Below are 144179 nucleotides of genomic sequence, written 5' to 3'. Positions count from 1 at the left end.
TTGTTTAACATAATCCTAAACTTGCTGAAAGATTTGTTCATTTTTAAAAATTCTTTTTGTCTTTGGTTAATTGGGTTAATTTGAAAACCTTGTCTTTGAGCACTCATGTTCTTTCTTCTGCTTGTTCAGTTCTGTTGCTGAGACTTTCCAGTGCATTTCACATTTCTTTAAGTGTGTCCTTTATTTCCAGAAGTTGTGATTATTTTTTATTTATGCTCTCTATTTCACTGAAGATGTTTCCCTTCATATCTTGTGTCATTTTTAAAAATTTTATTTAGTTGGACTTCACCTTTCTCTGGTGCCTCCTTGTTTAGCTTAATAATTGACTTTCTGAATTCTTTTTCTGGCATTTCAGGGATATTTTCCTTGGTTCACATCCCTTGCTGGTGAGCTAGTGTAATCTTTTGCGGGTGATAAAAAAACCTGTTTTGTCATATTACCAGAATTGTTTTTCTGGTTTCTTCTCATTTGGGTATAATATGTCAGAGGGAAGATCTGGGGATCAAGGGTTGCTGTTCAGATTCTTTTGTCCCACAGGGTGCTTCCTTGATGTAGTGATCTCTCCCTTCCCCTAGGAATGTGGCTTCCTGAGAGATGAACCGCAGTGCTTGTTATTTGTCTTTTGGATCTAGCCACCCAGTGCATCTACTGGTCTCTGGGCTCGTACTGTGGGGTGTCTGCACAGAGTCCTCTGATGTGAACCATCTTCAGGTATCTAAGTCATAGATTCCATCACTTGCTCTGGTGGAAGTGGCAGGGGAATGAAATGGACTCCGTGAAGGTCCTTAATTATAGTTTTGTTTATTGCACTAGTTTTGTGTTGATGGGTCTCCTGCCAGGAGGTAGCACTTTCAAGAGAGCATCAATTATGGTAGTATAGGGATGATCAGGCCATGGGTGGGGCTCTAGAGCTCCCATGAAATTATGTCCTTTGTCTTTGGCTACCAGGGTGGGTAGGGAAAGACCATCAGTTGGGGCAGGGTTAGGCATGTCTTAGCTCAGATTCTCCCTGTAAGAGGCTTGCTGCAGCTGTTGTGGGAAATGGGGGAGTGGTTCTCAGGCCAATGCAGTTATGTCCCCAGGGGTTTATGGGTACCTCTGCGGTGCCACGCAGGTCATTAGGGAAGTGGGGGAAAGCTGGCAGATACAGGTCTCATTCAGCTCCCACATAGCCCAGAAGGCTGGTCTCACTCCCACCGTGCCCCCTTCCTCCAAAAACAGCATTGAGTTTTTCCCAGGCAGTGGGTAAGCAGGGCTGATAACGTGCCCCAGGTTATCAACCTCCCAACTGCCTGCCTGCCACAGCTTCTGTGCTGTGGGTAAGCAGGTTTTTCACCTGCCTGCCTGCCACAGCTTCTGTGCTGTGTCTGCACTCTCAATTCACCCCCTCCCGCAAGTTCTGTTCAGGAAACCTTGTGTTCCATTGAAATTCTTACAAAGTTCAGCTAGAAGTTTTCTTCTTCCTGTGTTTTTTTTCCCCATTTCCTCTAGCAGCCCTTCCCAAGGACCCCTGTGAGACAAAGTAATAAATGTCTTCCCTGGGGAATGAGAGAGCCCATAGGGCTCTTCCCACTACCTCTTCTACCCCTGTATTTCACTTGGCTCTCTAAATTTGTCTCAGCTCTGGGTAAGGTAAAATCCTTCTCCAGTGGTCTGGACCTTCAGGTTCCCCAGTGAGGGTGTGTGTTCAGAGATGGAAGGTGCCCCCTTCACACTTTCACACTTTGGCACTCATGGTTTCTTGGCTGTCTACTGGGACCTGCAGGAGTAATCTGCTTCCTTCAAAGGGTCTGGACTATCTCAGCTTTCCTGGTATGCTCCTGTGATAGTTCTTGGAGCAAAAGTTCACGATCTGAGTCCCCACACATTGCTCTGTTCATCTGAGAGGGAGTTGTAATGTAGTCTTGTCTCTTGTCTGCCATTTTCCCAAAAATGCCCCCACCCCTGTATTCTTCACTTTCTTAGAGAAAGAGTTGTCTTCCCCAAAGGTGGTCCCACAGACTTGGGCTTCGGAGTGATGTAGCTGTGGCCAGAGGCAGGTGGATCAAGCTATGACCAACTCTTGTTTTTTTAAGCAACCTTCCTGACTGTCCCATACCCCAGGGGATGAATATAAAAATGATAGACATAATCTTTACAAGTAAAGACTGATACATTTAGAGAAAAACTCAAAAGTATGTAGCCTCTAGGATGCATATAGGCTTTATTATTCAAATTTGTAACACTCCTCTAATTGCACATCATAGTGTAAACACATTCTTTCCCTTTTAAATTATATAATATCTATCTAGATGATCTGAATTCCCATTTTCTCAGCTTACCAGAATCTCCAGTTATAAGGTCCAGTGAAAAACATAAAATGTTATTTCCAATAAATATCCAAGTGTCTAGGAAAGCCTCTTTCTCATTCTATTTGGTACAATGTAATTTCAAAGAAGCATAATGCAATTAAGACTCTATTATTGGCTTTTAAAATCTCTCATTCATGTCTGGATGTTAAAATTAAATGTCTTAGCTTTCAGGTGTGTTGATCACTATAAAATATTATTAAATATACAAATACCTGATCCCAAAGGAGTATCTCTATTTGCTCCAGGCCTACTGTTTTCCTCAGCACAGACAGAAAAATTTAAATCAGCAAATAACAAGTCAGAAAAGGTTAATAATGGAATAAATTGCTTATCTATCTATCCATCTATCTATCTATCAGTATTATAAGTTAAATGTAGAATGACTTTCAGACTACCCTTACTTTTTTTAACTGCTAAGAAAATGTTGGTCCCGAATGTAAATTGTTAGAGCTGTTTCTTTTTTTGTTCCTTTTTGTTTTCCTCTGAACCCTTTAACTATAGAAATGATATTCTTCTTTGGCTCTTTTGCAAACTTTTATACCACTTCCTTTTCCTCCCCTTTTGTTTTCTCTTGCTTTAGAATCAGTGTGCCACAGTAAATTACTATGCTAATGAGAATGTGTTGTATCCCTAATGAAGGATGGGACAGAAAATTAGGCTGCTAACTGTGGGACTTTGGGATAGACGTTTTACTGAACTATTCCACGCAGATGATTAAATCATGTATTCTAAACCTGAATGGATTTTGTTTGTTCTATTAAATGGCCATACACTATATACCTAATCCCAAACGCATGCATTGGTTTCAAACATGACAAAATAAATGTGGAAGAATCATTACCAGCCTATGCCTACAACTTCTAGAATAGTTGTGGAACTATTGAATGCTCTTCTGTTACAAGATAAAATGGATCCCCATATTTTAAAAGCTTCCCAGGGGATTATCTTAGATCAGTCATTCGTAAATAATTCATAAATGCCAGATTCTGATAGTTATATCAGAAACTCCCAGCGTGCATTTTAAAAGAAAAAGTAATTATAAATAAAAACAACAAAAACAACACTAACAGCAACAACAAAAGCTAGGCGACCTATTGATTCTGAACCTGGGAATGATTAGAACTATGAGCCTGTAATTTAGTAAGTTCCCAATAAAATCCTGATAGTCTTCTTAGTATGGGGAGTACTGATTTAAAGACTGGAACTTGAGAAATGGGAAAGATAAACATGAATATATATATTTTACTGAAACTCACCACTGTCATGGTAACGAAATGAGCTTGCAAGCAGCAACATAGGAAGAATTTCAACTGAAACAGAAAAGAGTACAGAGACACCATGGCAGATAAGTGTTTTGACTATTTGAAGTATTGTAGTGGATACTATGTTGTGTTGTCCAGATCTCATCCTTCAGCACCAATGTATTCACCTACACTTTGCAGGAGTGTTGCTTGCTGATGACTCCCAGCTAAGGCTTTCCCCAGGAGTTTTTTCAGCTAAAGGGAACCAACTTGCCAAAAGTTGTTCTGCTTCCCCAGGGACAGTCCACACCCAATGTCAGGAACCCAGTGGCACCTAAAGAGGGATTCCATTGTCCTGGCCTCATTGATTCAATTTGCAACAATTCTGAAGACCCATTCCAGGTCCAGGGATCGCCATGTAGCTGAGGCCTGTTATGCAAATGTACCACAGTTACACTTATGGCTCTGCCTAATTTTACTTTTCTCACTTCCTCCCAGCTATTGCTGCAAATAGCACTCATTAACATATTCTCTGCATGCAAATATCTGTCTTAATGTCTGTCTTCCAGTCTCCCAGGGAACATAACATAAAATGTTTGGTCCCAGAAGTGGTCTGAGGAAGCAGAATGCAAAATGGGATTCTGATCAAAATCATTCACTAGCCAGGTGGCAATGCCAAGGAAGACCCAATACATAGCACCTAGACTTCTCTAGAGGTGTAATTGTTAAAAAAGTTTACCAATATTGAGCTGCAAACAGATACACTAGTGAGAAAGAATACATTGGTAAGTGCTGTATTTCAGAGGCTTGAAACAGTTGTAATTACAAGGACAATGGAATTTGATGACTCTTGCTGAGTGACATTATTGCATTGGAAAAAGACAATGAAACATGATTAATAAACAGTATAAGGTAGAGGGCAAAAGTCATGGCCTTTTTGGTAGCATAGAGGAAGACTTTTTTTTTTTTTTTTTTTTTTTTTTTGAGACGGAGTCTCAATCTGTCGCCCAGGCTGAGGTGCAGTGGCCGGATCTCAGCTCACTGCAAGCTCAGCCTCCCAGGTTTACGCCATTCTCCGGCCTCAGCCTCCCGAGTAGCTGGGACTACAGGCACCCGCCACCTCGCCCCACTAGTTTTTTGTATTTTTTAGTAGAGATGGGGTTTCACCGTGCTAGCCAGGATGGTTTCGATCTCCTGACCTCGTGATCCGCCCTCTCGGCCTCCCAAAGTGCTGGGATTACAGGCAGAAGAAGACTCTTTTCTCTTACAGCCAGAAGGCAGAAATAAGTGACGGGAAGGTTTAGAATTTAATTATAAGTAGTGGAGCTCCAGATATGTTTGAATTATTAGTCCTTGCAAGGTAGCCATGCCAAGGTCAAGGCCATGTTTACAAAGAAGTGAAATCCTGAGATATAGGATGGAGATATCCAAGGAAATACACTTAAAACTTTGGAATCCCCAGAGTGCACTGAAACCTCTGATTTTGCAGAGGTGGTCCATTGCTCCATGTTAAAGCCTAGCACTCCTCTTCCATTAAGACAATGCCAAGATCTCTGCATTGGAAGACTACAGAAGTCCTTTCAGGACTTATCTATATCACTGTTGCAGGTCACCAGACCAATAACCATAGTCCAGTCACAGTATCATTTGTCCAGGAAAGGGGTGAACCTGCTAATACAGGTTTTAGCAGCTTGACAATAACCCTGGGAGGTAGTGGTTAATGGACTTCTAGGATGGCTTTTGGAAACTTGGAGTTTCCAAGTTTCCATGGTCCATACTGTATAATGCAGAAATGAATGAATTTCCATGTCAGACAGTAGAAGAAGGAATCAACAGCTTTAGAAAAGTGGACCTGCGTGTGTATATATTACATAAGGATGGAAAATTTACCAACCAATTACGTTCTCTGGGAAGGCTCTATTTATCATAATAATTAATAGAATGGTGAGATTTACTAGCATTGTTGATAATGTCTCTGTTGTCCTCTGTAGGCCATGGGTGATAGTATGAGGTTCACTTTATAGTATGGAGCTCTCTGATGTCAATGACAATGATAGGTTCCTGAAATACTAAAGTCTAGGTGATGGTATTTACATGTAATAAGCAAAATAGGTGCAATTAGTATAATGAGTAGCAAGTTAATAGTCACAGCCAGAACAGCCTGACCCAAAAAGAGCCATGAAGTTAGTTAATAAAAAATAGAGTCCCCAGAGACAAGTTAGTAGGCAGCCAACAAGGTATTGCTAAATCTATACAGTCTAGATATATCAAGGAATAGTGATCAGGAGGCTGATTTTAGCTCCCCCCTCAAAGTTTCAATTCATTGCTCAATTTCCTGTTTTTAGACCCAGATTAATGAATTCAAAAACAAGAGGTCTTCTTATAAAGTCTCCCCCACAAGTGTATATAGTAATATTCCCCTAGTACTTTCACAAATGAACTTATAGTTATTTTCTTGAATAATTTAACCCTGGGGCGCAGGAAATACCAGACGTTTCTGAGACAGAGACGTAATAGCTGAATAAAAATTGATACCTAGGGACCTAAAGAGTCAGCATGGCTTCTCTTTTAGAGAGGATATACATAAAATATGGTGCCAGGTCTAGCTCATAAGAGCCCATTTATTCCACAGAACCATTAATTCATCAATAATCAGACCCCAAATGTATATTGGAATGGATATTCCTGGAAATTAAAAGAAGACTTACATGAGTTACTTGGTCAATGGGGTAAAAGTTAACTCTGTGAGGAAAGTCAAGACATAGCCTCTGAAATAGACCCCTCATTTCAGCAAATAAAATATATATACACACACACACACACACACACACACACACACACACACACACACACTGTATTTGCTGGATATATATATATATATATCTCATACATATATATGTCATACATATATATATGTCTTAGTGGAGTAGAATGGTGATGATTAATGCCATGGCTCAAGATAGAAAAATATGAAAATAGTGATACCCAACATATACCTATTTAATTTGACAGTCTAGACTATTCAAAAATAAATTGGTTTCAGAGGATGGCAGTGGACCACCACAGACCAAACCAAGTAGTAATCTCAAATGCAATGAATGTTTCTTGTATATATATTTTTAACAGATTAATACGTTCTCACATATGTGGTATGCAGACACTCATTTGGATAATGTAGTCTTTTCCATCTCTATTATTAATGATTATTAGAAGCAATTTTCATTTACATGGAACAGAAAACAGCATTTATTTATGGGTGTGTCACAGGACTATGTTACGTCTCTCACCTTTGTCATACTATTGTAATAAGGGGTCTACACTGTCTGCACATTTTTCAGTAAATTACATTTATTTACTATATTTATTATATTGATAAGTCATGCTAATCAAAACAAATATACAAGAAGTGGCGTCTGTGTTGTAGACCGTAAGACACATAAGCTCCTAGGAAATAAACATCAACAGATTGAGGGGCTAAAGCATCAGTGAAGTTTTTAGATAGTCACTGATCTGGGCATGCCAGCGGATCTTCTCCAAAGTACGAAACAAATTATTGCATCTGGCAACCATAAGAAAGACGATACATGGCAGTCCTCTTTAGGTTCTGGAGGCAGGATACTTCACACATCTGGATACTGAACTAACCCATTTACCAAGTAACATACAAAACCGAAAACTTTAAGTAAAACAAGATTGGAAAAAATTCTACATTAAGTCCATGGCTACAGTATAAGATGTTCTGCCACATGTTTCATATGACCCAATAGATGCCACTGAGATATCTGTGGTAGGAAAGCATGACATGTAGAGTTTGTGGAAAACTCTAATTGTAAAATAATAATGGAAAACATTTACAGTTCTGTAGCAAGACCCATGCCATCACTAGTGGAGATTATGCACCACTCAAAAAACTGCTTCTGGAATGGAGTCAGGCTTTATCGAATACCTGATCGTGAAGCATTAATTGACCATGCTGCCAGAACTGCTCAACAGGATCTCACTTCTTTTGAATTCTTCAAGTTCTAAGGTCAAGAGGATCCACTAGCAATCAATTGTAAGATTAAATTGGTACCTCCAGAATTATACATGAGAAAGGCCAGAGGGCACAAATAAACTGCATAATATTGTACCACAAATATTAGACCACTGGTATACCAGCACCTTTCTTTAACTCATAGCTATGGCCACATTGATAGTGACTCCCTTATAACAAACTGATGGGAGTAGTTCCATTTATTTGTGTCTTTATTATTTTCAAAAATGATTTCTGGTTTTGAGAGTGTGTCATTCACCTCCTACTATTTTATCATTTATTTCACATGCTATTTTAAATGCAATTGTTTTCTTAATTTCTTTTTCTGATGATTTATTGTTTATGTAGAAAAGACAAAACAAAGTTATTTAACACACCCAAAAAGATCACACTAGTTCACCAGCAATGGATCCAAACCAAGAAGAAATCCCTGACTTAACTGAAAAAGAATTCAAGAGGTTAGTTATTAAGCTAATCAGGGAGGCACCAGAGGAAAGTGAAGCCCAATGTAAGGAAATCCAAAAAATTATACAAGAAAAGAAGGGACAAATATTCAATGAAATAGATCGTATAAATAAAAAAAAAAAAATCAAAGCTTCAGGAAACAATGGACACACTTACAGAAATGCAAAATACTCTGGAAAGTCTCAGCAATGGAATCGAACAAGCAGAAGAAAGAACTTCAGAGCTCAAAGACCAGGTTTTTAAATTAACCCAATCCAACAAAGAAAAAAAGAATAAGAAAATATGAACAAAGCCTCCAAGAAGTCTGGGATTATGTTAAACTACCAAACGTAAGAATAATCGGTATACCTGAGGAAGAAGAGAAATCTAAAAGTTTGGAAAATATATTTTGGAGAATAATCGAGGAAAACTTCTCCAGCCTTGCTACAGACCTAGACATCCAAACACAAGAAGTTCAAGGAATGCCTGAGAAATTCATCACAAAAAGAGCATCGCCTAGGCACATTGTCATCAGGTTATCTAAAGTTAAGATGAAGCTAAGAATATTAAGAACTGTGAGGCAAAAACACCAGGTAACCTATAAATGAAAACCTATCAGATTAACAGCAAATTTCTCAGCAGAAACCCTACAAGCTAGAAGGGATCAGGGCCCTATCTTCGGCCTTCTCACACAAAACAACTATCAGCTAAGAATTCTGTATTCAGTAAACCAAGCTTCATAATTGAAGGAAAGATACAGTCTTTTTCAGACAAACAAATGCTGAGAGAATTTGCCACTACCAAGTCAGCACTACAATAACTGCTAAAAGGAACTCTAAATCTTGAAACAAATCCTGGAAACATATCAAAACAGAACCTCTTTAAAGCATAAATCTCACATGACCTATAAAACAAAAATACAAATAAAAAAAAGGTATACAGTCAACAAATAGCATGGATGAACGTAATGGTACCTCTCATCTCAATACTAACATTGAATGTAAATGGCCTAAATACTCCCCTCAAAAGATACAGAATTGGAGAATGGATAAGAATTCACCAGCCAACTCTCTGTGGTCTTCAAGAAACACACCAAACACATAAGGACTCACATAAACTTAAGGTAAAGGGGTGGAAAAAGGCATTCTATGCAAATGAACACCAAAAGAGAGCAAGAGTAGCTACTCTTATAGCACACAAAACAAACTTTAAAGCAACAGCAGTTAAAAAAGACAAAGAGGGGCATAATATAATGATAAAAGGTCTTGTCTAACAAGAAAATATCACCATCCTAAATATATATGCACTTAACACTCAATACTCTTAAGAAAGTTGAAATTATATCAAACAGTCTCTCAGATCACAGAGGAATAAAACTGGAAATTAATGCCTAAAAGAACCTTCAAAACCAGAATTTTTTCATGTTGACTTTAGATCTTGCAACTTTGTAGAATTTGTTTAGTAGTTCTAAAAGCTGTGTGTGTGTGTGTGTGAAATTTCTAGGGGTTTCTACATATAAGAACATGGGACCAGTGGACAGAGATAATTTTACTTCTTCTTCTTTTCAATTCTGATTTCTTTTATTTCTATGTATGCCTAATTTCTCTGGCTAAAACTATTAATACTATACTGAATAAAAGTGGCAAGAGCAGGCATTCTTGTCTTGTTTCTAATCCTGTAGAAAAGCTTTCAGTCATTAATCATTAAATATAATGTTACTTGTGGGATTTTCATTATACCCTTAATTTCATAGAGATTGTGTCTTTCTATTCCCGATTTGATGAGCGTTTTTATCATGAAGGGTGTTAACCCTTCTCGAATGCTGTTTCTGCATCAACTGAGATGACAATGTGGATTCTGTTCTACATTTGGTTAGATGGTGTATTACATTGATTTATTTTTGTATGGTGTACCATTATAAACTTTGAGAATAAATACCACTTAGTTATGATGTATAATCCTCTTAATGTGCTAAGGTTTGGTAGTATTTTGTTGAGGAATTTTGCATAAATATTCATTGGGGTATTGGCCTGTAGTTTTCTTTTCTTACAATGTTTTTGTCTGGATTTGGTATTAGGGTAATTCAGACCTCATGGAACAACCTTAGAAATGCTCTGTACTCTTCAAATTTTTGAATGCATTTTAGGAGAATAGGTATCAATTCTTCTTTAAATCTATGGTAGAATTTTTCAGTGAAGCCATCTGGTGTCCCAGAGCTTTGTTTTGTAAAGTAGCTTTTGATTACTGAGATAATCTCCTTACTAGTTACCCATCTGTTCATTTTGTATTCTTCATGATTGCCTCTTAGTGGGTTGTGGGTTTCAAATAATTTATCCATTTTTTCTAAGTTACCCAATTTGTTGGCATACAATTGTTTATAATCATTTATAATGTCATTGATTTCATTTCTGATTTTAGTTATTTGAATCTTCTCTCTTTTCTTAATCTAGCTAAGAGTTTATCATTTTTGTTGATATTTTCAAAAAACTGACTCTGTTTCATTGATTTTTTTTCAGTTTTTTCTTTTCTCTATTTTATTTATCTCTGTTCTAATCTTTATTACGTCTTTCCTTCTGCTAACTTTAGGTTTCATTTGTCCTCTGTTTAGTTCTTTGAGGTGTGAAGTTAGGTTTTTAATTTCAGATCTTTCTTGTTTTAAAATTATGCATCTTTATATGGATATAAACAATATAAACTTCACTTTTGTGATCGCTTTTACACTTTTCCATAAACTTTGGTATGTTGTGTTTAAGTTTTCATTAGTCTTATTACATTTTCTAATTTATTTTGTATCCTTTTCTTTGATGTATTAGTGGTTGAAAAGTACATTGTTTACTTTCCAAATATGTATGCGGATTTTCCAGTCTGCCTTTTGCTGTTGATTTCTAGTTTCATTCCATTGTTACTGGAAAATATAACTTGTATAACTTCAATATTTTAAAAATGTATTGAGACTTATTTTGTGGCCTAACATGTGATCTATTCTGGAGAATATTCCATGTGTTCTTCAAGATAATGTATATTCTGCTGTTGGATGGAGTCTGTATGTTTATTAGATTCTAATGGTCTATTGTTTTTGCTCATCTATTTCCTTATTTATCTTGTCTCTGGTTGTTCTATCCATTGTTAAAAGTGGGATATTGAATTTTTCCATTATTACTGTGTTGTTGTATATTTCTCCCTTCAGTTATATCAAAGTTTTATATATTATTGTGTTCTGATGTTGGTTAATATATATTTATAATTGTTCTATGAGGGGACTTTGACAAGTTTATGAAAGTGGAATTAAAAGATAAAAACAAAAAATATAACATTTATTTACAAACATAAGCTCCAAGTTCAAGACACTTTTGTAAGCAATGATATCAGCCATTTAGTCCATCTCTAAAGAACTAAAGGTCTTGAGAATTTAACCATATCGGTGCAGTCTTTTTTACAATATTAACAGATGAAAAATAGGTACCCTTTATAGGTTTTTTAAGGTTAGAAAACAAAAAGAAGTCAGAAGGAGCCAAATCAGAACTGTAAAGTGGATATCTAATGATTTCCCATTGAAACTTTTACAAAATTACTCGTTTGCTGAGAGAAATGAAAAAGAGCATTGTCATGGTGAAGAAGTACTCTCTTTGAAGCTCTCCTGGGTGTTTTTCTGCCAATGCTTTGGCTAACTTTCTTAAAACACTTTCATAATAAGCAGACATTATTGTTGTTTGGCCCTCCTGAAAGTTCACAAGCAAAATGCCTTGACCATCCCAAAAAACACTTATCATGATTATTGCTCTTGACTACTCCATTTTTGGCTTTGACTGGATCATTTCCAAAACTTGGTAGCCATTGCTTTCATTGTGCTTTGTCTTCAGGATCATACGGGTTATGCCATGTTTCATCTTCTGTAATAATTCTTCCAAGAAATGTTTCAGGATCTTGATTCCACTTGGTTAAAATGTTTGTTCAAAGCTCTGCTCTTGTCTGCAACTGATCTTGGTTCAACAGTTTTGGCATACGTCAAGTGAAAAGTTTGCTCAATTTGAACTAATCAAGTATGCTGTGGAACGACTCTAGTAAATTTTTCAGTCCAGTTTTTTTTCAAATTGTATTTGTGTATCTGTATCTTTTGTTAGCTCATTAAGCATCTTAACACTTATTTTAAATTTTTCCTCAGATAGCTCCTAGATCTATGCTTCTGTAGGGCCAGTTACTGATGTTTTATACTGATTCTTACAGTGGACCATGTTTTCCTGTTTCTTTGTATGCATTTTGACTTGTTTTTGTATGCTTGCTTGTTTGTTTTGTTTTTGAGACATGATTTGTGCAGGGAAAGATCTTTACTGATCACCCTAGTTAGAAATCCTAGGACATCTCAAGTTGCATAAGACAGATATTAGTCCTTCAGGTAGACCTTCTATTAACTACAATGTTAGATACACAGTCCATTCTTTTAATTTTTCCTGAGGAGAATCTCTAGTGTGAGAGGTTTACTCCTGATTATTAAATGTAAGAGAAATAAAGAAAGGGGCATGGGTAAGCACACAAAATGCCATGAGTATTCCTACCACTTTTGCTGGATATTTTTTAAAATTTCACTTTGGTCAAGGTGCTGTAACTTCCCCAATGATCTCGAGTTTTCACAAAAGTATGCTGGCCTGTATATTGTTGCAAACTCTGTCTGTAGGAGAATGTGCACTTAAATCTTCCTAGTGTAGTCTGCCTCTTGGTGATTTAACTCTCCTCTAGACTATTGATCAATCTCCTGTTATCATCTTGTTTCTTTTTACTATTTATTAATTTATCAACTATTTATATAAGTCATATCCCACTCAACAATAGCTCTTTTACTAAGTACTGTACTTTTTTTCTCATAGATTGCTGTATTAGTTTTCTAGGGCTACCATAATAAAACACAATAGATAAAGTGGCTTAGGTAAACAGAAATTTATTTTTTTACAGTTCTGGAGTATAGAAGTCCAAGATCCAGGTCTCAGCAGGTTTGTTTTTTCTGTGGCCTCTCTTTGGCTTTTCAGATGTCTGCCTTCTCACTCATTCATCACATCACATGGTCTTTCCTCCTTTCACATGCATCATTCACGTCTCTTTATGTGTAGAAATTCCTATACTTGTAAATACACCAATCAGATTAAATTAAAGTCCCCCTATCATTTAACCTTAATTACTTCTTAAAAGGTCCTACATTCAAATCTAGTCGCATTCTGAGGTTTTGGGAGTTGGAACTTTAACATATAAATTTGGGTGACACAAGTCAGTCAACAATATTTAATTGGTATTACTGACGGATCCAAAAATTTACAGATTACACAATAAAATATATTTGAGTCATTTATAGAGAAAAGTATTTATTTAACCGAATACATGTATTTATGCATATTGTTCTTGTTTCTGTAATAAAAGGACTTGCTATTACTTGAAATTTTCAATTTTCTATTTGTCTTAAATTCCAAATCTAAGACAATTTTAATTGAGAATATAAGACATGATTTTTTTCATTCAAAATATAGGAATGACTGAATGTTTAAAAATGCAAGCAATTCTATCATTTAAATATATGAAGAGAATATGCTGTGGGGTTATTGAGCTACTAATTGCTAATTACTTTTAAAAACCTTTAATGAATATAAGTGTTTAAGCTAATATGATTCATTAATAGAAGAGTACTACAGTAAAAACACTCCCTCATTAGCCATACAAGGCTCAGCCATAAAGTAAACTCTTGAAAATATCTAACGCATATTAGACTTAACAGCCTAAGTGATAGTACAGAATAGTTCTGTATTATATTTGATTTCTGCAAATTTTTTGTATAATTGCTCAGAAGAATTAGCTAGAATAATGTGGATATAAAACAAAAATTCAACGTCTCACTGAGAATTTTTTACTTGTGAGTATTTCTAAGCATGTAGGTCATTCTACAATGGTAATCCTTTCTTTCCACAAAATGAATATGTTAAAATTTTGACTACACTTTGAAGGCAATATTTCACTTTCACGGCATTAAAAAAAGAAATACAAAATTCTTTCTTTTATCATTTTTTGAAGAGAGTAGGCCAAACTATCACTCAGAATTTTTAGAATATGGAATAAAGTCATCTTTTGTCCATTTTAAAATATTTAATAGTCCACTAGAATGTCAGCCATTTATTCATTTTTATTAGGTGATTTGAGAAGATAGAATATTTTGTGACATCTATGAGCTTATTTCAGTAAGTCAAAGAATGTTAGAGTTGTATATTGCAGTAATTAGTTCAACCCTACAATTAATCCTTCACAGATATTTATGAAATTAATATCATATGTCCTTATGTGATTATGTGTGTCTGAGGGAAACATATAACTAGAAAAAGATTACAATACAATTGAAAGGGAACCATGTGAACAAATACGGAATGATTAATCTAGTAACGTACCTTTAGTATAAATGATGTGGTCAAGTGGTGAAAAGGAGACTAAGATAACAAATGAAGTAAGATGAGGGTTATCAACTTTCTTAGAAGTAGCAATACTGAAAGTTTCCAATAGTGATTTTGAAGACATGGAATTGTTACCATGTGCACTAGAGTGAGATAAGTCATAAATCTTGAAATTATAAATGTGCTTAGTTGTTCAATGGATTGTCTTGGCTATAATAGCAAAGCCTTATGTATTATAAGCATTAAGGTAAAGCTGAGTCCTCTGGCTGCTTAGCTGATAAAGTCAAACAGTAGAACATATATTAATAATCAGCCATAACTCAAAAATTTTAAAGAATTGGTCGTTTGGGGCACCTCAAACCTTCACCAAAGCAATTTCACCTCTCACATCTTTAGTGTAAATATTTCTAACCATGATTAATTATAGATCATAGGTTCATTCTCACTGTAACATCCTTATTTTTTTTTCTCCATAGAGATTGATTGTAAATAACTACTTAATCTGTGAAGTATAGTATATAGTGGATAGTGTAATCAAACCCATAAATGTGGCAGCTTCGAATAAATGTGCTTTACTGCATGGTGAGAAAAGCAGTAGTACTACAAAGTCTGAACTGTGAGACCAATTTCCACTGTTCTTTAATTATCGGGCCAAAAAAACCCTGTTTACTCAGTATGAAATAAAGAAAAAAGTGGCAATAATTATACTAACATGATCCATGTAGATCTATTAGCTGGATATTTCAGAGGCCAACACTAGGTATGATTTTTAAATCAAAATTGCCTTCTTTGGTTCTATGAAATATTAACTAGCACGAAAATTTATAATTCTATATTTTAATGTGCACTATGCAGCCGTGATCTTAGATCATTACTTTTAGATTTCACTGAAACAATAAAATACTTTGCTTTTGGGTAAAAGGGAAAATAATATGATATCACTGAATATTGAAATTCTATCATATCATTAATTCTGGTCATTACTACAGTTCTCACTTCTCTTATCAAGCATAATTATCTCTTCAAACCAAATAACCTATTTTTTTCAGTTAATTAATTTCAAAAGAATTTTTTTATTTCATAAAAATTAATTTTTAAGTATATTAGAATAGAGATTTTGCCTTTGCAACAAGGACCTAAATTCACACATTTTATCATAATGACTCAAGTGCTTAAGCTATAACATTTTTATTTTTTACAATAGTATTTCAAATTAGCCCATACAATCTTTGTAAAAAATTAATCCAGTTGATCTTTAACTATAATTTCAACATCCATCACATTTTAATATGACCTTAATAAAATGCTAGCCAGCTGTTGTACAATAGAAATTCATACATTAATATATTTTGCCTGAATTGTCAAACCTGTTCTAAATAACAATTCATTTAAATGATTTTTATTCCTCTGATTAGGTTCTGATAGAATATCATAAATCTAGTGAAATTCATCAAGAAAGTCCATATTTTAAATTGCAGATGTAGAACATTTATTAAGAGTCACATACTGTGATGAGAACTTTTAATGAGCTACCACAAAAAAATCCTCATAACAACTCCATGAGATGCCTACTATTAATATCCTTATCCTACAAATGATGAAGAATGTGTATTTGCTTCTTTTCTCTTTTTTCTCAATTTTGTTTTAGAATCAGGGTATACACATGCAGAGTTATTACAAAGGTATATTGAACGATGCTGAGGTTTAGACTACAAATAAATCCGTCATCCAGGTAGTGAGCACAGTATCCAACAGACAGATTTTTTTCAACCTTTCCCCATGTTCCCTCCCCTACTTGTATTCCCCAGTGTCTATTGTTCCCATTTTTATAACCATGTTTACCCAATATTTAGGTACCACTTATAAGCGAGAACATGCAGTGTTTGGTTTTCTATTTCTGCATTAATGTGTTCAGAATAATAATTTATAACTGCATACATGTTGCTGCAAAAGACATGATTTCATTGTTTGTGGCTGCATAGTATTCCATGGTATATATGTACCACAATTTCTTTATACAATCCACCACTGATGGGCACATGGGTTAATTTCATATCTTTGTAATTGTGAATAGTGCTGTGCTGTACGTATGGGTACCTGTAGGACAGAGATTACATACTAGAAGAGAAAAGTCAAGAAAACTAGAAGCTAAAACAACACCCAGGACCTGTGTAGTGGCTCAAAATTTTTCCCAGATGCAAAGAAAGTCCATAGAAAAGAGTGCTCAAAATCTCTCCCAAAAGGAATTAACTTTATTTAAAGAGTGCAAAGAAATTCAAGGCTAAGATCACTCAAAGATAGCTTCTCTAAATGAAGAGTCAGATAGTTTACCAGCTGAAAAAGTGGAAAAGCCAACTAAGAGGAGCTTTTCTTGGGTTGCAGCAAATCTCACAGACTGGCTTCAAAAAGTACCTCTGACATTTTATAAACATATATCAAAATATTATATTCTACCTCATAAATATGTACAATTACTTGTGCATTTAATATTCAAAAATTTTTTTAAAAACCTAGTTAAGCCAATACAAACATTAGACATTAAACTTATTTAAAGAAAAAAAAAAAGAACAAAAAAAAAACTATACCCTTACCTGAAGTTAATTGGTCTAGGCTATAAAGCAATTTATATTCTAGTGAATTGTTGAAAAATTCAGGAAACCAGTGAGCAATTCATGAAGACTCACAACTTGGTTTCATACAAAATGAGACAGATATATTAACAGACATATAGAGGAAATATGAAGTAAAAAAGAGTCCTAATCAATGACTGCAATTAAAGGGAGACTGTGCACATGTTTAAGGCTGAGTCTCCTAAGGAGTGACACCAAATATGTTCAAGAAACAACAGAAAATCACGATTTAAAAAGTAAAGGTAGATATAATGCCAATATCTCATCAAATGGAGAATATCAATACAGAAATAAAAATTAAAAAAAGAACCAAACTCAAATTCTGTAATTGAAATGTACAATGACCAAACTAAGACATTCACCAGAGGGGTTAAATAGTTTATTAGAACTAGCAGAAGAAAGAGGTAGAGAACATTGTGATAAAACAACATAGATTATTCAATATAAATACAAGAAAACAGAATGAAGACAAATGTACCAAGTCTCAGACAAACATGACACATCTTTATGTGCACTAACACAAATACAGTAAGAATACCAGTTGAGAGGAGAGAAGGAATGGATAGAGATCCACACTCAGACATATAGAAAAAAATGCTGGAGAAAATATTGAAAGCAGAAAAATAAAATGACTCACTACATACAGGGGAACAACAATAAGATTAAGAGCTGATTTCTCATCAGAAATAATTAAGACAAGAAGACAATGGGATGACATGTTCAAAAAGTGAAAAACGAAACAAAACAAATCAAAACACTGTTAACCAAGAATCTTACAAGGAAATCCCATCTTTTAAAAATCAAGGTGAGATTAGATGGCATTCTAAGTCAATCAAAAAGAATTATTTGGTAGTAAAAATGCCTTAATACAAATACTAAAGGAATTTTCTTGGTTTGAAATCAATGAGAAGGAATCCACAAAAAACTAGAAATTGTAAATATAATAAGCTCTCTACAATTTTGCTTTCATTTCTTCTTTTAGCTTCTTTAATGAACATAACATTTTATAAATTAATCATTGTAACACTACAATATAAGGTTTAAAAATTTATGGATGTCATATGCACAATACTAACAACACAAAATAGATGGGTAAGCATTATGAGATTAACATTTTTATATCTTTCTGAAATTAAGTTAACATATATCTAATGTACATTCTGATACATTAAGATGTTGTCTTACTCCATTTATGGTTGCTATAATGGAATAACAAAGATTAGGTAACTATTTTAAAAACTTGATTTGGCTCACAGATATGGGGGCTAGTAAGTCTAAAAGTTTGGTGCCAGCATCTGCTGAGAGTCATCATTCTATAGCAGAATGGGGAAAAAAGTCAAGTAAGTATGCAAGACAGAGAGATAAATGGGGCTAAACTTATCGTTTCATTAGGAGCCAACTTTCATTATAACTAACCCACTTCCCAATAACAGGATTAAACCATTTATGGGGGTGCAGCCCTCATGAACTAATTAACTGTTAAAGGTCCCAACTCTTAATACATTAATACTGTTAAATGACAGTTACATTCCCAAAACATGAACTTTGGGGGACATATTCAAACCTTTGGAGGACATATTCAAACCTTTGGAGATGTATATGTGGTAATCCAAAGAGTGAACAATAAGACATTACCTCAAAAAACATAGTAAAATAGCCATTAAAGAAATAAAAAGTTACAGAATAAAATATTGCCTTAATCCAGAAGAAAGCAGTAAAAAAGAGTAGAAGACAAAATTGAATTGAGACATATAGAAAACATAAATGAAAATGACAAGCACGTTTGCTTGGTAAACTTTCCTCCATCCCTTTATTTTGAGCCTATGTTTGTCTTTGCACGTGAGATATGTCTCCTGAATACAGCACACCAGTGGTTCTTGACTCTTTATCCAATTTGCCAGTCTGTTTCTTTTCACTGGAGTGTTTAGCCCATTTAAACTTAAAGTTAGTATTATTATGTGTGAATTTGATCCTGTCATCATGCTGCTGTTTAGTTATTTTGCTCACTAGTTGAATCAGTTTCTTCATAATGTCATTGGGCTTTATATTTTGCTGTGTTTTTGCAGTGACTGGTACCAGGTATTCCTTTCCATATTTAGTGCTTTTTTCAGGAGCTCTTGCAGGGCAGGCCTGGTGGTAACAAAATCCCTCAGCATTTGCTTGTCTGGAAAATATTTTATTTATCCTTTGCTTAAGAAGTTTAGTTTGGCTGGATATGAAATTCTGGGTTGAACATTCTATCCTTTAAGAATGTTAAATTTTGGCCCCCAATATCTCCTGGCTTGAAGAGTTTCTGCTGTGATGTTTGCTGTTAGTCTGATGAGCTTCTGTTTGTAAGTGACCTGGCCTTTCTCTCTGGCTTCCCTTAACAGTTTTTCCTTCATTTTGACCTTGGAGAATCTGATGATTTTATGTCTTGGGGTTGGTCTTCTCATGGAGTATCTTAATGGTGTTCTCTGTATTTCCTGAATTTTCATGTTGGACTGTCTTGCTATGTTGGGGAAGTTCTCCTGGATAATATCCTGAAGTGTGTTTTCCAGTTGTTTCTATTCTCCCAATCTCCTTCTGGTACTCCAGTCAACTGTAGGTTCAGTCTCTTTGTAACGTCTTATATTTATTGGAGGTTGTGTTTCTTTTTATTCTTATTTCTCTAATATTGTGTGCATGCCTTATCAAAAAGTGGGCAAAGGATATGAACAGACACCTCTCAAAATAAGACATTTATGCAGCCAGAAAACATGAAAAACAGCTCAACATCACTGATTATCAAAGAAATGCAAATCAAAACTACAATGAGATACCATTTCATGCCAGTCAGAATGACAACTATTAAAAAGTCAGGAAACAATAGATGCTAGTGAGGCCATGGAGAAATAGGAATGCTTTTATACTGCTGATGGGAATGTAAATTCATTCAACCATTATGGAAGACAGTATGGAAATTCCTCAAGAATGGAGAACCAAAAATACCATTTGACCCAGCAATCTCATTACTGGGTATATACCCAAAGGAATATAAATCATGCTCCTATAAAGACACATGCATACGTATGTTTATTGCAGCACTATTTACAATAGCAAAGACATGGATCCAGCAAAAATGCCCATCAATGAAAATGTCCCAACCCTTGCTAGAAAGACCAACATTTTAATGCAGGAAATGCAGAGAGCCCTTGCAAGATACTATACAAGACAAGCATCCCCAACATACATAGTCATCAGATTCTCCAAGGTCAAAATGAAATAAAAAGATAAGAGCAGAGAGAGAGAGAAGAGGCAAGTCACCAACAAAGGGAACCCAACAGGCTATCAATGAACCTTTCAGCAGAAACCTCACAAGCCAGAGAGATTGGTCGCCTATATTCAGCATTCTTAAAGAAATTCCAACCAAGAATTTAATATCCAGCCAAGCTAAGCTTCATAAGTGAAGTAAAAATAAGACTCTTTCCAGACAAGAAAATGCTGAGGGAATTTGTTACTGTCAGACTTGCCTTACACAGGTTCTGAAGGGACTGGTAAACATGAAAAGAAAAGACCATCACCAGCCAACAAAAAAAAAACACACTGAAGTGCATAGATCATTGAAACTATTAAGCAACTACACAGTCATGTCTGCATTATAACCAGCTAACAACACAATGATAGGATCAAATCCACATATATCAATACTAACCTTGAATGTAAATAGGCTAAATGCCCCAATTAAAAGGCATAGAGTGGCAAGTCAGAAAGAGAAGCATGACCTAACTGTATGCTGTCTTCAGGAGGCCCATTTCACATGGAATTATACCCATAGTATCAATCTACAGAGATGAAGAAAAATCTAACAAGCAATTGAAAAACAGATGAAAGCAGAGGTTGCTATTCTCATTTTAGACTAAACAGACTTTAACAACAATCAAAGACAAAGAGGGTTATTACATAATAATAAAAGGTCCAGTTCAACAAGAGCATCTAACTATTCTAGATATATATATATACCCAGCACTGGAGCACTCATTCATAAAACAGGTTCTTAGAGATCTCCAAAGAGACTTAGATAACCACAAAATAATAATGGGACTGCAACACCCCATTGGCAGTATTAGAAATATCATCAAGGCAAAAAACTAACAAAGATATTTGAGACCTGGCCTCAATGCTTGACCAAATGGATATGATATGGTTTGGCTCTGTGTTCCCACCGAAATCACATCTCATATTATAATCCCCAGGTGTTGAGAGAGGAATATGGTAGGAGGTGATTGGATCATGGTAACTGTTTCCCCCATGCTGTTCTCATGATAGTGAGTGAGTTCTCACGAGATCTGATGGTTTTATAAGTGTTTGGCAAGTTCCTCCTTGCTCGCTCACTCTTTCTCTCGACACTATGTAATATGTGCCTGCTTCCCCTTCTTCCATGATTGTAAGTTTCCTGAGGCCTCCTCAGCCATGCAGAACTGTGAGTTAATTGAACCTCCTTTGTTTATGAATTATCCAGTCTTTGATATTATCTCTATAGCAGTGTGAAAACGGACTAATACAAACCTAACAGACATCTACAGAACTCTCCACATAAAACAATAGAATATACATGCTCCTCCTCCTCATATTGCATATGACACATACTCTAAAATTGGCCATACAATCAGCCATTAAACAATTCCCAGTAAATTCACAAAACTAAAGTCATACAAGCTACACTCTAGGGACTCTGTGCAATATAAATAGAAATTGATACTAAAAATATCACCCCAAACCATACAATTACATGAAAATTAAAGAACTAGCTCCTGAATGACTTTTGTTCAAACAATAACATTAAAGTAGAAATCAAGAAATTATTTGAAACTTATGACAACAAAGACACAACATACTAGAATATCTAGGACACAGCTAAAGCAGTTTTAAAAGGAAAGTTTATACTGCTAAACACCCAGATCTCAAATTAACAACTAGATATCACATTAGAGGAAATAGAAAACAAGAGGAAACCAACCTCAAAGCCAGCAGAAGACAAGAAATAACCAAAATTAGATCTGAACTGAAGGAAATTGAAATTTATGAAAGCATACCAAAGATCAATAAATCCAAGAGTTGGTTCTCTGAAAGAATAAAAAATATTTATAGACTGCTAGCTAGACTAAGAAAGAAAACAAGAGAGAGGATCCATAAAACATGATCAGAAATGACAAAAGGGACATTACCACCAAACCCACAAAAATACAAAAATCACTCAGAGACTACTATGGCCAGCTCTATGCACACAAGCTACAAAACCAAGAAGAAACTGATAACTTCCTGGAAATATACAATCTCCCAATATTGAACAAGAAATAAATTGAATCCCTGAACAGACCTATAATAGGTTCCAAAATTGAATCAGTAATAAATAGCCTACTAACCTGAAAAGGCCAGGACCAGACAGATTCACAGCTGAATTCTACCAGATGTACAAAGAAGAGCTGATACCAATCCTACTGAAACTACTGCAAATAATTGAGGCAGAAGATCTCCTTCCTAATTTATTCTATGAGGCCAGCATCATCCTGATACCAAAACCTGGCAAGACACACAATAAAAAGATAAATATATTGTTCTTTAGGCCAATATATTTGATGATCACAGGTGTAAATATCTTCAACATAATACCAGCAAATTAAAACCAGCAGCATATCAAAAAGCTAATCCACCATGATCAAGTAGACTTTATTCCTGGGAAGTAAGATTGGTTCAACATAGGCAAACCAATATATGTGATTCATTACACAAACAGAGCTAACAACAAAATCACATGATTATCTCAATAGATGCAGAAAAGGCATTCTGTAAAATGTAACATCCCATCATGTTTAAAACTCTCAACAGACTAGGCATTGAAGAAACCTACCTCAAAATATTAAGAATAATCTATGACAAATCCAGAGCTAACACCATATTGAATGAGCAAAAACTGGAAACATTCACATTTAGAACGAAAACAAGACAAGGAGGTCCACCCTCACCACTCCTATTAAACATTGTACTGGAAGTCCTAGCCAGAGTAATCGGGCAAGAGAAAGAAATAAAAGGCATGCAAACAGGAACAGGGAAGTAAAATTGTCTCTTTGCTGATGATATCATTTTATGCCTAGAAAACCCTATAGTTTGTGCCCCAAAGCTCCTCAATTTGATAAATCACTTCAACAAAGTTTCAGGATACACAATCAATGTAAAAAATTGGTATCATTTCTATACACCCACAATGTCCAAGCTGAGATCCAAACCAAGAATGCAATTCCATTTACAATAGCCACAAAAAAGAAAAAAAGATGTAGAAATAGAGTTAACCAGGGAAGTGACAGATCTGTACAATGAGAAAGACATATCTTTTCTGAAAAAAATCAGATATGAAACAAACAAATGGAAAAGCCATCCATGATAATGCATAGGAAGAATTAATATTGTCAAAATGGTCACAATATCCCAAGCAATTTACTGACTCAATGCTATTCTTATGAGTCTACCAATGCTATTCTTTACAGATTTGGACAAAACTATTCTAAAATTCTTATGGAACCAAAAACAAGCCCAAATAGCCAAAGTAATCTTAAGCAGAAAGGAAAAAGAAGAGGCATCATGTTACCTAACTTCAAACTCTACCACAAGCCTACTGTAACCAAAAGAGCATGGTACTGGTACAAAAACAGATACATAGAAAAATAAAACAGAATAAATAACCCAGAAATAAAGTTGCACACTGAAAATAATCTGATCTCCAACAAAGTAAGCAAAAACAGTCAATGGGGAAAGGACTCCCTATTCAATAAATGGTGCTGGGATAACTGGCTAGCCATATGCAGAAGATTGAAACTGGACCCAATCTTTATATTATACACATAAATTAATTTAAGATGAATTAAAACCTCAAATGTAAAAACTAAAATTATAAAATCCCTGAAAGATTACCTAGGAAATACCATTCTGGACATAGGCCTGGCAAAGTTTCACGATGAAGACACCAAAAGTAATTGTAGCAAAAGCAAAATTGACAAATGAGACTACTTAAAGAGCTGCACAGCAAAAGAAACTGTCAACAGAGTGAATAGATAACCTACAGAATGAGAGAAAATATTTGCAAACTATGCATCTGACAAGGATCTAAATCTCAAATTTGTAAGGAACTTAAACTAACAAGGCCAAAAAAAAAAAAAAAAAAAAACCTTTAAAAAGTGGGCAGAGGAAGTGAACACTTTTCAAGAAAACCCACCGACATAGCCAACAAGCATATGAAAAAAAAATGTTCAATATCACTAATAATCAGAGAAATGCAAAAAAAAAAAAAAAAATTCCAATGAGATTCCATCTCACTCCAGTCAGAATGTCTACTACTGAAAAGTCATAAAATCACAGACGCTGGTGAGGGTGCAGGAAAATAGAATTCTTATGCACTGCTGATGGAAATGTAAACTAGTTTATCCTTTGTGGAAAGCAGTGTGGTGATTTCTCGCAGGACTTAAAAACAGAACTACCATTTGACTCAGCAACTCCTGTTAAGGAAAGTCAGGGACCCTGAATGGAGGGATCGGCTGAAGCCATGGCAGAAGAAGAACATAAATGGTGAAGATTTCACGGACATTTATTAGTTCCCCAAATTAATACTTTTATAATTTCTTACGCCTGTCTTTACTGCAGTCTCTGAACATAAATTGTGAAGATTTCATGGACATTTATCACTTCCCCAATCAATACTCTTATAATTTACTATGCCTGTCTTTAATCTCTTAATCCCATCATCTTCATAAGCTGAGGATGTATGTCACCTCAGGGTCCTGTGATGATTGCATTATCTGCACAAATTGTTTGTAGAGCACGTGTGTTTGAACAATATGAAATCTGGGCATCCAAAAGGAACAGGACGGCTGCATATTTTCAGGTAACAAGGGAGATAACCACTGGGCCTGACTGCCTGTGGGTCCCAACAGAACAGAGTCATATTCCTCTTCTTACAAAACCCAATAGGAGAAATATCGCTGAATTCTTTTTCTCAGCAAGGAACAGCCCTGAGAAAGAGAATGAATTCCTAGGGGAAGGTCTCTAAAATGGCCGCTCTGGGAATGTCTTATACGGTCTTACATGGTTGCAGATAAGGGATGAAATAAGCCCTGGTCTTCTGTAGCGCCCCCAGGCTTATTAGGATTAGGAAATTCCTGCCTAGTAAATTTTAGTCAGACCAGTTGTCTGCTCTCAAACCCTGTCTCCTGATAAGATGTTATCAATGATAATGCATGCCCAGTGGGATATGAAACTTCAGCAATTCTAATTTCGCCCTGGTCCTGTGATATCGCTCTGCCTCCATTTGCCTTGTGATATTTTATTGCCCTTGAAGCATGTGATCTTTGTGACCCACACCTTATTTGTACACCTTTCCCCTTTTGAAATCCATAACAAAAACTTGCTGGTTTTGTGGCTCAGGGGGCATCACAGAACTTGCCGACATGTGATGTCTCCCCCGGACACCCAGCTTTAAAATTTCTCTCTTTTGTACTCTTTCCCTTTATTTCTCAGACTGGTCGATACTTAGGGAAAATAGGAAAGAACCTATGTTGAAATACTGGGGGCTGGGTCCCCCAATAAACTCCATAATTGGGTATACATCCAAAGGAATATAAATTGTTCTACCATAAAGACACATGCCCTGGTATATTCATTGCAGCACTATTCGCAATAGAAAATACATGGAATCAATGTAAATGCCCATCAATGGTAGATTGGATAGAGAAAATGGACTACATGTGCACCATGGAATACCATGCAACCACAAAAAGAACGAGAGGTTCTTTGTAGCAACATGGATGGAGGTGGAGGCCATTATTCTAAGCAAACTAATGTAGGAACAGAAAAACAAATACTGAATGTTATCACTTACAAGTGGGAGGTAATCACGGAGTATACATGAAAACAAAGAAGGGAACAGCAGACACAGGGACCTACGTGAAGGTGGAGGGTGAAAGTGGGCTGAGGGTTGAAAAACTACCTATTGGGTACTATACTTATTACCTGGTGATAAAATAGTCTGTAAACCAAGCCCCTTTGACATGTAATTTACTTGTATAAAAAAACCTGTACAAATGCCCCTGAACCCAAAATAAAAGTTTTTTCAAAAAAAGTAAATAGAAAACAATAAAGTAAAATATATTAAACTTTTAAAATAAAAGGTACTTTCTCTAGTTAATAAAAATAAGAAATAAAATTAAACATTCCCTAGGATCGGCCATATGCTAGGCCATAAAATGGTTCTCAACAAATTTGAAATTATTAAAATCACATAAGGTATGTTTTTCCATGAAGACTGAGTGAAATTAGAAATTAATATCATAAAGAAATTTGGAAAATTAAAAATTGTTTGGTAATTAACACACTCCTAAATAATTAATGTGTGGAAGAAGATATCCTAAGGGAAATTACAAAAAAATTGGAGTTGAATGAAAATGAAGACAGAACATATCAAAACTGACAGGATGAAGCAAAATAGTCCTTAGAGAAAAAAAAATTGTAATTATCTACATTCAAAAGAAAAAATTCTCAATGTATTAGCCTAATCTCATGACATTGGAAAAACAAAAGCAAACTAAATGCAAAGGAAGTGGAAGGTAATAAAAGGGATTAGAGTAGAAACTAATAAACTAGAGAAAAGAAAAACGTTGAAGAAAAATCAACGCAACTAAAACTTGGTTCTTTAAGAAGATGAACAAAATTTATAGTCTTTTAGTTAGAGTAGCTGAGAAAGAGAGAGATGACTCAAAGTACTAAAATCCCCAATGAAAGAGGACACAGTTGACCTTAAAGAAATCACAATCATTATAAAAGAATATTATGATCAGCCATATTTCAACAAGTTAGGTAAATTAGTTGAAATGAAGAAATTTCTAGAAAGATAAAAACTACCGTCGTGACTAAGGATGAAATAGAAAATCTAAATCAACTTATAACAATTATAGGGATTAAATTACTAATGTAAAAATAAAAATACAGGAAAAGAAACGACCAGTCCTATGTCTTCACTGATAAATTTTAGCACATAATCAAGATAATGAATTCTACTTTTTCAAAAACACTTTGAAATAAATAGAGATTATGGAATATTTTCCAACTCATTTCATGAGTCTAGTACTAATCTGATATCAAAATCAGACAAAACATTACAAGGAAAAACATGACAAATCAGGGTCTGGGAAAAAAATGGCAGATAGAAGGCAGGAATAACTTGAAGCTCCCACTCAGATAGAGCACCATGTGGAGACTCATGTTGTAAACTTTTTCTCCAAGAACTACTGCAGTGTTCCTGCAGCATCAGGAAAGCTGAGACAATCCACAGACATTTGAACAGAGTGAATTGATGCTGCAGGTTCCGTGCAACAACAGAGAAACTCTGAAGATGAAGAATATAATTTATTGGGAGCTCTGTGGCCCCACCCACCACATGACCCTAGAGAAAACATGTATCCTCCTATAATACTGCAGCTGATGGACTCTTGAAAGCACCACCTCCTGGCTGGAGGCCAACAAACACAAAACCAGTACACTTACCAAAAACACAAGTAAGGTTCCTCACAGAGTCCACTTCATTTTCTTGCTAACTCCACTGGAGCAGGTGCTGGTATCCACGGCTGAGAGACCTGAAGACAGATCACATCACATTGAGAGGAGGTTCCAGCTGGGATTCCTGTGTCGAGTAGGGACTCAGAAAGCTATGAAACTCAGTCATTTCCTGCATTATGACTTACTTCAGTCCTGGATGAATAATACTGAAGATATATGCTTAAAATATTCCTAACACCAGGATTTGTGCATGTGTTTTCTTCCCCAAGAAAGCTATAAACAGGGAAAAGTTTGCTGTAAGTTTCCCTGTGTCTTCTCTCCCTCTCTCCCTTCCTCCTCCCCCAAAACTAAAGTAAAAGGAATGTTAACTGCCCGTTTTTCTGTGATCAGCAGACCTTATCTATACTCCCAATTTCAATTCCTTGTAAACATACTTCGTACAGTCCTGTAAGAACCTGTCTCCTTTGCCATGCCTCTGCAAGGTCATAAAGTAGATAAAACCTAGGTTGCAATTCCGGTTTTCCTCAAGATCTAAGACATATTGCAAATGATTAATTGCCTTTGTTTCTCGCTCTGGTAACATCTTCCTGCAACATGTCTTTCCTGCCTTAAAGAGTTTAAAAAGCAATTGTATAATCTAACTCTGGCTACCCGTTCGGGACCCCTTCTATGCTGTGGAAGCTTTGTACTTTCACTCTGCTCAATAAAGCCTACAGCTTTTTCTCACTGTTGGTCCATGTCTCTATCACTTGCTGTGGTCAGCCGCCACACCAATTCTTTGGCATGGCTAGGCAAGAACCTTAGGCGTTACAACATGACTCTTTGCAAACACACCACAGTACCAGCCTAGAGCCCAGTAGCTTCGCTAGGTGGCTAGATCCAGAAGAGAAATAATAAGCACTGCAATTTGGCTCTCAGAAAGCCACATTACTAGGGGAAGGGGGAGAGCACTAAATCATGGGAGCACCCCATGGGACAAAAGAATTTGAACAGAAGCCCTTCAGTCTCAGATCTACCCTTTGTCATAGTCTACCAAAATGAGAAAGAACCAGAAAATCAATTCTGGTAATATCACAAAACAAGGTTCTTTAACACCCCCAAAAGATCACACTAACTCACCAGCAATGGATCCAAACCAAGACAAAGGCTCTGAATTGCCAGAAAACGAATTCTGAAGGTAAATTATTAAGCTAATCAAGCAGTCACCAGAGAAGGTAAAGTCTAACTTAAAGAAATAAAAAAAGATACAGGATATGAATAAAGAAATCTCCAGTGAAATAGATAGCATAAATAGAAAACAAACACAACTTCTAGAAATGAAGGACACACTTAGAGAAATGCAAAATGCCACTGGAATGTCTCAGCAACAGAACCCAACAAGTAGAAGAAAGAACTTCAGAGCTCATAGACAAGACTTTCAAATTAATCCAATCCAACAAAGACAAAAAATTTTTTAAAATAAATAAAGCCTCCAAAAAGTTTGGGATTATGTTAAATGACCAAACCTAAAAATAATTGGTGTTCCCGAGGAAGAAGAGAAATCTAAGTTTGGAAAACATATTTGAGAGAACAATTAAGGAAAACTTCCCTGGCCTTGCTAAGGATCTAGACATCCAAATACAAGAAGCACAAGAAGCTTAAAGAACATCTGGAAAATGCATTACAAAAAGATAATTGCCTCACACATAATCATCAGGTTATCTAAAGTCAAGACAAAGCAAAGAATCTTGAGGGCGGTGAGGCAAAAGCATCAGGTAACCTATAAACGAAAACCTATCAGAATAACAGCAGATTTCTCAGCAGACACTCTGCAGGTTAGAAGGGATTGAGGTCCTATCTTTAGCCTCCTCAAACAAAACAAATATTAGCCAAGGATTTTGTATCCAATGAAGCTAAGCTTCATAAATGAAGGAAGGATACAGTCTTTTTCAGACAAACAAATGCTGAGAGCATTTACCACTACCAAGCCATCACTACAGAAACTGCTAGAAGGAGCTCTAAACCTTGAAATAAATCCTCTAAATCCACCAAAATATACTATCTTAAAGCAAATCTCACCAGACCTATAACAAAATAACACAATGAAGATAAAAGAAGGTACTCAGGCAACAAATAACACAATGAATAGAATAGTACCTCACATCTCAATACTAACATTGACTGTCAATGGCCTAAATGCTCCACTTAAAACATAAAGAATGATAGAATGGAAGAGAATTCACCAACAAAATATCTACTGTCCTCAAGAAACTCACAAGACACATAAAGATTCATATAAACATAAAGGAAAGAGGTGGAAATAGGTATTTCATGAAATTGGACACCAAAAGCTAGAAGAAGTAGCTATTCTTATATCAGACAAAACAAACATTAAAGCAAAAGCAGTTAAAAAAGACAAAGAGGGACATTATATAATGACACTGACAGCACTAGACAGGTCATCAAGACAGAAAAACAACAAAGGAACAATAGACTTAAACTACACCCTAGAACAAATGGATTTAACAGATACTGACAGAACACTCTACCAAACAACTGCAGAATATAAATTCTATTATTCAGCACATGGAACACTCTCCAATATAAACCATATGATAGGCCATAAAACAAGTCTCAACAAATTTAAGAAAAACAAAATCGTATTAAGTACTCTCTTCAGACCACAGTGGAATAAAATTGGAAATCAATTCCAAAAGGAACCCTCAAAACAATGCGAATACCTAGAAATTAAATGATCTGCTCCTGAATGATCATTGGGTAAACAATGAAATCAAGGTAGAAATTTAAAAATTCTTTGAATTGAATGATAATAGTGACACAACATATCAAAACCTCTGGGATACAGAAATCGCGGTGCTAAGAAGAAAGTTCATAGCATTAAATGCCTACATCAAAAAGTCTGAAAGAGCGCAAATAGATAATCTAAGTAAGAGGAGGCTCCAGCCAGGCTTCCTGGGTCAAGTAGGGGCTCAGAAAGCTGTGAAACTCACTCATTTCCTGCAACAGGATTTACTTTGGTCCTAGATGAATAATATTGAAGATATATGCTTAAAATATTCCTAACATCAGAATGTGGGCATGTGTTTTCTTCCCCAAGAAAGCTATAAACAGTGAAACTTTTGCTGTGTAAGCTTCCTTGTGTCCTCTCTCCCTTTCTCCCTTCCCCCTCCCCTGAAACTAAAAAGAAAGTTAAAAGCCAGTTTTTCTGTGATCAGCAGACCTTTTCTATGCTCCCAATTCCAATTCCTTGTAAACATAATTTGTAAAATCCTGTGAGATCCTGTCTCCTTTGCCATGCTGCTGCAAGGTTATAAAGTAGGTAAAATGTAAGTTACAATTCTGGTTTTCCTCAAGATCTAAGACATGTTAATTGTCTTTGTTTCTTGCTCTGGCAACATCTTCCCGCTGCACGTATTTCCCACCTTAAGGAGTTTAAAAGGTGATCAAAAAATCTAACACTGGCTACCCGCTTGGGACCCCTTGCACACTGTGGAAGCTTTGTACTGTCACTCTGCTCAATAAAGCCTACAGCTTTTGTTCTCTAGGTCCGATCCATGTCTCTCTCTCACCGCAGGTTGCCGTCACACCAAATCTTCGGTGTGGCTGAGGCAAGAATCTTTGGCGTTATACAAGGTCACACCTCAAGGAATGAGAGAAATCAGAACAAACCAAGCCCAAACCCAGGAGCAGAAAAGAAATAACCAAGATCAGAGGAGAACTCAATGAAATTCAGACAACAACAACAAAAATACAAAACGTAAATAAAGCAAAAAGCTGGTTCTATAAAAAGATACATAAAATTAGTAGACCATTAGCAGCATTCACCAAGAGAAGGAGAAGATCGAAATAAGCTCAATTAGAAACAGAATGGGAGATATTACAACTGATGTCATAGAAATACAAAGGATCATTTGAGGCTGTTATGAACATAAACTTTACGTGCATAAACTAGAAAACCTAGAGGAGATGGATAAATTCCTGGAAATATACAATCCTTCTAGATTAAACCAGGAAGAAATAGAAACTCTAAGTATACCAATAACAAGCAGCAAGATTGAAATGATAATTAAAAAATGCCAACAAAAGTCCAGGACCAGACAGATTCACAGCTGAATTCTATCAGATATTCAAAGAAGAATATCTACCAATCTTATTAACACTATTCCAGAAGATAGATAAAGAGGGAATCCTCCCTAAATCATTCTGTGAAGCCAGTATCACCCTAATACCATAACCAAGAAAAGACAAAACAAAAAAGAAAACTACAGATGAATATAGATGCAAGATTCTCAACAAAAATTAGCTAACCGAATCCAACAGCATAACAAAACGATAATGTGGGCTAGGAATGGTGGTTTATGCCTGTAATCCCAGCACTTTGGGAGGCTGAGGTGGGCAGATCATCTGAGGTCAGGAGTATAAGACCAGCCTGGCCAACATGGCAAAACCCCATCTCTACCAAAAATACAAAAATTAGCTGGATGTGGTGGCGGTTGCCTGTAATTGCAGCTACTCAGGCAGCTGAAGCAGGGGAATAGCTTTAAACTGGGAGGCAGAGGTTGCAGTTAGTTAAGATCATGCCACTGCATTCTAGCCTGGGAGACGAGAGTGAAATTCCATCTCAAAAAAATAAAAAAAAAAGAGACAGAGAGCAAAAAAAAAAAAAAAAAAAATGGTAATCCATCATGATCAAGCAGGTTTTATACCAGGGATGCAGGGATGGCAGGGATGGTTTAACATAGGCAAGTCAATAAATGTGATACACCACATAAACAGAATTAAAAACAAAAATCACAAGATCATCTAAATAGATGCAGAAAAAGCATTTGAAAAAATCCACTGTCTCTTTAAGATTAAACCCTCAATACAACTGGCATCGAACGAACATATCTTAATGATAATAAAAACCATCTATGACAAACCCACAGCCAACATTATACTGAATGGGGAAAAGTTTAAAGCATTCTCCTTGAGAACTGGAATAAGACAAGGATGCCCACTTTTACCACCTCCATTCAACATAGTACTGGAAGTCCCAGTCAAAGCAATCAGACAAGAGAAAGAAAGAAACGAAAGACATCCAAATCCATAAAGATAAAATCAAACTGTCACTGTTTGCTGAGGACATGATTATACCTCGAAACCACTAAGACTCATCCGAAAATCTCCTAGAACTGGTGAATTAATTCAGCAAAGTTTTAGGATACAAAATTAATGTACACAAATCAGTAGCTCTGCCATATGTCAACAGTGACCAAACTGAGAATCAAATCAAGAACTTTAACCACTTTTACAATAGCGCAAAAAAAAAAAAAAAAAAAAAAAAAAACTGGGAATATACCTAACCAAAGAGGTAAAAGACCTCTACAAGGAAAACTACAAAAGACTTCTGAAATAAATCATAGATGACACAAACAAATGGAAAAACATCCCATGCTCATGGATGGGTAGACTCGATATTGTGAAAATGATCATACTGCCAAAAACAATCTAACAATTCAATGCACTTCCCCTCAAAATATCACCATAATTCTTCACAGAACTACAGAAAACAACCCTAAACTTCATAAGGAACCAAAAAAGATCCCACATAGCCAAAACAAGACTAAGCAAAAAGAACAAGTCTGGAGGCATTACATCATCTGTCTTCAAACTATACTATAAGGCCATAGTCACCAAAATAGCATGGTACTGGTATAAAAATAAGCATATAGAACAATAGAACAGAATAGAGAACCCAGGAATAAAGCCAACTACTTACAGGTGACTGATCTTCAACAAAGCAAACAAAAATATAAAGTTGGGAAAGGACACCTTATTCAACAAATTGTGGTGGGATAATTGGCAAGCCAAGTGTTGAAGAATAAAAGTGGATCTTCATTTCTCACCTTATAAAAAAATCAACTCAAGATGGATCAAAGACTTAAAGACTTGAAACCATAAAAATTCTGGAAGATAACATTGGAAAAGACTTTCTAGACATTGGCTTAGGCAAACACTTCATCACCAAGAACCCAAAAGCAAATGCAACAAAAACAAAGATAAATGGATGACAATTTAACTAAAAAGTTTCTGCACAGCAAAAGAAACAGTCAGCAGAGTAAACAGACAACCCACATAATGGGAGAAAATCTTCAAAATATATACATCTGGCAAAGGACTAATATCCAGAATCTACAAGGAACTCAGACAAATCAACAAGAACACACACACACACACACACACACACACACACACAAAACAATCACATCAATTAGTGGCTAAGGACATGAATAGACAATTCTCAAAAGAAGATATACAAATGGCCAACAGAAAAAATGAAAAACTGCTGAACATCACTAATGTTCAGATAAATGCAAATCAAAAGCACAATGTGATACCATCTTATTTCCTTTTTTTAAATTTTTTTCAACAACAACAACAAAAAATAATAGATGTTGGCATGCGTGTGGTCAAAAGGGAACACTTTTCCACCATTGGTGGGATTGTAAACTAGTACAACCTCATCTAAAAGAGTGTGGAGAGTTCTTAAAGAACTAAAAGTAGAACTACCAAATCCCACTACTGGGTATCTACCCTGAGGAAAAGAAGTCATTACACAAAAAGGACACTTGCACGCGCATAGTTATTTATAGTAGCACAATTCATTACAAAAAAATTTGCAGCTCAAATGCCCATCAATTAATGAATGTATAAACAAAATGTGGTAGGTAGATAGATAGATAGATAGATAGATAGATAGATACACACACATATATCATGGAATACTACTCAGCCATAAAAAGGAATGAAATAATGGCATTTGTAGCAAATGGAATGAAATTAGGGAACATAATTCTAAGTGAAGTAAAACAGGAATGGAAAACAAAACATTGTATGTTCTCACTCATAAGTGGGAACTAAGCTGTGAAGACACAAAGCCTTAAGGATGATACTATTGGCTTTGGGGACTCAAGAAAAAGGGTGGGGGTGGAGTGAGGGATAAAAGACTACACATTGGATATAGCGTACATTGCTCAGGTGACGGGTGCACCAAAATCTCACAAATCACCACTAAAGAACTTATTCAGGTAAGTATATATATATACACACACACACACACACACTATATATATATATATATATATATACGTGTACATATATATACACGTGTATATATATATATAAAGAACTATTAATAACCTAGAGAAAATGAAAATGACAAATCAATATGTTATCAATAGAAAGACAAAAGTCATTAACAAAATACTAGTATACCCAAGCCAGAAATATATAAAAAGGATTATACACCATGAACAAGATTTATTTTAAATTTAAATGTCTTTTTAAAGTTCCAAAATTATTAATGTAATGCACCATTGCAATAAAGTATCAAAACAACATGTCATATCAATAGACTCAGAATACACATTTTACAAATCTCAACAATACTTAGTGATAAAAAAAAAATACTCAACAAACTAGTAATAGACGGTAATTTCTTTAACCTGATAAAACTCTTTATTAAAAATCTGTAACAAAAATCATACTTAATGTTAAGAGATTGAATGCCATCCCTCTAAAATCAGAAGTAAGGCAAGATTGTCCATTCTTTCCACCTCTATTCAACATTTCACTGGAGGTTCTGGTAGGGCAATTAAATGAGCAAATAAAATAAAAGGCATCCAGATTGGAAAGAAAGAATTTGAAGTGTTTCTATTTGCAGATGACATTATCTTACATAAAGGGAATTCTAAGTAATCTACTAAAAATTATTAGAACTAATAAACAACTTTATCAATGTTGGTTGATGTGAGATTTATAGCAAGGAATAATAGAAAATGAAATTAAGAAAACAATTCTTTGATACTGGAATGCAAAACAAAATACTTAGCAGTAAATGTAATAAAAGAAGTACAAAACTTATTCTGTGAAAACAAAAAAAAATAAATTAAGAAAGATCTAAATAAATGGAAATAATTCAAGTTAATGTGAGAAACTTAATGCTATTAAAATGGTAGCATTTCCCCAAATTATCTTCAGATTCAATGCAACCCACATCACAATTCTTACTGCATTATTTTCAGAAATTAACAATCTGATCATAAAATTCATATGGAAATGCAAGGCACAAAGGGTAGCAAAAGTGATATTGATAAAAAGCAGAACAAATTTTGAGGACTCACACGTTATGATTTCAAAACTTACAACAAAGCTACATTAATCAAAAGAGTGTGGTACCTTCATAAGTAAAGAGACATAGATCAATGTAATAGAATTAAATAACTAGAAATGAAGACTCATGTTTATGAGAAATTGATTTTGAATATGAATGAAAACTCAATGCAGAAAGAATTATCTTTTCAACCGAAGCTGCTGGTATAACTTGTTATCCATATGCAAAATAAAGAACTGGGACTCATACTTAAAACCATACCCAAAAATTTATTAAAAATGGATGAAACATGTAAATATAAAGTCTAAAGCTATACAACTCTAGGATATAAACATAGGTGTAAATCTTCCAGATCTTTGACTATGCGTTTCTTACATATCACACCAAAAGCACAACGAAAGAAAATTTAGATACACATGATTTCATCAAAATTAATTTTTTTATGCTTCAGAGTCCACTGTTAAGAAAATGAAAAGATAATCCAAAAGTGGGAGAAAAATTTTGCAGATCATATATCTGAAAAGGCAGTTAACAGATCTTTCTCCAAAGAAAATATACAAATGGCCAATAAGCACATAAATCACATTCAACAATGTGGCACATATACACCATGGGATACTATGAAACCATAAAAAAGGATGAGTTCATGTCCTTTGGAAACCATCATTCTCAGCAAACTAACACAAGAACAGAAAACCAAACACCACATGTTCTCACTCATAAGTGGAGTTGAACAATGACAACACATGGACATAGGGAGGGGAACATCACATACCGGGGCCTGCTGGGGGGTGGGGGCCTGGGGGAGCAATAGCATTAGGAGAAATATCTAATGTAGATGATGGGTTGATGGATGCAGCAAACCACCATGGCACATGTATATCTGTGTAACAAACCTGTATGTTCTCATGTACCCCAGAACTTAAAGTATAATAAAAAATTTAAATATAAGACCTCAAGTTATAAAAATTCTAGAAGTAAACCTAGGAAATACCCTTCTCAACAATGACCTTGGCAAAGAATTTTTGGCTAAATCCTTAAAAGCAATTGCAACAAAAAAAAAAAACAAAAATTGGCAAGTGGGACCTAAAGAAATGAAAGAGCTTCTGCACAGCAAAAGAAACCATCAACACAGTAAACAGCCTACAGAATGGGTTGCAAAATATTCTCAATCTATTTATCTGACAAAGGTCTAATATCCAGAATCTATAAAGGACTTAAATCAACAAGCAAAAAACAAATAACACCATTAAAAATGGGCAAAGGACATGAAAAGATACTTCTCAAAAGAAGACATACAAGCAGCCAACAAATATATGAAAAAATGTTTATCATCACTAATCATCAGAGGAATGCAAATCAAAACCACAATGAGATGCCATCTCACACCAGTTAGAAAGGCTGCCATTAAAAAGTAAAAAACAACAGACGCTGGTGAGGCTGTGGAGAAAAGAGAGCACTTATATGCTGTTGATGAGAATGTAAACTAGTTCAGCCACTGTGGAAAGCAGTTTGGAGATTTCTCAAATAACTTAAAATAGAGCTATCACTTGACCCAGCAATCCCATTTTTGGGTAGCTACCCATAGGAAATAGATCATTATACCGAAAAGACACCTGCACCTCTATGTTCATCACAGTACTATTCACAATAGCAGAGACATGGAGACAATGTAGGTGCCCATCAGCAGTAGATTGGATAAAGAACAAGTGGTGCATATACACCATGGAATACTATACAGCCATAAAAAAGAATGAAACATGTCCTTTGCAGCAACATGGATGCAACTGGAAGCTGTAATCCTAAACTCCTAAGTGAATTAATGCTGGAACAGAAAATCAAATATCCATATCCTCACTTATAAGTGAAAGCTAAACATGGAGCACACATGGACATAAACATGGGGACAACAGACACTGTAGACTACTAGAGGGAGGATGGAAGAAACAGGGTGTGGATTGAAAAACTACCTATTGGGTGCTATGCTCACTAACTGGGTGCAATATATCCATGTAACAAATTGGCACGTGCACCCCCTGTATCTAAAATAACAGTTGATTTTTTTAAAAGAATATATATAATCTCATATATAAAAAACCTATAATTGGCTATCAGGAAAATGCACATCAAAACCACAATGGAATGCAACCTCACACCTACTAAGGTGGATTTAATCAAAACACAGATAACATATATTGATAACAATATGGTGAAATTTCTAGCAGGAATATAGATAATAAAGCCACTTTGAGAAAGATCTGGCATTTCCTAAAAATATTGAACAGAACTTCCACACGACCGAGCAATCTCATTTCCAGGTATACACCCAACAGAAATGGAAAATATGCGTCCGAACAAAAACTTGTGCATGAATGCCTGCAGCATTATTCATAATAGTCAAAGAGGAAACACCCTAAATGTCTATTAACTAATAAATGGATGAACAAATTGTGGTATATCTACATCATGTTGGATATACAGACACTAAAAGGAATAAACTATAGATACATGCTACAGCATAGATGAACCTCAAAAATATTATGCTAAGTGAAAGAAGATAGTCACGAATTACCACATATTATATTATTCCATTTATATAACATGTCCAAAGTAGGCAACTTTATAAGACAGACATTAGACTAATATTTGGCTAGGTGTTGAGAGAATAGGGGAATGAAGTCAAAGGCTAAGGGGTGGGGAATTTCTTTTCTGGGAGATTAAAATGTTCTAAAATCAATTGTAATGGTTGTTCAACTCCATGAATATACTAAAAGCCAATGAATTGTATACTTTATATACGTGAATTTTTATGGCATGTGATTTTTTTTTAAAGAAAATGCTGTTTTCCACTCTTTTTATTGCTAATATTAAAAATGTTACAAAGAAGAGAAACTCATTCTCAGTTCTCCAACAGCTCTCATCCCTCTCTCTTGTCCATACAACTCCTGACCCATTTCCTCAGAGCCAGTTCAATACTGAGCCTGTTCATTGGCATTTTCACAGAAAATAATCAGTGCCAGGGATGTAGGGGAGGAGGTTTGGAAGATGGTAACAGTACTGTCCCAGGTTCCACCCAAAGATAGGCCTGGTGGAGTTTCACAGAATTCAAATGAAAGGGCTCGTGACGTCACAATGACATAATCTAACTAAAATGGGCTGAAGAAGAGATAGGTAGGTTAAAGCCATCAGAGGCTTCATAAGACATTTTACAGGCCTGTGTCAGACCCAGAATAACCAACACCAAGAGAAGAATGAGGAGAACCAGGGAGACAGTCTTATGGAAAGTTCATAATTCTCCCATGTTGGCAGATGGAAAAGTCTAGAGTGTACCAAGTACCTCACTCATTTTGTCAGAAAAACTTATTCTAGTGTTGGAAAGTCAAAAAAAACCACAGACACTGCAAAAAGCTACAAAGGCATGAACAGTTTCACAAAGTACAGTGATTACAGACCATAGTGATGGGGATCATACTATTGACAGAGAAACTATGAAGTCCAAAAGTAGCACGTGAATTTTTAATAAATGTTTAAAAAAAATTCTGTTCTCTGTAAAATTGTCTCGTGGTTCTCATCATAATATTCTTATCCTAACTAAAAGGGCTTCCAAACTTTATTACAAATAATTGAGCAGAAGACAAGTTAATTATAGTGAAGCAGAATAAATAGAGAATAAATAAATTATTTGACACCATTCTGATTAGTGTGAATATTCACATTAACTTCCATGAAGCAGAACACAATACCAGCATTTTGTAGTCAGTGGCCAGATCATTCTGTTATGACCCAAGCCTCTTCCTTTTCTTGACTTCTGTTGTTTTAGTCTGTAAAACAGTTACCTCTATGCTTTCATGTATCAATCGTATATGGATTTTGCTCTCTGTTTCCTTTTCTCAATGTAATCAGCATATCATCTTGCCTGGGGGATTAGTTATCTCTGAAGTATAATTTTTGTTCAATTTTAATAATATCCTTAGTAGCCATGCATTCTGCATTCATCCTGAAGTAACACACAAGTTTCTTATAAATTGGAATTTAAATGGATTCCAGCACACTTCACTATTTTTAAAGCAAATCTTACAGGTCACAGCTAGGTTTTTAGAGGATTACTTTTAGGTACATCTTTAAATAAAATCAAAACCAAAATTGTTGCATCTGTGAGATATAGATATATATGTAAGATACTCATAAAAGGTATTTCCTTTTTGCCTGTTTTTGAGAAGGAACAAGAAAGCATTCATAAATGACTGCCAAATTTTTTGTTTGTTTGTTTGTTTGTTTTTTGAGACGGAGTTTTGCTCTGTCGCCCAGACTGGAGTGCAGTGGCGCGATCTTGGCTTACTGCAAGCTCCGCCTCCCAGGTTCAAGCCACGCCCAGCTAATTTTTTGTATTTTTAGGAGAGACGGGGTTTCACCGTTAGCCAGGATGGTCTGGATCTCCTGACCTCGTGATCCACCCGCCTCTGCCTCCCTAAGTGTTGGGATTACAGGCGTGAGTCACCGCGCCCGGCCTATGACTGCCAAAATTTTAACTTCCATAAAACCTTTAATTAATATCACACTGATGTTCTCCTGATTTAACCATTATGAAAAATTTTCCTGTTGTCAGATTATACTTTCTACCTGTAGATCTCTACAGATATAATATCAGAGCCAAACCTTTATTTAACCCCAAACCTTTAACAAATAAAACTATTAAATAACAATACCAGTTAAAAGTGAAAACCATTAAAACATTTATATTTATGTAAACATAAAAGATAGAACACTTACTTCCATTATAAAAATAGCTTGCAAGAATGAAGGATACCAAGGATTCAAATTAAAATATACTTAGTAATATGGTTGTCGATATAATCAAAGTGGAATTGTCATGAAACATAATACCCTTAAGGAGCTCCTGACTTCAGTTCATGGTTTACGGTTTCTGTTCATAAACAGCAACAGTTTATTCTTACAAGGATAAATTCAAAAACAAAGACAACAACAAATCAACTTCAAAGAGTCAAATTTAAATCTAACTACCTTAAAATAAATTCTAAGATGTGTTATTGTCCACTTTTTAAGATCTGTTGTCTTGACTTCCAAACCTTTCAATGTACAACATAATATGGTCACTAGCTACGATGGTATAGAAGTCAAAATAATGGAATTACATGATGCTAATTAGTTTGGAACCTCACTGTACTGCTTGGTCAAATAATGTTGAGGTTCTTGAAAATAAAAAGAGTGGATATAGAGGATGATCTAAGGCCTAATGGAAAATAATTCTTAATCCATCCTTGCAATATTCAGCAAACATATATTTAATATTTTATTTAAAATTAAGAATAGAATCTAACATCATAATGCATTTCTCACTGTAGTCAATAAAACATAAATGTTCCTTTAATTAAATGTGAATATAAGTTCAAATTTTCATAAAGAAAATCTAGTGACACAATGGGAGCAAATAATAAACAGCATAATTATTTTATATTTTAGCTGAATTCATCTAAGCTTCCAAATTAATCCCATGGACGCATTGTATTATATTTAAATCTTATGCTGATTAGAAAAATGACCAGATATTAACCCCTCATTACATAGATTGCTTGCAAATGTTTTCCTCTATTATTAAGGGTTAATATCCAAAATATATAAGAACTTCCTAAAACAAACAAAATAGCCTGAGTAAAAATGAGAAAAACGACTTGAATAAACATTTCCCCGAAGAAGACATGCCAGTGGTCACTAGGTATATACCCAAAAAATGCTCAACATCATTAATCATCAGGGAAATGCAGATCAAAGCCACAGTGAGATATCACCTCACAGCAGTTAATATGTCTAATATTTTTAAAAGGAAATAACAAGTGCTGGAGAGGATGTGGAGAGATTTGAAATCTTATACACTGTTGGTGAGAATGTACAATGGAAAACAGCACAAGAAAGAAAAAATAGAAAATATGATTCAGCAATCCAACTTCTGCATATATATTCAAATAATTAAAATTAGGATCTCAAAGAGATATCTGTACTTCATATTTATTGCAGCATTATTCACAATAGACAAATTATAAAAACAACCCAAATATTAACTGCCAGATGAATGGATAAAGAAAATGCAGTATATACATAAAAGGTAATATTATTTGGCCTTAAAAATTAAGATAACTCTGCTATTAGAAAAAACATGAGTGCATCTGAAGGACATTATGCTAAATGAAATAAGCCAGTCACTAAAGGAGAAGTATTTCATAATTCAACTCCTATGAGGTATCTCAAATAGTCAAACTCATAGAATAGTGATTGCCATGGACTGAGGTGAGGAGGAAATGAAGAATTGTCGCTCAATGCCTACAAAGTTTCAGTTACGCAAGAAGAATATTAATTGAACATTTTATTAAGTTATGTCTTCACCATTCAAAAATAATATAAAGATTAATAACATAATAATCATTAAAATGTTTACCCAATTATTAATTCCTTCATTGATTAACATTCAGGTAGTGAGGCACAAATATTTATCAAGAGCGTACAATATGCTAGGTGCTATATTAGATGCTAGAGTTACAAAGATAAAGATGATGAATAAGAATCTTAACTTTTAGGGAACTTTTAATTTAATGGGGCACAGAGATTAACATGAAAGCAATCACAATAGAGCATAAGTGATGACTGAAATATAAAGTGTATTTGAAGTATTGAATAGATGCACCAGAGCTAGTTTTTGGGACTTCCTAAAAAAATGAATCTTCTGAATTTAATCCTGAAGGAAGAAGGAATGAAGAGTGAAACAACGTATATAAAAGACCAAAGAGGGGAAAATATGGTCAATATTTAGTAGCAAATATATTCTGAATGGCTGGAGATTACAGAATGGGCATAAAACTATTCTAAATATTTTTGTCCATTTTAAATTACTGATATCATGTTGATTCACTGACTCTAATAATGATGGCGGCAATTATGAGTTACATTTTTATGCGAATGCCATATTTTAAAGAGTTGAACTAGAAGAATCACGTAGACTATTCAGTAATACCATCAGTTCATCAAAGTGTATTATTTATAAAACCTAGAAATTATAGAGTAGGTAAAGGTTTAAACTTTTCTTACTAAATGTGCCAAGCTATTCAGGATGCCTTAAAAGTTTTTGCATCTTCGTACATATTAATACAATTAAGTTATTAACTCTTCCCAAAAATAAGTTGGTAATTTAGTCAGAAATATTCAGTCTTGAAGGTAAGAAATTACTTGAAGTAATTTGATAACCTAAAAAATTTTCACAAAACTGGTTGTTTAGAGCAAAGATAATCTGAAGACTCCTACCATACAAAAGCAAAACATGAGTATAATACAATTACCTGCTTATTGCTAATGTGTTTTCTGAGTAAAAAGTTTTTTGTACCTTTACCTCTACTCATAAGATAATTATCCAATTGTAGACAAAAAATGTATGCCAATAATATTTTTTAGTGTCTGAATGGCTGACTGAAGAAAAAGAGTATCTTTTCAAAAGATTTGGAAACAACAGAACCAGGTTGGTATCTGCCTAAATACTAAAGGAAAAAATGAAAACGATCCTCTTAAGTTGATTTTGCTATCTGAAGTTGTCAGCATTACAATTACACTTCCAGATTCAGCTATTTCCTCTAGAAATTACCTGTTACGGCACACAAGATACCAGGGAGGGATAATTTACTAATGCAACAATTAGCTGTCAGATTTTCTAACTCTCACTAGTAAACAGCAAGATACTAACCAATGAATTTCCTAGGACATTGAATACCAGTTCATTAAATCAGATATGAAAGAAGGGTAGATATAATATTATTTCTAAAAAAGGTAAAAACTATTGTAATAATCTTGGTCCAGCTGACCTATTGTGTGAAATTTGCTTATTTTTCATGAACTCTTTCAGTTATATGACTTTGTAATCACAAAATTATAAATATGTTCAAAATATTTTTTTTCATTCTCTCCTAAGCCTTATGTCTTTTCTCCTAACATAAACTTACAGATAAATTCATCCAAACCAATGCTTATTATTTATATTCCTGGAATTTCTTAGGTATAGTATTTGAGCAAAAAGAAAGTATGCCAGATGGGGCACTATCTTCTTGAACTTAAAAACAATTTAAAAGTCATTAGGAATAGTTGCATGAAAAATGAATGTTGTATAACAAGTATACGCACAATCAGTTGTATGTGGTTACACCTACTGTTTATGGAAGGATAATCAAATTCTGCTTCACAGTTTTGTCATTTAGTATGCCACACAAGAGAATAAAAATAAAATACACATGTATTGTTTATTTTTAGTGCAAAATCAATGTATAACCAAAGTTTTCCACAACTAAGATATTTCAAGAACACACATAAACTAGCCTTGAAGATAATAGGTCAGAAATTAAAAGTGGAAATTGAGAATAGTTATTTCCAAGGGGAAAAATACATGTACACTCTTTCCAGCAGCAACTTGCAATTGTAATGTTTTTGCCAGCTCTGAATTGTTTCATTTATTTTTTATCCTTCCATTTGAATATAACCATGCTAAGATATCTGTGACTAAGATTTCTAAATGGCAAAGCTGGGGCACCTCTCACTCTCTTTCCCTTTCTCTCTCTCTCTCTCTCTCTGTAGGTGTGGATGATTATATGAACATCTATTAAAGCTGATGGTTAAAGAGACAAATTGAAAAAAAGTCACATATACATCCAGCTGTTGCCAGTAAAGGCATCTATTAAGAATGTTTTTATAACTACAAAGGTTTGTGAAATCTTTTAATATTTTTCAAATCACAAATTACAGTCATTATATCATTATTCAAAGTGATTACTTGTACTTATTAAGTGGGAACACAAATAGTAAGAGAAATTATGTTTAGCAAATTACATAAGAATACTTTTGTAATAATCGCCATATAAAAATATTTGTTGTTATTTTTTGAAATGATTTGGGAAAGGACCTTAAAACCATGGTAATATAATTTGCAAGTGATCCTTTGCTATAAGAGCCAGACAATATTGGCTAACACCCAGTTATTACTAAGTGCTGGATATTGGATATATCTAACATAAGAACATTTAATATAAACAGAAAAAAAAAAACAAGCACACAAATACATATCTGGAGAAATGTGGCTTAATGACACATTTTTTACGTATGGATGTATTTTTATATATGCACGTATATGCCAATTATTCTTCTTTAAAATAATTAAATTATTTTAAGTTCTGGGATACATGTGTAAGATGTGCAGGTTTGTTACATAGGTAAACATGTGCCATTGTGGTTTGCTGCACCTATCAAACCATCAAAACCGTCCTCCAGTACAATTGGAGTCAATAGAATAGTCTGGTTTCCAAAAAGCTTATGTAATATTAGCTTGTAGTGATGAAGTCAAAGAAACGATAACACCACCCATTTTACCCAGGCAGGTCATACTTATTTATTAGGGCAGGTACCAAGCCTCATTAGATATTTTATTCTTTGAACATAATATAGTGTTTAGCACATAAGAGATGCCCAATAACTAACAAGTAGATTGTTGAAAAAAATTATTTGATATGAGAAACGATAAAAGAAAATATAGAGACAATTAAGTGAGAGAAGGCAGGGAAATAGAGTTATTCATGGTGACACATAAATTTAGTTGTATTCCAATATGCATTATTCTTTTTTTCTGAGAAATACAAATACCACCTTTACCTGGACACATAACATCCCAAAACAAAGACCATATTTTTGTGCCTCCCTTGCAGGCAAGCAGGCATATGAATAGATTTTTGAAAATGTGATTGATCAGAATTGTATTTATAACTTCTGGAAATTTTCACAAAAGTACAGGGGTGACCTTCTCTTTTTCTTTTTACAGATGTTTGGTTCAGATGCTTTATGCTGACCTGGAAAATGAAGCTGGAACAGTCATTTTTCACCCCAAAGTAGAATCCATGACCTGGAATTGCACTAAAACCATCTAGAAGGAGTCTTTATACCTATAAATCAAAGAATTGCTGTACTATCCCTAAATGGATATCTCTGGATATTGTTTATATGAGACAAAGTTATTTTATCTTATTTGAAATAAGATTTGTTTGGGTTTTCTGTTACAAGAGCTGAACTGTATCAAGGCAGATTTCCTCAAGTATTTTATAGTTAATTATGCAGAAATTTGATAAGATATTTTCTATGTAGCTACAGGTATAGATACTGTATCAGTGGGTGGAAGCTATGTGGAAATATTTGACTGACAGTAATAACTTTCTTACACTTAGAGTCATCTTAAGAAAGGAATAGATATTTGCCCATGTTAGTGGCTGTTTAGGTAATATAAAGCAACCCTTCTCTTGACTAAGACTAGAAAAGATGTCCACAATGTTATTGAACAACTAATTAGAAACAATAGAGAGCCAGAAAAAAAATACAGTAAATACCTATGGGACTGAGATCTGGGAAAAGATGGAAACTCATGGGTATGAATCCAGTATTTAGGAAAGCTATTTCTTAGGAGGAACCTGCTGGCTCTGGAAGATGCTTTCAGTGACAGAGGAAATCCAATAGGTCTTGAGAATCATACAAGGCTAAAGGACAAAAATTGAAGTTAAATCTTGTTAAGGAGGGAGCATTCTGATCAAATTTTCATCCTTTGGAATGGGAAACTAAAGAGCTACATTCAAGAATAAAAGGACACTGGAAATGTCTTTTCTCTCAGTAGTGGTAGCACAGTATCAACTTATCTCTACACTTATAACTGAATTTAGCAATTGGAGGTTACCAGTGCCCCTAAACACTTGCTAGAATCAAAAAGCCAATTTCTTCAGAGAAAAAAAAATTTTGTCCTGAAATTAGTGTTATTATTGCTTTCCACATAAAATAGCCTAAACTAAATAAAAAATAATCAGTGACATAATGAAACAAGAAAACACTAGTCAGAAACAAAAGAAAATGTTAGACATTAAAGATACATAGGAATAAAAGTAATTGTATTATAAGTCATAAACTGCACTTAATTTTTCAAATATATAAAGGAAAATATGAAAATATCAAGTTGCAAATGTGCAAGCATAAAATATAGTTTAAAAAATCTAGAATTAAAGTATAACAGAAATTAACAACTCAGTGGATGTTTTAAGTTTACATTAGATACAAGAACAGACATATTTAGTGAAATGGAAGATAAGTAAGAAAACTGGACATAATAAGGCACAGAGGAACAAATAAGGTTAGAGACAGAGTGGATATAGCAGAAAGGTCTCATATATGTATATTTCGAATTCCAGCAGAAAAGGATAGAAGAAATGGAACAAAAGCAAAAATTGTGAAGGCAATGACTGAGAATTAGCCAAAACAGATGACTGAAATGATTCAGATTCAAAAAAACCTATGCAACACAAGTAGGAAAAAAAAAACACAAGAAAATACACCTAGGCATTTCGGAGTCAAAATAAATTCAGAGTAAAAAACAAAAGACAAAGAGAAAATCTACAAATTATTCAAAAATATTAATTGCAAAGAAGAAATAATAAGAGTTCCATCTGTTTTATGGAAAACAGTATGAATCTTCCTCAAAAAAGTAAATACAGAATGACCATATAATCTAGCTATCCCACTGCAGAGTATTTATCCAAAAGAAAAGAAATCAGTATATCAAAAAGATACGTGCACCCTATGCTTATTGCAGCAATATTCACAACAGCAAATGCATGGAATCAGGATAAATTACCACCAATAGACAAATGGATAAAAAAAAAATGGGACATATATACACAACTAAATACTATATGGCCATAAAACATAAAGAAATCATGTCATTTTGCAGCAACATGTATGGAACTAAAGGCTTTTATGTTAGGCAAAACAAGCGAGGCACAGAAAGACAAATATCACATGTTCTCACTTATATGTGGGAGCTTAAAAAGTTAATCTCATGGCGGTATGGAGTAGAATGATAGATATCAGAGGCTGGGAAAGGTAGGCAGGTGAGAATGGGAAGCTGAGAAAGGTTGCTTAGTGGGTATGAATATGCATTTTGTAGAAATAAAATGCAGTATTTGGTAGCAAAATAGGATGCGACTATATTTAATAATAATTATATATTTCAAAATAAATAGAGGAGTGGATTCAGAATGTCCCAACAGAAATAAACAATAAATGTTTGAGGTGATGGATATCCCAATTACTCTGATTTGATCATTTCAAATTGTATGCTTATATCAAAATATGACATGTATTTCATAAATATGTACAACTATTATGTACCATAAATGTTACATAAAATAAAAAGGGAGCTAGAAGATAATGTAATGATATATTCAGGGTGTTGAAAGAAAATGAATTCTGACCTAGCATACTATACTCAGCAAAAATATCCCTCATCATTGAAGGTAAAATAGAAAAACTTTCACATAAGCAAAAACTAAAATAGTCATCATCAAATTCCAGTAAATATGACAGCACATTCACATTCTTCAGACATTAGGAAAATTATCTCTGCTAGCATGTCAGAGATTCAGAAAGCAAAAATAATAAATATATGAAATTTTTAAAACAATCGACACATTAAAATCATAAAAGTATGATCTGAACAGAGTGGCATTAAGCTGTAAATCAACGAAAAGCACTAAAAAAAGTCTCTATGTTTGGAAACTAATCCATATATAAAAACAAAAATTAATAATAGTAACTAAAATCTCTTATAAATTAAATGAAAATGTAGCAAAAGTATAGGTTGCAAATAAACCAGTTAGAAACTAAGATAATTATTATAACTAATGCATATATTAGGAAAAAAAAAGACTAAAAAGCAATGGATTTTTAGCCTATAACCTAAACAACAACAACAAAAAAACCCGCCATAATGACCCGGTGCTAGGAAATTTTTTTTAATGAAAACAAATTTTAGTAAAAAATTATGTTCAAGCGACATTAAAATTCAGTGTTTTTCTTATTAGAATACATAAAAAGAGTGAAAACAAAAGCCCCAGACTGAAAAACATATATTTGCCACATGTGTAATTTACAAAGGGCTCATATGGAAAATATATAACAAACTTCTACAATGAATATGGAAAAGGCTGACAACCTGAGAGTAAAATACAAAGGTGTTTTAACAGGCATTGGAAAAAAAAATATCTAAAGGACTCAAATATATATTTTTAAAATGCCTATTCTCAGTAATAATTTGAAAATGAAAATTAAAACCATAAGAAGATTCAATACCCCACATATCAGAAATGCTAAAATAAAAATAAGATGGGGAATACCATATATATTTTTTTTTTGGCAGGAATGTGAAACTACTGAAATCTCTTATACTGCTGACGAAGCTTAAATAAAACAAATAGTATCTACAAAAGTTGAATATGATCTAGCAAATTCACTTTCAGGTATATGCCTAACAGAAATGGGAGCAAATGTGTACCAAAGACATATATAATAATTTTCATCACAACATTGTTAGTTGAAAGTTGAAAATAAAATTTCTGTCAAAAGAATCAATATATAAATCATGGTACATCAATAAAATATAATATGATAAAGAAAATGAAGCTTACGCACATATACACAGCATGAATGAAGTCCACAGACAAAATTATATGGGAAAGTAACTGAGCTACATGAACACCATGGTTATGAACATATTATTTCAATTTAACAAACTGGAAAATTTTAACTATGAAATTAGAAGTTAGGATATTCATTTATTTTAAACAAAAAGCAGTGAGGAGTGATTAGAAGGGAATCCAAAGGATACTCTGAAGGGCTAGTGGACTTCAAAGTGTTGTAACAGGTGGGTTCACTTTATAATAATTAATTGAGATGTAAACTTATACTTTGTGCACTATTGTTGATATTACACCTTAGTACAATGTTTTTCAAGTTTAAGGACAAAGCTAAAGTGATACTCAGAGAGAAATACAAAATGTTGGATAAACGTAAAAATATGAATGGCTGAAAAATAAATGAGGTAAACATTCAAATCAGAAATAAAATTAACAGAACACTGAACTTAAAAGAATAAGAACAGGCCGGGCGTGGTGGCTCACGCCTGTAATCCCAGCACTTTGGGAGGCCAAGGTGGGCAGATCACATGAGGTCAGGAGTTTGAGACTAGCCTGGCCAAGATTGTGAAACCTCGTCTCTACTAAAAATACAAAAATTAGCTGGGCTTGGTGGCGGGTGCCTGTAATCCCAGCTACTTGGAAGGCTGAGGTGGGAGAATCACTTGAACCTGAGAGGTGGATGTTGCAGTGCACCAGGATCGTGCCACCGCACTCCAGCCTGGGCAACAGAGTGAGACTCCCTCTCAGAAAAAAAAAAAAAAAAAAGAATAAGAACAAATATACAGATAAGAACAAATAAATTTTATGGAAGAAAAACATACTTTACTGAGTACCAACAAAGACAAAACTAAGTTATTGAAAGGCCTAATAAAATTGATAATATCCTGGTGAGCCTGATCAGGTACAAGAGCAAGAAGAAATAAAAAATAAATAAATAAATGAAATGGGACATCACTAAAAATTGTCAAAACTTTAAAGAACTCTGGAGTCTACTGAAGGTTTGCAAATTTCAGGAGAAGGCTTTGATGGCAAATTGTAATTAATTTTGGTCAATTTTAGCTCTTAGGAGAATAGCAGCTACCCAATCCTCCATCCTTTAGTTCCATGACAGGCAGCTGTGCACATGTTTCTGAAGCAGTTTGCCCACATCTTGAGGTAGATAGGGTGATCAAAAAGACCCTATTCTACAAATATGGGAGATCCCTGTTCTGGTCTCTGATTACTGCTTCTGTATCAAAGAGGTGTAGACAGAGGCCTTGGCCATTGTTGTAACTATTACTCCCTTTTTTTGCAAGCCACATCCCCTCTGGCTAAAGTGACTTCCAGGAAATTTAAAGGGCCAGTTCTTTTATTTCTCACCTACATTTTTCTCTTTTTCCCCTTTCAGAAGTAACCAATTGAAGAAGAGGATATTCAAAAGCGCAACCATATGTACAGAGGAAGTTAGAAAGTCACCTTGAATGCCCAGGGAATAATGTAAGCTCTGAAAAACCTAAGACCTTAATTTAACACTTCAGACTGATCCTTGGCAAAGAAACAGCCTACAGTAATAAAAAACACATCCCCCATAACAAAAGGAAACCCTGGGGAAAGAGAATAAATTGACTTCCTGAGTTACCACATCAGTAGATTAAAATGTCCAGTGTTCAACAAAATCTCACAAGGCACACAAAGAAACAATATGGTATGACACATTCAAAGAATAAAAGAAGCCAATAAACCAATAGAAACATCCCCTGCAAAATAACTCAATGGCATATCTACTAAACAGACACTTTAAAACAACTGTCTTAAAGATATACAAATAAATAAAGGAAGATGTGATGAAAGTCAAGAAAATGATGTATAAACAAAATGGAAATAGCAATAGAGAGACAGAAAACCTTTAAAGAAACCAAAAAGAAATTCTGAAGCTGAAAAGTACAATAACTGAAATGACAGATTCACTAGAGGGATTCAAAGGCAGATTTCAGCAGTTAAAAGAATCAGTGTACTTGAAGATCGAACAAAGGAAAGCAACTCGTCTGAGGAAAATGATGGAAGAAGATTGATGAAAAGTCAACAGAACCTAACACACCTGTATATCTGTGAGACATCATCAAGCAAACCAATAATGCATTGTGGGAATTCAGAAAGAGAAAAGAGCAAAAAGAGAGAACATTTGACAAAATATGGCTAAAAACTTCCTTAATTTGTTTAAAAAAAATGAAGTGAATATAAACATCCAAGAAGCTCAAAAAATGCCAAGTAAGTTGAACTTGAATAGATCCACACTGAAACAGTGAGACACCTTATAATTAAACTATATGAAACCCAAACATAAAGAATTTTGAAAGCAGCAAGACAGAAGTAACTCATCTTATATAAGGGACCTTCAATAAGTTTATCAACATATTTCACATAAGAAACTTTTGAGTCCAAAAGGCAGTGGGGTTATCTAGTCAAAGTGCCAAATAAAAGCACTGTGAATGTGAATCCTATTTTTGGCAAACCTGTTCTTCAAAAGTGAGGGAGAAGTTAAGACATTACCCGAAAAACAAAAGCTGAAGGAGTTTGTTACCACTAGACCTGCACTGCAAGAAATTCTTAAGGGAATTCTCCAGGTTGAATGAAAGATATTAGAGTGTAGCTTAAAGCTGTATGAATAAATATCTTAATAAAGATAAATACAAGGGCAATTATGAAAGCTAGTAACAATGATATGTAACTTTACTTTTTGTTTTCTACAAGATTTAAGAAACTAATGAATGAAAAATTATTAGTTTATATTTTGGGATACATGATATATAAAGATGTGATTTTGTGACATCAACAACTAAAAGCAGTGGAGACAGAACTGTAAAAGGAGCAGAGTTTATGTATGTTACTGAAGTTGAGTTGGTATAAATTCAAATTGCAGTGTTATAACTTTAGGATAAAAACCCAATTCGAAAATAGGCAAAGGGCCTAAATAGATATTTCTCAACAGAATATACACATAGGGCCAATAAACACCTGAAAAATGCTCAACATTACTAATAATTAAGAAAATACAAATCAAAACTACAAAGGGATAGCAATTATCACCTATAAGAATGGCTACTATCAAAATACAGAAAACAAAAACAGAAAATAAGCATTGGTGAGGTTGTGAAGAAATTAAAAACCTTGTGCCTAGTGACAATGTAAAGTGCTATAATTGCTGTGTAAAACAGAATGGTTATTTCTCAAAAAAATTAAAAATAGAATTACCATATGATCCAATAATTCTACATTTGGGTATATAATCAAAATAATTGAAAGCAGAGTCTTGAAGAGATCCTGTACACCTGTGTTAATAGCAGCATTATTTACAATAGCTAAACTGTGGATGCACATCATGTTTTCATTGAAAAATGAATGGATAAGAAAAATGTGGTGTATACATACAATGAAATATTATTCAGCCTTAGAAAAGAAGGAAATTCGGACATTCGGGTACAACATGGATGAACCTTGAAGATATAATGCTAAGTGAACCAAGCCAGTCCTAAAAAAAAAGCCAAATGATATATGCTTCCATTTACATGAAATACTTAGAGCAGTAAAAATCATAGAGACAAAAAGTGGAATTGTGGTTGCCAGGGGCTTATGGCATAGAGAAGAGAAGTCATTTTTTAATGGGTATAGAGTTTTGGAAAATAAAAAAGCTCTGGAGATACATGGTGGTGATGGTTACATAATGCACTGAACTGTACAGTTAAAATGCTTCAACGGGTAAATTTTATACTATGCATATTTTAGCATACTTTAAAAATAAAGACCAAAAGGCACAACTAGAAATAAAAAGCTGAAAAATATTTGCAACTTATATTACAAACAATTGGTTGCTGTGCCAAATATAGAGAAATTTCCTAAAATTTGAATTATCAAAAGATAAACAAGCCAATAGAAAAACTGGCAAACATATATGAATCAGTGGTTTGCAGATGAAGACATTAAAATCTATTTTAAACTTATAGGATTAGGTTGATGGCTACACTACAAGCCCAGACTTCACAATTACACAATATATCCATGCAACAAAATGCCGCTTGTACCCCCTGAATATATACAAATAAAAAAATTTAAAAACAATAAAGAAAAATAAGTAAACAAATAAAAAATAAACATACAAAAATATATTCAACCTAACTAATAATCAGATAAAAGCAAGTTAAAACTACAGTGAGGAGGATTTTGGAAACATGGTGAACACATACCATAATTTTTTCATCTCTTTAAATAATAAATACTGGCAAAGAAAGCAACTTCTGGCACTCACAGATATAACTGAATCCACTGAAACCAGAAACATCATTATAGATATAACTTAGTGTTTTAGAGTTTTGGTGTTTTGTTTACTATCAATACTTTACATATTTGTTAGAAATAGTTCACTGAAACTTTGTTTACAATTAGCAAGTCTTAAAAGGATAAAAATTCCCCTCCATTTTGATCTTTCTTGGCCATAATTTCTCTTTATGCAGTATTTTTAACTTTAAGCAATGTCTGTGCATATGTATTATATAAATACATACACATATACATACATACCCACTATGGCAAGATGTCAGCAGTAATGACATAAACACTCAATCGTCCTGAAAACTCACATAAGAAGAGTCAGAGCAACTAGGTAACAGAACCTCATGGAAAATATGTAAAATAAAATGAGGTTACATTTTATCTTCACAAACCCTAAAATACAAGCAGGTAAGGATAAGCTAACATTTGCCAAAATACCTGCATGAACTTAACCAATGTGTGGGATAAAGCAGAGGAAATAAGTGGGAATCTAAGGGACTTAGGTACTGAAACTTAAAAATCCTAACAAAAGTGCTATAGAAATAATAGGGCTTCAATGGCAGAATAGCAGTTGAAACTGACTGTTTTGTCCAATTTGATATCCAGAGAGTCCAAAGGCCCGTGGTAAGGTCCTAAAAGACTGTAGAAGACTAGTTTCTGTGAACTCTTTAAACTAAGAAAACAGATTTTCCTTTATAAACAAGGCCCCACACTGAAGAAAAATCAATGGGAGTAAAATAAAAATTGAGTAGGCTACAGATAAAGCAGATAAATTGAAGAGAGGGTCTAGATAAAAGAAGGGCATGGAATAAAATTGGGAAATAGCAGTATATTTAAATACTATAAAAATACTGAAGAAAACTGTTTTTAAAAGTCTTTTTAACTTATCTAAAGTTAAAAAGAAAAATCATCTTGAACTATGTCTCTAAAATTTAAAGAAATTAAATTTTACAAATAAATGAACTACCAAACTATCAAGGTCAAGTTCCCAAAAGAGCTTGTTATCAGAAACAGAGAACAAGCAACAGAATAAGATCCTTAGAAATAATGAAAAGCATATAATGAAAAGGCATGCCCACTGAATAGTTACTGTAAACATCAATTTAAACATTATCTAAAAAGATCACTAAAGCAATGATACAAAATATGAAAAAAAGCATAACTCGGGATTATAAAACATGAATTATGAGGTGATAATTACAGAAAACAATTATAAATGAATGTAAAATCAATTTCATAAATGAAGTCTAAGCAAGAAGAATCACAAGAATGAATATTTTTAACACTTTAAGGGAAAGTAAAGGTAAAAAGAAGAATATTCACACAATTTAAAAGAAGAAATAAAAAAATTAAAATGATTCAAGGGAAAATGACAAATAATGAAATTGGTATAGAATATCCAACATCAGTATAATAAGTTCCCTGAAGATGAAACCAAAAGCAAGAGAGCAGAATAAATGCTAAAATTTTAATTTAAATAAAAAAATTAGATTCAATATTACATATTGAAAGAGCACACCAAACACTTGAGAAAATACAAGTATGGAATTACCAACACTATAGCATATTCTACTCAAACTACCCTACACTAAGGAAAGGAAAAAAAGTAATTATGCTCCTAGGTAAAAATCAAGCAACCTATAATGAAAGAAAATTAGATTATCATCCAAAAAGTATAAGACTATAGCACTATAACTATAAAAACATACTGATAACCATACTATACCTAGAAGAAAAATAAAACTACAACTATAAGTAGAACACTATAACTGACAATAAATTTTATACTTGTAACAAAACATCTAGAATTATAATACAAATATATAACTAGAACTATGAATCTAAAAAAATGACTCTAACTGTAATACAACTGTATAACCATAAAACTACAGAAAAAATTAAACCACTATCACTATAACTGCAATGCTATAACATAAACTACATTACAAATACCATAAATATAACTATAATAGTAGCACTGTAACTGCAACATTATAACAATAACTATAATATAATTACTATACTCTATAACAAAGGATACCAGAATAATATAACTCATAAAATGACCATAACTATAATAACTATAAAACTGTAACTACACTTATAACTAAAATTGAGATTCAATACCTAGAGCTAGTATAACTAGACCTATGATTCTACAACAATAAGCATAATTTAAACTAGCAATAACTTTATAATTAGCTAGCACTATTAGTAACAGGTCACTATAAAATTATAACACTCTAGCTATCACACAGTTACTATAATAATAACACTCTATAGCTATAATACTATAACACTATATTTGTATCTATTACTACTACATTATAACACTATAACTGTAACACTAACAGTATAACTCCATCAATTATAGTATAATAATAATAACACTTTAACTGCAACTATAGTTTTAAAACCATAATGCTAGGTTGGGCCTGGCAGCTCATGCCTGTAATCCCAGCACTTTGGGAGGCCGAGGTGGGCAGATCACGAGGTCAGGAGTTCAAGACCAGCCTGGTCAATAGAGTGAAACCCCATCTCTACTAAAAATACAAAAATTAGCCAGGCATGGTGGCATGCACCTGTAGTATCAGCTACTTGGAAGGCTGAGGCAGGAGGATCGCTTCAACCCAGGAGGCCAAGGTTGCAGTGAACTGAGATCGTGCCACTGACCCTAGCCTGGGCAACAGAGCAAGACTGTCTCAAAAAGCAAAAAACACGATTATGCTAGCACTAGTACTATAACAGTTTAACTGTAACTCTATCACTATAAATACAGGTCTAACACTATAATTATAACATTAGCCATATAACTGTAATGCCAAACTCTAACACTTTAATCATAATTGTATACATATAGGTAAAACTGTATAGTTATGTCACTAACCATGTAACTATAAGGTAACTATAGTTACAAATATGTTATTCATAACTATAAATGTTACTCTGAACCTACAACTATAGCCAAAATGTAAATATAAAAGAGTTCTTTGCCTTTAATGCAACAATTCTATGCTCTTCTTCCATGAGCTCAAATTATTTTTTAGCTCTCACATATGAATGAGAATGTGGGGTATTTGTCTTTCTGTACCCAACTTATTTTGCTTAGCATAGTGCTCTCCAAGTTTATCCATATTGCCATGAATGACAGGATAGTATTCTTTTTATAAGTGAATAGTATTTCATTGTGTATATATACTGTTTTTTCTTTATCCATTCATCTGTCGATGAACATTTGGGCTGATTCCATATGATAGCTACCATGGACAGTGCTTAAATAAACATAGAAGTGCAGGTATTCCTTTGATATACTGATTGTCTTACCTTTGATTAAATATCCAGTATTGTGATTGCTAAATATAATAGTATAGTAGTTCTATTTTTAGTTTTTTGAGAAATTCCCATAATGGATTCCATTAGCCTGTACTAATTTACATTCCCCCTACCAGTGTACAGGAATTTCCGTTTCCAGACAAAAGAAACTATATTAAACTGAAAATGTTCTGCACAGCAAAGTAAAGAGAAAAATTGTAGAATGGGAGAAAATATTTGCAAGCCATTCAACTGATAAAAGACTAATACCCAAAATATGCAAAGAATGCTAACAACTCAACAGTAAAACAAAAACAACAACAACAACAACAAAACCAGTATGATTAAAAAGTGGGCAAAAGATTTAGACATTTCTCAGTAGAAGACATAAAAATGGCCAACAAATATATATGAAAAAATGTTCAACATCAAGGAAATGCAAATCAAAAGCACAACAAGCTATCATCTCACCTCAGTTAGAATGGCTATTATAAAAAATATATAGCTATTGAGCTTTACTATTATTGTTAGAAATATGGTTGGAATTGTAGAGTTATATTTATAGTATTATGGTAAGACTGCTATAGTTACAGTGTTAGAGTAATAGTTATACTGTTATATTTTTTTAGTCATGTTATACTTTAATTATAGTATTTCAGTATATAGTTTTAGTGTTATAACTGCAGAGTTATTTTACTTTTATATTTGCCATTACACCCTTTTAAGTATTTTGATAATTACAATTTTATTTGTATAGATGTAGTAATAATTTTGGCACTATTATAGTGCTAAAGTTATAGTATAGTGCTATAGTTAAAGTGCTATAGTTATAGTTACAGTGTTAGTTTTATAGTTACAGTGTTACCATTGTAGTTTCAATAGAGTGTTATAGTTACAACGATAGTGTTATACTTACAGTGATAATTGTAGTTAAGATGGTAGTGTTATAATTATTGCATCAAGGTTACAGGTACAGTGTTAGCATTAAAACATTAGCATTGAAGTTATAATGGGCCTGTTATAGAAGTAGTATTATAGTTACAGTTTTAGTATTACAGTTATACTGCAATACTTAGAGTTAAATTGTTATAGTGCTATAGTTACAATGTTTGCGATATAGCTATGGAATTTTCTTTACAGTCATAAAGTAAATATAGGGTCATGGTTATTAAAAGTATGGTTTTAGTTTCAGAATAATAGTTATTGTTAAAGGTTTACAGTTATAGCTACACTGCTATAGTTAGAGGTCTATGTTATAGTTATCATAGTTATCATCCTGTGACTAAGGGCATGGGGCTAGTACCATAGCTATAATGCTATAGATAAAGCTATGGTGTTATTAATATAATGGTGATGTTGTTATGTTAAAATTAGCATTATAATGGTATAGTTGTGCTGTTATAGTAATAATTACAGTCATGGTTATGATGATAGTCTGATGAAAGTTGTAATGATAGTGGTTTGATTTTAGTTACAGTGTTGTAGTTATAGTTATATTGTGATAGTTATACTGTTAGTATTATATAAGATCATAGTTATAGGGTTATGCTTTTATTCTTTTGAATGTAAAGTTTCATTATGTTTATAGAGTTGTGGTTTTATTTACATTGTTTTAGTTATAATGGTACATAAGTATAATTATAATGGTATAGTGATACTGCTATACATATGATTATAATTATTGCTATACAGTTAAAGCAATTGTGGATAGTAGATAAGTTGTAGTGACTGTGGTTTTGTTATAGTTAAAATATTATAATATTATTATAGTTAGTTACATAGCTATAATTATACTATTAGTGTTACGTTTTAGTATTGTAGTATAGGGTTATAGTTACAATGTTATAAAATTTTAGATATAGTTATAAAATTATGTCATTATAATGTTAAAGTTACAGGTATAGTACTATAGTTATATTTAGGGTAGTAAATTGTAGTTGTGCTATCTTTATAGGTATAGCACTATCATTATAGTTTTCATGTTATAGTTATAAAGTGCTATTATTATGGTTATAATGCTATATTTATTATGGTGATAGTGTTATAATTTCAGTGCTATAGTTATTTTTACAGTGTTAGAAGTATAGTTGTAATGTTAGTGTTATAGTTACAGGGCTATTTCTGTAGTTATAGTTATAGTGCTGTTTTTATAGTAATCACGTTGTAGCTATAGTGATAGTATTATAGTGATAGCTACGGTGCTAACTTTAACTATAACAGTATACTGTAACTTTAGCACTACAGGTATAGGACTATAAGTCTCTAATCATAACATTAAAACTGTTTTAGTGTTCAAGTTATAAGTTATTTCAAAAATAATAATAATAATAGTGTTATACTGATAATGTTATAGTCAGAGAGTTATATTTATGGAGATATAGGTATATTTTATAGCAGCAGTGATAATTCTATAATAAAAGTTATAGTGAAATTATCATAGTTATACCAGTGTGGCTATGATACTAGTGATACAGTGTTACTGTTACAGTTAAAACTATGTAGTGTTAAATTATGGTGTCATATGAATAGTCATACATATTGTATTATAGTTATAGTGTTATAGTGGAGGAATCATAGTCATAATGTTATATTTTTACAATTATAATTATAAATTTATTTTTATTCATAGTGTTATACTTTTGGAGTCAAAATTTTTAAAAATAAAAATTAAAAATATATAGTAATAGTAATAGTGTTAGTATATCAGTGATAATGTTATGCTATAGTGATAGAGGTATTGGTATAGTTAGAGTGCACTGGTTATAGTATTATAATAGCAGAATTACTATAGTTACAGAGTTGTATAGAATCAAAGTGATAGCTATAATGTTATAGTTCCAGTTATAGGTCATAGTTCTAGTGATAGTCTTAGTTATAGATATTCTTATCGAGTTATTATGGAGCTAGTGCTATTTTATTCGTGTAGTACTATAGCTATAGTATGGTGATAGAGTTATAGTGAAATAGTTATATTTATAGTATATTAGTTACATTTGTAGTACCAAGGTAATAATTATGGTGATCTCATTTATTATTAGCTTGATACTGTTAGTAATATAGTGTTAGTGTTATACCTATAGCTATAGTGTTATAAAGTATTATTTATATGTTATTTAACCTATGGAAAATAGGAAAAGGTTGGTCAACAGATATAAAATTAAAGCTAGGTAGGAGGAATAAGTTCAAGTGTTATTTTGCACTGTAGGCTAAATATGGTTAAAAATAATTTATTTTATATACTCCAAAAGCTAGAAGACAGAATTTGAACATTCATAATGCAAAGAAAAGATAAATGTTTGAGGTGAAGTACATGCAATTGCCCTGATTTAATTACTATATATTACATGTATTGAAATAACACTCTGTATGTCATAAATATGTACAGTTATCAAATGTCAAGTAAATATAAAAGTAAATATAGGAAATGTGTGTTGTCTGTGCTAATCACAAAAATAGCTATAACTATATAACACTATCTGTAGCTCTATATTTATTCATAACATTAGCTATAACTATTACTCAATTACTATAACACTATATAACATTTATACAACATAAAAATATAACTCTATAACTTTAATCATTATTCTATTAACTATAAATTTAAATCTGTAACTCTAACCCTACTCTAACTCAAACATGCCAAGTGTTACTCTATATAACTAGATATATATATCTTACTTGATAACTCTATTTTTAATATTCAACTTTAAATCTATATAACTATAATATTATGCACAATAAATATACTTCCATATACATATATGTATATATACACAGACACACATATAATTGTAATGTTAAAATACATTTTCTCATTGAAGAATACAAGAATTAGGGGTCCTTAGAAAAATGACTTATTCCAGTTTGAAACAAGTAATATTCAATATGAACCTGGGAGATGTTTTCATACCAAATAAGATAATGTCAAACACTACTTGAATCTAATGAAGGCTTTAGCCCTTACATATAATTTATAGAAAACATAGATAGAGATACAAATCAAACACCATATTAAAGTAAACAGACTTACTCAGAATGTTGGACATTCTACAGAATGACTAATGTTCCTTTCACTAGCTAATCGCATAAAAACAAAATTAAGTGGATGCTGCTCTAGACTGACCAAGAAATAAAAGACACAATTAAGTATGTTGTATAAAGCTAATTTGAATTTTTATCCAAATACATAAAATGCAAAAATACTACTTCAAGAATATTTTGGAAATTTGAATATGGTCTCAGTGTCAGATAAAACAAGAAATAATTGTCAAATTGTTAGGTGCTACAATGGACACAAAAGTTATATAAATACAATTTTACATTTCTAGTGACATTTAGCAAAATATGTAGGATTGAAATTATATCAGGAATGCGGGAGAGATGATTGTTAATGGGTACAAAAGTAGTTTGAAAAAAATGAATAATACCTGGTATTTGATAGCACAACAGGGTGACTATAGTCAAAATATTTAATTGTACCTTTTAAGGTAATTAAAATAGAATAATTGGATGGCTTGTAACACAAAGGATAAATGCTTAAGGGAGTGGATACCCTATTCTCCATGATGTGCTTATTTCACATTGTATGCCTGTATCAAAACATCTCATTTATCGCATAATTATATATGCCTACTACATAGTCACGAAAATTAAATCTTTTAAATTTAAAAAAAGAAAAAAAGTCTTCAGGAAAGAAGAGCAAAAAAAAAAAAATAATAAGGTAACGACTTGGCAAAATCTTAATAATCTGACAATGTGGTTAATAACACTATGGGATTCATCATACTGTTCTACAAGATTGTATAGGTTTGAAATGATTTATAATTAAAAATTTTTGAAAACATAATATGAGGGTATTATAAACAACTTAATAAGTACATATTTGAATTTCTATCATGAGGGTAATGTCTAAAAATAATAAATAATCACAACAGACTTCCTCAGGGTATACTTCTCCCGTTTGGTCCAATTTGTATCAAAGATGAGTCTCAGATATCATCTGATGCTCAAGGAGTTTATTCTGGCAATGCTCTTATAAGATGGATGGTGGAGATGGGCTGGTGTTATAGGCCAGATGCAATCAGAGGGCCAAATGACAGACTGACTGGAAGGGTCACTGTTTGGATACCATTCTCAGAATTTGGGGAATTCTTTCCTTTTTCTTCTACCTATTATTTAGTCCAGGTCAGTTTCCAGGAGTTTCTTTCATAAAAGGAATTAAACTATTCTTGTAAGGGTAAGCTTTGTTTTAAGGTTTAGGAAAGTTGTATTTGTCCCATCCTGGCTAACAATGTGAAACCCCGTCTCTACTAAAAATGCAAAAAATTAGCCGGGCGAGGCGGCGGGCGCCTGTAGTCCCAGCTACTCGGGAGGCTGAGGCAGGAGAATGGCGTGAACCCGGGAGGTGGAGCTTGCAGTGAGCCGAGATCGCGCCACTGCACTCCAGCCTGGGCGACTAAGCGAGACTCTGTCTCAAAAAAAAAAAAAAAAAAAAAAAAAGTTGTATTTGTGCTGAGGTGGTCCTATCTCCTGAAGTCTCTGGACTAGGTTGCATTACATTGCTAAGTTACACACAGCATCAGCCTTGTGAGACACTTGTGTTGGCTTTTTGGCTATCATTAATTTTATAGTTACAATATGTCTTATAGTGTATTACACAGACTCATGAGGAAACAAGAAGCCTGAATAATTCCTTAAAGGGCAGAGCAATAGTCAAACTAGACTTCAGGCTTAGTTGTCTTCACCAGTGAATTCTACCAATAATACAGGAAGCACATAATTACAGCCTTAAAAAAAATTTTCCTGGAGATTAGAGGTATAGGGACTACACTCCAACTTACTTATAAACTAGCATAATATTACTACTAAGGATCATCAAAGACATTACAAGATAAAAAAATTTCAGGCAAATCTCACATATTGACACATTGGTGGACAAACTATCCAAAGCTAAAATATAAACAAAATAATCTCAGCAATACATACAAAAAACAAAGCTGAGTTTCAATCATGAATATAAGTTTGGTTTAATGTTAGAAATTCAATTAATATAAAATGTTATAAAAGATACGTAGCTAAAATATATAATCTTATCTGGCAATTTGAAAAATGCATTTGATAAGCTAAAAAGATAAGAAAACATTGCTCATGATGATAAAGGGTAGCTATGTAAAATACACAACAATCACACATAAAAGTGTGTCATTAATAGTGTTAACTCTAGTGTTAATAAACAAGGGATGGATGTCTGCTATGGCTGAGTGTATTGAACATTCTATATAAGTTTCAAAGCACTGCTAGTGCACCCAGACAAGGTAAGAAGAAAAGAATATCTGCATTACAAAGGAAGAAAAAAATCTATATGTAAATGAAAATAATTTTTCAGAGAAAATACATAACAATATACATAATAACTGTATAAATAATGACTGCTTTAAAATGTGCTGGATGGAAAATCAATATACAGAGAAACTGCATGCAAATATATCAGCAATAAGCAGTTAAAAACATTTCTAAATAATACAATTTTAATAACATCATAATTTATCAGTAGTAATTCTAAAGCTATAGTTATCAAGACAATGAAGTAGTATAGCTAAGTAACTTCATCAAAAGTACAGAATTGGGAATCCAAACACACACATACACAGAATAAATTAAGAGGGCAGCATTGCAGATCAGTGGTGAAAGGATGTATTTGTCATTAAATGGTACATGGATGATTAGGTATCCATATGCAAGAAAAAAATAAAATTGGTTACGTACATCACGCTATATCTCTCAATATTTAAAAATATTGGATTGAAAATATAAATATGTAAGTCAAAAGTGTGACTAAAACTGACCACATTTTAAAGCCTGACATTATTAAGGGTTGATAAAAATAAAGAACAAAAGAAAATTTCGTTTTTAGCTGTACAAATGCAAATTGGTAAAGTTATTGAGAAATGGTTTTGCTTTATCTGCTGAAGTTTAAGAAGTTCAAATACATCTGTACTGTTACCAAAGTTCTACTTATTATGTGAGGAATCATATTTATAAATTAGATAGATTTAAACTTTCCACAATGTATATATACTTTAAAACATAATGTTATACACCATAAATACATAACATTGTATCTGTCAATTTAAAATAAATAAATGAAAAAACACAAGTCCATTCATTAATCTGGGGGTGGGTTACATGTGTGTTTCTAATTATTCTTAAAATGTACATATATATTTTGTGTAATCTATTTCATATAAAATATATCGCATAATATTAAAAAGTTTAAGCCTTTTTAATCATTAGTTTAAAATCTTTTAGTAAAGAAGGAACCACATTCAGAAAATTTAATGATAAATATAGTAGAGATATAAGAAACAATCAATTCTGATTTTGCACAAAATATCACCATGTATAGGAAAACACAGAATAATCTCCAATTAAATGAAAAGAAAGCTAAAGAACTTTTTGAATATGATAATATATGCAAAAAATTATAATCATTTTTAATCAATAAAAATGAAAAGTCTCTTGTTATAACTTCTTTTTAACATTATATTGAAAATCATGATCAATAGAGACAGTCTAGAAAAAATAAAAATATGCAAATGAATCAAAAAAGAAAAGGAAAAATTATCATTTTTCCCAGATAATAACATAATATCTACAGAAAACTCACAATATACAGTAAAAGTTTTCAGCTTCGAAAGTTGTTTAGAAAGTGTTTTAGATATATGTCAAAATCCAAAAATCAACTGCATTTCCATATCAACAAATAGTTATAAATGCAATTTTACAACGGTACATTATAACAGCATTAAATTATTAAGTACTGTTATAGAATGAAAGTGTGAGTCTCTCAAAAATGTATATGTTGATGCCCTAACTTCCAATGTAACAGTATTTGGAGATGTTACTGTAGGAGGTAATTAGGAATAGATTACATCGTGAGAGGTGGGGCCCTCATAATAATCTTATTGGTCTTGTAAGTAGAGGAGCACTCGCACTTGCTCTCGCTCTCGCTCTCTCTCTTGCTCTCTCTCTCTCTCTCTCCTTCTCTCTCTCTATCTTATAAAGACAAAGCAAGAAGGCAGTCATGGGCAAACCAAGATGAGAGTTCTCACCAGAATCAAGCATGCTGGCATTCTACTCTCAAATGTCCAGCCTCCAGAACTGTGAGAAAATAAAATAAATTTCTGTTGTTTAAGCCACCCAGTCTATAGTATTTTGTTATGGTAACTGAAGCAAACTAATATAAATAGGTTCTAAAGTTATATATATATTTTTCTTTTTTTCTTTTATTTTTTTCTTTTTTTATTATTTATTTTTTATTATTATTATACTTTAAGTTCTAGGGTACATGTGCATAATGTGCAGGTTTGTTACATATGTATACTTGTGCCATGTTGCTGTGCTGCACCCATCAACTCGCCAGCACCCATCAACTCGTCATTTACATCAGGTATAACTTCCAATACAATCCCTCCCCCCTCCTCCCTCCCCCCTCCCCATGATAGGCCCCGGTGTGTGATGTTCCCCTTCCCAAGTCCAAGTGATCTCATTGTTCAGTTCCCACCTATGAGTGAGAACATGCGGTGTTTGATTTTTTGTTCTTGTGATAGTTTGCTAAGAATGATGGTTTCCAGCTGCATCCATGTCCCTACAAAGGACACAAACTCATCCTTTTTGATGGCTGCATAGTATTCCATGGTGTATATGTGCCACATTTTCTTAATCCAGTCTGTCACTGATGGACATTTGGGTTGATTCCAAGTCTTTGCTATTGTGAATAGTGCCACAATAAGCATACGTGTGCATGTGTCTTTATAGCAGCATGATTTATAATCCTTTGGGTATATACCCAGTAATGGGATGGCTGGGTCATATGGTACATCTAGTTCTAGATCCTTGAGGAATCGCCATACTGTTTTCCATAATGGTTGAACTAGTTTACAATCCCACCAACAGTGTAAAAGTGTTCCTATTTCTCCACATCCTCTCCAGCACCTATTGTTTCCTGACTTTTTAATGATCGCCATTCTAACTGGTGTGAGATGGTATCTCACTGTGGTTTTGATTTGCATTTCTCTGATGGTCAGTGATGATGAGCATTTTTTCATGTGTCTGTTGGCTGTATGAATGTCTTCTTTTGAGAAATGTCTGTTCATATCCTTTGCCCACTTTTTGATGGGGTTGTTTGTTTTTTTCTTGTCAATTTGTTTGAGTTCTTTGTAGGTTCTGGATATTAGCCCTTTGTCAGATGAGTAGATTGCAAAAATTTTCTCCCATTCTGTAGGTTGCCTGTTCACTCTGATGGTAGTTTCTTTTGCTGTGCAGAAGCTCTTTAGTTTAATGAGATCCCATTTGTCAATTTTGGCTTTTGCTGCCGTTGCTTTTGGTGTTTTAGACATGAAGTCTTTGCCCATGCCTATGTCCTGAATGGTACTACCTAGGTTTTCCTCTAGGGTTTTTATGGCATTGGGTCTAACATTTAAGTCTCTAATCCATCTTGAATTAATTTTCGTATAAGGAGTAAGGAAAGGATCCAGTTTCAGCTTTCTACTTATGGCTAGCCAATTTTCCCAGCACCATTTATTAAATAGGGAATCCTTTCCCCATTTCTTGTTTCTCTCAGGTTTGTCAAAGGTCAGATGGCTGTAGATGTGTGGTATTATTTCTGAGGACTCTGTTCTGTTCCATTGGTCTATATCTCTGTTTTGGTACCAGTACCATGCTGTTTTGGTTACTGTAGCCTTGTATTATAGTTTGAAGTCAGGTAGCGTGAAAAGATCAACAAAATTGACAGACCGCTAGCAAGACTAATAAAGAAGAAAAGAGAAAAGAATCAAATTGACGCAATAAAAAATGATAAAGGGGATATCACCACTGACCCCACAGAAATACAAACTACCATCAGAGAATACTATAAACACCTTTACGCAAATAAACTAGAAAATCTAGAAGAAATGGATAATTTCCTGGACACTTACACTCTTCCAAGACTAAACCAGGAAGAAGTTGAATCCCTGAATAGACCAATAGCAGGCTCTGAAATTGAGGCAATAATTAATAGCCTACCAACCAAAAAAAGTGCAGGACCAGATGGATTCACAGCTGAATTCTACCAGAGGTACAAGGAGGAGCTGGTACCATTCCTTCTGAAACTATTCCAATCAATAGAAAAAGAGGGAATCCTCCCTAACTCATTTTATGAGGCCAACATCATCCTGATACCAAAGCCTGGCAGAGACACAACAAAAAAAGAGAATTTTAGACCAATATCCCTGATGAACATCGATGCAAAAATCCTCAATAAAATACTGGCAAACCGGATTCAGCAGCACATCAAAAAGCTTATCCACCATGATCAAGTGGGCTTCATCCCTGGGATGCAAGGCTGGTTCAACATTCACAAATCAATAAACATAATCCAGCATATAAACAGAACCAAAGACAAGAACCACATGATTATCTCAATAGATGCAGAAAAGGCTTTTGACAAAATTCAACAGCCCTTCATGCTAAAAACGCTCAATAAATTCGGTATTGATGGAACGTACCTCAAAATAATAAGAGCTATTTATGACAAACCCACAGCCAATATCATACTGAATGGGCAAAAACTGGAAAAATTCCCTTTGAAAACTGGCACAAGACAGGGATGCCCTCTCTCACCACTCCTATTCAACATAGTGTTGGAAGTTCTGGCTAGGGCAATCAGGCAAGAGAAAGAAATCAAGGGTATTCAGTTAGGAAAAGAAGAAGTCAAATTGTCCCTGTTTGCAGATGACATGATTGTATATTTAGAAAACCCCATTGTCTCAGCCAAAAATCTCCGTAAGCTGATAAGCAACTTCAGCAAAGTCTCAGGATACAAAATTAATGTGCAAAAATCACAAGCATTCTTATACACCAGTAACAGACAAACAGAGAGCCAAATCAGGAATGAACTTCCATTCACAATTGCTTCAAAGAGAATAAAATACCTAGGAATCCAACTGACAAGGGATGTAAAGGACCTCTTCAAGGAGAACTACAAACCACTGCTCAGTGAAATAAAAGAGGACACAAACAAATGGAAGAACATACCATGCTCATGGATAGGAATAATCAATATCGTGAAAATGGCCATATTGCCCAAGGTTATTTATAGATTCAATGCCATCCACATCAAGCTACCAATGAGTTTCTTCACGGAATTGGAAAAAACTGCTTTAAAGTTCATAAGGAACCAAAAAAGAGCCCACATTGCCAAGACAATCCTAAGTCAAAAGAACAAAGCTGGAGGCATCACGCTAAAGTTAAATTTTTAAGACACTATAGATAATCTAAATCAAGAGAGAAATGTACCATGTTCATGGAAGATTAGAAAGACACCATTTATCTAAAAAATTGATCTGCAGAAATAATATTTTTCCAACTGAACTCTCAACATGAGTTCCCTTTCAATGTTTCATGGAAAAATTAAGTAAATTATAATGTCTATATTAAGAACAAGAGTTCAATAATAGTCAAGAGATACACAAAGAAAAGAGACAAAGAAACAGGACTTGCTTTCAATAATTTTTACAGCATTACACCAATTGAGACATCGTAAAACTGTTTAGGAGATATACAAATTTATCAATACATGGAGAGTCAAAACAGACCTACAAATATTTAAAAACAACGTGACAAAGACAATATTGCAGATTTTTTTTTTTTGAAAATAGGCTATATAGGTGACAGAAACAGCTTATCGGAAAATCATTTATCCTTTTCATTTGACACATAGTGGACTACGTTTCTCAGGATCTTTTTACATTTGATGTAATGATGTTACTGAAGTTATTGACAATGAAAAAGAAATGAAACGTAATTTCAGATGGATTAAAGAGATAAAGGCAAATAGTAAAACTATAAAATATTTAGAAATAAATATAAAATAATAATCCTCTATAGAATCAAGAAAGAAATGTATTTTTTAAACAAGATATTTAATGTATTTTTTAAACAAGATATTTAAAGTGCAGATCAGAAAGGAAAGTAAGCATACAAAGTAAAAAAAAAAAAAAAAAAAAAAAAAAAAAAAAAGTCTGCCCAATCAAAAACTCTATAGGCATTTCCAGTCTAGATAAAATGCTCATTTTTCTATTTTTACCTGCTCCTTTATGCCAAACACCACAGTAAACTCTAGAAATAGCGTAAGAGACAACCAAAAGAAAATTCTGCAAACTGCTAAATAAAAAGAATTATTATTTAGAATCTCATGACTGGAAGAACAGAACAGCTGCAGGGTGTGTTGCGTCTGTTCACTCAACAAAGGAAGACAGTCCAGATGTAGTGCTTCTCTATCCACACTTTAGTAACAAAAAGCAGCTGAGGTGTGTTCATTCTTTTCCTAGATCTAACAGGAGTGCCTCCAACATCAGGAAGCAAAAGCACCAGCAGAAAGCACCAGAAAGGGGTGGTAATTAAGAATCTTATCAGAAATAAACAGCCAAGGGAGGTACTCTCCTTTCTTACTAGTCCTGGGAATTTGGATTTTCACTCAAATAATTCAAAGCAGGTAGAGCCAGCAAAGGAGACTGAGCTACAGAAGGTCTGAGAAACCTTTTTTACCCCATGGTCCAAGACTTTCATCCTCACCTGGAAATACTGAAAAGCACAATAACTGAAATAAAAATGTGCTGGATGGTCTCAATAGCACAGTGAGAAAGTAATTAGATAGAGTAATTGAACTTGAAAATTTAAAAAAAAAAAAATTGATCCTATCTGAAAAAGAGAAGATAACTTGCTAGGGGAAAAAATAAACAGAGTCTTAGACTTATGGGACAATAACAAAAGATTCAATGCTTATACCATCAGAGTTCAAGATGGAGAGGAGAGAGAGTAAAGTTTAAAAACTATTTGAAGAAACAACAAATGAAAACTTCCCATATATGGGGAATGATTTTCTCTTGGATCAAGGGAAAAGCAAATTTCAAACAGAATAAACCCAAATCAATTTACCCCAAACAATCATAATTAAACTTTTGAAAAGTAAAGACAATGAAAAAAACTTTAAAAGCAGTCAGGAAGCAATGAGATATTACTGATATGAGCATATCAATTTGAGTGACAGCAGATTCATCATCTGTAATTATGGAGGCCAGAGGAAGTAGGACAATAATTACCAAATGTTGAAAGAAAAAAAAGGCAACTGTAAATACTACATCTGGTTAAACTAAACTTTGGGAATAAGGGAAAATAGAATCGAACTAAGAAAAACTATTTGTAGCTATCAGGCCTACCCTTAAATAATGGCTAAAGGAAGTTCTTTAAAACTAAAGGAAATGATGAAATCTTGGAGCATCAGGAAGGAAGACACAAGGGAAAGAGCTAAAATATGGGTACATCAAATAGACTTTCCATTTCTTCATGAATTTTTAAAATAATTTTGATGATTGAAACACAAATTAAAATACTATATGATACTCAAGACAAGAATAAATCCAATCCAAATCAATAAATTAATACAATAAATAAATGCTCTGGAAAACAGAGCAATACCTAAAAATATAAAAATTAAAAAATGAAGAAAGTGAAAGGATGGAAAAAGATATTATGCAGAAATTAATGAAACAGACATGAGTGGCCATGTTAATATCAGATAAAGCAAACATCAGAACAGAGAATATTACTAGGGGCAAAGAGGAACATTAAATAATGATAAAAGAATCAACCCATCAGAGAAATAAAATAATCCTAAATGTGTACAAATCAACCCATAAAGACTCAAAATATATGATACAAGAATGAAGAAATAGACAAATCCACAATTTATACTTGTGGACTACAAAATCCTCTCTCAGCAACTGATAGAACTATTAGGCAGAAAATCAACTGTTATAGAAAATCTAATCGAAACCATCAACCAACAGGATCTAATTGTTACATAGTGGACATTCCAAAGGACAACACTAGAATGCATATTTTTTCAAGCTTTCATGGGGGACTGAACAAGACTGATCATAATCTGGGCTGTGAAATCAACATCAACAAATTTTAAAATATTGAAACCATACAGAGGATGTTAACTGATCATTAGGTAATCAAACTAGAAATCAATAATAGAAAAACAATAGAAAAATATCAAAGTACTTGGAAATTAAACAGCATACTTTAAAATACCATAATTCTAAGAGGAAGTCCAATTTACAAAAACAGAACTTAATAAAAAGGAAAACGAATTATATCTAAATATGAGGGAGGAAGATAAACAAGTGCTGATGGGGAAATTTAGATAAATAACATACACATTTAAGGACCAGAATCAGTACTAAAAAGGGGAGTATTACTACAAAGTCTGCAACCATAAAAATGATAATAAGGGACTACTTTAAACAAATTTACACTCATGTTTTTAACAACTTTGAAGAAATAAATTAATTCCTTAAAAATCACAAACTACCAAAACTCAACCAAGAATAATAGATAATTTTAATCACACTATAACCAATTTAAAAACTTTCACATTGAAAAGTTTCTGACAAAGATATTTTAAGAGCAAGATTGTTTAACTACAAAATTTTACTAAACCAAAGAATTAGTACTAAGTTTACACACATTTTCCAGGAAACAGATGAATAGTGAATACTTCTCAACTCATTTTATGAAGCCAGTATTACTCCATAACTGACATTAGACAAAGGGAGTACAAAAAAAGAAAACTACAGACCATTATCTCTCATGAGCTTACACAGGAAAATCTTCAACATGATATGAATCCACTAAATTCAGGAATGTATACACCATGGCTAGAAAGATTTATTCCAGGTATGCAAGGCTATTTTAAAATTTAAAAAAGCAATCATTGTAATCTACTATATCAATAGGCTAGATGAGAACAATAAAATAAGTATTTCAATAAATGTAGCAAACGTTTAACAAAATCAAACACACATTCATGATTTTAAACCTCCTAAGGTTATGATAAAAGGAATAACTTCAGTGTGATAAAGAGAATCTACAAAAAACCCTACAATTAAAGATATATGCAAATATGAAAGACTGAATGCTTTCCTATTAAGATCATGAATGAGGCAATGATGTTTGTTTTCACCACTCTTATTCCACATACTGCTGAGAATTTTACCTACTGCAATAATTCAAGAAAAACAAGGTATTCAGATTAGAAGAGATGAAATAAAACTATCACCATTTGCAAATGACATGACTGTCCCATAGAAAATACCAAAATATTTATTTAAAAACCACTAAAAATAAAAGGTGATTTCAGAAATATCCCAGGATATGACATAAACACATAAAAGTTCATCTTATTTCTACATATGAATAATACACATGAAAACTCTGAAATTAAAATAGAATACCATTTGCAACTATTCCAAAGAACATGAGATATGAGATAGTTAGGTAAACACTTAACAAATCTTGTACTAAATCTTTACTCTCAATTTTTGTAATAATGAGGGTAAAAAATTCAGATACTAAATAAATGTACAGACACACTGTGTTCATGGATTGAAAGACTCAACATAGATGACAATTTGCCCCAAATTTTTCTATAGGTTAAAAGCGCTTCCTGTACAAAAAAAAAAAAAAAAAAAAAAAAAAAAAAAAAAAAAAAAACTTACCCAATATTTCGTAGACATAAACTTTTCCTAAAATTTTAATAAATAGTCACAAGCCCTAAATAGATACAATTATTACAATAAAGAGTAACATGGGAAGAATCACTCATCATGAATCTGTTTTAATATATATCTACAGTAATCAAGACAGTTTGGTTTTAGTTTAGACACAAACACATAGATAAGTACAACAGAATGGAGAACGCAGAAATAGAAATATAGAAATATGCTCATCTGATTTTTACAATATAGTGTATATACTTGTATTAGTTCATTCACATATTGCTATAAGGAAACACCTGAGACTGGGGAATTTATAGACAAAAGAGGTTTAATTGGCTCATGGTTCTGCAGGCTATACAGGAAGCATGATGCTGGCATCTGCTTGGGTTCTAGAGAGGCCTCAGGAAAATTTCAGTCATGACAGAAGCCAAAAATTTCAGTCATGACAGAAGCCAAAGGGGAGAGAAGGCAGGTCACGTGGCCAGAGTAGGAGCATGAGAGCAAGGGGGTGGTACTACACACTTTTAAATGACGAGATACTGTGATAACTCATTCACTTTCATGGGGACAGTACCAAATCAATTTGTTCCTCCTAGATCTCTGGGCCTGTGATGGGATGGGAGACTGTGAAGACCTCTCACATGCCTTGGAGACATTTTTCCCATTATCTTGGCAATTAACATTTGGCTCCTCATTACTTATGCAAATGTATGCAGCTGGCTTGAATTTCTCCTCAGAAAGTGGGTTTTACTTTTCTATAACATCACCAGGCTGCAAATTTTTTGAACTTTTATTCTCTGCTTTCCTGTTAAACGTTAAGTTCCAATTCCAAACCATATCTTTGTGAATGAATAAAACTGAATGCTTTTAACAGCACCCAAGTCACCTCTTGAACGCTTTGCTGCTTAGAAATTTCTTCGGCCAAATGCCCTAAATAATCTCTCAAGTTTGAAGTTCCACAACTCTCTTGTGCAGGGGCAAAATGCTGCCAGTCTCTTTGCTAAAACACAGCAAAAGTCACCTTTATTCCAGTTCTCAACAAGTTCTTCATCTCCATCTGAGACCATCTGAATCTGGACTTAGTTGTCAATATCACTATCAGCATTTTGGTCAAAGACATTCAACAAGTCTCTAGGAAGTTCCAAACTTTTCCACATATTCCTGTCCTCTTCAGAGCCCTGCAACCTGTTCCAACCTCTGCCTGTTACCCAGTTCCAAAGTTGCTTCCACATTTTTGGGTATCTTTACAGCAGTGCCCCACTAGTACAAATTTGCTGTATTAGTCTGCTAATAAAGACACACTTGAGACTGGGTAATTTGTATAGGAAAAAGGTTTAATGGACTCACAGTTCTACGTGGTTGGCGAGGCTTACAATCATGGCAGAAGGTAAAAGAGAAGCAATAACACATCTTAAATGGTGGCAGGCAAGAGAGCTTATGCAGGGCAACTTCCATATATAAAACTATCACATCTCAAGAGACTTATTCACTACCACAAGAACAGTATGGGGAAATCTCACCCCCATGATTTAATTACCTCCCACCAGGTCCCTCTCACAAAATGTAGGGATTATGACAACTATAATTCAAGATGAGATTTGGGTGAGGACACAACCAAATCATATCAATTAACAATCTGGATGAAAAAAGAAGGGGAGTACATAGTGATAAAGCTTTCAGCTTAACAAGAAGACATTAACTATCATAAATATATATGCACTGAACATTGGAGCATCCAAATTCATAAAGCAAGTACTTCTTGACCTATGAAAAGACTTAAACAGCCACACAATAATAGTGGAGGACTTCAACAACCCACTGACAGGGCTAGACAGATTTTCAAGGCAGAAAACTAGCAAAGACATTCTGAATTTAAAATTGACACCTGACCAATTGAACCTAATAGGCACCTACAAAATACTCCACCCAATAACCACAGAACACGAGTTCCTCTCAACTGCACACATATTCTAAGATCAACTGCTTGCTTGGACATAAAGCAAGTCTCAATAAAATTAAATCATACCAGGCACACTCTCAAACCACAGTGCAATAAAAATAGGAATTAACACCAAGATTATCTCTCAAAACTACACAGAAACATGGAAATTAAACAACTTGCTTCTGAGTAACTCTTCAGTGAACAACACAATTAAGACAACATTTTAAAAATCATTTAAAGTTAATGAAAATAGAGACACAACTTACCAAAATCTTCGGGATGCAGCTAAAGTAATGTTAAAAGGGAAGTTTATAGCACTAAACATCTTCATCAAGAAGTTAGAAAATTTCAAATTAATGATCTAACATTGCCCCTAGAGTAACTAGAAACAAAACAAATTACCAACCCCAAACTCAGCATAAGAAAAGATATATAAAATCAGAGAGACAATGAATGAAACTGAGATCCAAAAGTCCATACAAAAGATCCATAAAACCAAGTATTAGTTCCTTGAAAGAATGAACAAGATTGAAATCTACAACAAAATACTAGCAAACCAACTCCAGCAGGACATTAAAAAGTTAATTCACTGAGATCAAATAGACTTTATTCCTGGGATGTAAGGTTGGTTCAACATACACAAATTAATAAATGTGATTCACCACATAAACAGAATCAAAAATAAAGATCATATGATTATCTCAATAGACACAGAAAAAGCCTTTGGTAAAATCCAAAATCTTTAGGCATTGAAGGACTATAACTCTAAATAATAAGAACTATCTATGACAAACTCACAGCCAACATCCTACTGAACTGGCTAAAGCTGGAAACATTCCCCTTGTGAACTGGAGCAAAACAAGGATGCTCATTCTCACCAGTCCTATTCAACATTTTATTGGAAGTCTTCACCAGAGACATCAGGCAAGAGAAAGGAAATAAAAGGCATTCAAATAAGAAGACAAGTCAAACTATCTCCCTTTGCTGATGATATGATTCCATACATAGAAAACTCACCTGTACCCCAAAACAATTGAAATAAGAAAAATAAAAATAAAAATAGGCAAAGGACATGAACAGACACTTCTCAAAAGAAGAAATAAAAGCAATCAGCAAACATATGAAAAAATGCTCAACATCACTAATCATCAGAGAAATGCAAATCAAAACCACAATGAGATGCTATCTCACACCAGTCAGAATAGCGATTATTAAAAAGTCAAAAACAAAACAAAACAAAACAAAAAACAGATGCTAGCGAGGCTGCAGAGAAAAGGGAACACTTATACACTGTTGCTGTAAATGCAGACTAATTAAGTATTAGTAGAAAGCAGTTTAGAAATTTGTCAAAAAAACTTAGAACTATCATTTGACCCAGCAATCCCATTACTGGGTATATATCCAAAAGAAATCAAATCATTCTACCAAAAAGCACATGGACTCACACGTTCATTGAAGCAGCACTATTCACAATAGCAAAAACAAGGAATCAACCTAGCTGACCATCAACAGTGGATTTGACAAAGAAAATGGGGTACATGTACAACATGGAACACTACACAGCTGTAATAAAGAACAAAATCATGTCCTTTGCAGCAACATGGATGGAGCTGAAGGACATTATTCTAAGTGAATTAACATAAAAACAGAAAACCAAATACCGCATGTTCTCACTTGTAAACAGGAGCTAAACATCTAATATATGTAAACATAGAGATGGCAACAATAGACACTGGGGACTACTAGATGAGGGAGGGGTAGGAAGGCATAAGCTGAAAAACCACCTATTGGATATTATGCTCACTATCTGGGTGATGGAATTATTTGTACCCCAAACCTCAGCATCACACAATATACCCATATAACAAACCTACTATGTACCCTTTAATCTACAATAGAAGTTGAAATTATAAAAAAGTATCATTTCCTATAAAGTCTTCCATAACATTGAAAAGGAAGAAATACTTTCCAACTCATTCTTTAAGGCTAGCATTGTCCAAATAATAAAATAAATAAAGACATAACAATAACTGAAAACTACAACCAATACCCCCTTATGAATTCAGAAGCAGAAATCATGAATGAATATCAGCAAATTTAATCTGAAAGTTTATAAACTCCTGTAGAGTTTATATCAAGAATGCAAGTCTGATGGAATATTTAAAAATCAATCAATGTAGATTACAATAAAAAGGAAAATATGTGATTCTATAAGTAGATACAGAAAATACATTTGACAAAATTCAACATCATTCATGAAAAAAAAAATAAAGCTCTCAAAAAGCTAAGAATAACTGGTGGTAGTCAAAATGATGTTAACGTAAGTGACTTTGGAAATGAGTGGCGATTATAAGTTAAAGATAAATGTAAATGTATATAAGCACCATACTATAGTTAATATTAAAGATTAACAATTCTAAAACCACTGTACCCATATGTTGGAATTGAAAAAATATGTAAATGGATTGTGGGAGCCAGCTTTCCTCATCATAACATGGGAGGTCACATATAACTGAGGATAGAAAGCTAGAATAAGTTATGTGATAGTGAACAAGAATCAGACATCAGTATGAACGCATGTGATATGGTTTGTCTGTGTCCCCACCCAAATCTCATCTTGAATTGTACTTCCCATAATCCCCACATGTTGAGGGAGGGACCCAGTGAGAGGTAATTGAATCATGGGAGCAGTTACCCCCATGCTGTTCTTGTGATAGTGAGTTCATTCTCATGAGATCAGATGGTTTTATAAGGAGCTTTTCCTCCTTTGCTTGGCAAATCTCTCACCTGCTGCTACATGAAGAATGATATGTTTGTTTCCCCTTCTGCCATGATCGTAAGTTTCCTGAGGCCTCTCCAGCCATGCAGAACTGTGAATCAATTAAACCTTTTTCCTTTATAAATTACCCAGTCTTGGGTATGTCCTTATAGCAGCATGAGAACAAACTAATACATTATGTTTAGCTCAATATAGGTACACATGTATATTTATCTTTATATACATATATGTGTGTATATATATTTATGCATAGATGTATGTGTGTGTATGTGTGTGTGTGTACAAATGATAGTATTCATTCAAATATTTCCTAGTCTCTCAACTGAGAGAGACTAGGAACAATGAAATCCAATGTATTTGAAATGAATCATATGACTAGTCATCTTTTTAAACCAAATTTGCAATATCTTTCATTAGGCAGTAAGTTGTCCGATTAATATCTGTAATCAGTTTAGTGAGAGATCTCAACTAATTAGCATACTATCTCATAGGTATACCCCAAATTTATACTAATTTGGGGTATAAATTTGGGGTATACATATAAGATAGCTCTAATTATTTTCCAAGAACTATGATAAGCTGTTTTCAGTTCAATTCCTGCTTTCTTTCTAGGTACTGGTGTTCCTTCACATCTCAGTTAAATTTTATATTTTTCACTCATTTTTAGATGAGAAAGCAGTTCTCATTTCGGTTCTTTAGTCTTGTGTATTGATACTAATATCTAATCCCCTGTTTATTTCAAAGTCCTTCTACTTTTTGCACACTGCCACCCTCCCACTTACCCCAAGATAATGGATAATGCCAGGAGGGATGTAGAGATCTTGTATTTTCCAACTCCCCTCTCATTTTCTGATATTGCTTTTCAGTCACTGGAGTAGAGAATAGGGAGTTTTTTGTTGTTGTTGTTGTTTTTTTAAATGACGCAGTCCTCTGAAGTACCTGCTCTAACAAGGTAGTCATTATAGCCTTACTCAACAAAAATGTCACTGTAGCTTGTTGTCAAAGGTTTGATATGGGCTGGAAATTGGCATCTCACAATGAGAATTGTTCTCTTGTGAAATCTAGTTAAATTTGGCAATGTTGTTCAGTGTTTCTCTGATGTATGCACCTTTGCTCCATACTGTAATATTTCCTCCAAGCCTACAGGCCCCAAATTCATCTTATGCTCTGTGATTCCTATTTCAGAGATAGTGAGAAGTTTAGGTTTCATCCTCCAAATCTTTCAAAAATGGGTACTTTGAGGGTGTGTCCCTTCACATTTTTCCACATGACTGGCCCTCATGCCATCTCTCTAGTGCTATTTCCCCATTTGATAACGGTGTATGGTTCATCAAATCTACAGGCTGTAGAGACAGTCAACTGGGAATTGGAATGTTTGTCTCCCCTTTTTTCAAGCACCACATTTCATGAGTGATTTTCTCTCTCGACTTCTGAGAGACAAATCATATAAGAGCTGACCCCAATTGTCTACTAATATAGTTTGGCTCTGTGTCCCCACCCAAATCTCATCTTGTAGCTCACATAATTCCCACGTGTTGTGGGAGGGACATGGTGGGAGATGATTGAATCATGGAGGCAGGTCTTTCCTGTGTTGTTCTTGTGATAGTGAATGTCTCATGACATCTGATGGCTTTGAAAACGGGAGTTTGCCTGCACAAGCTCTCTCTTTGCCTGCTGCCATCCACGTAAGATGTCACTTGTCCCTCCTTGCCTTCTGCCATGATTGGGAGGATTCCCCAGTCACATGGAATAAGTAAAATTAGATCTCTTTCTTTTGTAAATTACCCAGTCTCAAGTTGTCTTTATCAGCAGCATGAAAATAGAGTAATATATTTATTATGCATCATTTTGCCTCAACAAATGCTATTTTATGGATTTTCATGGTTGAGGATTGAGGGGAGCGGGAGAATATGTTGGAGTCAATCAAAACACTTCTATGTAAATTTAAATTTAGTAAGTTCAACATTTAGATATGGTCTTGCCAGAAAGCAGAGACATAAATAAGGGTACTCCACAGTGTTTAGAAAGGTGTAATAAAATCTGAAAGAACAAAGCAAACCTTTCTCAGAAAAACTGTCTTTTAAACATTTTAGTGTTCAATATATTTTAAAGATGCCCTATCATGAAATCCAATCTATTTTTACAGTTGTAGAACCTTGATGGTTCCAGCATCTTCTGAAGAGCTTTTCCCCTACTCCATTGCACACCATTTTTAGTGTTTAGCTCTCTGTCTCCTCTGAAAAACTGTGCACTCTAAAATAATGTAAAATAATATAACTTCTATTTCTGTATATTCAGCTGCAAACACAAGGTCAAAACATTTGTGGTTCTTATGAAACATTTGTTGAATAAATGTTTTAAAATTCCATATTAAATCTTCAGTAATAGGGGTTAGCTTTATATCATCTTCTTTATCCCTTTAGTTGCATTGCTGTATGCACATCATGATTAACTCTTAGGTTAGAAGTTAGGATATTTAAAATACAAAATGCTTTTTAAGTACGAAAAGGAAAGCATTATTGATAAATATAGTAAACATTTATAGATTTTTATTAAGCAATGAGCACTGTTGATCAGGCATTTCAAGAAGACTCTCAGATTAGAATCACAACCATATAGAAACAGAACAGTCACATTAGTGGTAAATATAAAGTTTAATATGTTTTTCATCCTACAAAAATAAGCAACATAGAGTAAGTAATTACACTGTTTTCTATAGTTCGGTTAGAATTTTAGCATAATGCAGCATCAACTTTTGAATTTCAACCTAATAAGCCAAACTTTAATTTCATTACCTTGGCATGTTTTTCCTCAGGTTCTGCATATATCTCTCATTTATTTTTAAATCTGAATATTGATTTGAATGTTAAAATCAGGCACATATATTTCTAAATAGTGTGGTACATTAATCTTTCCATTATCTTGACTTCCACAGGACTATGGACTCCAGAATGACTGAGAAGGTACATGTCTCAATGAGTAATGAACCATGGTTACATATGAAGTTATGTAGCCTTCCCTTAAGTGTCATAAGATTCCATTAAAACATCATTAAAGCATTATATTATGCTACCCTTCCAAAGACAATGTAGGCAATGTTACATTAACTTATGGTTAACTTTAACAAATAGAAAAGGTCAGATAAGACCACTAATGGAGCCATTATGGTCGCGGCTCCAAATGTTGTCATGTGAGACATTGGTTCTTTCAAATCATCAGTGGCTATATATATATATATATAAATTAAGGCATCTCATTACATAAAGAGAAAAGACAAAGAATGACCTTTTGCTTTCTGTAACAATTTACTGGGAGTATTATTACTGTAATGATACATTTTATTGAGTTGCACTTACATCTTTTACAAAGTGCTTTTATCTATTTCTAGTTTCTTTAGAACAACCTCATAAGATCTCTAATGCAGAATTAGCACATAATCAATAAGAATCTAATGAGTGTCTGCTGTGTACCCAGCATTGTGCTATGTACTCTGGGTGTTATAAAGGAGTATGGATAAAACTCTACAATTCATAATAACAGAAGACAGTCATTTAAGTGATGTTTTGTAACCAGTAGCCCATTTTCAACTACACCTAGGTTTAACTATGACACAGTTGGGACGACTTTGGCTTCTGGACTATAAGAGCAAACCATCTTTCAGTGTAAGTTTCTAAACTGTTGTAGGGGAGGCAAACTTTTACATCTACCCTCATAGGTTCCCCCAGCTGGGTCTAAGAAATTAATATAAGACAGATTAGCAGGAGAAGGCATACCAATTTAATACAAAAGTCATCATAAGTAAATAAAAACGCAAAGAAGTGTCACCAAATCCTTTATATTAGGTTGAACATAGACAGACAATTCCGGAAAATCAATTAAATTATGTGCTGAGGCCAAAGGAAGATAATAATTGTTTTAACAAGGTCTATTTGTACAGAATTGTCTAGGCTATGAGTCCCCATTGAAGAATGCTTCATTTTTCCTAATACAGGGAGGGCATCTTTCATATGGGAATTTTTATCTCCTGTTTTCAGGAAGTAATTGGGAGAGCAGAATGACCTTGCATCTGCTATTTTTCAAGTATCTTCAGCTCAGAATAATCCTTATACCAAGTTTTATATATTGGCATGGCATATTCTGCCACCCCTCACTGTATACTTTTTAGGGTAAAGCCATAATTATACTCCTGGAGTAATTCAACATACTTTCTCTCTCTCTCTTTTTCTCTCCCTCTCTCTCCCTCCAATAAACACAAACACAAACACACACTCACACCGACACCTAGTAGTTAAGTAAAAAAAAAGCATACAAAATATAAGAGATTATGATGGCTCAATGTAGAAAGAAACTATATATATATTAAGGTGTATATGTATATATATATTTTTTTTCTGGAATGAAACATACCTATCTAAAAGTACATTCAAAGGAATATAATTAAAATACAAAATGTGTAGGTTCTGTAGTTAATATATTCAAGTTTCAATGTTTTGGATATTTACTATATATTACACCTCAGACTAATACTACTAATATGTAATGATTTCTAAAATATGTTTAAATAATTTAATTCAACAAGTTTTTAATCTTAGTGGAAATAAACAGATGCCTTAAACAGCTAATACCTCCTTAACAAACTCACTTAAAATGATCATAAACTTTATTGATTTAAAAGTTAAATTAATTAAGGAGAAAGGGTACCCTTCAGGTCTATCATGATAACGACATGCTAAATTAGAATACAAATAGGCAACAACAAGGAATCACTTAAATACAGAGTTAGTATGCACATTGCAACATAGTTGTAACTACAATGAAGAAATATGCATTATTTTACCCTAAAACTTTACAAACACTAATATTTTTAAATTATGGTGTTGGCTGTTGAGATATGTTTCTTCATTTTTTTTCATAAATTTCTTTTAATGCCTCCTACCATCTTTAAGGGGATGAATTTGTCACAGAATTAATTGTTGAATTTCAATGCCAACCTCTCTTTTTTGTACAAATAGCAACTTAGGTAATTATGCAATAGGCCGTAACTAACTGAAATATGTATATTGCCCATTTGTCCCACTGCTCTTCATATTTGCTACAAGATTCTTAATGCTCACAACACTGCAGGAATTGAATTACAGAACATTAGCTACATTATTGTTACGATCATAGACTTCCATAAAACGGAAGTCCATGAAATAAAATTCCAAACTCTGTGTTTACAAAGCAATACTACACCTTGTTCTCTCTTCTGTGCCTTCTACCTCAAAAAGCTTACAATGATGTTGCTCACACAGCATAAAAAATTCCATTGAAACTCTTTATTCTTTAACTTTCTGGAAGCTTTCATATATTGCTGTTAATGAAATCAGTGCTAGATCAGTTTTCCTATTTCTCCTTCCTATGTCAGTTCCTCAAACCAAGTCCTTGTATGTCTATTCCCTAATCTCCAATTTGTAGACTTAATTACACTATATTTCCTAAGATAACTCTGACTCCCTACTAACTCCTGTGGTAGTTTAGTCTACAGTATGACATATGTATGTGTGCTTTGCATCATTTTGCCGTACTATTGTTCATTTCTTCTCAAGTCAAAAGGTACCAGTCTTTCAAAATGAGCCAGCACTTCTAAAATTACTGGGGTAAAGATTCATTTAAATAAATGGTGCAGAGACAAGTGAGTCCAAATGTAACAAAACACACAATAATGAAATTGAAATGTAGAGATCTGTATGTAAAAACATTTTAAAATATTTTTAGGAAAAAACAGGTATTAGAAGAAAACATAATTCTTTAACTTTTACATAGTAAAAGGTTTCCTAACTATGAGTAAAACTCTATAAATTGATATGCAGTGATTTCTAAGATGTGGTATTAAGTGAAAAAAAAAAAAACAAATTCAAAATAGTATAAGTATTTTACTCTGTGTAAGAAACAAGGAGTTATTATAAATGGGCATGTATCTGCTCATTTGTACAAAAGTTATACTAGAAATTTAGTAGGTTGGTTATCTATAGGTGGCAGGTGAAATAGAGGTGGTAAGAAGGGAGGAACTGGAACTGGGTAGCAGGGGTTAGGAGGGAATGACATTTTTAAAAGTCATAATCTTAGAGTTATATTAAAGTTTGGCATACACTTTACATGCTAAATATACAAAAATAATTAGAACCAGCCAGGATTGTGGGAAGGGGCTCAAATGAAATTTAAACATTAATAGGTGGATCTAACATTATAAATGAGTAAGAAAATCACACTAAAAGAATTCAGGTAGAAAATAATTGATATAAGTAACAGCACAACACAAATAAATTATAAATAATAAAATTTGTGCTTCCCAGTGTAAACAAAAATCTGTAAACCAACAGGGAGTTATTAAATGTACTTCATGGCAGTAAGGTAGAATCAAATTATAGGGATAAACTCATGGCTAAACACATACAAACACACACACATAGAGATATATGTACATATATACCTATACACAGATAAATAGGGTAAATATATAGACATGTTTGTATTTATATGGGTTACTATGTGTATAAATATATATATATATATACACACATGCATATATGTGTGTATATATGTATATGTATATTTCTAGCCCTGTCTCCTGAGACATGTAAGAAGTAATTTAAAAAAAGAAGTAATTACATCCCAATAACAATGAGTATACTTAGCACCCAGATCTTGGTCCCTAAATACCATTGTGCGATAAAGGAAATCAGAGCCTCTAGGAGAAGTGGTGCTTGATCCAGTTCTGGGGCAGAGGAAATACAAGATGTTCCTAAAATATCTGGTACTTCCAAGAAAGTAAAGAAATGCTCAAAAAATAATGTGGCCTGTCAAAAGAATACAAGAGATACTTCTCGTCTGGCCACATGGAATAGACTTATTTCTCCCACTCTTTCACAAAGTACAACTATAAATCCTGTAAAAACTATAAAAGGAGAGCAAAGGACAACACTGAAAAGTAGAAATATAAAGTTAGAATGCCTAAATGCCCCCAAAGTAGAGAAGGACTCTATAAATAGTGTATTAGGACCCCCAACCCAAGAGCAGAAGGTGGTCCAAGTCCAGAGAATTTTGATACACAACATAGCAATAGAACACAACTTAGGTAGGTTTATTTCACCCCAGGATCTAATAGAAGCCTCACCAACAACACTTGGCAAACTGAAGAGCACTGGCAGAGGGGATAAATCACCTAGAACATAAGTGGCCAAGAAAACCATTCTCTTTTTCTGCAAAATGTGAGATACCATTTTCCCCCATCTAGAGACACTGGCCAGGCGGGTGGTGCTGGTAGCACTATCAGCAGGTGGGTGGGGGGGGGGGGTGGTGAGGATTCTTGCCATAACCAACAACCTGCCTGGGGAGCCTCATTATCTTCACCAATCCTGAGACTCTACTCCCCTCTTTAGAGATATCAAGGATTTAGGTGATTCAGGAAAGGGAGATCCCACCATTAAAAGTACTAAGACCTGGAAGCACTCTTTGTTCTACAGGTCTGTGAGGTCCTTTCATCAACTAAAGACTGGCCCAAAGTGTCTGAGCCAGAAAGTTCTTTTCATCCCTCCAGGCTGGAGAATCCTTTACCCCACCTAGAAGAATCACATAATCAGGTGACTGGATGGCATTGTTAGTGAGACCACACCAAAACAAGTTTAAGGCCTGGGAAGTACTACTTATCCATGGGAAAATAATCCCTTTATCCACCTAGAGATATGAAGTAGCCAAACAACTCTAAAAAGTGGGATTTGTCACAACAAGTATCTAGCTGTAGAAAAATGTTTTGTCTCCAAGGGCTGGAAACCACCTTTCCTAATATAGAGGCACCAGGTGGCCAGACATAAAGAAGCTCATTCTGTACTCTCAGGATACACCAGCAGGGAGACAACAGAGCCAGGTAAACAAAACAGAAAAAAAAAATCACTACAAAGGCTCTGAAAATTCGATTTCCATGGGAACTGCATCCCACAAAATTAGGCTGTAACCTACGTGCTAAACCTAAACTTCCTGCCTAAATTGAAATATTTAAATAAGAACCAGATCCTTCTAACATAATAGTCAAAAACTCAAGAACATAATTTTTAAATAATTTGTCATAACAAGAACCAGGAAAGTCAGAACTTCAGTGCAAAAAACAACTGATCCTAACACTGAGAACATACAGATGTCAGAATTATCTGACAAGTATTTTAAACAACCATCATAACAATGCTTCACATTTCTGCACAGCGAAATAAATAATCACCAGAATAAACAACCTACAGAATGGGAGAAAATATTTGCAACGTATGCCTCCAACAAAGGACTGATATCCAGAATCTAGAAGAAACTCAAACAATTCAAGAAAAAAACAACAACAAAAAACAAACAACAAAGAAAAAACAATGCCATTAAAACCTGAGCAAAGCACAGGAATAGACATTTCTCAAAAGAATAAATACAAGGGGCTTACAGACACATGGAAAAATGCTCAACATCACCAGTCATTAAAGAAATGTAAATTAAAACCACGCTGTGACACTTTACACCAGTCAGAATTACTATTATTAAAAACTCATAAAACAACAGATGTTGGCATGGATGTAGAGAAAAGGGAACACTTACACACTGCTGCTGGGAATGTAAATTAGTTCAACTTCTGTGGAAAACAGTATGGAGATATCTCAAATAAATAAAACTAGAACTACAGCTTGACTCACCAGTCCCACTACTGGGAATCTACCCAAAGGAAAAGAAATCACTATATAAAAAAGACACCTGCATTTGTATGTTTATCACAGTGCTATTCCCAACAATAAAATAATGGAACCAACCTAAGTGTCCACCAAGGGTTGACTGGATTAAAAAATGTGATATATATACACCATAGAATGCAGTCATAAAAACAATGAAACCATGTCCTTCACAGTAATATGGATATATCTGGAGGCCATTATTCTAAGTGAACTAACTTAGAAGCAGAAATTCAAATATCACATATTCTCACAGTGGGAGCTAAACAGTGGGTACATATGGACACAAAGATGGAGATAATAGGCACTGGGAACCCTAAAAGGAAAGGGGAAAGGAGTGAAGGTTGAAAATTATCTATTGGGTAAAATATTCAATACTTGAAATATCCCCATATATTTCAAATTCCCCATTATGCATATAATATCCATGTATTAAGCAATTACATATACCCCCTTAATCTAAAATTCAAAGCGAACTTCACAAAGCAATTTCAAATTTATCTTGATGCAATGAAAAAATTTGAAAATTTTGTGAAAGAATTGTTAGTAATAAAAAAGAACAGAATGGAAATATTATAACTGAAAAATACAAGATTAATAAAACACTCTATATGTGGGTTCAATATTAGAATATAAATAGTAGAGAATAATATAAATGAATTTGGAAATAAGTAATATATTTCACCTAATAGAGATAAACTAAACTGAAAAAAAATAAATGAACAGAGCCTCTGGGACTTCAGGGGCAATAACAAAGCGTCCAATAATTACATCATTAGAGTTCCAGACAAAGATGGGAAGGAGAACAAAGTTTAAAGAGCTTTTGAAAAAATAATGGAAGAAACCTTTCCAAATATGGTGAAAGACATAAATCTACATATTTAAAGAGCTAAATAAAGCCCACATAAGTGAATTCAAATAATTACACGTCAAGACTCATTACAATTAAATTTCTGAAAATTAAAGACAAAAAATCTTGAAAATAGTCAGAGAGCACTGACACATTATAGGGGAACACCAATTCAAATGACAACATATTTCTCACCTGAAGCCCTGGCAGAAGAAGGAAGCAACATATTTTCCAAGTGCTGAAAGTAAAGAACTGTCAACTGATCAAAATTATTCTGGAAAGCAAAGGAAATAAAGACATATTATGATGAAGGAAAATTAAAATAATTTGTCCCCAGTAGACCCACTATTAAAGAGTACTAAATGAATTTCTTCAATATGAAAGGAAATGATAAATTAAGGAATATTGAAGCATAAAAATAAAGAACAGAAAGAGAAGAAATATGAATATATAATTTAAATTCACGAGTTTTCCTAATCATATCTGATGATTAAAATACAAACTATAACACAATCTGGCACTCAAAACAATAATACTTAAAAGTGAGGAATCTAAAATTAAATAGGAATAAGACTTTCAAAATTCACTTGAAGTGCTAAAATATGGATGGAAACCAGTAGACTGAGATAAGTCAACTATGCATATCATAATACTCAGAGCAGCCTCTTAAAAAATACAAAGATATACCCTCAAAACATTATAAATAAATCAAAACTGAATTCTAAGAAGAGTTTGAAGAGCCTGCAGTAATTTAGAAAACAGAAATAGAATTCAGAAACACTGAAAACAAACAATACAAATAATAAAATGACAAACTTAAGCTCCAACATATCAAATTATCTTATATGTAGAGTCTAAATACACCATTTAAAAGAAAATTACTACCAGAGTTAATAAAAGTAAGAAAAATAACACTAAATAACGCTATGCTGCTTTTAAGATACTGGCATCAAATTCAATAAAATCGACATTGAAATTAAAAGGGTGGATAAACATATACCATGCAAACTTTATTTAAGAAAAGCAGGAGTGACCATATTAATATAAAATAAATAGACTCCAGAGCAAAGAAACTGATGAGAGACAAAGGAAAAAAAACACATAATGATAAAAAGATCCACCAGAAAAATATAAATATCATAATGTATATGTACCACAAAACAGAACCTCAAAATATGTGAAACAAAAGCTGATAGAGTTGAAAGGAGAAATAAACAAATCCACAATTATAATTAGAGACTTCAAAACCTCCTCAAAGAAATGAAAAGAACTTCAAGTCAGCTCTGCAAAGTGTTACATAAATTGACCAGAAATGGCCTCTTCATATTGGTCCAAAATGGCTTGCTGCTTACTTTTTCACAGCAGACTAGGGCCATTAGTCTAAAAACTACCAATGCCAAACTCAAATCCTTACACGTGTAATTGCTTTAAAATACATTCCAAATATGTTCGTTGACCATTTATACATCTTTCGTAAAGTGTCTATTCACGCCCTTTGCCCAGTTTTTAATGGGGTTATTTGTTTTTATATTGTTGTTGAGTTGTTTGAGTACTTTGTAAATTCTGGATATCCATCCCTTGTCAGGTGTATAGTTTGCAATTATTTTCTGCCATTCATACAAATAGCCAACAAGCATAGGAAAAAATGTTCAACATCACTAAGCATCAGATAAATGCATATTAAAACCACAATGAGATATCATGTTACACCAGTCAGAATGGCTATTATTAAAAAGTCAAACAATAACAGATGTTAATGAAGATGTGGAGAGAAAAGAATGTTTATACACTATTGGTGAGAGTGTAAATTAGTACAACCTCTATAGAAAACAGTATGGAAATGTCTGAAAGTACTAAAAATAGAAGTACCATTTGATCCAGCAATCCCACTACTGGGTATCTACCGAAAAGAAAATAAATCATTCTATCAAAAAGATACCTGCACTTGTATGTTTATCACAGCACTATTCACATTAACAAAGATCTGGAATCAACCTAAGTGTCCATCAATTAATAAATGGATAAAAAAATTGTGTTAAATATACAATAGGATTCTATCATCTACAAAACACAGTGAAATCATGTCTTTTGCAGCAAATTGGATGGAACTGGAGGCCATTATCTTAAGTGAAACAACTCAGAAACAAAAAGTCAAACACTGCATGTTCTAATTTATACATGGAAGCTAAATAATATGTATACAGGGACATAATGTAGAATAATAGACAATGGATATTCAGAAGGGTAGGAAGCTGGAAGAGGGGAGAGGGATGAGAAATTCCCTAATGGGTACAACGTACATTATTCAGGTGATTCATACACTAAAAGCCTAGACTTCACTTTTATACAATATATCTATATAACAAAACTGCACTGGTACTTATAAAATTATGCAATTGTATGTATATATAAATCCAAAATAAACATATTTTAGCCATTTAGAGCCTATCCATTTTGCATACCCTGATTTGCACCCAACACTTACTAAGCATAGATAAGATGAACCCTGTAGCTATGACAGACTCCAAATTGTTGCTGCCCTTTGGAGCTCTCTTGCCAAGAGACTTTTCATTTTGCTGCTGAGTAACATCACCTAAACAAACAAGCCTCCTATTCAATTTCCTGTTCTCCTCTAGGGAGTCCCTTGACCTATTCCTCTTCTATGTGGTGGCCTCACACAACTGTCTTGGAGAATCTCTTGCTGAACACTGTCGAAGCATTGTCCAATAAAGCTTATTATGTGTTACTGCTGCTCATAATCCTGTATCTTTCTTATTTGACCCTGAAATCTCTGAACTTACCACACAAGGATACAGAAAATATGAATAACGCTTTCACACAACAGGATCTACATTGACGCACATAGTACACTCCACCCTACAAGAATAGAGTACATATTTTCTCTGTCTAGGGATAGATAGATACATAGATAGATGATTGATAGATAGATGGAGAGGAGTTTTTTTTAATGGTCCAAGAAAACACGTACTCTATTCCCAAGTACAAGGGATTCTCCTGCCTCAGACTTCCAAGTAGCTGGGATTACAGGCATGTGACACCACGCACGGCTAATTTTTGTATTTTTAGTAGAGATAGGGTTTCACATGTTGGCCACACTGGTTTCAAACTCCTGACCTCAGGTGATCCACCTGCCTCAATCTCCCAAAGTGCTGGGATTATAGGAGTGAGCCACTGCACCCGGCTAGAAAAGCTATTCTAAAATTTATGTGGAAAGACTCACGCTCTAGAATAGCTAAAATAATCCTGACAAAAAAGAATTAAGTGAGAGGAATCACTTTACCAGACACTAAGGTTTAGTATGTAGCTACAGTAATCAAGGCAATGGGGTATTGTAGAGGTATGAACACATAGATAAACATAACAAAATAAAAAAATTAGAAATATGCCCAGGAAAATTTGCTCACCTTATTTCTGACAAAAATTTAAAAAAAAAAAAAGATTAAATGAATAAATGATCACCTCTTCACCAAATGGTGCTAGACATCCATGCGCAAAAAATGAAAAGAAATAAAGTAAGCCGGCCGGGCGCGGTGGCTCAAGCCTGTAATCCCAGCACTTTGGGAGGCCGAGACGGGTGGATCACGAGGTCAGGAGATCGAGACTATCCTGGCTAACACGGTGAAACCCCGTCTCTACTAAAAAAATACAAAAAACTAGCCGGGCGAGGTGGCGGGCGCCTGCAGTCCCAGCTACTCGGGAGGCTGAGGCAGGAGAATGGCGTGAACCCGGGAGGCGGAGCTTGCAGTGAGCTGAGATCCGGCCACTGCACTCCAGCCTGGGCGACAGAGCGAGACTCCGTCTCAAAAAAAAAAAAAAAAAAAAAAAAAAAAGAAATAAAGTAAGCCTAAGCCTCAACATCCTATACAAAAATTGACATAAGATGGATCATGAACATAAGTATAAAATATAAAACCAGAAAATATTTAGTGAAAAACAGAAAAAAAATCTTCAGGATCTACAGCTAGGTAAAGAATTCTTAGGCTTGATACCAAAAGTATGATCTATACAAGGAAACAACAACAACAAAAAGATCATTACGACCTCATCAAGATGAAAATCTTTTCTCTGTGGATGAAGCTGTACAGAAGATGAAAGAAAAGCCGGACACTGAGAGAAATTATTCAAATTACCTACGCAATAAAATGATTGTATCCAGAATATATAAAGTTTCTAAACTCAATGGTAAGAAAACAATCTAATTAGAAAATGGACAAAATACATAAACAGAAATTTAAACGAAGATTTACAGATGACAAACAAGAACATGAAAAAATATGTTCAACATCATTAGCTACCAGGAAATACAAATTAAAACTTAAATTAAATACAATGACAAATTTATCAGAATGGCTATAATAAAAAATAATTACAACACCAAAGGTTGGTGAAGGTACAGAAAAAATGGATTGCTCATATGTTGCTGTTGGGAATGTAAAATAAGACTATGGAAAATAGTTTTAAAGTTTCTTATAAAATGAAACATGCAGTTGCCCTATAACCCAGCAATTATACTTTATTTCCCAGAGCAATGAAAATTTGTGTTTATTTTTTTAAAATGTATGTAATTTTTTAGGAGTTTTACTTCTAAAAGCAAAAAATTGGAATCAGCCTAAATGTCTTTCAAGAGGTGAACAGTTAAATAAACTGTGGTATGCCAATACCATGTGTGAGGGTTAATTTTTTATGTCAACTTGTCTTGGCCATATTGTGCCTAGAAATTTGGTCAGACACTATTCCTGATGTGTCTGTAAGGGTGTTTCTGAATGAGATAATATATGAATCAAGAGACTCAGTGCAGCAAATTGTACTCTGTACTGCGGATGAGTCCTATTCAATCAGTTGAAGGGCACCATTCAATCTGTTAAAGGCCTGAATAAAACAATAGACTTACCCACCAACTAGTAAGAGAAAATTCCTCTTGCTTGACTGCTTTTGGGTTCAAACGGAAACACTGGTTCATCCTGGGTCTTGGGCCTGTTAGCGTTCACATTGGAAAAGAACTGTCAACTCTGTTGGTTCTCAGGCATTCAAATTCAGACTGGAACTACACCATCAAGTCTCCTGGGTCTCCAGCTGATTGCAGATCTTGAGACATGCCAGCCACCATAATCGCATATCTCATTATTTTGGTCCTGGGATTTCTAGAATTGGCATTTTAATTTGATTAGATTTAAAGAGGCTAATGATTCTACTTCCAATAGTAAAGGGGGCACTGACAGTTATGGCATGATCTAGCAATGGGGACATGCAAAATATCACCACTGGCTACTCCTAATAAAGTACTTACAAGAAGCAAGGATCTAGGTGACTGTGTATATAATTCTAAACATTTTTATCAAAATAATACATATAGTGAGATTGGCTGGATGTTCTTAATGTCACTACACAAAGTGGAGAAAGGAAAAAATATACTCATGGATTCAAATGTCCAGATCAAACAGCGCATAATTAACTTGAAAGCTTCTATATGTGCCCTAAAGATGATCTTTATTTCCGAGAGCCACAGCGCTGATTGTTAAAAACCCAAAGCAATATCTCATCCTATGACTGAAGTTACAACGTACATTAAATTCCCAGTATCATAGGGCTCCTACTGTCAAAGTAAAGGCACTTACTGTGAATTATCATAAAAATCAAAAGGGGGACAAGTGGAAACCCCAGATAAAATTGGGAACATTTAGGCCATCAACTGTGATGAATTTTCTCTGCCAGTGAAAGAGGCCTCCTCACCCCTGTGAAAGTGGCCTGTCTACCTCACTCTGAGAGGATTAACCCTGCATTGCTTAAGGACACTGTAATGGTCACCGGGAGGCAGTTGTTCAGTACCCTGGTGATTCTCCTCAGAACCTACTTCCACCACACATCTTTGCTTCCAGACCTATAACTCAACTCAGGTTCCAGCAGTCCCCTGAAAGTGTGACCCATGAAGAGGTGTGCTCAGAAATCTACTTGAATTTTCTAATTTATATAGACAGAAATTAAAATAATATGTTTGAAAATGAATACTAAGGGTGTGGGATAATGGTGGAAGAAATATAAAGTTGAATCAGGCCAAAAGTTATTGATATAGGCTCACTATGAACCTGACTAATACAGTAGGTAATACTACTCAGCAATAAAATGGAACAAACTATTATACACGCATCAACTTGGATGAGTATCCAGGAAATGATACTGAGTGAAACAAGCCAATTTTTTTTTTTTTTTTTTTTTTTTTTGGAGATGGAATCTCGCTCTGTCACCCAGGCTGGAGTGCAGTGGCGTGATCTCGGCTCATTGCAAGCTCCGCCTCCTGGGTTCATGCCATTCTCCTGCCTCAGCCTCCCGAGTGGCTGGGACTACAGGCGCCCACCACCATGCCCGGCTAATTTAGTTTGTATTTTTAGTAGAGACGGGGTTTCACCGTGTTTGGCAGGATGGTCTTGAACTCCTGACCTTGTGATCCGCCCAACTTGGCCTCCCAAACTGCTGGGATTACAGGCGTGAGCCACCACGCCCGGCTGGTTACAAACTCTTTGATTTCACGTATATAACACACTTGAAATGATCAAATTATGGAATGAAGAACAAAGTAGTGGATAACAGGGGTTACAGAGAGAGAATATTTGGGGGAGAGAAGCTATAAAAGGGCAATACTAGGGATACTTATGGTTATGTAACTGTCTGCATCTTGACTCAATACAAGAACCTACACAGTCGATAAATCACATGGAATTAAATACACATACATACCACACACACACTCAATCACAGAAATGAAGAAAAGTAAATCTGGAAGTCTAAATAAGATCAGTAGATTGTGTGTCAATATCCTGGGTGTAATATTGTACAATTTTGCAAAATGTTACCCATTGGGGTTAACTAGGTCAAGGGTATATGGGATTTATCTGCATTATTTCTTACAATTGCATGTGACTCTGTTGTTTTCCCAAAATAAAAACATTAATTAAAAAACTGAAAAAGAAAAATAGCACCCACCAAAATCAAACAACACACAAGAGTCAACCAGAAAGAGCAAATGGCCAAAGCTGGAGCAATTTAAGTAACAAAATAATTGTCATATTAGATTTTAACCTAATAAAATAAATATCCATGAGTCCATACTAATGTAAATAAGTGATTAAATAATACATGAATAAGTGCACGTAGGGGAAGAGAGAGCTCTTTCACACAATATAGTTCATATTAGTGAATGTAAAGAAAAGAAGTAAATCAAGAATCAAATAGACAAGATCTACCCATGGATGCTAAAATTAGTTGGTGTAAGTTTGAGAATAAAGAAGATTTGTATGGTCTCAGTGTATTTTCCTCAAGATATTTATCAAGTACAATGAGAAAGATAAAAAACTTTACATTGGAGAAATCCAACAGATACCAAAGTAATTGAGGCAGTAAGATTAGCATCACTAGTACTAGCATATATTGACAACATGAAATCCTTGAAAGCTTGTATTGGAAAAGTAACAATATCATTCATGTGGAGTTCTTGCCAAAAAAATATAACCCCCCTCCAATCACTAGAAAAATTTGAAAAGATACAAATGAAGGAATGTTCTACAAAATAACTTATTGTTGCCTTTTAAAAGTGTTAAAAGTCACAGAATGATGGATGTAAGGACACTTTGTACTATTTTCAATGTTGTGTAAGTATAAATTAGTTAAAAATACAGTCAATAAAAATGAACCAACACATTTTCATCATTCTCTAATTTTATTTTTGCTCCAATTGAGAAATTATTGTTTGAGGGTTGTTTGTCAGAATTTTAGACTGAAAGATTGCAATACTTTTGTCTCCTTTTCCCTGATAAGTCCAGCCTATTCACATCTCTTTCTGTGGCTCTATTCTCGAAAGCAATATTTCCCCTTCATATAGCTTGTATGTACTATGAATTGGTACCTAACTTATTTATCCCATCACTTTGCCACAGTGTTCAATTCAAGCATGTACATCTAAGCCAATGTTAAGAATAGGATACAAGGAGATATTGCTGGAGGCTTCTTGGTCTCATCAACATGCTGGGTACAGTGGTATAAAGAGGTAACATCTGGCACTATCACAGTCATTTCTGATCGAACAAAGGAAACAACTGAAAATAAGGCTGACACAGTGTAGGATAGATACAAGATAATTTCAAAGAACATGAAGAGGAACCCTGATATTATTACAGTGCCTAAAACTATATAGAGCATAGAGCCGTTCATTTATATAAGCTGATAAATTTCTTTTTGTTGAAGATAGTTGGAATTGATTCTTTGATGACATAAAGACACTTAACCAATAGCTCACATTATTACTATTTGTCATGAAACCTTGCACAATGCCAGAATCTTTGTTACCATAGTACAACTACCTATTGATTGTTGTTGGCATAAATGCAACCTAGTTTTTATCCTTGACTCTAGTATGTCAGACACTGTGCCACATGGTGTAGAGGATACATAAATTAATTGAGGGAGCTCCTGCCCTCCAGGAATGTCCAGTCTACCACGGAATTTAAGAAATTTGTAAAAATATCTATAAGGCAGAAAAATAACAATCATAATCAGCTACGAGTTTAATGTTACAAATTTTCACAAGACTATGGGATTACTTATGGCTCGCCAGATCCAGAAAGATTAAGTGGAGAGGCGGCATTTGAGCATGGCTTTGAGAATGAGTGAAATTTAGACATATGGATATGGAGGTGAGCAGTCAAGAATAGAAAGAAAAAAAAAAACTTTCCCAGAAGCTTAGAGACTTCCTTCAGCAAAAGCAGTCTGCTATTTTTTCTTGTTTATTTTATATATACATGTTTGCATAATATTTTAAATGAGAAGATGGCTTTCTGTGCAATTTTTAATAGAAAATTGGTGATGATATTCAACATTTTATTTTCACATAAGAAAACAAAGGCCTAGATATAAGAGGGTGACTTATACAAGGTCACTGAGTTAATGGCAGAACTCTTGCTTTTATGTGAGAATTGAGGGATAGAGAGAACAGCAGCCAAGTTTGCTTTTGAATCCTGCTTATGTCATTGACTAGATGTTTTGTTTTAGACTATTTGTTAAATCTTTTTGAGGGCCTCATTTTTTTTTTAATCTATAAAAAAGGAGGCTGGGCATGGTGACTCATGATTGTAATCCCAGCACTTTGGGAAGCCAAGGTGGGAGGATCGCTTAAGGCCAGGAGTTTGAAACCAGCCCTGGCAACATAGCGAGACCCTATCTCTACAAAAACAAAATGTAAAAAGGAGCTGAGTATAGTGGTGCACACTTGTAGTCCCAGCTACTGGGGAGGCTGAGATGGGAGAACCACCTAAGCCCAGGAATTCAAGGTTGCAGTGAGCCATGATTGAGCCACTGCACTTCAGCCTGGGTTACAGAGCAAGAACCTGTATCAAAAAAAAAAAAAAAAAAAAGAAAAGAAAGAAAGAAAGAAGGAGATAATAAGTCAACTATCTGGAATATACTGTGTCTTTATAATAAATGTGGCAAAGACATCTCAATAAAACTTCTCAGCTGCCCATTAAGTACATATCTCTATTTTACGAAAAGCAAGCCCAACAGGATATTTCCTACATAAGCTGCTCTGGTTCATGTGATGTACTACGTAAGAAAAGCCAGTTTTGCAAACCTGAACACATCTCATTGGTTTGGGGAATAATGCACAAGCAAAAGTCACCCATATATGAACTGGACACAAGGACAGTCAATCACTTTTGAAGTGGCTTGGCGTAACTCTCTCACAGTGAGTGGTAATAAACCATCTCAATCAAAATAGTTTTTGGGAAGAATGCTAGATCAATAAAGGTAAGGTATATTACTCAGCTCAAGTTGCTGTTTCGAGTTATTATGAATTTTCCTCTTTTATATAAAGACCAGTATTTATCACGGTGTTAGAAATTCTGAGATTTGTGTTGACAAGTGGCAAATTACGTTATTTATTCTGCACATTTGCCATAAATATCTATCACTAAAGGTAATTTGTGATTTCATTTTCTGTGAAACCCAAAGGAATTTTACAGCTTAACTCATGTGTTCTGATTAAATAGCACCATCAGTAGTGACAGTAGCAGGAGAAGAAAGAAGAGGTAAAGGAGGAGGAGGAGGAAGAGGAGGAGGAGGAAGAGGAAGAGGAGGAAGTATAAGTATTAGCAAAAGCAAAGAAGACAAAAGAATCGAGTAAAGTAAAATTGCATATGGACACTTCTTATGTCCCAGAACAATGCACATGCTATTATTAATCTCCACAGATATCTTAAGAGATAGGACTCATTTTTCAGACAAAGAGACAAAAGCTTATGTAATAAACAAAACTGTTCCTAAATTATACAGCTCAGAAGTAGAGAAACATGTTCTTTCTATGGTACCATGCAACATAAGACAAATATTCCTCTATCTTTAGTTTTGTATGAGACTCAATTATTCTAAAACTGATCTTTATCTTCATCCCTTGCTTTCAAGAGTATCATTCTGTTTCCCTAAATATGGCCTTTATACTCATCACTTGCTTTCAAATATTATCATCCTGTATTAAACTGCAGATCATTTGTGGTGAATCAAAGCTTAACAGATTACTCATTGCTAATTAAATAGCTGATTCTGTCCACTGAAGCTCATACATTAAAGTATTTAATGTTTGTTTGGTAAACTGCTTTACTAAATGCTCCTTTGACTTTTATTGGTAATAAACATTAAGCATTTATGGCCTGTGAAAGCAGCTTCCCATCCAGCTTATGCTGTTACTATTTACAGTTTGTTAATAAAATACCATTAACGTCCTTCAAATCAAAAGTTGTTTTTGTTCTTCTCTTTAACTTTTATTGTATAGTATGAATAATCATTCACTAAAATTTGAATGAACTATGCATTTACTAGTGGTTTTTCAATAAAGAGAATACTTTGCTAAGCCCAGCACACTTCAGGATTCAACAACAAGGCCTCAGATCAGACAGAGATCTAGTTCCCTTTCTTCACTTCACACTCTCTTAACTGCACTGTGGTCTCACTTGGGTACATCCAGATTTCATCATTACTAACAAAATTTTAAAAATCTGACTTCCGAGTCCAGGTCGAAAATGGCGGCAGTTGGTGTGTCCCGGGTTTCTCGGCGGCTGGGTCGGTCCGGCCCACAGCTGGGGCAGCCTATGTCGAGTGGCACCCATGGCGAAGAGGGCTCAGCTCGCATGTGGAAAACCCTCACCTTCTTTGTCGCGCTCCCCGGGGTGGCAGTCAGCATGCTGAATGTGTACCTGAAGTCGCACCACGGCGAGCACGAGAGACCCAAGTTCATCGCCTACCCCCATCTCCGCATCAGGACCAAGCCGTTTCCCTGGGGAGATGGTAACCATACTCTATTCCATAACCCTCATATGAATCCACTTCCAACTGGCTACGAAGATGAATAAAGAGAATCTGGACCACTACCTGGGCACCAGGGACCACAGCACTGGTTTGGACCATTACTCTGCACATGGACCAGAAAAAGTATAGGAGACCTTAAGCTCATCTTCTTGTATCAAATGATGACTGGTATACTGGTCTTCCATCCCTTTGCTTGTGGCAGGAGATGGCTTAAATAAATAACTTAAACTTAAAAAAAAAAAAAAAAAAAAAAACAAAAAAAAAAAACCTGACTTCCTTTTACTATGATTTGACTCCTTTTAATCCGATTTTTTCATTTAACCTTTCTGAATACCAATTTCTTAAACTTTCATCTTAAGGTTGAGCTCCTGTAAAGGAAAGAGTAAGGGGAAAACTTTAGAAATTATGAGCAAGGTCCTGATACTTTTATGGGTTATTTTAAAATGTATTCATTTAAAAAATTATTTATTTATTTATTTTTGAGACAGAGTCTCGCTCTGTCGCCCAGGCTGGAGTGCAGTGGCGCAATCTCAGCTCACTGCAAGCTCCGCCTCCCAGGTTCACGCCATTCTCCTGCCTCAGCCTCCTGAGTAGCTGGGACTACAGGCGCCCGCCACCATGCCCGGCTAATTTTTATATATATTTTTCTGTGAAACCCAAATTTTATAATGGAATATATATATATATAGTATTTTTAGTAGAGAGAGGGTTTCACCGTGTTACTCAGGATGGTCTAGATTGCCTGACCTCGTGATCCGCCTGCCTTGGCCTCCCAAAGTGCTGGGATTACAGGAGTGAGCCACTGCGCCCGGCCTAAAAAAATATTTTTAACTGTTGGTTTAGGTTCTGTGGTACATGTGCAAGTTTGTTATATAGGTAAACTTGTGACCTTGTGACTTGGGGGTTTAGGGTAAAGATTAATCACTCAGGTATTAAGCATAGTATTCAACACTTTTTTTTCTTTTCTGAACCTTTCCCTCTCTGTTTTTTTTTTTTTCTCTTAACCCCATCCTTGAAGTAGGTCCCAATGTCTGCTGTTCTCCTCTTTGTCTCCCTGTGTTCTCACTATTTAGCTCCAACTTATAAGTGAGAAAATGTGGTACTTGGTTTTCTGCTCCTGCGTTAGTTGCTAAGGATAATGGCCTCTAGTTCCATCCCTGTTCCTGCCAAGGATTTAATTTCATTCTTTTTTTATGACTGCAAGGCATTATACAGTATATATGTACCACATTTTATTTATCCAGTCGACTGTTGATGGGTTTTAGATTGATTCCATGTCATTGCTATGGTGAATAATACTGCAATGAACATACGCTTGCATGTGTCTTTGGAAGAATGATTTATATTCCTTTGGATATATAGCTAATAGGGGGATTGCTGGATCAAAGGGTAGTTCTGTTTTCAGTTCTTTGAGAAATCACCATACTACTTTCACCACTTTCCACAATGGTTGAACTAATTTACACTCCCACCAGCAGTGTGTAAGCATCCCCTTTGTTCCACAACCTCTCAAACATTCATTATTTTTTGAGTTTTCAATAATAGCCATTCTGATGGGTGTGAGATGGTATCTAATTGTTGTTCTGATTTGCATTTCTCTAATTATTAGTAATATTGAACATTTATTCATATGTCTATTGGCTGCATGTATGTCTTCTTTTGAACAGTATCTGTTCATATCTTTTAGCCACTTTTTAATGGGGTTTTATGTCTTTTGCTTATACAGTTGTTTAAGTTCCTTGTAGATTCTGGATATTAGACCTTTGTCAGATGTATAGTTGCAAATGTTTTTGCTCATTCCATAGGTTTCCCATTGACTCTGTTTATAGTTTATTTTGTAGTACAGAAGCTCTTTAGTTTAATTAGGTCCCATTTGTCTTGCTTTTGTTGCAATTGTATTAGTGATTTCATCCTGAAATTTTTGCTAGTTTCTATGTCCAAACTGGTATTTCCTAGGTTATCTTCCAGGGTTTTTACAGTTTGAGGCTTTACACCTAGATCTTTACTCCATCTGGAATTGATTTTTGTATATGGTATAAGGAAAGGGTCCAGTTTCAACTTTCTGCATGCAGCAAGCCAGATATCACAGCACCATTTATTGAATAGAGAGTTCTTTCCCCATTGCTTGTTTTTGTTAACATTGTCAAATATCAGAGAATTGTATGTGTGTGACTTTACTTCTGGACTCCCCATTCTATTCCATTGGTCTACGTGTTTGTTTTTTGTACCAGTATCATGCTGTTTTGGTTACTGTAGCTTCACCGATTGTTAACCCCACAAAAACTCCAAGTTAACAACTATCTACCTAGAAAAAAGCACCTTAATAAGAACCAAAAATCAGAGCAGAAAGGAAAACTGCACCAAACTCAGCTAACACCTGTCCGTGGAGAGAGCACTGAAACCAGCATTACCCAGACAGGAATCATTGATCCTAGCAGTCCAAACCCGAGTGCCTGCAAACCTCACCACTGAGGGCTACATTGCTCTCTGTCTCCAAGTAAACTTGAAAGGCAGTCTAAGCCGTAAGGACTGTAAATCTTAAGTGAGTCATAGTGCTGAACTAGGTTCACAGACAGTGAACTGGTCGGGGGCATGTGACATACTGAGACACTAGCTGGGGTAGCCAAGGGAGTGGCTTCCCTAACCGCAGCCTGCACAACTCATGTCTCCAAAAGAGACTCCTTCCTTCTGCTTGAGGAGAGGAGAGGAAGGGGAGGGGAGGACTTTGTCTTGCATCTAGGATACCAGCCCAGCTATGAGAGGATCAGGCACCAATCAGAGGCATGAGGCCCCCATTCCAGGTCCTGGCTCCCAGAAGACAATTCTAGACATACCTTGGGATAGAGGGTCCCCCCACTGCCTTGAAGGGAAATACCCAGTCCTGGCAGCAATAATCACCTGCTAACTGAAGAGCCTTTGGGCCCTGAATAACTAGCAGCAATACCCAGTTCCTACATCAAGAGCCTTGGTTGTGCCTTTGAGACTTCCTGGCTTCAGGTAAAACATGGCTGCAGGGGAGTAGAGCAGCAAGCAGGCTCCTGAGGTCACTGATTTCAGGACTTCACTCTTGGATGGCATTTCTGGACCTGTGCTGGGCCAGAGGGGATCCCACTGGCCTGAAGAGTGAGTCCCGGCCAGGCAACATTCACAACAAGCTGACTTACGAGACTGTGGGCCTTAAAAGAACATCAGTGGTGACCTGGCAGAATTCCTTGTGGCCTGAGGTGGCAGTGGCTATGGGGTGAGGCTTCTCTGCCTTCAAAAAGGGAAGGGCAGAGTGGGAAGGACTGCAACTTGTAGACTGAGTGCCGGATGAGTCACAGTACAATAGAATGCCAGGTAGATTTCTGAGGTTTTGGACTCTAGTCCCTGACTCCCAGATGACACCACCAGACCCATCTGGAACCTGGGGGACCTCGCCAACCTGAAGGGAAAGACACAGGCCTGTTTGGCTTTGCCCCTGCTGATTAGGTAGCACAGAGCCTTGAGCAAACATGGGTAGTTGCCATGGAGTTTTTACAGCAGCCCTCGGGCAAGAACCAGTGCTGTGCTGGCTTCAGGTCTGACTCAGTTCGGTCATATTGGTGGTGGCTACTGGGGTTCCTGTGTCACTCAGTCACCAGGTTTACATGCCTCAGGACACAGAGAGAGACTCTGTATGTTTGGAAGAATGTAAAGGAAGAGAAAAAGAGTCTCTGCCTGGTAACCCAGAAAATTCCCCCAGATCTTGTCCAAAATCATCAATACAGTATCTCTACAAATCTGCAAGAACCACAGCATTGCAGGACTTAGGGTGCCCACTAAAGCAGATATAGATTAGATCAGAAGACTCAAGTCCCTTAAAATATCTGGAATGGCTTCCCAAGAATGATAGCTACTTAACAGCCCCAACAGTGAAGACTACAATAAATACCTAACTTTTCAATGCCCAGACACCAAAGAACATCTACCAACATCAGCACCATCCAGGGAAACATGACTTCACCAAATGAACTAAATAAGTCACCAGGGATCAATCCTACAGAAACAGAGCTATGTGGCCTTGCAGACAGAGATTTCAAAATAGTTTCGAGGAAACTCAAAAAAGTCAAGATAACACAAAGAAGGAGTTCAAATTCTATCAGATAAATTTAATGAAGAGACTGAAATAATTAAAAAGATCAGGCAGAAATTCTGTAGCTGAAAAATTCAAATTGCATATAGAAGAATGCATCAGAGGCCTTTAATAGCAGAATTGATTAAGCAGAAGAAATAATTAGTGAGCTTAAAGGCAGGCTATTTAAAAATACACAGTCAGAAGAGACAAAAGGAAAAAGAATAAAAAAACAAAGAAGCATGCCTACAGGATCAAGAAAATAGCCTCTGAAGGTCAAATCTAAGAGTTACTGGCCATAAAGAGGAGGTAGAGAAAGACATAAGGGTAGAAGTTTATTCAAGGTGATAATAACAGATAACCTCCCAAACCTAGAGACAGATATCAATATCCAAGTACAAAAATGTTATGGAACACCAAGTAGTTCCAACATATACTATTAAATCAATTTAATACATCATATTAACAGAATAAGTATAAAAAACATATGATCATTTCAACTGATGTGGAAAAAGCATGATAAAATCTCTCAAATAACAGAGTGTAGAAGAAACACACTTCAACATAAAAAAAAAGCCAGATATGACAGATCCACAACTAGTATCATATTGAATGTAAAAATACTGAAAGCCTTTCCCCTAAGATCTGGAACACAATAAGAATGCACATTGTCAACACTGTTATTCAACATAGCACTGGAAGTTCTAGCTGGAGCAATCAGACAAGAGAAGAAAATATAGGGCACCCGAATTGGAAAGGAAGAAGTCAAATTATTCTTGCTTGCAGATGGTATGATCTTTTATCTGGAAAAACTTAAAGATTCCACCAGAAACTAATGGAACTGGTGCATTCAGTAAAGTTACAGGATACAAAATTAACGTACTAAAATAAAAAATCAGTAATATTCCTAGATGTCAAGAGAGAACAATATGAAAAAGAAACAAAAAAGTAATCCCATTTACAATAGCTACACAGAAAATTAAATACCTAAAAATTAAAGAAGTGAATGATCTCTATAATAAAGACTATAAAGCACTAATGAAAGGAATTCAAGAGAACACCCCAAAAATGGAAAAAAAATATATACGTATTGGAAGAATCAATATTGTTAAAATCTCCATCGTACCTAAATCAATTCACAGATTCAGTGCAATCCCTAAAGAAATATCAATGACACTCTTAACAGAAATAGAGAAAAAAATCCTAAAATTTGTATGGAACCACAAAAGACCCAGAATACTCAAATCTATCCTAAGAAAAAACACAAAACTGATGGAATCACATTACCTGAATTCAAATTATACTACAGAGCTATAGTAACCAAAGCAGCATGGTACAGACACATAGAACAATGAAACAGAATAGAAGATGCAGAAAAAACTTCACGCACCTGCAGTGAACTCATTTTTGACTAAGGTGTGAAGAACATACAATGAGGAAAAGACTGTCTCTTCAATATGTGATGCTGAGAAAACTGGATATCCACTTGCTGAAGAATTAAACTAGATCCCTTTCTCTCCATATACAAAAATTACGTCAGAATTGATTAAAGACCTAAATCTAAGACCTGAAACTATAAAACTACTACAATAAATAATTGGGGAAAATCTTCAGGACACTTTTCTGGACAAAAATATGTTGAGCAATACCCCAAAAGCACAGGCCACCACAGCAAAAATGCACAAATGGAATCACATCAAGTTTAAAAGCTTCTGTACAGCAAAGGACATAATCAACAAAGTGAAGAGACAAGACAAAGAATGGGAGAAAGTATCTGCAAACTACCCGTCTGACAAGGGATTAAAAAAATAATAATAATAATATACAAGGAGCTCTAAGAACCCTATAGAAAAAAAAAATTTAATAATCAGATCAAAAAAATGGGAAAAGATTTGCATACACATTTCTCAAAAGAAGACATACAAATGGCAAACAGGCACATGAAAAAGTGCTTAACATCATTATAGAAATGCAAATCAAAACTACAAGATATTATCTCACCCCAAATAAAATGGTTTATATCCAAAAGACAGGCAATAACAAATACTAGTAAGAGTGTGGAGAAAAGGGAACCCTGCTAACAAAACCACTATGGAGAAGAGTTTGGAAGTTCTTTAAAAAACTAAAAATTGAGCTATGATATGATCCATCAATCCCACTGCTAGGTATATACCCAAAAGAAGGGAAATCAGTATATCAAAGAGATATCTGCACTCTCATGTTTGTTGCAGCAGTGTTCATAATAGCCAAGGTTGGGAAACAACCGAAGATTCCATCAACAGACAAACGGATAAAGAAAGTGAGGTACATATACACAGTGGAATACTATTCATCCATAAAAATGAGTGAGAACCCTCATTTGCAACAACATGAATGGAGTTGGAGGTCATTATGTTAAGTAAAATGAGCCAGGCACAGAAATACAATGTTCTCACTTATTTGTAGGAAATAAAAATCAAAACAACTGAAATCATAGACATAGATATCAGAAGGATGGTTACTATTATCTGGGAAGGGTAGTGGGGAGTTAGGGGGAGGGGGTGGGGATGGTGAATGAGAACAAAAAGTAGTTAGAGAAAATGGAAAAGACCAACAATTTGACAGCACAACGGAGTGACTATCATCAATAATAACTTAATTGCAAATTTAAAAATAAAGAGTATAATTAAATTGTAACTCAAAGGATAAATGCTTGAGGGGATGGATACGCCATTCTCCATGATGTGTTTATTTCATATTCCATACTTGCATCAAAACATCTCATGTACCCCATAAATATATACACCTACTATGTACTGTATGTGGGTACTATGAACCTACAAATAATAAAAATAAAAATTTTGTTTACCAGCTGACTAGTCTCAGCATCTAGCTTTTTTCTTCACAGTTTTTCTTGATGTCTCTTTTCTCTTCATCCTGTAATATTTTATTATATGTGTACTGTGTAATATTTATACATATTAAAATACTAAATGCTATTATCAATATCATAGTTAAAATGTGCTTAGCACATATTTGCTTAGTGATATTTTAAATATTTTATATGAATTAAGCATTTCAGTCTTCAGAAGAACCCTATGAGGTAGGTACTGTTGAAATGTTCATGTTTTATGTGGAGAAACTGATGTACTGTGTTGTTACTGACTTGCCAAAATCTAATAGCTAGTAAGTGATGACGCTGAGATTTAAATCTATGCAACTTGCTTCCTACATAAAACATGTTCTCTTTCCACAACATTATACTGGTAGAAAAATTAAAGAACACAGATAAATGAAAGTAAATATTATTTTAAAATCATACTTATATCCACCTATCAGACATAGTCACTATTAACATTTTGGTTTTACTTTCCTATATGTGTATGATTTTCATAGCATGATTAAATATGTATAATTTTGTAGCCAATTTTGAAGAAACAATATAGCATAAACAATGTTTCATGCCAAACACACCTATGTATTATGATTTATAGTGATTACATAGAACTAATTATTTGGTTTATTATTCTTATGTAGGATTATTTTCTATTTTTTATTCTAATCAGTTTTGTGATAAAATTTTTATATAATGTATATAGCCTGATATGATTTGACTCTGTGTCCCAAACCAAATATCACCTTGAATTGTAATCTGCATAATCCCCATATGTTGTGGGAGAGACCCTGTGGGATGTAAGTGAATCATGGGAGTGGTTTCTCCCATGTTCTCATGATAGTAAGCAGTTTTTCAAGAGATCTGATGGTTTTATAAACATCTGACATGTCTCCTGCTGGCACTCATTCTCACTCGTGCTGCCCTATGAAGAGGTGCCTTCCACCATGATTATGTTTCCTTAGACCTCCCCAGTCATGCAGAACTGTGAATCAATTAAACCTTTATTCAATTAAACATATATATATATATATATATATATATATATATATATATATATATATTACACAGTCTCGGGCATTTCTTCACAGCAGTGTGAAAACAGACTAATACAGTATATTGGTACTGAAATAGCAGGGCACTGCTCTAAGAATACCCCAAAATGTAGAATCAACTTTGGATGTGGGCAGAGATTGGAACAGTTTGGAGGGCTCAGAATAACACAAAATTGTAGGAAAGTTTGGAATTTCCTAGTGTCTTGGAGGGCTCAGAAGACAGGAAGATGGGAAAGTTTGGAACTTCTAGTGACTTGTTGAATGTCTTTGACCAAAATGCTGATAGTGTTACGGACAATGAAATGAAGGCTGGGGTGGTCTCAGATGGAGATGAAAAACTGGTTGGGAAGTGAAGTAAAGGTCAATCTTGCTATATTTTAGCAAAGAGACTGGTGGCATTTTGCCCCTGCCCTAGACATCTGTGGAACTTGGAACTTGACACAGAAGATTTAGGGTATCTGGTGGAAGAATTTTCTAAGCAGCAAAGCATTCAATGTGTGACCTGGATTATTCTGAAAGCATTCAATTTTATGCATTCACAAGGAGATGGTTTGAAATTGGAACCTATATTGAAAAGAAAAGTAGAGCATACAAGTTTGGAAAATTTGCAGACTAATGATGCAATAGAAAAACAAAACCCATTTTATGAGGAGAAATTAAAGCCTGCTACAGAAATTTACATAAGTAACAAGGAGCCAAATGTTAGTCACAAAGACAATGGGGAAAATGTCCCGAGGGCATGTAAGAGAGCTTTATGGCAGCCCCTCCTATCACCGACCCAGAGGCCTAGGAGGAAAAGATTGTGTGGCATGTCCCAAGCCCTCCACCTCCCTGCTCCCATTCTGTGCAGCCTCAGGACATGGTGCCCTACAACCCAGATGCTTCAGCTAGAGCCGTGACTAAAGGGAATCAATGTACAGTTCGGGCCATTGCTTTAGAGGGTGCAAGCCACAACCCTTGGCAGCTTCCATGTGGTGTTGAGCCTGTGGGTGCACCGAAGTCAAGAATTGAGGTTTGGGAACCTCCACCTAGATTTCAGAGGATGTATGGAAACTCCTGAATGTCCAAGCAGAAGTTTGCTGCAGGGGCAGAGTCCTCATGGAGAACCTCTGTGTGGGTAGTGCAGAAAGAAAATGTGGAGTTAGAGCCCCTACACAGAGACCCCACAGGGGCACTGCCTATTGGAGCTGTGAGAAGAGGGCCACCATTCTCCAGACTCCAGAATGGTAGATCTACTGATAGTTTGCACTGTGCACCTGGAAAAGTCACAGACACTCAATGCCAGCCCGTGAAAGTAGCTGGGAGGAGGGCTGTACCCTGCAAAACCACAGAACTGGAGCTGCACAAGGCCATGGGAGCCCACCTCTTGCATCAGCATGCCCTGGATGTGAGACTTGGTGTAAAAGGAGATTATTTTGGAACTTTAATGTTTAGTGACTGCCCTGTTGGATTTCAGAATTTCATGGGGCCTGTAGAGCCTTTGTTTTGGTGAATTTCTCCCATTTGGAATGGATGTATTCATCCAATGCCTGTACCTCCATTGTATCTAGGAAGTAACTAACTTGCTCTTGATTTTACAGGCTCATAGGCAAAAGGGATTTGCCTCGTCTCAGATGAGACTTTGGACTTGGACTTTTGGGTTAATGCTGGAATGAGTTAGGAATTTGGAGGACTATTGGAGGGGCTTAATTGTGTTTTGAATTGTGAGGACAAGAGATTTAGGAGTGACTAGGGGCAGAATTATATGGTTTGGCTTCATGTCCTCACCCAAATCTCACCTTGAATTGTAATCCACATGTCATGGAAGGGACTCTGTGAGAGGTTACTGAATCATGGGGTGGTTTCTCCCATGCTGTTCTCATGATAGTGAGTGAGTTCTCATGAGATCTGATGGTTTTATAAGTATCTGGCATTTCCCCTGCTGGCACACATTCTCCTGCCGCCCTGTGAAGAGATGCATTGCACCATGATTGTAAGTTTCCTGAGACCTCCCCAGCCATGTGGAACTGTGACTCAATTAAACCTCTTTTCTTTATAAATTACCCAGTCTCGTGTATTTCTTGACAGCAGATAACCTGAGGTCAGGAGTTTGAGACCAGCCCGGTCAACACAGAGAAACCCTGTCTCTACTAAAAATGCAAAAAGTAAGCTGGGTATGGTGGCACATGCCTCTAATCCCAGCTGTTCGGGAGGCTGAGGTAAGAGAGTTGCTTAAACTTAGGAGGCAGAGGTTGCAGTGAGCCAAGATCATGCCATGACACTCCAGCCTGGGTGACAGAGCAAGACTCCATTTCAAGAACAAGAGAAAGAAAAAGAAAGAAAGGAAGGAAAGGAAGGAAAAAGGAAGGAAGGAAAGGAAGGAAAAAAAGGAAAGGAAGGAAGGAAAGAAGAGCATTGAAACAAAAACCATATGATCATTTCAATAGAGGCTGAGAAGGCATTCAATACAATTCAACATCCATTTCTGATAAAAACTCTCAGTTAAATGTGTGTAGAGGAAATATACTGCAAAAACAATAAAGGCCATATATAACAAATCCGTAGCTAATATCATGCTGAATGGGGAAGATTTCAAAGGCCTACCTCTAATACTTAGAACAAGACAAGGGTACCCACTTTTACCACTTTTATTCAACATTGTAATGGAAATTCTAGCCAGATAAATTAGGAAAGAGAAAAAAAATTAAGGGCATACAAATTAAGAAAAGTCAAATTATTCTTGTTTGCATATGACAGGATTTATATTTAAAATAGTCTAAATGCTCCACTAAAAACTGTTAGAACTAATGAACAAATTCAGAAAAGTGGCAGGATACAAAATCAACATGCAAAAAGCAGTAGCAGTTTTATACACCAACAGTAAAAATCTGGAAAAAAAAAAAAAAAAAAAAAGAAACCAAAAAGGCAATCCAATTTACAATAGCTCCAAAAAGTAAAAGACACAGGAATAAAGTTAACCAAAGACTCTAATATGAAACCTATTAAAACACTTGTTACAGAAATTGAAAAGGACACCAAAAATAGAAAAATATCCCATTCTCATTGATGAAGGTATATTGTTCAAATATCCATATTATCCAAAGTGACCTTCAGATTCAATGCAATCCCTAGCAAAATAGTAATGAAATTATTCACAAAGAATCATAAAATTCACATGAAGTCACAAAAGATGCTGAATAGCCAAAGCAAACCTGAGTAAAAAAAGCAAAGCTGAGGCATCACACTACCTGACTTCAAACTATACTACAAAGCTATATAATAACCAAAACAGCATGTTACTGACATTAAAAAATCCCCACATATATTAGTGGAATAGAATAAGGGAATGCAGAAATAAACTCACTCCCTATAGCCAACTGATTTTCAACAAAGGTGCCAAGAACATACATTGAGAAAATGACAATTTCTTCAATAAATGGTGCTGGGAAAACTGGATATTTATATGCCAAAAGATAAAACTAGACCCCCATTTTTCACTATATACAAAAATCAATTCAAAATAAATGAAATATTTTAATGTAAGTCCTGGATATATGAAACTACTAGAAGAAAATATTGAGAAAATGCTTCAGGATATTGGTCTGGTCAAACAGTTTCTGTGTAAGACCTCGAAAGCACAGGCAACAAAAGCAAAATACAGAAATGGGATTACATCAAGGTAAAAATCTTCTGCACAGGAAAAAAATCAAAAAAGTTAAGTGATAACCTACAGAGTAAGAGAAAATATTCACAATCCATCTGAAATTAGATTAATAACCAAAATATATAAGGAACTGAAAATAATAGCAAAATAAAAATAATCTAATTTAAAAATGGGCAAATTATCTGAATATACATTTCAGAAAGAAGATACTAATGGCCAACAAGTATGTTTTTAGAAATACTCAACATTACTAATGATCATGGAAATGCAAATCAAAACCACAATGAGATATCAGCTCACCTCAGTTAAAATGGCTCTTATTACAAAGACAAATATAACAAATATTTTGTAAGAATGTAAATTAGTAGAGCCACTATGGGAAATCAATATGTCAAAGAAATATCTGCACTTCAATGTTATTGCACTATTCACAATAGCCAAGCTATGGAAATAACCTTAGTGTTCAACATTTAAGTAAAGTAAATGTGGTTTATAACTGTAGCAACATGGATGGAATTTGAGGACATTATGTAAAGTGGAATGAGTCAGGCACAGATAAACGAACATTGCATGTTCTCACTCATATGTGGGAACTAAAAAGGGTTATCTCATGGAGGTAGAGAGTAAATGATGGCTATCAGTCTTGGAAGTGTTGGGAGGAGGAGGGGTGAATGGAGGTTGGTTAATGGGTACAACAATACAGTTAGATAGAAGGAATGAACTCTAGTGTTCAATAAAACTATAACTACAGATAATACTTTATTATGAATTTCAAAATAGCTAGAAAAAAAGATTTGAAATAGCTTCAAAACAAAGAATTAGTTAATGTTTGAGGTCACAGATATCCCAATTACCCTCATATGATTAGTATACATTGTATGTGTATATCAGAATATCACATGTACCTGATGAATATGTAAAAGTATTAAGTATTAATAAAAATATTTAAAAATTAAAAATAGTTAATTAAAATATTAATAAAAATAAAAATAAGGACTTTGCCATATTAAAAATAAAAGACTGAGCATATTTTGCCAGCAAAACTGCCTTACTAGAAACACTAAATGAGAGAACGGCAGTCACACTAGAAGGTACCTTGATCCACACAAAGAAATAGTACCAGTAAAAGTATTTTAAATATATAGATAAGTTTTGAAAATGTGTAAATATTTTCCTTTATTCTGATTTTAAAATATGTAAAAGATAACCACATAAAAGATAATTATAAAATGCATTATTAGAGTTGTAAAATATTGGCATAGTATGAATAAAAACAATCACACAGATGAGGGAATGTTATCAAACTCTACTAGGGAACATTTTTATATTTTACTAGAATTAAGATAAAGAAGGTAATGATAAAAAGGTAGATATTATAATTTATTGAAGAACAATTAAGGACATAACTAAAAATAGTAAACAACAATACTAACGCAAAGTATGTAAACTGGTACACTAGAAAATATTAATTTACAGTGAGGAAGAATATTTCCCACCAAGAGACTGGGACATCTGGATATCTGGGAAACTCTGAGCAGATCTTCACAGGGAAGGCATTGAGAGTGCATGGTTGGAGAAAGCAGAAGCTGGGGTGAAGGGGGACAAAGCCAGAAACGTTTCTTGGGGTGACTAACTGCCAGAACTTGTTCCTGGTCCCTCAACAACTCCTGAGGAAGGGATGAGTTGAACAGGTGAGAAGTGACATAGACCTCTGGAATTGTAGCAGCAGGAGATTCCACGACCTCCAGAAACACTGGACCTGGCAGAGAGAGAGAGCTGCTCAGAGAGGTGGCAAAGGCAGGACCCCAGCCTGTGCAGAGCCAAGATTTGGCATAAGAATGGCTGGAGTGGAGCACAGCCAGAGACGCCCATCCCCCAAGGCTCACCATGCATCTGTAGGACAATTTAGCCTTAGGGTTACTGTCAGACTTGGACAAAGCAGGGGAGCCTTGCCTGTGGAATGGAGCACCCTCCCCACTGCTTTGCAAGTACACGTGCACAGATGAACCTCACCACTCCTACCCCACCAACATGGCTGCATGCATAACCTGTGCATTCGTGCCATTGGTGGCAGCACAAAGACCAGCAACCCCCCCATGCTGTGCCACTCCTGCCACTGGCACATGGATGCTGGCAATGCCACCCACACAAGTGCCTGGCCCTAGCATGTGTAGCCCACTGCACTGTTGCAGTTGCTGGCACACATGACAAGCACAGATTCTGCTGCCACTATCCTGATGAAGCATTTTGGCTGAAACCACCCATTGGAGTGTAAGTGGAGAGAAAAAAAAATTTTTAAGTCCCACACAAAAGACAGCAAGTTCAAAAAAGAAGTCTCAGCTCCCTCAGAAGACCAGGAATCAGCACAAGAACTCTAGCAATGGAAAAAGGCAGAGTGCTACATTACCTCCAAAGGATTGCACTTGCTCCCCAGCAATGGATCAGTACTAGACTGAAGTGTCTGATGTAGGCATTTAACTGAAAAATTTCCAAAAAATCGAGTATAAATTCCTCCCTAAGTCATTCTATGAAACCAATATTATCTCGATACAAAAATCTGGTAAAGACACAACAAAAGTATCAAACTAATGGTCAATAACCCTGATAAATATAGATGCAAATATCCTCAACAAATCACAAGCAAACTGAATGCAGTAGCACATCAAAAGATAAATTCACTTTGATTACATAGGTTTTATTCCCGAGATGAAAGGTTGGTTCAACATATGCAAATCAATACATGTGACTCAATACCTAAACAGAATTAAAAACAAACGCACATGATCATCTCAATACACACAGAATAAGCTTCCAATGAAATGCAATAACCCTTCATGATAAAAATCCTCAATAAACTAGGCATCCAAGGAACATGCCTCAAATTAATAAGAGCAATTTCTGAAAAATCCAAAGCCAACATCATAATGAACGGGCAAAAGCTAGAAGTATTCCCCGGAAAACTGAAACAAGAGAAGGATGCCCACTATCACCACTCCTATTCAATATCATTCTGGAAGTTGTAGGCAGAGCAATCTAGCAAAAGAAAAAAATAAAAAGCATTCAAATAGAAAAATAGGAAGTCAAATATTCTCTTTTTGATGACAAGATTATATACCTAGAAAACCCTAAATATTGTGCCAAAACATTCTTAAACTTGATAAAATGACTTCAATAAAGTTTCAAGATACAAAATCAACAAACAAAAATCAGTGGCACTTCTATACACCAATAACATTTTAGCTGATACATGAATTAAGAATGCAATTCCATTTACAATAGTCCCCAAAAGAAAATATCTATGAATACATTTAACCAAGGAAGGGAAAGATCTCTATGAGAACAACAAAACATTTTTGAAGGAAATCACAGGTGACACAAACAAATAAAAAAAATTCCACGCTCTTACATAGGAAGAATTAAGTTCATTAAAATGACAGTACTACCTAAAGAAATCTACAAACACAATGCAATTCCTATCAAATAACCAATGTCATTTTTCACACAGTTAGAAGAAATCATTTTAAAATTCATCTGGAACCAAAAAAGAGCCTGAATATCTAAGCAGTCCTAGGTAAAAAGAACAAAGCCAGAGGCATCACATTACCCAACTTCAGACTATATTGTAAGGCTACAGTAATCAAAATAGCATGGTACTGATAAATAGTCACATTCACTAATGCAACAGAATAAAGAACCTAGAATTCAAGCCACACATCTACAACCAATTGATTTCAATTAAGTCGACAAAAATAAACAATGAAGAAAGGATACCCTATTCTTTAAACAGTGCTGGGAAAACTAGCTAGTCATATGTATAAGAATGAAACTGGACCCATACCTCTAAGCATATACAAAAATTATCTCAAGATAGATATAAAAATTAAAAGTAATAACTGAAACTAGAAAAATCCTAGAACAGAGCTTAGGAAATACTCTTTTGGAATACTGATTTAGGCAAAGAATTTATAACTAAGACTGTTAAAAATCATTTAAGAATCTTAAGGTTTTCAATTGTTATAGCACCAAAATAAACTTGAACTTCAATTTGAGTGAGTAGAGTACCACAGTAGAGAAAGGCTTTGCAGGTATGGCATCTCTCTAATGAAGTGAAATAGAATGAGATTGAGAAAAGGTATGCCTGATTATTTGAGGAAGTGCCTGTGAAAATATCTGAGCCAAAATATGTATACATTTCAAAATAATAAAAGAAAAAAAACCAGTGAAAATATCCTCCATTAAATTTTTTTCTGAGTTATCAGTTATCTCATAGCTGTAGAAGTATTTTCTCAAGTATACATATTATGATCTATAGATAAGTCCAGTGTTAAAAACATCAAATATACCAATCTTATATTGCCTCTGTGAAGAAGACTGAAAGACATTTCATAACTAAAAATAAAACAATATCATATAAAATATATCTTCCAGGAAAAGACCATTGGCATGGCATTAAAGAAAGACCATGCTAAGAAACTGACTGAAGGCCGGGCGTGGTGGCTCACGCCTATAATCCCAGCACTTTGGGAGGCCGAGACGGGCGGATCACAAGGTCAGGAGATCGAGACCATCCTGGCTAACATGGTGAAACTCCCTCTCCACTAAAAAACACAAAAAACTAGCCGGGCGAGGTGGCGGGCGCCTGTAGTCCCAGCTACTCGGGAGGCTGAGGCAGGAGAATGGCGTAAACCCGGGAGGCGGAGCTTGCAGTGAGCTGAGATCCGGCCACTGCACTCCAGCCTGGGGGACAGAGCGAGACTCCGTCTCAAAAAAAAAAAAAAAAAAAAAAAAAGAAACTGACTGAAGTATATGACTATATACCAACAATAATTATTTCTACATTTATGGAAGTGTTAATACTTAGATAAATCATATAGAATATTTTCTTTAATTTACTTATGGTTTTTAGAAATAATTTCATTTTTGATATAATTTTTGAATGGAGAAACTATATAAATCCACTAATAACATAAAACCAACTAGTAGGGCAATATATAAATATTCTTATTTACATAATTTTAGTTAATGTTACTGTCTTCATTCACCTTTGAAAGTTTCTTCATTTGTATGATAAACTATATGATCAAGCAAGTCTCATTAAGTAAAAGTTTGATAGGAAACATAAATGGATGCATCAGGTTTTCACCACCAGAAGTTCCATTAAAATTCACTTCAAAACCCAAACATGCCTTATGGATTACCTATGCCACTGCCCTACATGAATGAATGAATGAATGAATAAATAAATAAATAAATAGTCAATTAAACTCCAGTTTCATACAATGAAACACCCAATGAATTTTCACCAATCAAGTTATATGGTATATGGATAAAATCATCCTGAGAATAGGTCTCCCTACAATTTACCTTCAAATTTTACTTTATTCCTGATAGAAAGTCAGAATATCAATTAATAGACTACTCCCGCAGTATGACACCAAATAAATTTCCAAATCCATTTGAATATACTTTTTGTAAAATTTAAATTTAAATCATTATGTTTGATTTAAAATTTGTTAAGTAATTTAACCACGTTTCAAGTTTTTTGTGTCACAATAACTAACAATCATCTGTGAACTAAGAATCATTTTATTAAATCTTTTCTTTTTCAGCTTTTTAAAATTACTTTGAAGGGACCAATGACTGCATTTGGTTCATATAACCATAAAATCCCCCCTCAACACTTCAACTTACCATAATTGATGATAAGAGTGATTAAATTTTTCCTTCCAGTTTAATCTTACCCAAATCATTTATCTGACAAATCCAGGCAATGCTCATTCCTCTATCCTTCACTTTCTTTTCACTTATATGCAAAACACAAATAAGTACACAAGTTCAATTTACAATATTTTTCTCTGATTGATTGTAGCTGGTAATATCCACTCCTCAACATTATAAATTCCTGAGGCTAACAAAATTTATTTTTCCATGTAATTTTGCTGATCAATCCCCCCAAATTATTGTTTTGTTATAGCTCATGTACTTAACTTTAGAATAACCATCTCATAATTAGATATTGATATGTGACAATAAGGAAACAAATATAAACATATTCATTCTAAAATAAATCAAAGCATATTTCCTGACCATTTTATAAATTGTAGTCTTCTTTAAAGCAAGCCATTATTTAATGAACAAAATATGAAATAAAATAAAGGAGATATCTAAGGCATATTGTTAACAATTTTCTTTGAAACTCTTCATCAGAAGATATGATATGATATTTGGAGGTTGTTTGCAATTTAATTGCATTACCATTTTGTTTTCTTGGCTTGTTGAGTAATCTGCTCCATAATGTGTTTTTATAATTGAGGGAGATGAAAAGTGAATTTAATAAAGATGCATAATTCATTTTTCTTTTTATCTGGTGCTTCTGTACACATTTTATGCTGTCTTCCTGTAGAATTTTAAAATTCAAAAAAGACTTTGCAGATGGTATTTAAAATGTTTTTCTCTAAGTAGTTTCTGTCCACAGTATTATGTTCCATGTCGTACAAGACATAAAATCTTGAGAAGCAAGAATATGTTGTCATAAGTTGTTTTTTTTTTATTCTAGCTTAAATAAATAGAACACTAATGGACATTTTAGAAGTGACTCACATGAGTTTAGTTAAAATCGAATACTTTATCTAATACCTAGAAATATGGATGAGGTTTCCCGCAAGTATTTTGAACTATTAAAAAAAATCAGTTCCTTGTATAACAAACAACTTTGGTTTTGGAGATTTCCAAGAAAGATATCTAGGCATTATACGATAACTCAGTTTAGTCATATCACATGCTTCTGCACCTGGCCTGAATATACATGAACTGCTATACTCAACCAAATAAACTCTTATAAATTAATAATCTTCCCTCCTATTTTAGAATTACTGGCACAGAAAACTCAAGGAATTGCCAAATAATTATCCCAATTAAATGTGTAATTGAAGTATAAATCAGAAATTCTTTCATCAGGTTTTGTAACTGATCCCATTTCTCATCTATGTCAAAATATTCAAAATAAATTAACTTAAATTTAGATAAATATATGAGAGGTGTGATACATAGAAGGGTAGATTGATAGATAGATTAGATAGATATATTAGGTAGGTAGGTAGGTAGGTAGATAGATAGATAGATAGATAGATAGATAGATAGATGTTAAGAGAAAGTTTTGGCATGAAAAATAAAAGCTAGAGAGTATTATAGGTCCATACTGAAGTCTTTTGGGGGCTTAACTAAATAATCCATACTAGATTGCTTCAGATATTATGTAAATCAACTAAAGTGACAAACATAACATTGTGGCTTCTGGATATAACAGGACAACTTCTTAGCCCAGGTAAATAGACTTCATTTGTTGATTCCTTATGTCCGCACTTAAATACTTTACTCCTACTGTGAGGTCAGGGACAAAGTGGGTTCTTTTGGTGGAACATTAGATAAGCAAAAGCCTTATTCTGATTCTTAAGAAGCCTTTATTGGTTGGAAAGACAATACCACCACCACCACACACACAAGGAAATCCTTTAAATTCAGTTACAAAAAATTTATTAACAAATTTATATACAAATATGAGTAAATATGATGACCTTCCAATGTCTGCATCAACTAAAATATTCTTATTCTCACGGTCTTCATTTTTCCTTTCAAAAGAAGCATGAGTAAGATTTTGACATACTTAAAAGCAAGAAGCATAGGAGAAAATGTTTATTTGCTAGATTTTATATTACAGGTAGTTCTTTTCTTCCATATTATTCTTTTATTTTGATCTATTCTTATATAGAGAACTTCTTTATAAAATTCATTTTTAAAACCTTAATATATATTTACTTGGCCAAAGCTTATTATATCTTCTTGGCTTTGATTTTAAATGTTACAAAGTAGCATTTGATGATTTTTTTTTTCTTCTTTTGGTGGGCAAAAACCCTACTCTGAGCATGATTGTTAGGCTATGGCGCTGAATGAAGTGGTTATAAACATTAGCAAGTGCTTGATGATGAATAACTGTTAAATACAGTTTTGAGGACCACTGGTTTTTAAACCAAATCGTACGGTTAAAAAAAGCAGCAGCAGCAGCAAAGGAGTAAGTTAATTGTAAGATGTGGCTAAAAGAAGCTAATCTATTCTTAACCTCACTTCATAAATGACAGCAAAATTAAATGGAGACAATCATGAATCACAGGAGGATGAGAGTTGGGTAACTAATTGGCCTATTTTCTGTGCTGTCAGAATCCTCTCAAGCAATTTTCTTCAATTATAATTGCAAATCAGCATGCTATTTCTTCCACATGAACTATCCATTGCCTGAGGTATCCTGGGATAACTCAAGATGAATTATTGGAGAATATTTTTCACTAGTGAATAATTACAGGAAGTTCACAGTGAACTATCAGCATTAAGACTCTTTAAAAGTCCATGATTTTAAAAATCTATAAAAAAATATCATTACGTGCAAAGGGCTGAGTGCCTTGGTCATCATCAAGAATTAGGTTAATCTTGAAACTGTATGAAACAAAACAAAGCAAAACAGAAACCCAAATATTGCCCCTATATGCTTATCTCTCTGCTGAATATACTTGGCCCACAGTGTGTCAAATAAATGCTATGCTAGACAGAGACTGCTCACAGTTTCAGAGTGGGTTGTTCCTTTATCTGTAATTTCAGTTCAATCAATTCTGTTACTCAGAGTGACGTATACACTTGCTTACATTACCTGGTTATATGGATGACTGTGACATAAAATCTTGTCCTCCACATGAACATCTGTACTGTACTCTAGAAATAAAACACTAGTTTCAGGTTTTCACTGGTTTTTACAAAAATAATTAGCCAAATGTTCTATTATCTCCAAAGTTCATCTTTCTTTTTTATAAATAAGGTAGCTATTTGACAAGCAGATTTCAAAAACTGCCAGAGAAGTGACTATATTAGTTTGTTCACATACTGCTATAAAGATATACCCGAGAATGGGTAATTTATAATGGAAAGAGGTTTAATTGACTCACAGATCCACACAGCTGGGGAGGCCTCGGGAAACTTTCAATCATGGTGGAAGGTGAAGGGGAAGCAAGGACCTTCTTCACATGGCAGCAGAAGACAGAAGTGCCAGTACAGGAAAAACAATCATTTATAAAACCCACAGATCTCATGAGAATTCACTATCATGAGAATAGTATGGGGAAAACTGCCCCATAATCCAAACACTTCTCATCAGGTCTCCCCCTAAACACCTGGGGATTACAATTCAAGATGAGATTTGGGTGGGAACACAAAGCCTAACCATATAATTCTGCCCCTGGCCCCTCCCAAATCCCATGTCCTCATACTTCAAAATCAATCGTGCCTTCCCAACAGTACCCCAAAGTCTTAACTCATTTCAGCATTAACCCAAAAGTCCAAGTCAAAAGTCTCATCTGAGACAAGTCCCTTCTACCTATGAACCAGTAAAATCAAACATAAGTTACTTCCAAGATACAATAGGGGTACAGGCGTTGGGTAAATGATCCTGTTCCCAAAGGGAGAACTGTCCAAAACAAAGGGGCTACAGGCCCCATGCAAGTCCAAAATCCAGCAGGGCAGTCATTACATCTTAAAGCTCTAAAATAATCTCCCTTGACTCCATGTCTCACATCCAGGGCATGCTGATGCAAAGAGTGGGCTCCCATGGCCTTGGGTGGCTCTACCACTGTGACTTTGCCAGGTACAGCCCCCCACATCAGCTGCTTTCATAGCTGGTCTTGAGTGTCTGTGACTTTTCCAGGCACACAGTACAAGCTATTGGTGGATCTACCATTCTGGGGGGTCTAGAGAATGGTGGCCCTTTTCTCACTGCTCCTCTAGGCAGTGAACTAGTGGGGACTCTGAGTGGGGGATTCAACCCCACATTTCCCCTTTGCACTGCCCTAGCAGAGGGTCCCCTTGAGGGCTTCACCCCTGCAGCAGACTTCTGCCTGAACATTCAGACATTTCCATACATCCTCTGAAATCTAGGTGGAGGTTCCCAAGCCTCAATTCTGGACTTCTGTGCACATGCAAGCCCAAACCAAACCACATGGAAACTGCCAAGGCTTGGGGCTTTCACTCTGTGAAGCAACAGCCTGAGCTGTACATTGGCCCCTTTTAGCCAAGACTAGAGCTGGAGTAGATGGGATACATGGCACCAAGTCCAAAGGCTGCACAGAGCTGGGGCACCCTGCACCAAGCCGAGAAAACCATTTTTCCCTCCTAGGCCTCTGGGCTTGTGATGGGAGGGGCTGCTGCCAAGATCTCTGACATGTTGTGGAGGCATTTCTCCCAATGTCTTGGTGATTAACATTTGGCTCCTCAATACTTATGCACATTTCTGCAGTGGGCTTGAATTTCTCCCCAGAAAATGGGTTTTCTTTTTCTATTGCATTGTCAGGCTGCAAATTTTCCAAACTTTAGGCTTTGCTTCTCTTTTAACATAAATTCAATTTTAGATTAACGCTCCCAAGTTCAAAGTTCCACAGATCTCTAGGTCAGGAGCAAAATGTCCCCAATGTCTTTGCTAAAGCATAGCAAGAGTGCCTTTGCTCCAGTTCACAATAAGTTCTTCATTTTCATCTGAGACCACCTCAGCCGAGACTTCATTGTCCACATCATTATTGGCATTTTAGTCAAAACCATTTAACAAGTCTCTAGCAAGTTCTAAACTTCCCCACATCTTCCTGTCTTCTTCTGAGCCCTCCAAGCTGTTTCAACATCTGCTTGTTACCCAGTTCCAAAGTCACTTCCACATTTTCAGGTATCTTTATAGCAGTACCCTACTCTTTGCAGTACCAATTTACTGTATTAGTCTGTTCTCATGCTGCTATAAAGAAGTAGCCAAGACTGGGTAATTCATAAAGGAAAGAGGTTTAATTGACTTGCAGTTCCACATGGCTGTGGAAGCCTCAGGAAACTTACAATCGTGGTGGAAGGCAAAGGGGAAGCAAGGACCTTCTTCACATGGTGACAGGAAAGAGAAGAGCCAGTGCAGGAAAAATTACCATTGATAAAGCCATCAGATCTCATGAGAATTCACTCACTATCACAAGAATAGCATAGGGGAAACTGTCCCCATAATCCAATCACTTCCTATCAGGTCTCCCCATAAACACCTGAGGATCAGAATTCAAGATGAGATTTGGGTGTGGACACATAGTCTAACCATATCATTGGCCATATTTTCTATGGCAATATCCAGTTGCAAAAAGGAACCTATAAAGTACAATCTATGTATTTTAAAAACATTCTTTTTACTTTTAAAATCTGATTTGTCATCTGGTATATTAAAATCCATGTAATGAGAATACATTACTATGATGTCAAATCTTTTTATTATACGATCATGAAATTTAATTGGAATTAGGTAACTAACACCATACAGTATTTTAAGTCTGTTTTTAGCTCTTTCTTCAGAGAATTTATTTGGGGATTTTATTCAAAATGTGCATTCAATAGACATTTTGAAGGATGAAATTTTTAAAGCATAGACCTATTAGGTATGACACACAAATTTACACATAAAGGGGGAAGGTATATGATAAAAGTAAAGTTAACCCTTGGCATTTATATGATTTCTCTGGGGAAATAAGATTCAATTAAAAGTCAATAAACTAAATAGCTTTATTTAGACAGCTAAATAAAGGTTTTGAGGAGACATGAACACATCTGTGAGAATCTTGTAAATGCCTACAAATGCAACTTGGAATATATAAGCACATCATATATTTTTCAAAGTAGACTGAACTCTAAAAACTATTTGGCACCTCAAACAAAGCTCTGTTTATTCTTCAATTTTGTCTGATTTTTGTCTTGACATTGGTTGCTGTTACTACAGAAAATCTGGACATCATAGTGTGAGTTTAATGTGGCAGATTTTATTGTCTTTTTTGTCATTTTAGTGCTTCATGTTCTTAAGAATTTGATTGGATGTCACATTGAAAAGAATTTAATCTACCTAGCAGAGCAAGAGTTGGTATTTTTAAAACAATAAAGCAAATATTTTGTGTAACTCAAAATCAAACCATGTATACAATAACTAAATTTAGGTAGGAGTTTGATAATACTGAACATTTTTGGAATTGCAGTTATATGTAAACTGTATGACCTAACTAATACCAATGTATCCTTTTTAGATTTGAAAGTTTGTGAAGGCAAAGCCCTTGCTTGTTTTGTTTACCTCATAATATAGTGCTAAGATAGCACTTAGCAACATAGTGTTTACTTGATAAATATGTGTTGAATGAATGCTTGAATAAGTTATTGAAATAAAAAGAAAACAAAATGTCAAGATAAAGCATCTTTACAAAAACAGGAAAAAAGCCTCTCTCCTCCAGAAGGCCACTCAAGATGCTGAAAAGAAAGGCCAAGAAAAAGAAGGGGGGCCTAGGCCCCTGCGGTTGTGAGGAAACAGGAGGCCAAAAAGGTGGTAAATCTCCTGTTTGAGAAAAGACCCAATCATTTGGGTATTGGACAGGACATCTAGCCCAAAAGGGAGCTCATCCACCTTGTCAAACGGTCCTGCTACATTCAGCTGCCACAGCAAAAGCCTACCTCCTATAAGCAGTTGAAAGTGCTTCACAAAATTAACCAGTCCACACAGGTGTTGGACCACCAAACAGCTACTTACCTGCTTAAGCTTGCCCACAAGTACAGACAAGAAGCAAAGCAAGAGAAACAGCACATACTGTTGGATCCAGGTAGAGAAGAAAGCTGCCAGCAATGGGGATGTCTCCACTAAGAGACCACTGGTCCTTCCAGCAGGTGTTAACCCTGTCACTTCCTTGGTGAAGAATAAGAAGGCTCAGCTGGTGGTGACTGTACATGACATGGATCTCATAGAACTGGTTATGTTTCTGCCTGCTATGTGATGTTAGGTGGAGATTCCTTACTTGATTATCAAGGAGAAGGCCAGAATGGGACAACTAATCCAGAGGAAGACTTACACCACCACTGCGTTTACACAGGTTAACTCAGAAGACATAAGGAGCTCTGGCTAAGCTGGTGGGCACAATGGCAGGTATAACAAGATCTGCCATCTCTAGAGAGGCAAGTTCTGGACCCAAAATCTGTCACTCAAATTGTCAATCTGGAAAAGGCAAAGTCTAAAATAAATTGCCACTAAAGTGAGTGAAATATACACTGGTTTTCTGTACATAAAAATAATGAAAATTCTCCTTCAAAAAGTTAAAACATCATGCTAGTTTTCAAACTTGGAACTTACCTATGAACCACTGTAGGATAAGTTTAAAAAATTAGTTATTTGAGAGAAAGACTTGTTCCATTTGTAATGGTGCCACATATAGTTTGTATTTATATTTCCACATACACACACACTCACACATTTGCACTGCCGCACTGTAGGAAATTTGCATATTTTGTTACCTCCACTTGAGAACATTTTAAAAGTTTAGTTTAGTTTAATAATAATTTCTCAACATTTTTACCCGATTTTTTGACAAGACAATGCTGTTTTAATTAACAATTATATATTTTTCCTTAAGTCAACAATGATTCTCTTGAAAATTTGGTGAGAGATAAAAAGTTCTACTTCTGCATTAATAGTAGTGATGAATCGAATAGAAAATAATTCAATCTACTCAAAACTTAAATGAGCTTAAGATTTTTTTTGGTTTTTTTTTTTTGAAATTGACTAAACAGAAAAGACATAGTAACTGAAATGTTTAGATAAGAATATTTAATTTTTCTGAATAGGACAAGTCAAGGTTTTAAGTTCCAGGAAAATAAAAATATTTTCACTTTACAACTTCCATTAGATTTGTATGACTGATAAACTTAAGGATTTATGTTTGATATTGTTTTTTATTTGTGTTGATCTTTTTAAATGAAATAAGTTTGTGTGTCTATATTAGCAAAAAAAAGTCATGCCTGATATTCCCGCTTAATCCTTCAACCATTACAACTCAGGTACATTTTGTAAATCTTACAAGATTGACTGACATGCACACCTGGCACTTTATTTGGATAACCACATAATCTGAAAAATGTTTGAAATTTTTTATGTATAAACCAGATGAATATGAATGCCATCTTGAAAATGATATGCCAACTTGAAAGGGACAGAAAAAGTGGCATATTTAGCTTAACCTTAAGATGCTTCCTGAAATATTTGTTATGTTAAGCCCAAAACCATGTGCTCTCACTTATAAGTGGAAGGTGTATAATGTGTATATACAAACATAGAGTGTGGAATGACAGACAATGGAGATTCAGAAGGATGGGAAGATGGGACTAGGTTGGGGGATGATGAGCAATTACTTAATGGGCACAATGTATGTTACTTTGGTGATGAATACATTAAAAGGGCTGACTTCACCACAACACAATTTATGCATGTAACAAAATTACACTTGTACCACATAAATTCATATAAATAAAAAAGAAGCATGATATAAGTGAAAGTTTTCCCAGATGAAAATTCTATTATAAAAGGAAAGATGGTGGTATTTTGATGGGACTTGCATTGAATTTGTGTATTGCTTTTAGCAGTATGATCATTTTCACAATATTGATTCTACACATCTCACCTCTTTGGTTAGGTATAGTCCTAGTATTTTATTCTTCACAGAATTAGAAAAAAGAATCCTAAAATTCATATGCAATAGAAAAAGAGCCGACATACCCAAAGCAAGTCTAAGCAAAAAGAAAAAATCTGGAGGTATCACATTACCCAACTTCAAACTATATTATAAGGCCATGGTCATCAAATCAACATGGTACTCATATAAAAATAGGCACATAGACCAATGGAACATAATAGAGAACCCAGAAATAAACCCAAATACTTACAGCCAATTGATCTTCGACAAAGCAAACAAAAACATAAAGTGGGGAAAGGACGCCCTATTCAACAAATGGTGCTGGGATAATTGGCAAGTCACATGTAGGAGAATGAAACTGGATCCTCATCTTTTACCTTAAACAAAAATCAACTCAGGATTGATCAAGGACTTAACTTTCAGACCTGAAACTATAAAAATTCTAGAAAGTAACTTTGGAAAAACCCCTCTAGACATTGGCTTAGGCAAGGATTTCATGATCAAGAACCCTAAAGCAAATGCAATGAAAACAAACATAAATAGCTGGGATTTAATTAAACTAAAGAGCTTTTGCAAGACAAACGGAACAGTCAGCAGAGTAAACCAACAACCCACAGAGTGGGAGAAAATCTTCACAATCTATATATCTGACAAAGGACTAGTATCCAGAATCTATCACAAACTCAAACAAATTAGCAAGAAAAAAATAACAATCCCATCAAAAAATGGGCTAAGGACATGAACAGAAAACTCTCAAAAGAAGATATACAAATGTCCAAAAAACATACGAAAAAGTGCTCAACATCACTAATGATCAGGGAAATGCAAATCAAAACCACAATGCAATACCACCTTACTGCTGCAAGAATGGCCATAATCAAAAGTTTCAAAAAAATAATAGATGTCACCATGGATGTAGTGAATAGGGAACACTTCTACACTGCTGATGGGAATGTAAACTGGTACAACCACTATGGAAAACAGTGTGGAGATTCCTTGAAGAACTATAAGTAGAACTAGAATTTGATTCACCAATCCCACTACCAGGTATCGACCCAGAGGAAGAAGTCATTATACAAAAAAGATACTTGAACATGCATGTTTAGAGCAGTACAGTTCACAATTGCAAAAATGTGCAATCAATCCAAATGTCCATCATTCAGTGAGTGGAAAATGAAACTGTGAGATATAAATATATTATATATAAAAATATATATAATATATAACATATTAATATAATATATATATAGAATACTACTGAGCCATAAAAAAGGAATTAATTAATGGCATTTGCACTGACCTGAATGAGATTGGAGACTATTATTCTGAGTGAAGTAACTCAGGAATGGAAAACCAAACATATGTTTTCACTCATAAGTGGAAGCTAAGCTATGAGGATGTGAAGGCATAAGAACAATACAATGAACTTTGGAGGCTCAGGGGAATAGCGTGGCAAGGGGGTGTGGGATAAAAAACTACAAATTTGGTGCAGTATATACTGCTCGGGTGATGGGTGCACCAAAGTCTCAGAAATTGCCACTAGAGAACTTACTCGTATAAGCAAATGCCACCTGTTTCCCAATAACCTATGGAAATAAAACAATAATTAAAAAAAAATAAAACATATCCATCAATCTCAGCTCCCTTTTCCCCTAAAGGACACCACTTTTGTAACTCTCCATGTGCTCTACATTAACTTCTAGAAAGTTTACTCATTCATAATTACTGACTCTGCCTAAATAAGTTAACTATTAACTCATTAGAGTAGTCAAAGTATTAAATCCAAAATATACAACCAATTTTGTGATTAATATGATAAGCACATAATAAAAGAACATAGACCATAATAAAAATTCACCATGCATGTATTTCTAGTTCTAATAACACTATTAACCAATATTTATTGAGAGCTTATTATGTGCTAAGCACTGTGTACTTTGCATTTATAATCTCATTAAATTCATAGTATTATCTTATTTTTAGATAGGTAAGTTTTCTCACATTGTGGCATTTTAGTTGATATGCAAATAAATTCTGAAACGGCATATGTTTGAAGTTGTAACCATAAATTGATTTTAAAACAGGCTTAATTGTAAAGCCTTAACCATAATAATATATTGCTAATAAATGATGCTTGAATATAAGGGATGCCAGTGATGAAGTCTTAGGGTATCAGACCCAACTCTACTGAATGAACTGAAATGGACACCTAAAAATCAAGAAATACTTATTAATTATAATAACTTTTTCTCTTTAAAAATGAGTTCCCTGTAGTTTTATCTATACATTTTAGATTTTAATCTTACTAAGAAGACAATTGATGAATGTTATGTTTTTGTATATTTTCAAAACACAAGATTTTTGAAACATAAATTTTAGTCAGGCTATGTCTATAGCCTATCTCTAAAATGGTTTAAAATGAAAAATTAAGGATCTATGTTTAAAGAACAGTAACATGATAAATTCACTGATTGCTTCAAATAAAAGTAAACTAAGAAAACATGAATTTAAATTATCTAATGTGGACAAACTAATTTTTTTACCTTCTTTTTTTTAGGCTTTCACACAGAGACTAGAACTGATTGGCAGGACAATGCTAATGCTAATATTTTGCTGAACAAATTGGCCAAGTCTTTCCAAATAAAATTGATTTATAAATACATTCTACCAATGAGAGATGCCAGGTCAGAGTAAGTATATTGCTACTATGGTATTGTAACTTCAGTGTTTATGTTTATTTTTACTTCTATATTAATTTGTGTTGAGGAGTATATTTTCCATACTGCTAGAAGGAGAAGATGGCTTATTATGTAATACAGTTCTTGGTATAATAATGTTTTGTCCTGGAAATGTCAACCAAAATACAAAAATATAGATAGATAAAATACTTAATATTATCTAACTCCAGACTACACACAATATTCAAAATCCAGGAAAGGACCATTAAATAAACCATGTTCCGAATATTGTAAGATCTACCCCACAAATGTTTTCCCCTGTAAACTTATTTTTGTATTATTACTATAAATTAGAAAAATAATTTTGGACTAAAATATTCAGTTTAGTGGCTTTAGCATTCACAGAGGGCCAATATTAAGTCACTGACTTATTAGAAACTGCTAAGATGTAGAGAAATAGAACATTTTAAGTTGGACGACTCTCTCAAATATTGAAATTGGGATGTTACAACTATATCAGATCAAGAATACACAATATATGTGCATAATGATAGCTATACACAGTAGCGATTTCATTTTCTAAAATAAAAATTCTATAAATGGGACCACTTTTTATTACTTTTTGGAGTTGGGCTGAACATGAAATAGACTTTACATGTATACATACCTATTCAGGTCAGACACTCTTAACTGCACCTTATAGAATTTGAAGAATCAGGAAAGACATTAGTCTTAATGAATTCATAGTCAAGCTCCAACTGAGCTTTGCTTTGCTTTATGTTTTCCCAAAGCAAAGCAAGGCTCAGTTTGAGCTTGGCTAATGTCCAGGTTTGCAGAGCAGGGAAACATGAGATGACTAGTAATACATTAATCAAAATTGCAGAGCACTGCTACCTTTAAAAAGAAAAGAAAAGAGATAGTAGGTTACCACTTCAAAAAGTGTCTTGGAAGAGAAGTTGGTAAATGGGTACAACAGAACAATTAGAGTAAGTTCTAGTGTTCAGTAGCACAGTAGGTTGATTCTATTAAGAATAATTAATTGTATATTTCAAAATAGAAGAGAAAATATAGAATATTCCCAACACAAAGAAATGATGTTCTAGGTGACAGATATCCCAATTAACCTGATTTGCTCATTATATATTATGTACACATATGAAAATATCACTTTCATCTCATAGACATAATTATTTATATACTTTAAAAAAGTATATAGGGCATCTAACAAACATGTAGCCCGTAGATCTAACTAATGCTCAGGCAGCGCCGATAGTCCTCAAAAACTCACAAAAACAGGCCCAAAGATGAGAACATTTCTGGAATGCAATTTACTTGGGGATCAGAAACACAAACTTACTTCGCCTTATATATCCTACTTTATGAAGTTGAGACCTGGATTTTGAGTGATTTGAGAGATCAGATTTGAAGAAGGCACAGTAGAGTCAGTTACGTAACAGTAACAAAATGTATTCAATATAAAGTTTGGTTTATTGTTATTTAGATGAAGCCACTCATCTCAATCCTATGAAATTCATCAGAGCTGTAGAAGTTTACATAAGGCACAGTAGGCCTAATAGCTATGGAGAACAAACAGCTTGAGTAAAACTGGCATATTGTCAACCAATGAGGATACTTTAGTCTGGAGAACTTCCCTCAAAATGTATCAGACCACCAGCCTTGGCTTGATTACAATGTTAAATCATATTGAAATGGTCATTAAGATATCCTGTGGTTAAATTAATCAACATGGTTTTTAAAATTATTCTATCTTTAATCTATAATTAGTCTCTCAAAAGCAAGGACCATGTATATTGAATTGAACAAATACACTGAATAGCTACTGTGTACTAGGAGCTTCTGGGAATACAAAATAAGGAAATATAATCCCTTCCTTAAAAAGTTTACAGTTACTAGGAAAGATAAACAAGTTCACCAGTGTACAACTAAGGCAGAAGAGTGCTATAGTTGAAATATAAGCTATAATAAAAGTTTACCAATGCATTAGTGCCCAATTTGTTGATTAACCATGAAAAAAAAAAGTACTTTAATGAAAGTTCAAACTTTTTGGATCTTGTATACTGTTTCCAAACATTGGGAGAGAAGGTTTTATTTTACAGTCAGAAAAATATTGTGCTACTTGTTTCACAAAAACAAAAGTCTCATCATGATACTAAGAGAGAAAAATTATGTAGAGGAAGGAAAGGAAGGAAAGGAAGGAAAGGAAGGAAAGGAAGGAAAGGAAGGAAGGAAGGAAAAGAGAAAGAAGGAAAGAAGAAAGAAAGAGAAGAAAAGAGAGAAAGAAAGAGAAGAAAAGGAAGGAAGGAAAGAAGGAAGGAAGGAAGGAAGGAAGGAAGGAAGGAAGGAAGGAAGGAGAAAGAAAGAAAGAAAGAAAGAAAGAAAGAAAGAAAGAAAGAAAGAAAGAAAGAAAGAAAGAAAGAAAGAAAGAAAGAAAGAAAGAAAGAAAGAAAGAAAGAAAGAAAGACATCATGCTTATCATTCCTGTAGTTAGTATTTAGTGTATTGACTGAAGCTAGTATATTTTAAAATGTATTTAGCAAATACTTACATAGTGCTTACTCTGCACCAGGTACTATTTTAAGTACCTTTCTCATATTAATTCATTTGATTCATTTAATTCTCACAGCTTTTAGAAATGGGTATACTATAATCTCCAGTTTAAACAAGGCAGAGAAAGGTTAAATAATACCCCTAATTACTTCCTCCTGCATGACAACTTGAAAAGTTGGGAAGGAACACATCATTTACTATAGCACTATTCTTCTTCTTCTTTTTTTTTTTTTTTTTGTCTTTCCAAAAAAAGAAAAAATAAATAGTGCTTTCAAGTTATTTACCTGGTCCCAGGTATCTTACACCATCTCACGCTTCCCTATCTTTCCAGATAAAAGCTTTCCAGGTAAAAACTTTGGGCCTTTGTCTACTGCCCTCAATTAAAATACATGTATTTCAAGGATTTTCTAGGTGATTATATGCAAATGCCTGATGATCTTCTAAGGATGAGGTGGCAACTGTGTTTAATTACACATATGCTAATTCTAGTCTAATAACTACCCTTCCCAGAGGCACTGGATAGAAGAGTTCAGGAATTATGTTACTCTCCCTGTGCTTTCTCATTTAATACCCACTATAACACTATAGGAGAGATACTGTATTCTCATTTCACATATGTAGAAATTGAGATAAGATGACCAAGGACTGGGGTTTAAATCAATGTACCTCGGACTCCAAAGCCTGTGCTTCTCCAAATTTTGAAGATATTTTGTCCTAATTCCAAGCTACAGAATACCTGGCATGTATTCTTCTGTTTCATGTACTTAGTAGTCGTTGCTAATTAGTCAATCTGTCTTAGCTCAGTACTCTAGGTTGTCACTACAAACAGATTGGGATTGATATGGGAGATAAAGTAGTTTTATCACCCTTGCCATAATCCAAATGTGACTTTTTTTTTTTTCATTTTATAGGTTTAAATGCCTTTAACGACTTCTATTTTAACTGACGTCAAATTTATACGCAATTATTTTCAGGCAACAATTTCCTGAGACTGGAGAAAGAGAAAACGATGACAGAAAGGGACCAGAGCTAAATTTTAGCACTATGTCAGATTTTTCAAAAATGGAATTCTATAAAGTTAAAAATAATTAAAAACAAGTGATTCTTGTACATCTATATCAGCAATGTTCTTTACTGAACAAAGTGGAAAAAAATAAACTTTAATCTTAAGGTGATGATAAACATGTAAATGTCAAATTTAGAAATAACCTGGAATTCAACCATAAAAATGTATATTTTAGAATAATTAGCTCAGCACTAACACACATATGGATGTATGGAATGTCAGGCCTCTGAGCCAAAGCTAAGCTATCATATCCCCTGTGACCAGCACGTACACATCCAGATGGCAGGTTCCTGCCTTAACTGATGACATTACCTTGTGAAATTCCTTTTCCTGGCTCATCCTGGCTCAAAAGCTCCCCCACTGAGCACCTTGTGACCCCCATTCCTGCCCACCAGAGAACAACCCCCTTTGACTGTAATTTTCCTTTGCCTACCCAAATCCTATAAAACGGCCCCACCCCTGTCTCCCTTCGCTCTCTTTACGGACTCAGCCCATCTGCACCCAGGTGACTAAAAAGCTTTATTGCTCACACAAAGCCTGTTTGCTGGTCTCGTCACATGGACGCGCATGACATTTTGGTGCCGCATGATATTTTGGTGCCGTGAGTTGAATCAGGGGACCTCCCTTGGGAGATCAATCCCCTGTCCTCCTGCTCTTTGCTCCATGAGAAAGATCCACCTATGACCTCTGGTCCTCAGACCGACCAGTCCAAGAAACATCTCACCAATTTTAAATCCAGTAAGCGGCCTTTTTTACTCTCTTCTCCAACCTCTCTCACTATACCGCAACCTCTTTCTCCTTTCAATCTTGGCGTCACACTTCAATCTTTCCCTTCTCTTAATTTCAATTCCTTTTCTTTTCTGGTAAAGGAGACATGTTTTATCCGTGAACCCAAAACTCCCGCGCCGGTCACAGACTCAGGAAGACAGTCTTCCCTTGGTGTTTAATCACACGGGATGCTAGTCTTATTATTCACCCACATTTCAGAGGTGTCTGACCATGCGGGGACGCCTGTCTTGGTTCTTCACCCTTAGCGGTAAGTAACGTTTTTCTGGGGGGGGCAAGAACCCCCCAATCCCTTCTCTCCATGTCTCTACCCCTTCTCTGCTTTTCTGGGGGGCAAGAAGCCCCCAACCCCTTTTCTCCACATCCCAACCCCTTTCCCACTTTTCTGGAGGGCAAGAACCCCCCGACCCCTTATCTCCATGTCTCTACCCTCTCTTTTCTCTGGACTTGCCTCTTTCACTATGGGCAACCTTGTACCCTCCATTCCTCCTTCTTCTCCCTTAGCCTGTGTTCTCAAGAACTTAAAACCTCTTCAACTCACACCTGACCTAAAACCTAAATGCCTTATTTTCTTCTACAATGCCGCTTGACCCCAACACAAGCTCCACAGTAGTTCCAAATAGCCAGAAAATGGCACTTTAGATTTTTCCATGTTACAAGATCCAAATAATTCTTGTCATAAAATAGGCAAACGGTCTGAGGTGTCTGACATCCAGGCATTTTTTTACACATCGGTCCCTCCCTAGTCTCTGTTCCCAATGCAACTCGTCCCAAATCTTCCTTCTTTCCCTGCCACCTGTCCCCTCAGTCCCAACCCCAAGCGTCGCTGAGTCTTTATAATCTTCCTTTTCTACAAACCCATCTGACCTCTCCCCTCCTCGCCAGGCTGAGCTACGTCCCAATTTTTCCTCAGCCTCCGCTCCCCCACCCTATAATCCTTTTATCACCTCCCCTCCTCACACCCGGTCTGGCTTACAGTTTCATTCCGCAACTAGCCCTCCCCAACCTGCCCAGCAATTTCCTTTTAAAAAGGTGACTGGAGCTAAAGACATAGTCAAGGTTAATGCTCCTTTTTCTTTATCCAACCTCTCCTAAATCAGTTAGCGTTTAGGCTCTTTTTCATCAAATATGAAAAACCCAGCCCAGTTCATGGCTCATTTGGCAGCAACCCTGAGACCCTTTACCGCTCTAGACCCTAAAAGGTCAAAAGGCCGTCTTATTCTCAAAATACATTTTATTACCCAATCCGCTCCCGACATTAAATAAAACCCCAAAAATTAAATTCCGGCCCTCAAACCCCACAACAGGACTTAATTAACCTCGCCTTCAAGGTGTACAATAATAAAGTAGAGGCAGCCAAGTAGCAATGTATTTCTGAGTTGCAATTCCTTGCCTCCACTGTGAGAGAAACCCCAGCCACATCTCCAGTGCACAAGAACTTCCAAATGCCAGAACCACAGCAGCCAGGCATTCCTCCAGGACCGCCTCCCTCAGGAGCTTGCTACAAGTGCTGGAAATCTGGCCACTAGGCCAAGGAATGTCCGCAGCCCAGGATTCCTCCTAAGCCTATCCCATCTGTGCAGGACCCCACTGGAAACCGGACTGTCCAACTCACCCGGCAGCCACTTCCAGAGCCCCTGGAACTCTGGCCCAAGACTCTCTGACTGACTCCTTTCCAGGTCTTCTCGGCTTAGCAGCTAAAGACTGACACTGCCCGATCACCTCGGAAGCCTACAGGACCATCACAGATGTTCTAAGTAACTCTCACAGTGGAGGGTAAGTCCGTCCCCTTCTTAATCAATATGGAGGCTACCCACTCCACATTACCTTCATTTCAAAGGCCTGTTTCCCTTGTCTCCATAACTGTTGTGGGTATTGATGGCCAGGTTTCTAAACATCTTAAAACTCCCCAACTCTGGTGCCAACTTGGACAACATTCTTTTATGCACTCCTTTTCAGTTTTCCCCACCTACCCAGTTCCCTTATTAGGCCAAGACATTTTAACTAAATTATCTGCTTCCCTGACTATTCCTAGGCCACAGCCACACCTCATTGCCTCTTTTTCCCCCAGTTAAATGCCTCCTTCACATCCTCCCCTTGTATCTCCCCACCTTAACCCACAAGTATAGGATACCTCTACTCCCTCCTTGGTGACTGATCATGCACCTCTTACCATCTCACTAAAACTTAATCACCCTTACCCCACTCAATGCCAATATCCCGTCCCACAGCACGCTTTAAAAGGATTAAAGCCTATTACACTCACCTGTTAGAGCATGGCCTTTTAAACCCTGTAAACTCCCCTTACAATTCCCCCATTTTACCTGTCCTAAAACCAGATAAGGCTTACAGGTTAGTTCAGGATCTGCGCCTTATCAGCCAAGTTATTTTGCCTATCCACCCCATGGTGCCAAACCCATATACTCTCCTATCCTCAGTACCTCCCTCTATAACCCATTATTCTGTCCTAGATCTCAAACATACTTTCTTTACTATTCCTTTGCACCCTTCATCCCAGCCTCTCTTCGCTTTCACTTGGACTGACCCTGACACCCATCAGGCTCAGCAAATTACCTGGGCTGTACTGCCGCAAGGCTTCACGGACAGCCCCCATTACTTCAGTCAAGCCCAAATTTCTTCTTCATCTGTTACCTATCTTGGCATAATTCTCATAAAAACATACATGCTCTCCCTGCTGATCATGTCCGGCTAATCTCTCAAATCCCAAACCCTTTTACAAAACAACTCCTTTCCTTCCTAGGCATGGTTAGTGCAGTCAGAATTCTTACACAAGAGCCAGGACCCCGTCCTGTAGCCTTTTTATCCAAACAACTTGACCTTACTTTTTCAGCCTACTAGACCTCATGTCTGCGTGCGGCAGCCGCCACCACCCTATTACTTTTAGAGGCCCTCAAAATCACAAACTATGCTCAACTCACTCTCTACAGTTCTCATAACTTCCAAAATCTATTTTCTTCCTCCCACCTGACGCATATACTTTCTGCACCCCAGCTCCTTCAGCTATACTCACTCTTTGTTGAGTCTCCCACAATTACCATTGTTCCTGGCCCGGACTTCAATCCAGCCTCCCACATTATTCCGGATACCACACCTGACCCTCATGATTACATCTCTCTGATCCACCTGACATTCACCCCATTTCCGCATATTTCCTTCTTCCCTGTTCCTCACCCTGATCACATTTGGTTTACTGATGGCAGTTCCATCCAGCCTAATTGCCCCTCACCAGCAAAGGCAGGCTATGCAATAGTATCTTCCACATCTATCATTGAGGCTACTGCTCTGCCACCCTCCACTACCTCTTAGCAAGCTGAACTAGTTGCCTTAACTCAGGCCCTCACTCTTGCAAAAGGACTACAAGTCAATGTTTATATTGACTCTAAATATGCCTTCCATATTCTGCACCACCATGCTGTTACATGGGCTGAAAGAGATTTCCTCACTATGCAAGGGTCCTCCATCATTAATGCCTCTTTAATAAAAACTCTGCTCAAGGCCGCTTTACTTCCAAAGGAAGCTGGAGTCATTCACTGCAAGGGCCATCAAAAGGCGTCAGATCCCATTGCTCTAGGCAACGCTTATACTGATAAGGTGGCTAGACAAGCAGCTAGCATTCCAACTTCTGTCCCTCAGGACCAGTTTTTCTCCTTCACATGGGTCACTCCCACGCTGAAACTTCCACCTATCAATCTCTTCCCACACAAAGTAAATAGTTCTTAGAACAAGGAAAATATCTCCTTTCGCCTCACAGGTCCATTCTATTCTGTCATCATTTCATAACCTCTTCCATGTAGGTTACAAGTCGCTAGCCCGTCTCTTAGAAACTCTCATTTCCTTTTCATCGTGGAAATCTATCCTCAAGGAAATCACTTCTCAGTGTTCCATCTGCTATTCTACTACTCCTCAGGAATTTCAAACGCCCCCTCCCTTCCCTACACATCAAGCTCAAGGTTTTGCCCCCGCCCAGCACTGGCAAATTGACTTTACTCACATGCCTCGAGTCAGGAAACTAAAATACCTTTTGGTCTAGGTAGACACTTTCACTGGATGGGTAGAGGCCTTTCCCACAGGGTCTGAGAAGGCCACCACGGTCATTTCTTCCCTTCTGTCAGACATAATTCCTCAGTTTAGCCTTCCGACCTCTATACGGTCCAATAACAGACCGGTCTTTACTAGTCAAATCGCTCAAGCAGTTTCTCAGGCTCTTGGTATTCATTGGCACCTGGTTTTACCTCAAACTGCCACCCTTAAGTCTCTCTTTAAGTGGATAGAAGATCTTCAGTGACAAAGTACACTCCAGTACTTTCACCCTGATGAAGTCCTATTCTTTACTTTTTTTAAATTTTTATTTAAAAAAATTTTTTAAATTATACTTTAAGTTCTAGGGTACATGTGCACAATGTGCAGGTTTGTTACATATATATACATGTGCCATGTTGATGTGCTGCACCCATCAACTCGTCAGCACTCATCAACACGTCATTTACATCAGGTATAACTATAATTACTCTTATTCTCGTTCCCATTCTTATGCCACCCTCTACCTCTCCCCAGCTGTCTCCACCACACTATCAATCTCAGTCACTGTCTCCTAGCCGTTTACAATCCTTTAACAAACAATTGCTGGCTTTGCATTTCTCTTTCCTCCAAAATCGCCAAGGCCTTGACTTACTCACTACTTAAAAAAAAAAAAAAAAAAAGGAGGGGGGGACTCTGTATATTTTTAAATGAAGAATGTTTTTATCTAAATCAATCTGGCCTGGTAATTACACTGAACCCCCTTTGACACTCTGTAATTGAATGTCCTGGGTCCTCCCAATTCTTAGTCCTTTAATACCTGCTTTTTCTCCTTCTCTTATTCAGACCTTGTGTCTTCCATTTAGTTTTTCAATTCATACAAAACCACATCCAGACCATCACCAATCATTCTATGTGACAAATGCTCCTTCTAACAACCCCACAATATCGCCTCTTACCACAAAATCTTCCTTCAGCTTAATCTCTCCCATTCTAGGTTCCCACGCCGCCCCAATCCTGCTTGAAGCAGCCCTGAGAAACATCGCCCATTCTCTCTCCATACCACTCCCCCAAAATTTTCACCACCCCAACACTTCAACACTATTTTGTTTTATTTTTGTTATTAATATAAGAAGACAGGAATATCAGGCCTCTGAGCCAAAGCTAAGCCATCATATGCCCTGTGACCTGCACGTACACATCGAGATGACCGGTTCCTGCCTTAATGAATGACATTCCACCACAAAAGAAGTGAAAACGGCCTGTTCCTGCCTTAACTGATGACATTACCTTGTGAAATTCCTTTTCCTGGCTCATAAACTCCCCCACTGAGCACCTTGTGACTCCCATCGCTGCCCGCCAGAGAACAACCTTTGACTGTAATTTTCCTTTACCTACCCAAATCCTATAAAACAGCCCCACCCCTATCTCCCTTTGCTGACTCTCGGACTCAGCCCGTCTGCACCCAGGTGATTAAAACGCTTTATTGCTCACACAAAGCCTGTTTGGTGGTCTCTTCACACGGACGCACGTGACATGGAAGACATGAGAGCCACCTGTTCATTTATTTCCCAAGTAAACAGCAAACATGACTTTCATTCAAATTCACGTATTCATTTAAATGAACCCCAAAGCTCTAATACACTATGTGTAGCTATTTTGCTGTTATTTATCATTAAATGCATTTGCAGGACTTTATTGCATAGAAACAGGCATGTATATGGAACTATTTCTGTCCTCAATTTTATAACAAATCAGTGCTAAGTACAATAATTATAGGTCATTAAAGATTAGTAGATATTATACTGAAAAAATATACTTTATTTCTATTGTAAAATGCAGCATATGCACATTTTTCTTTACAGTATTTTTTTCAAAATTGCCACAATTATATTCCAATGATTTAATTTAGACCATTTTATTGTAGATATATATTGGTAAAAACATCCTTCACAAACAATATACATGTTTGGAGTGATACAGAAATAAAATTTATGTCACTAACAAACAATAGTAACAATTATAAAAATGTCATTCTAATATTTATATACTACTTTTGGTTTATAAAGCACTTAACATACACTTTACTCATTTAATTTTCATAATAATTACCAGATTGCTTACACTGTAGGTAGCTGATTCTCATTTCCCGAATAATGATTATGATTTAGTATATCTGTGTAGACCAATAATTTGAATTTTACATACTCATCTGTAGGTAATTTTAAGGGAATATTGCTACTCAAGGGTGCTGGCTCACTCAGAACAGCAGTGTGGGCATCACCTGGGAGCTTGTAAGAAATGCAGAAACTTGGGCCTCAACTCAGAACTACTGAACTGGAATTTGCGTTTTATTAAGATTCCTCAGGGGATTCAAATATACACTAAAGCTTGAGGGGCATCCCTTTAACTACATTCAAATGTAGATGTGGTTATCCTTCCATTGAAGATAGTGTTCTCATTTGCAAAATAGACATAATCAATACCTGTTTCCAAAGATGGTTGTAAAAATAAAATATAGAGATTATAAAATATAAAGATTATATTAGCAAACTTTCAGCCAATGGTCTCTGCTAGCATTTTCATTCATTTAACAAATATTTTTCTTGAGCACTTGATCCAAGTCAGGGACTCTGTTGGATTTGCCTTATAAAATGGTAAAGAAGATAGATACAGTTCCTGCCTTTATGGAGTTAATAGTCTATGGCAGAGCTTACAGTCATCATCACCATCATCAATGTCATTATCAACATTAAGATATTTTTTATTATAATGACAGGTCTTAAAAGGTTGTAACAGAAATAGATGAAGGAGGACCAAATGTTTCCCATCAGCAGTGTTGCACAAGAAAAGCAAACAAAAGTTAGCATATTAGTTTGATTTCACAGATAGAGAGAGGTCATGGCAAAAAGTATTCACCTGTGGCTGAAGGAGTAAATGGGAGGGGAAAAGGGGGACAAAAAAATACATATCCGGAGCCGTATAAATCATTTTCACAAAGTCATAGAGACTTCTCTCTTGATAGGCAATACATTTGGAATTGGATTTTAAAAGCAATAGGGAAATAGAACATGTGAATTTTCCCTAGTTCTTACCTCAATATGTCCTTAGAGCTGACTTCACTAGAGCTGTTTGTCTAGGGGCTGGTCCGTCTGAAGGTTTCAGAAACAAGTTCTATCCTACTGTGGTTATAAGAGGACTGACTTCACATGAATTGGCCTTCATTTCTTAGGCCCAAAGTGTCTCTCTCACATGACTACATCAATGGCAGGCCAGAAAGAAAAAAAATGGGAAAAATTATCCCACACAATCGATTGACTTAATGTTGGACGGACAAAAAGTAATACATACCTAGATTCAACTTCTGCCTGCCCCAAAGTACACACCAGGAACCCATTGCTTGCATTGACAAATCTCTTAATTAGAAGATGGCATTTGTTCTCAATTAGAGAAACAGATTGAGATGCTCCCTTTAAAGATAAAACCATTGAAAAGTGTGCAGCAGTTTGGTGGAAAAAGAGGCAATTAGGCATATCACCTGGAGACTCCTTGCATTTGCAGCAGTGAATGCATAAACAAAACAATTACTCCACTCAAGAGATACTTCACCGTGGCTCAGAGAGAGAAGGGGATGAATCACTGCTGATGAGTATTTAAGAAATGTCCCCTGAGATTAATTCCTATATATAAATATATATATATATACACACATATATATATGTATATATATACACACACACACACACACACACACACACACAAAGATAATCACCCCCATCCACATTACCTTGGTATACTTTTCCTGAAACGCCACTGAATTTCTGGAAAATAATATGAAGATCATACTTAGAACACAATCAGAAGCAAGCACTTTTCCATGAATTTACTGCATCGAAGAATACTAGTTCATTCAAGTAACCCAGGTGTTTTGTGTCATTTCATTAATTCATTAAATGAGTAGCACTTATTTTGTGCACAACTCTACTAAACACACAAGTATACTTGAGTATGTAAAAGAAGAATCCACTGCCCTCCAGGACCTCATCTGAAAAACATTTGGCAAGATGTTCCATTAGAGGAAAAAATCAAGTGCATGTGTTACAAAACGTGTGCTGGAGAGCTAGTGTGTGTGTGTGTGTGTGTGTGTGTGTGTGTGTGCGCGCGCGAGCGCACAAAGAAGTCTAAGTCTGAGAATCATCAGAATACGTTCTTAGTAATATGTTGAAGATGGGTCAAACATTAGACCTTGAAAAGAGTACGACTTTAAATTTGGCTGCCTTTAATATTGAAAAAGAAGAAATAAGATGTAAAATTGCAGTTCAAGAAGGAAGAGAATGCAGGAATTTAAATACATCTTTATGTGCAAATGAAGCCACCCCTAGAACTTGGAGATTTGACCAATGAACCATCTCAGTGAGGTTCCCACAGTGAGTGGCTCAAGGACCCCCTTTGATTTATTAAACCTAAGAAATGTCGACAAATTGTAAGGCCCAGCCGTAAACTCTACATGATTCTCCTCTGTTTGTTAGGCATGACTCAAATATTTTAAGGTAGTTTCAACTAAACAATTTGCCAAATATGTGGTTTGTTGGAATTTAAATTTTCACTCTATTGTTTAGGTATATAAGTAGAAATATAGACGCCTGCAAGAAAAAGATAATTAAAAACCTGGATATTCAAGCACATTGCAGTTTGTGAAGGGACAATCAACTCACCTGAGAGTTTGCTAACTTTTTTTGGATACATAATAGAATTTTAAAATGAAATATAAATGTCAGAGAAGTTTCTCAAGTATTATTATTTACCGTGATTAAGAAACAGTCGTCAAAAAATACGAGACAACAAAGAAATTTCAGTTTTATTTTGCATTTCCTTTTAATGTAGGCAACAAAGCGAATACTTTTGTGCTGAAAATACATCCTACAGATATTTACAAGATACTTTGCTAATAAAAATAATTTCAAATCTCAGAATACCAAATTATCTTTTTTTTTTTTTTTTTTGAGACGGAGTCTCGCTCTGTCGCCCAGCCCAGGCTGGAGTGCAGTGGCGCGATCTCGGCTCACTGCAAGCTCCGCCTCCCGGGTTCACGCCATTCTCCTGCCTCAGCCTCCCGAGTAGCTGGGACTACAGGCGCCCACAACCGCGCCCGGCTAATTTTTTGTATTTTTAGTAGAGACGGGGTTTCACCGTGGTCTCGATCTTGTGATCCGCCCGCCTCGGCCTCCCAAAGTGCTGGGATTACAGGCGTGAGCCACCGCGCCCGGCCTCCAAATTATCTTGAAAGATACTTATTAACATCAGATTTACAATTTACTCGCAAATCAAAAGTTTGACTTATTACGTTTTCCTCCTAGGGAAAACAAATAACTTTAACAAAGTTTTTTGAAGTCATGCTATGAATATATATATATATATATTCATCCCTTTGCAACTTTGATTCAGCTGGAGATGTATAAGACATTAATTTTAAATAGCACATAAACCATCTTTACATTATTTTAGGCTTTATTTTTTTCAATTGATTTGAGCTGTGGTAATCTGAACTCCAAGCATAGCAATCTGACTCTGACGCTCTAAATTTTGCACAGCTTGTCTACCCCAAAGGTGCTTGTCACAAAACCTGTTAGTAATAAAGTAGAGTAGGCTCACTGCAAATCCATTCTTACAACAGGATTAATAATACAAAGGTTTCTTTCTTATGTTCTGTCAGGGATAAAATCTTTGGCCCAAACAAGAAGTCGAATAATTGCCTACCTTTTCAGTCTCATTTCCTCATTTATACTTTATGCTCCAACATTTCCTATTCCCCTTTACTTACTTGTATTCACTATGATGGTGCTTGACTTTGCTACTTTGCTTAATGCTACCTCTGTGTCTAAAAGTTCTTCCCACAAACTCAATTATTCAGCCATTAACACTTGGATATTACCTCAGCTCCTCCAGAAAACTTTTTTACTTCTTAATCATTCTCTCCACCTCTTCCCAGGCTGATTTAATTATCATTATAATTTTTCCAGTTCTCTTAGCTCAAGGTATGCATATTTCATCTCTATGAAGTTTCGTCTTAAGCACATGAGGCTAAAAAGTAGTTGAAATTAAAAAAAAAAAAAAAAAACCTTCAAACATACCTTCCGTAGAAGGATGCCCCAGTGAAAGCAGACATTCAACATCCCAGGAGCCACCTGATTTGTCTTTATTCATCAATCATGACTAAGATATACTTTAAAGTCTATTTTAATGAAATGACTTGCCAGAGGCATCGTTTGCTTGAATGTAAATTTTCACTCTATTGCTTAGTAATATAGACAGGAATTTTGAAATCAGCATGTACTTAACACTGTGAGATTGCTAAGGTTGAGTGCAGAAATAAAGGGTTGATACAGTAACTTTCAAAAGTAGATTGTTGGGGGATAGGAGGAGTTGAGTCATATCAGACAGCAAAACGAGTGTGTTGTTTTCTAGTGGAAGCATAATAAATGGCATTGGCATTTGGGAGAAGAATAATGGCAATAAATGGCATAGCACTTGTTTCTGCCTCTCTGGAGATCATGAAGTCCTCATGATCTCAGTCCTCTGTCTCTGCTGTGATGACATATATGAAGCAGCTAGTATAGAGAGTATGGCAAAGAAATGTTTGCTTCTTCACTCTCTTTCCTCTCTTTTCTGTGTCTTCATACATTTTAGGATACACTTTGTCTTCACTTCAGTGTGGCTGGTCCCATATGATAGAAAATACTAATTCACAACAGAATGAAACTGTTGACTTTGTAACCATTTAAATATTTTATTGTTTTTATTTTTAAAAATATGTTTAAAAATTATTTTAGGTACAGGGGGCTCATGGGAAGGTTTGTCCCGTGGATATATAGCATGATGCTGAGATTTGGGCTTTGATTGAACCTTTGATCCAAATAGTGAAACATAGCACCCAAGATAGTTTCTTCATCTTTCCCCTCTCCTTCCCTTCCCCACTTTGGAGTCCCCAGTGTCTATTTTTCCCATCTTTATGTCCATGTGTACCCAATGTTTAGCTCTCACAAGTAAGATTATGTTAATTCACTATGGATAATGATATTCAGCTGCATCCATGTTGCTGCAAAAGACAAAATTGTGTTCCTTTTTGTGACTGTATAGTATTCTATAGTGTATATATAACACATTTCCTTTATCTATTCAATGATGGGAGGACACTTAGGTTGATTCCATGTCTTTGCTATTGTGAATAGTGTTGTAAGAAACATACAAGTTCAGGTGTCTTTTTAGAAGAACAATTTATTTTCCTTTGTGAATATATCCAATAATGGGGTTACTGGGGTGAATGGTAGTTCTATTCACAGTTCTTTGAGAAATCTCCAAACTGCTTTCCACAGAGGCTCAACTAATTTGCAATTCCACCAACAGTGGACTGGTGATTGGTGTTCTCTATTCTCTGCAACCTTGCCAACGTCTGTAATTTTCTTGACTTTTTCGTAATAGCCATTCTGACTGGTATGAGATGGCATCACATTGTGGTTTTGAGTTCAGTTTCTCTAATAATTAGTGATTCTGAGCATGTTTAAAGTATATTTGTTGGCAGATTGTACTCCTTCTTTTGAGAAGTTTCCATTCATGTCCTTTGCGCCCCGCCTCCTTTTTTTTTTTGAGACGGAGTCTCACTCTATCACCAGGCTGGAGTGCAGTGCAGCAATCTCGACTCACTGCAACTTCCGCCCCTTCCCTTCCCCCGGGTTCAAGCGATTCCCCTGCCTCAGTCTCCCAAGTAGCTGAGACTACAGGTGTGCACTACCACACCCAGCTATCTTTTTTTTTTTTTTTTTTTTTTGTATTTTTAGTAGAAACGTGATTTCACCATGTTGACCAGGATGGTCTCGATCTCCTGACCTTGTGATCCACCCGCCTTGGTCTCCCAAAGTTGACCACTTTTTAATGGGGTTACTTATTTTTTTGTTGTTGTTAATTTGTTTAAGTTCCTTGTAGATTCTGAATATTAGTCCTTTGTTGGATGTACAGTTTCAAATTTTTTCTCCCATTCTGTAGGTTGTCTGTTCACTCTTTTGACCATTTCTTTTGCTATGTAGAAGCTCCTTATTTTAATTAGGTTCCAATTGTGAATTTTTGTTTTTGCTTCATTTGCCTTTGAGGACTTAGTCATAAATTCTTTGCCTAAGCCTGCGTTCAAAAGAGTATTTCCTTCGTTTTCTTCTAGGGTTTTTATAGTTTGAGGGCTTATATTTAAATCATTAATCCATCCTGAGTTAATTTTTGTATATGGTGAGAGGTACGGGTCCAGTTTTATTCTTCTGCATGTGGCTAGCTAGTTTTCTCAGCATTAGGTGTGTGGCTCTATTTACAGGTTCTCAACCCTGTTGCATTAATTATGTGTTCTTTTTATTATTTTTCGTTATTATTATTATTATTGTTGTTATTATTTGAGATGGAGTCTCGCTCTGTCGCCCAGGCTGGAGTGTAGTTGCGAAATCTCGGCTCACTGCAAGCTCCGCCTCCCAGGTTCGTGCCGTTCTCCCGCCTCAGCCTCCCGAG

The 144179-nt window shown here is 35.0% G+C and overlaps 1 long non-coding RNA gene and 1 pseudogene across 1 annotated transcript; one reads left to right on the top strand and one right to left on the bottom strand.

Moving 5' to 3' along the window:
- Positions 1–27577: 27577 nt before the first annotated feature.
- Positions 27578–92082, bottom strand: LOC139360901 (uncharacterized). Its single transcript, XR_011618482.1, has 3 exons — positions 91833–92082; positions 87116–87194; positions 27578–27758 (listed from the first exon to the last, which is right to left on the bottom strand). It is a non-coding gene; the product is annotated as an uncharacterized lncRNA (long non-coding RNA).
- A 5910-nt stretch (positions 92083–97992) lies between these two features.
- Positions 97993–98343, top strand: LOC105468451 (cytochrome c oxidase subunit 6A1, mitochondrial pseudogene; annotated as a pseudogene).
- The last annotated feature ends 45836 nt before the right edge of the window (positions 98344–144179 follow it).

This window comes from Macaca nemestrina, chromosome X (genome assembly GCF_043159975.1).
Source record: "Macaca nemestrina isolate mMacNem1 chromosome X, mMacNem.hap1, whole genome shotgun sequence".
Classification (NCBI taxonomy): Eukaryota; Metazoa; Chordata; class Mammalia; order Primates; family Cercopithecidae; genus Macaca; species Macaca nemestrina.
The sequence above is the reverse complement of the archived record's forward strand: the minus strand, read 5'-3'. Positions and strand labels throughout refer to the sequence as shown.